The sequence below is a fragment of the Sinohyriopsis cumingii genome, chromosome 12 (genome assembly GCF_028554795.1).
Source record: "Sinohyriopsis cumingii isolate HCF-2022 chromosome 12, ASM2855479v2, whole genome shotgun sequence".
Lineage (NCBI taxonomy): Eukaryota > Metazoa > Mollusca > Bivalvia > Unionida > Unionidae > Sinohyriopsis > Sinohyriopsis cumingii.
The window spans coordinates 67,090,171-67,234,349 of NC_142972.1; the positions used below are offsets into that span (position 1 = coordinate 67,090,171).

Here is a 144,179-nt window from a genome sequence, read left to right on the forward strand (position 1 = left end):
TGTTCGTATGTGCGTGCGTGCAAAATGCATTATATTCAATACACAATTCAGCATACTTCTACTGAAATATATTTCTCCAATTCCGACATATAACAGCGTTCGACTTTTTACACATTAACAACTTCATTGCCACTTTCTCAATCAACCACCATGACGTGTTGAAAAAGAGAATGGTTGAAGAGAAGATTATATCTGCTGCAGAAACTCTACGACATAACTGTCAAAAGTTAATCCGTATGAATAATGAACCTTTATTCAATATTGGCCAGAACTTTTCGCTATTCCGTGATCAGAAATATTTTGATGTAGTTCAGCTTTATCCGAAGGTTACGTGTCCAGAATAGAAGAGGGCAAACTAATAAGCAGGAAGAAGATTATATAAACATTAATTCTGTGTTTGACTTTGATGGGAAACATTTCAGAAGAACCTTCATACAATTGTGGTAAAGTATTAGAATCCGTTATTTGAGATCATCTTCGCAGTTTAATTGCAGTTTGGAAAGAATGGACTTTATTTCATGTCTTCTTCTATCGCCATGACAGTATTAAAGATATATATGGTAGGGAAAAGGGACCTTATCTACTGGAAATATCTGAATCTCGAGCATTAATCCTGAAACTAACCTGGTTACATTTATTGAATATTAAATGTTGCCAATTTGTCAGAAATGTAATATCAATATTTAAGTTTATTTATGAATATATTTACATAAAGCTATCAAATTATGAGAAAAAGGAGTAAAGAAATAGTACAAGATATGGAAAAATATAAAGCAACCGACATTATATTTTTGTCAAGTTGCGAATGCAGACATTTATCATTTCAAAGTTACGTTGCTTGCTGTAATGACTTTTAAACGAAACCATTTGATAAAATTTTATTCAGGTGTATTTTTTCTAGCATGGCGACGTTATACACTTATTTAGGTTCCATCAGCCCCACAATGTGAGATGCATTCTCATCAACATCTAAAGTTGTCATACAACTATGTTACTTAAATGATACGTAAAAGAGAACATAATGTAGAAAGCAACAGCGGTTCCCAGTGATGTAAATTGTCTTTAGTAACACAGTCAGTGCACTAATAACTTCGCATACTATAGCTAGGCCGTAACATAAGCGTGGACATGTGAAAACTTTATGTTAAATTCGTCTAATAAATTTCTGCACTTGATTGGCAATAGTATCAAAAGTTTTTGGAGCCTCGACTGTGTACAATATAATTTGTACATCTCCTAAGAATATACGCTGTCTGTATACACATTTCGTTATATACTCATCCAAAAATCTGTAAAATGTATTACGCAAATTAAAGTCTCTGCATTACCTCACCTATATCATGTAAACAAAATGTTTTGTTTATCTCTCGAAATTTGCCCTTAGACATAAAAAGCAAACGTTTTGAATGTCAACGTAATGTGAGACCCAGTATGCCGAATACAGAGACGATAATCACCATTGGCTTCATTAGTATTTAAATATTACTATTTTGAATTTTCTTGCCCATCACTAATAATCAAACGTTACGGATTGCCGTTTCCAGAGATGGCAAAATCTTCCGGATTGCTGTTTCCAGAGATGGCGAAATCTTCCGGATTGCTGTTTCCAGAGATAGCGGTGCTGTGCTAGTGCAACTCTATTTCAGTCTACAGCCGATGTCTTTGGTTTGAAAATGATGATGAAAACAGTCGAGAAATGCATAAACACGTTAAATGTATCAAACTGTTAGATGCCACCGAATACTATCTTACTATTGGTCTACAAGCGGAAATGTTTTGGGCAACATTGCTTTGTCTTCATCAGCTAATTGGTGGGTGTTTGTTTTTAAATCTTTCACGTGAAAGTAAATTTAGTAATTTCAGGTAGAGGTGATACAAAGAGATGAGACATGTGTAATTTGATGTAGAATAGTTATTAAAGTAGTCATAACAAACATGTCCTATCATGACAGTGGGTCACCGATTAATGCAATATTGGAGGCTTCCAGTGGGGAAAACGAAATCGTGGTCGAAATACAATAAATGCTAGTTAGTTTGACAATCTCAAAGTATCGCAGAATGTGAAGTATGATAGGTTACATACATAATTGCAGAATCTATTTGTTGAAATAAAAAATGAGTCAAAGGATGTTAAAGTCACTTTTTTCTTCTAACATGGATAACTTTAACATGTTGAAAAACAAATTAGGTCGAAATAAACATGCAGTTTCCTTCAGAAACCAAAACTACCTAAAGAGAAACCGGAAGCCCGTGTAAGAAGCCCATGAAGAACAAATAATAAACAAGTAGAGGAAACGACATTCTCAGCCTCAGAAGAAATTGAAAAGAATTCATAAACAAATGTTGAGATGCGAAAAGCACAACAGAAAGATAAATCTTCTGTTGTATATACTGCCCGCCATGTGACCCAGATGAAAATATTTACAGAGTTGTTACACTGTTTTTAGTGGATATGATGCATTTAGAGTCGAATGTATTGAAAACGTATTCTTATAGACTATCAAGCTGCAAACAAGAACCTAAACCAATCATAGTGAAATGTGTGTGGTTTGGGAAGCAATGTGTTGAACATGGCCAACAATTTGGGGAAAGGTCTTAGAAGTGACTAAAGATTACCTCAGGTCATGAAAAATCTAGAGATGATTTGGCAAAGAATGCAAACAACCCATCCGGTGGGCGAAGGCTGAAAACAAGAATCAGGAAAAAGGGCATGCCCCGTATCATAGACATACGAAACGACATCACTTCATCCTGGCAGAAGAGACAACGCATCAATTTCAAATGATGAGCATTTAATTAATAGATTAATAATGACCTAATAACGAATAACTGTGAAAGAGAGTAAACAGTATTGAAATGAACAGTATTGGCAAGTAATTGATGTTAGATTCAGACTTTAATCAAACTGTTTATTGCATACCATTTGGATTTATCAGATTGCACGAAAAATGTTATGTGACTAGCAACATTAATTTTGTATGAATGTTAAATATTGTCAATTCTACAGGATATAAAGATACGACAATTGACACTTGTATATCTTTTTTCAAATCTATAATGCAAGCGGAAATTCAAAATAATGAAGAGATGTATCGAAAGCATAAAGGTAGGCTTCTTATAAAAAGGAGTAAATTAAAGTAAGATTATTTAGTATTGCTTTATATTTTGGTGCAATCGTTTAAAAAGCAAGCATGGTTTTTGCTATTGTGTGTCCAGGATTAGACATTACTTCTTTGCATTTTTGTGTTTTGTAGTGCTTTTTTATTTTTTGTTTGGTGTTGTCTTTTGTGTTTGTCTTGTTTTTCATTTATTTCTTCATATCGAACAAGTAAAATAAAATATCACCACACACACACACACACACACACACTATTTAGATACAGATTTAGTAGAAGTTCAGTCTGTTGTAAATGAAACATTTTAAGTGTATTTTATCTTTCCTCATAGATTCCTAACAGTTCCAAACAAACCAACTAACCCTTTATACCGGCTAAAGAAGCAGAGTTAATCAAAAGTATTGCTCAGTTGACTAATACAGATAGACATATGTTCATTTTTTAGAGCCTTTGTTATTTAATCGTATTTATGCTGCATATTTTGTTTATCTGTATTTTCGTTTCGCAAGGTTCCCTTTGATACAATGCTTTCCTAACTGCATGTAGCAGTTTACACTTTATTTATTTTGCTGGGCGCAACCCATTCGTTTTTTCATTGCATACGAAATTGATTCTTATTCCTTTCTCTTGCATCAAAATGGTCTGCTATGGCATAGGTCACCTAGTTTTGATAACATTTTAATTGAAAATCACATCGCTCTACACAACATAGTACCAATTGTAGCATGTACAGTAAGAAATATTTTAAAACTTGCAGCTACGTGATAGTAAAGACACGATCTTCTGATAAGAATAATAAATGCAAACACTCTATGACCGTTTACATCTTAAAGTAAGTCTACTAAAAAAGAACTTATATATTAAAGGATTCGCTTCCTGCCCTGTAATTTACAGATACAAATTAAATATTTTAGAAGCTATTTGACTAACAAGAGCGTATTTTTAAGCTGGTCTCACCTCCAAAGAAACTAATACGTATGGAATGACAGGTCATTTCTAATAGATACATATTTATCAGTTGGTTAAATGCATGTAGCACATATTAGAACAATGTCATCACTTAGACCCACTGTTACCATTATGTTCTTCGTCTGGCAAACGTGGATCGGAGTGGAAAAGGCATCTTAGGTTGGTAAGTTTTACTTTTGTACATATTTCTGTCCTATGATATTGTAATGACCTCAGTCTGAATGGTACAAATGATATATTAAAGTGGTGTATATATTTCATTTTAAGACCAACTATTGGTTTTAAAAATGACATTAGATGTTGATCCAATATAGCACTTTATTCTTCAAAATGTTTGCTACAGTTTATATCTACAAATTGATGAAAGGAAGAAGTCTTATTATTTTTGTCGACTTTTTGTACGTGTATATACGTATATTAACAAAGCTAAATTGATTGATAGTTATACGGAATAGAGTATGAGTCAACATGAAGACCACTCTCTCTCTCTCTCGGTCTGTCTAAATAATTCAAGAACAGGAAGATTTATCATCTCTCTCTCTCTCTCTCTCTTATCCATCTCTCTCTCTCTCTCTCTCTCTCTCTCTCGGTCTGTGGATATACTTGAAGCACAGGATGCTTTATCAAATCATTATTGTGATAAATGAAGGATATCCAAATATGTACAGGTGTAGAAGAATTGTTATCACTCAATGTAAGCCCTTAAGAAATGTGAGTGCAGTAATATATTAAATCTATTATAACTATATATGTGAGATTGTAAAACGTTGGCTCACACACACACACACATATATATATATATATATATATATATATATATATATATATATATATATATATATATATATATATATATATATATATATATACAAATCATATGGCGAATAACAGTCGTTTCTAGTGCACTGGATCCAGCAAGGAATCACGTGTATCAGGAATTGATTACGATACATGTAATAAACTGACAACAAACAGTGCAAAACTAGTATCTAACTAGCTGAAGCGCTTTCGACTCTTAATGAGTCTTTTTTCAAAGTCTAAATACAAAATATAGACAAGACAAACAAATAAAACAGAAAAACTGTAGTGCTTGTGAAACTTTCCATGGCTAAATCTATATGAATGAAACCTTTAATTTATTATGTTTCAACGAGTTTATTTCAATTTGTTGCGGATGCTGCAAAATAGTTCATTTTGACCTAGAAATCGATGAGCCATAACGACATCTGTTATTTTATGTAAATGTATGTAAGCGCAAATTATATCCTGGCTATTACATTGTTATGGTAGTAATTATAGGCTATTGGGTGACTAATAAACAAATTTAGAGAATTATTTGCAAGAAAGTGTGTCGGCTGCTAAAAGGCATTTTTATTTGCGCATGGTTGTTCTTTTCGAATCTTCTTGGTTTAAACCGCTTGGTTTCAATGTTCTTAGGCGGAGTATCCAGTAAGATTCCTTTTTCTGTTCTGGTTTCGGAAATCCAGTTGGGGTTTTGAGCATTTGCAATAAGTGTGATATCACTGAAAGTGTGGCCACGGGAAGAGAGGTGCTCTGCGACTGGACTTCTGAACAGCTTCTTTGTCACCCAATCTGATCTATGAAGGTTGTTCCTTTTGTATAGCTTTTCAGCAAACGAAAAACTACTTAGAAAACAAATTCCATATCGACATCTACTGAAAACCAACCGACAAACACCAGTATTACTTGCGAACCAGCTGCCATCCAAAACACTGCATTAGGAACATTCCATATAACCAGGCACCGAGGATACGCAGACTTTGATCCGACGATGAAGCATTCCAAAAAGGTTTGAAGAGATATCTAAGCATTTGATTTACCGAGGTAACGACAAAGACCTGATTGCGGAGGCAACCCAAAGGGCTAAACAAACAAACCGCAATGACCAACTGTAATATTGAGAGAAGGAAAATGCTGATAAGATACCATTTGTCCTGATCTACCATCCAGACAACCTCAAAGTAGGTAAACTCATCGGACACACTGATCGATTGTGTAATCGTGTGACGCATTAAAGTTAATCCTCTCGAACAAACCTGTAGTAGCCTACGAGAGACCAAACAAAGTCAAGGACATCATAGTCATGGCGATGCTAACGCCAATCACTAACCATGACCACCCTAGTAAATCTGGCCCGTATGGCGATAAAAGGTGCAAAACCTGTGCAACATATGATAGAGACCATGTCATTTTCTAGCACAGTGACTAGAAGAAGAAAAATACCCTGAACATACATGGTTCAAACAAACATACAAAACAGAGGATGTAATTTACCTCATCACGTGTAAGATCTGAAGCCTTCAGTATGTCGGAGAAACTGAAAAGCTACATAAAAGGATCAACCTTCATATATCTGATTGGAAGAATGCAAGGAAATATTTCACTGATGAAATGAAAACGTTTCGTATTGTTTCTCTTGGCTTCTCTGCTCGTAATCTTACAATGTTTCCATTTCACAAATGAAGATTTCATATATGTACCAAACCAGAATGTAGATAATGTGTTATATGTAGTCAGATTGAATCCGATGTATAGAATTTAAAATAAAGAATATAACCAAAGTATGTTTCTTTAGGTCGATTAAGTTGAACAAGGAATATGTTTTGGTTTGAAGTAATTACCTTTCTTGCTGCATCAAGGATTACATGTTCGGCCTTAGGTAAGTGTATACAAAACATTTCAATACTATATTAAAATATTCACACAAAATCACTTGAAAGAAACATGTGTAGCATATAAGTACATACATACGTACATACATACATACATACGCACGCACGCACGCACACATCATACATACATGCATGCATGCATACATCCATACCTACCTACCAATCTACATACATACATTCATACATACATACATACATACGTACATAGAAAGTTGCATCATATCCATTGGTCAATACATCTTTTTATGTGTCTGGAGTATCTTATCATTTTTGATGTCTTGTTTATCTCATACTTTTTTTGCAAAGATCAGTTAGGTGGACGTACTAATTCCTTGAACGTAGAGGACGATGTTCAGTCTAAATTCGTATAAGAAAGTAAATTCCAACATGACATATTTTCATATTTAATATTTATATTTAACAGATATTGACAGTGCCAAACGTTTTCTGTTCCTTCGTAAGTATAAATGCGGATTTTATATGTATTGTTGATTAACATTATTTGTATGTATTGTTGATTAACATTTCGATACTTAACACAAAAAAATAAGATTGAAAACCAAAACTTCTGTTTTAGTCGGTTCCATAGAGCTCATATAACGCAAAAAAATTTAGTTTCATAGTTTCACAAAAGAAAGAGTTTAAACAAATTTTGGAAGAAAACTCTGTAAAACATTGACCGAATCTGTATGTGCTACAACACGGAAGTTTATTTTGCTCAATAGCAATTGAGGTATGATGGTGTTTCTGGCAGACGAGTGAAAAGGTCTGAAAGAAGACACTGAACAGTTTATTTACACCATTTGTATGATTCTGCATGAAAATGTGTAGTAAATTGTAGTTTAAAATATGGAGAAGCCCCTCAAAGATGTTTAAAAAAGTCTCTCTATCTCCGAAAATTTCAAGCTCTACGACATTATGTCACTGTGAGAGTCCTGATGTTACAATGGCGTCAAATGTATAATATATAGTAGATTTTGCAGACATTTTAGACTTATCAAAAACTTGTTAACTGTCAATGTAGAAGAATTATGTATATAGGTAACATCATATGTTCTGCACCTTTCAAATAATCCCTGATGCATCTAAAGACCTTGTTCTGTCAGATTTTATTCTGGCGTTCTATTGAATAACCTAATGCTTATCACCAATGTTAATACTTCTTTTGTTCAAGGAATTAAATTAAGGAATGAAACCGACGACGGACCATTATTACAACAATTTTTGTAATATAAAATATGATTTAGATTCTGTTAATATAGCGTTTTACAATTTAGATTTTCCCTGGTATTAACATCTGAAGACTTATGGATGTATTCATTCCATAAGATGTAATTATGATACGATTATCCCTTCAAAGGAAATGATAACTGCTGTGCTGAAGTAGAGTTGCTCTTGTTTTGTTTGTTTTCTGTTTGTTTTGCAGAAAAATTTCATGTGAAAGGATTTTAGTAGCTTTCCTCTACATTCTAAGCTTTGTTTGAATTACCACGAAGAAACTAAAACTAAGCGTTTAAGAACAGTAGTATGTATTCAGTCTGAGTAAAGTGACTGTTCTGACATATGGAAACCTGATTAACACTAAACTTCATGTGGAATGCACAGTCACATTACATATTCCATGCACAGAAAGCCAATTGCGAAAAGGTCAAAAGACTGTCTAAATGAGGTACTTTATTCTGCAACAACAGTGTGTTGGGTCATTGTGGAAAATCTACAAAAATGTATGGGGCGATATCGGCGATTGTCACAGTGTTGATGACATGCTTAATAAAGTACATTGCTGATGAGCATACTTAATGAAGTACAGGTCACGCTTTTATACCGTGGGCAGGGATCACAATTGAGTGAATTTATCAGCAAATACGATTACAAAGTGTGCAACCGATACCGAGTCTATCTCGTCACCAAATGGAGAGTCCCACGTTGAAAACATCACGGACTCAGTGAAACGTTGTCTATCAAGTTCGACTGGGACAAAATACTCTTAAAAATAAAGCACCACATATTCGCGCATGTAATCGGGCATTCGTATACTCTCACGACCGGATATGGATACATAGATGGTACAGCAAAAGATAACGGGATTGTTTCATTTATCGATCCAGTAATATGAAATGGCGTGTAACCATCACGAAAAGTATTTACAAAGTATGTCTAGTCGTTGCGGACTGCACAATCAAAGGTATTCCGGATCAATTTTATAAAAACAAAATCAAGTTTGGAGTATCATCTTGTGGTAGGGCTTGCCAAGTTTATTGATTTCTCACTTTAGCAATATTACAGAACAGATACATGCGTGGATCAACTAGGGACTGGTTTCGTGAACCAATGACGAACTCAGTCCTTAGTTAAATTCATGGCTGTATATAATCATGATGTAATTTTCATAATGGAGATATGGCCACGCCTGTTTTTACAATCGCACGTTGTAAACTCACACAGCTAAACAAAAACAAATCATACAATCGCAGAATAGCACTCGTCAATGTAGCCATGCATGCGATTTACACGACTTTCACGAGCGCATCATACGCATCCCTGGAGTGGGTATCAAAGTTGTCATCTTGGCCGCGTCTGTGATGAAAATGGTGCTAGCAGCCACGGGTATATTTGTGATTACATCGATGGATCTGTTAATTGTGATGTGAAAACCCGAGTCCATATGGGGATCCGTTTGGGTTTGGGTTTGCATTCTCCTCTGTAATATTTAAGGAAAACAATTTTTGGAAATATTTCACAAACAGGCTGCTGTCGGTGTTGTGCAAGTATGACAATGACGGATTTTAAAATAGTTACAAACCAGTCGAATATAGGATGTCATTCTCAATACCGTGAGAAATCCGGATTCGTTGAATAAAGGGATTTTAAAAGTTACAATTATATATATATATATATATATATATATATATATATATATATATATATATATATATATATATATATATACAGGGCTGAGCAAATCCCATAGCCCGACGTCCCGGACTAGTCATTTTTGAAGCCGTGCTTTTTAAAAAAGTCGTGCTAGTCCTTATTTTCGTGCTTTAATCACTATATCTGCTTTTATTTGGCCAATCATGCCCCCTGGGCGTACTGAATACTTGATTCTACCCCTCTTCGCGTATACATGTACATCCTGTTACCGCTCGACTGCATATTGGGCTAAGCAACCAAATTATCGGCAAATCAAAACACGTCAAACAAAAGAAAGCCAGTATGATCAATTAGCAGTGTTGTAAGCGGTTTTGTTGCAGTGAGTTTACTCAATCTAGATCATAACGAGCAGCTCACTATGATTTTAATCCATCGAGGCAGTGCATTTAAATTAATGAAAGGTACTTTACTGACATCAGTGTTGGTTTCCTTTATGAACTGATTAAATGACAGTAATAATTCTTTAATTTGTAATTGATGATAAAGATGATTAACTTCCACGTGCGATATTGTGTTTTGAAGTGAAACAATTACGCTAATTAATGAGCTGTTTCAGTTCGTATTTAAAAGAGAAAATTGCTGTTATGATCACTTTAGAAGTAGTTGTCAAGCAAACTGATAGTTACGCTGTGGATAAAATAAGTTTGCTAAATTATTTTCGCAAGGAAGGTAATAACGGCGATTCGGCGAAGGTAAATTTGTTTGAAAATGGAGGGATTAAACGTAAGACGGATACTGAGTGTGCGGTAGCTATTTCTGAGTGTGAACGAGGATTTAGTTCAATGAACTTAATCAAGACTTCTTTAAGAAATTCCTTAAACCAAAAGAGTTTACAAATGCTAATGAACATTTCTGCAGATGGACCGGAGCTTGATGACTTTAACCCAGACATAGCTATCAACTGCTGGCTTAGTGCTGGTGCAGGTGGCAGAAATGTACATGGACATATTTTCAAATCCATCAGCTAAAACATATACATGAACCTGAAGAAGCCAAATGTATAACAACCAATATTTTTGAAAAATTAAATTCTTTTAAGAAATAATTATGTTGTATATTTTTTTCTTTCTATGGATTAAGTACTTACGTCTCATCAGATCTCGGCAAGTGATTACCATTTTGGGACCAGTGAAATGTTAGGTGGGACTAGTGAAGAGTAAGGTGGGACTAGTGAAGAGAAAGGTGGGACTAGTGAATTTTCTGAAACCACTTGTCCTGGACTAGTAGTTAGAAAAATTTGCTCAGCCCTGATATATATATATATATATATATATATATATATATATATATATATATATATATATATATATATATGCTTGAAGCTAAAACGCCAATACGATCAGCGTCATGCAGAGTCACTAAAGAAATCAGCAACAATGACTCCTACCAACGATGACGGTGCTCTCAGGTAATTTACATAAGACTAACGCCTGATGGAACCACATCAACGAAAACAATCATGTCTGCCATTGTCATGTCAAATTAATTGTTTCAATCTCGACGTGTCTGAATACAGCGAGTTTGGAAAATTTTGGATCTATATGGTTATTAGCCAGCCTATGTTCTGATGAGTTATTTATTGATTCCATGATTCACAGAGCAGTATAAGCATCCTAAAATCAGAAACTGACCGCAATCAGGAAATGTTTATCTGCGATGGGACTGCCAGATGTAATTACAGATGCCTGTTGGTGATCAAAGAAGTCATTGTTGGCGACGAATTCAGAGCGAGGTTGGCCACAGAAGACTCAATTAGTGCAGTGGAAAATGATACCGGTTACACGACGAAACTTAAACCACTAGCCCAAAGTGTTCTATCAGCCCTATGGGTCCTCGTTGGAGTCTATCAGTTTGTGATATCCATTACACCGCTGCTCTAATGTGGTACGGCTGCAATGACCACGGCACACACTGTTAGATAATCCACGTGGTTATCTCCATGCAATAATTCCACCGGCGATTGCGTTTATTCCCTATTGTTATTTGACAGAAGAAATCTCAAATCGACCATGGAACTGACGGAGTCAACATGCAGTGTGATCGGTCCGTACGGGGCTACATCTGAGTTTCATGCATTCCTCCCCGATTCTGATAAGAATTTCAATTTGTATAGCGAGTTTGGACAAAGCGACACATTATGATATAACCCGCCATTAACCTCATAATGACTCCATTGGTATGTGATTATGTATTAACACCTGAGAGCACAATAGAACACTGATCGGTAACCTACTGGTCATATCTCATTGTTCTCATCTAACCCTCTAATTAGTAACACAATGATTCCACCTGACTGTTAAACATCCGTGGTGAAGAAAACAAACATAAAATAGCTATTTATTTGTAGTTGTGCGCTCAATATCAGTCAGAAAAATCAATTATATATATATATATATATATATATATATATATATATATATATATATATATATATATATATATATATATATATATATAAGAAATATGTTACACTTACAAATATAGATGCTGAGTGGTCGACTTGGAGTGCTTGCACGACGTCTTGCGGTGTAGGTTATAGGTACAGGCACCAGACTTGCCATTATCTTCACGTTGGCTACCAATGTAAATCTGAAACAGAAGCTTGTGAAGCCCAGCTTTGTCCGTTAAAAGGTAGATATTCTTTCTCTTGTAATATCCTACATTGTGGCTTAAATTGGTGAAATACTTAATGTCGCGTATTTAAATAAAATATTGATTTCATTGTTTATTGTAATATCAACTATCAATTGTCGAATCACGTGACAGGCATCCAGTATGAATTATACTTTTCCAGGAACATAGTGTCGAAAGCTGTATGAAAATGAGTCAGTCTTTTTGTCAATTACAATATGTAGTGCACGTCAGCGAAGCTGACATTCATATTTCTCAGCATGTCAATTTCAACCCGCCAGCCCTCGCGCCTCTCTCTCTCTCTCTCTCTCTCTCTCTCTCTCTCGTTTGTATGCCGGCAACGCTAGATGTTCCATTTCTCTCTATTTCTTCTTCCTCTCATAAACACACACATACACACGCACAAACGTGAACAAAACACACGCTCATTTACCTAAAGGATATTGCTTTTTGCAAGCTCATTGCGAAAGCTTCTTATTGTCGCAATTTAGATATAACAGAGCAAATTGTGTCCTGTCCTTGCACTCAGTACACCATTTATATGATTTATTGTCTGATATTGCCAGCTTGAACTGTTCATTTTCCTGATATTGTTAGAATATAAACATCGAAATTAATTGTTTGGACCACAAATTACAATGACTTCTACTTATTAAATTTGTTCTTAGTTGTTCCCCCTACATTATTTTGGTATAATAAATCAGCTGTAGAGATATAAAAAAATTAAACGTGTGTTCAACAAGACTCAAGAAACACTTTAGCAAAGCTATACGAATAATGCCGTCTAGGTACATTATTACGTTTTGACCAATTATTAAGAACATGTATTTATATTTCTTCCACGAAGAGATTGTAAAGGAAACGCATTTTTTCGTGTGAAAATGAATAGGTTATCAAACTGTAATGACATGGGAGTGAAACAGGAATAAGTTATTTTTATCCAAACTCATTATGACAGATCAAAACAGGTGGTACCTAAAAATAGTCATGTATATGTGTCTAGATATATGTCTATAGTAAACAATCAAGCAACATGAAAGGGCAACGCTTAAGAATATAGGGATGTGCCCTAAATATATATATATATATATATATATATATATATATATATATATATATATATATATATATATATATATATATATATATATATATATATATTTGTGTGTATGTGTGTATGTTGAAACTAATGGTTTTCACATTGTGATGTTAAATTGAAATCGTTATGAGAAAAAATCTAATATCCACTTCCTTTTCGAATACACATCCGGTCTCCTCTTACATTGAGGACACTGATAGTAAGGGGACGAAACTTGTGCCAGTAAGTTGACTACCACACCGATCCCGGGACATAAACCGACTAAAACAAAAACGTATAGCATGCAATACAACCTATACTTTGTCTATAAAATGGACAGAGCAAGCCCCCACCTACAAAAAGAGCGTTAATGAGGTTCGTGGAAAGTTTCAAAATCAGTAAAGATCTCCACAGCTAAGGTACAAATAAGAAAATATGCACTGTGACCACAGCTAAATACCATAAAGTAGATTCTAATTACTATAAGTTAGGAACGATGGAAACAAGAAAGTATATAATGTGGCCCATAAATACACGTTGAAGAAGGCTGTAACTAGATTAGTTATAGATTACCTAATAAAAGACGGAAACAAGAAAATAAACAACGTGGATCCATAAGAAAATATTTAGACTGTAATTTATATGATTAATTAATTACTGAAGCAACAAATTCATTGTCAGGATGAAATTCAAAAGGTCACAGCGCCACTAAAAAGTAAAGATGGAAAAAAGAGGAAAGAAACGCATGAATGTAAACTGGAAAGTCAATAAATCCAATATCTGCCTGTCTTGACAGTATGCTTATTTTAGTAGCAAGAAATTGAACAAAATTTAAACACTTGGCTTCATATTCATCCGCGAGCCATTAAGTGTCTTGTACTGTAAAGATAGTTCACAAAACACATTCTACAGACATTTTAAAGACGTATACATATTTAAGAGATATAATTAAAATTAGGTTTGCTATAGCCATAATACGTCCTATAAATTTGGAATGCTAGTGAATCTCTTCATCCTTTATTTCTTTGTTTAAGTTCCTGACCACTGGTCTCAATGGTCCTCGTGTTCAGCCACTTGTGGAAATGGTGAATCGGTTCGACACTGGATCTGCACCACTCATACGACATTGATTGGGAAACGTTCTACATGCACTGAAAAATTAGAACGACTAACGTGCTCATCAGGATCATGTCCGATTGGTCGGTAATTATAGGACACGTCATTTACTTCACTATTAACAAGAATAAAGTATTCCCCATTTTTGTCTCACTCTCTCTTCATCCTAGTTTCCGGGTTCCCTCTACCACTGCCTCTTGGCTATGTACATAGCATTCATTTTTTAAGAAGGTTTTCAAAATGAAAAATCTTTGAATTACTCAAAGTTTAAAAAAAATTAAAACGCAATATTTCTGGTTAACGTTTCTTGAGTAGTTATTATAATTATATCAAGTTTTGTCTCGGACAGCTCGTAATGTTAATTGCAAGTAGTTAATAGGGGATAATATAGAGCCTCACATTGACCTCAGTGTTAAAATTGGGGCGTGGTACTATAGCCTCAAACGATATACCCTCGAGTAGACTTCTGTGCTAAATTATGGAGGGGACGGTTACTATAGCCTCAAACGGAAATGGAACAGGGTAGGACTGTCTAGCCTCAAGGGGAATGGAACAGGGTAGGTCTGACTAGGGTCATTGGGAATTGAAACATGGTGAGTCCGTCTAGGGTCAAGGGTTTTATTGGGTCAAATACTACATAGACATATACATAAAATAGACATATACAAACAAACACATACACATGCAAACAAAATATGGCAATATAGTATAAATCTTTTCGAAGCAATGGAGTGGCCCAGAAAAGGGCCATGGAGATTTTGTTAACACTGCGTTAACATAGGGAACATTGTACAGTGTTCTACTCTTCCTCAAACTTCGTCTTACATCTGGACCGTAGATTAAGAGGCGCTTCAGACAGCCTTGCATCTCACATAAATCCTTTGTTTTCATGATAGCCCATGTCGTCGATTTGACATAAATAGGAGAGTCCGGGTTGAGGGTAGATGATCTACGTTAGTTGACAACTTATTGTGAGAACAGGTGAATGGAATGAGTTGAGCCGAGGATATTTATAGTTTAAGAACGGATCGAAACTGATTGATATTTTTCACCATTCCATACACCCGTTACAACATTCAGTCACAGCGCTGAGTCTGTCTTCCCCTGGAATAGAGGGAACACGAGTACGACCCCCATTTGAAAACCGATCCCGAGTTTAAAAGTATCGTGCAAAAGGTACAGCCTAGTGGACCGTATGGACCCTCGGGACAGCTTGTATGAGGACGAACGAATCCACATAATTGGTGTAACACGTCGACGAGGATCAAGTACAAAGATTAAAGGAAGTATTTTCGTTGTATCCTTACGTGTGCAAACATTGTCACTTTCTCGCGGGTCACCCTCAATTACCATTGGAACAGACTGAAGTGGCAAACATTCAACAATACAAAGGATTGATTAAATGCAAAGTCTTGTCTCCCACCGACTTGTGCCATCCAGTTCTACCTCACCATTGACAAGGTGAACTGATGCTTCAGTTGTGTCGCACCAATGCTGAAACATGCATGCAAAGTCAACTTTGTCATTACACTCGGGAAGAACGCACATTGACAGGAACTCGGGTCAGCGTAGAATTGTTTAATGCCCTGGATCTGTGATACCAATTGTTAAATTTATACTAAATTTACCACCTTCCGAAGACTGAACAATACCAAAATGGGCAACGAGACTCACAAAGGCATTTTCGCCATTTTGGAACTGAAAAATGAAACCAGTGGCTATCATTCCTTTATCAAACTTCCGAAGACCAAGAGAAATTCAAAGTGAAATACTTTGAGCAAGAAGGCATCACTTTAGACCACGTGGGGGAAAAAAGGAAAGATCGTATGTCACAGTGAGGCTGAATTGTTTGTGTCGAGAATGGCACAACGACCGTGTTTACCCAAGACAGAGTATTTGATGGAACGATCCCCTTACTTATGGATGATTAATGACAAAAACCAAATATATGAAACACCTGGACGTCGTTTGCGAAGGAATGATCATGGTCAATTACGAAGAAGAACTTGCGGTTGTTCAGGCTGACGAATTTGGAAATGCCATCATTGTGACATACGTGACGCCCCATGCTCGCTTAAAATTTTTCCTAGCTTTAGAACTGTCAGAGATCGCGTCCTATATTTTAACACCGACAGTTGCAACTACATCGATCGCCTTGGTCACCGTCACCCTTAAATCGAAGTAGACCGCTTAGGAGTCTGGACGGACGAGCACCCCGACGACATGATTCTAAGTTTTGTTACCTGTGGTCCCAAACAAGAGCGGATACTAGAGTGTGTGTTTACCCACACAAAAAATGGTCAGTCGGACCTTGGAAAAATGTATCAGATCGTGTACCAAGAGCGAGTGCAGCTTCTCAACCACTTCACTTTACCGTACGGACAAGTCAGGTTCGATGATGATCAAGTCGAGTCTGATCCTGTGTCTTACGATTGTAGTGATGCCGTGTGATGCGACCCATGCGATTCAGCACATCATCATGGGAACATAGCTATGACTCCTACACCTACCACGGGAAGTGATGCTGTGCGTTTCAAACTCAATGGATGAGAAAGTAATGCCACTTGTTATCGTTGACATTTTAATGGTTTTCATTCTCAAGGTGATCCCGTGCATAGGATGCACGTATTTAAACCCCATTTGAAAAGTAATTTTCGAGGATTGCCAAACGAATTGCAAGAGAAGATCTACAATGGCGTTTGCCTAAGATTTGCCAGAATAAAATCTCAATTTGTGAATGTAAAACTTTTGTGTCGTGATATTTACAAATGGAAAACAAAAAGGTAAAGAAACTCATCAGATTGCTGTGGACAAGTCTGCGTTCTTTAGAGGATACCGATTTAGACGATTTGCATTAGAAGATGTAGTTAACGTTATTGGTCGTTTCCATGAATGGCATTAGTCAGAAAATACTCTCTTCAACTCTACCTCAACTCTGAGAGAAGATTCTGAATAAAACTATTGGACATTCTGAAGTTGCCTATAGTGGTTATAAATGTTTGCTAACATGCCACGACCTTTATCAGCAATAATACAACAGATTTCGTGCAAGGAACTCAATGACACTATTCAGACTGTGGAAGATTACCAAAACATTTTACAAGAACTGTTTCCTTTGAATTTTGGGACGATGTGTGGTGTGCGTCTTAGTGACTTCCTTTCTAGGATTTTGATTACCAGCAGATTCCTTTTGGACCCTTTATAAACAGTACCTACAACAAAGACGTGATGGTGTTTCCCTTAAATGTACTCGTGAGACTCATTCTGTTAACAGCGTTGCGATGTAACATCGATACTTCCCTACCTCTAAGGAGAGATTCGTAAACTGTTAGCCACTCGAGATGTTTACGAAGATGTGTGTATAACTTGTGACTTACACTTTTACTGGCAAGATGTGCATAACTGAAAGAGTTATGCTTGGACGAGAAGTGGCTCAGTATGCCCAAGAATTTTGTAAATGAATTCAAAAGTCCAGTGAACAATATGACCTTTAAACCCATGGCAACCTCATTGCCCGAAGAAGATCCCAACATAGTGGAAAACGCGCCATTTAACAGAGCAGTAGTACCGTCGTTGACGTCGACACCCTCAAAAGAACATTCCGGGATGACATATGTAAGCCTGTGCCTAGTGGTGTAGACACTCGAAGAACATTATAAATTGTTCCTAGGACATCACACCTTCGTCACAATTGTTGCACAGTAACTTGTTTTGTATAGCATTTTGATAGGTTTTCTTGTCACGTTAAACATGTTCTTGGTCGGTTGTCACTTATGCATTGTTGTATCTAGTGTTCAAATTTAACTTGGAATAAATGTGTCCTAAAAAGTATAAAAACTCATGTCTTGTCTCGGTTAGTTTCAAGATCGCGATCACCTGTGCTATGGCTACATCTTTCTCTTCTGCATCTTCCTCGACTTTCAAAATCATCGGAGAATAGTTAGATCATTTCAGTTGGGAGACCTAGTATCTTCGTCATTTCTTTAACATATTAAATGCTGAAACCAGTGGTTCAGGAAAAACCAAATTTGACAGACATTTTCTCGAAGACAAATGCAATTTAATCGATCGTCCACCGCAAGGCATCGTGTGGTGTTACAAAGAGTGGCAATCGACTTACAGCCTCCTTTAAAAACGTCAAGGTGTTTCTATCGTTTTTGGTGGAAGGCATTCCTTGCGAGGACGACGGGATTGTGTCTGACACCAGTCAAACATATCTGGTCATTTTCTACGACATGTTAGGTGAAGACGAGGAAGAAATTAAACAATGGTTTAAGAGCAAAGGGCATCATCCTAATGCCAGTGTCATTTGCGTCACATAACATTTGTTTGATTCCGTACCTATCTGTGTGCAACTGGTGCCATGACGGAGGACCTGTCGTGTACACGTCCCCGTCATTGTGAAAAAAACTATAACAACCCCTAACACTTCTGGTCTGTCTCATACATCGTTAACATCACGTCCCTTCAGTCTCATCTTCCAGATATATTGTTTAGTGCCCTGTATGACATCAGTCGCGAAAACAGTCCACAAATACGTGCTCGTGTGTTAGAAGCTAGTCTCAGATAAATCTTACGATGGTTTAAGGTGACAGCGCGTCATTTACTTCAAAGCGTTATTCACATCCCTCATCAAACAAAACGCTTTCTTGACAAAAAGAAAGCAGCCTTGTCGCAAATGGCAGCTCTCAGAATCGACACTCAAAGGAAAAAGTAAATCATTTTGAAACTTGGAGGTAGTGGTTCTATAGGAGGTGTAACTATTCGCTCCTTCTTAAAATGGAATCCGAACGCCCCAGCAGTCGGCCCCAAAGCAAAGGCTTCTCTCCAACAAGAACGTGCCAAGAAGAAAAAAACAGTGGTGTCAAGACTAGGTCACATCCCCAGAAAAAAGAAATCACAAGAAAAGTCACAAGAAAACAGGTTGCCCAGACGCAACCTTACCTTACTAAACCATGATCTGCGGTGACCGTGTCTTCAGCAGCAGCAGTATCAGCTTCTTTCACTTGTCCGATGCCAGTGACGTCATCCTCATTTGACACCCAGTTTTCAAAATTAGGTGAAAAAATGGAACTCTGTGTCTCAAGGAAATTTCCTCTGTCAGCGACAACCTTATCATCCTTACACGAGAGGCAGCCTCTAAAACGTACCATCGCCCGAAATCAAAGTCCAAGAGAGATCTGGAATTTTACAGAGTTTACTGGATTTATCCAAGCAAGAACTGTCATGATTTAGTCCGCGGCAAACACTTCAACGTTGAGTAATGCCTGTCTTTAAGGTTATACGACGTACCGTCAATCAGTGGAGACGCATTCCATTATATAAAAAACCCGTGCCAGACGATTGGCATTAGTGCTCTTGTGCTCTTGAACAAATAAAGATGTCACCCCCAAGAAGTAATCTCTCTTATGTCAGAAAAGGAAAAAGAACAGGACTGCCTCCTCGTTTAGCCAAATATAGGTACGCGTTGTCAGTCCTGTTCAAATCCCCTACACCAATGTGGAAACAACTCGTTCAAAAAGCCTCAAAACAATATCATCGATACCGTGTGTGAATCTTTTATGACTGTTTTGAAAGGAACAATACCATTGCTAAACACCAGAAAGAACACTTAGCCGAGATTCGACACGTTCTTCGCCAAATGGTCGAAAAGAAAATGCCCGTCCGTCTAAATATAAAGATGATGCTGCAACGGGATGAAGTTTTTCCCACGTTGATATGAAACCTTGATCAAAGGACTGACGAAAGCAATGCCGTGAGGACTCATGAGAGGTGTTATACTCATCGGTCCGCGATAAAATGGACAAAGAAAATAAAACCAACCTCTTTGTGAAAAGACCTGGTATGTGTACTTTGCAATCTCAAGGAAGGACGAATGGTGAATTTGATGCCATACAAACGAAAGATGGAATTCCATCATTGACAAGAACAGCGCATCCCGCAAAATTTCGCGTTGTCTGCTGATGAAATTTACGGATGGTCAAACATTGTCCATCACTTTTAATCCCAGTATGTTTGACATGTTGTGTAGAGACAAGGTTACATTATCTAATGATCAGGTTTCCCTTGACATTAGTTTCTCTAACAACAAGTGATTTTTAAGTTATTTTGTCAGCCTGTATAACTGAACGAAGGAATGAATTTAATCATTGTGTACTCGAAATTGTGCCATTACTACAAGCCATTCCTTTACAAGTAAATTCTGCCATGACTCATGACGTGGAAGGTGGAAACACCTATCATATTCACCGCCAATTTATACATCCTCACTATCTGCCCGTCAGTAAGTCTTGTTTTGACATTGTCAACCTTGGTATAAAATGAGATCTTGGACAAACTATTCCATTCTAAAAAGGGAAAATCACTGTGAAACTCCATTTTCGAAAACTATTCTCTAACGACTTGTAAGACATGTAGCGAAGAGTGGCTCGACAACAAGGACACGGTTTACAAGATATGCTGATATCTGCGTTTCGTTCGGTGACACCCTTCTTGAAACCGATGGTAACGCGAGAATTGCTTAAAACTGGAAGATACATTTTGACTCAACGAGAAACTCCTGTAAATGCACTGAACGTTACTGAACATGGCATTCCTACTTCATTCACGCCACAAAATGGACAAAACAAAAGGAGACGACAACACTCGGAAGGACTTGGTAAACACGTTACGTGGAAAACTAAGAAAAGAATGTTCCAAATCAGAACTGGATCTGTTTGCGATGACACCCACCATGAATACGATGCGAAAATACCAATGGGTGGAAATTTATTTCGTCTTCTCTTTGACTCCTTCTGCGCCAATCGAATTTGTAATCAAAAGCAGACCGAAGATTACATTGATCTGCACAGTCTTCTACCTGGAAGTCAAAGTTATCACAACGGACGACACCGCTCCATAAGCCGATTCCAGAGTAGCTCCCGTCAATAATTGCACGCATTCCTTGTGCAACGAAGTGGATTTGTATTTCAATAACAGTTAGGTCAGCAGTAGAATGGATACTTACAATTACCGAGCTAAGTCAAAAACCTCTTAACGTATGGAGAAGACTCCGGGAATACTCATCTGGGTGCTTATGCAGCATGAAAACCTGTTACGGCAGGTGAAGTCAAGTTCAACCACAGCAGTGACAGAAGCTGGAGATTCTCACAATGTGGGATTTTTAATGACCGTCGAACGAAAATCCTACAAGGACGTAGACTGGAACTGATGGATCGTTTGCATTACCGTTTTCCATGTGATGGCCAATGCAAGCGACAATAAAACCATCATCCAAGAAGCCAAAATCTACTTGAGACGCGTGGAAGTGTTGCCTAAAGTGGGAAACGTGTTATCTAAAGTGGAAAACGACATCAGTCATACATTGAGCAGAACGGCCGCTAAGTAGCCGATTAGATGCGTAGATGTGAAAACCTTCGCCACTACCGCTAAACTACGATCCAAGGACAATCTTTCAAACGTTTAATCATCAGCACCGTCAGCAATGCAGCCCTAAACGAAGCCATCACTGTCAATCCTTTAGAGTTTAAGCACTACTGAGTGTCCAAGATCGAAGATGGCAAGACCATGTGTACCCGACCCTTCGAACCTAACTTTGAGCAGGAGAATTACTTGAGATGTTACTAGTCCGTGTTCAAAGCCACTGGACAGGTAGGTTGCAACACCATTCACGGCAGTTCGTACGATGATTATGCAGGAGGTTACCCTCTGTTGGGTTTTGATTTTACTCCAGAACAAGGCAGCATCGAGGGACATTTCCACTCTATAAAATCTGTCCAACTTCGTATCGAACTTCAGTTTGCTAAAGCTCTATCCGAGACGGTGAACATCATCTTGTATGCAGAATTCGACATTACGATAGAAATCAATAGCTTGAGAGGCGTAACTCTAGATTTTTAGAAGTTTTGGAAGACTCTTATCCCTCTTTGAACGGTGGAGCCTCTTTGGAGATGGGGACGGAGGTTTTCTTGGAAGCAGAACTACCCAAACAAAAATTAAACAAACAAAGACGTAGAGGACATGGTGATGTCCAGATGACCAGAAAAAGAAGACCATTTAGTCTCCTTTTTGCGCAGCACCTGTGGGAAATAATTACAGCGTTGACACTGAAACATTCATACGGATGTCAACACGATCATCCCAGTCAAATTCAGAAAGATAAATGCTTCATGATGAGTCAAGAAGAATAATTGGACGAATCTTTGGGTCACATCTCGGAAGAAGCAGTATTTCGTCAGTCGTATAAAGACTTGCGTGACATTTCCGCCCCTCAATTGGCTACTTTGGAGATCCAGTGCATTGAATCACTGCGAAGAGCCGTTTTTGAAGCAAAATCTCAAGATTGTATTGGTGACTTATTATTTACTGAGAAAGACACAATCAAAACATGGATACCTGGGAACTTCATTACCTTTTGTAAAACCGTTTTTGTTGGTTAGTTGATTTTGAACAAAAATTTTGTATTTTGAAAATGGGTGTCTGTGGCTTATTTTGAAAAATGAATACTGTATGAATATATATGTTCTTTTACATATCTCTATCCCTCTGGATTATGATAGCGATATCATTCCTAGAAAGAAACGGATGTTTTCTTTCGCGTCCGTGCTTGTGACATTTAAGGCGGTGCGGTTGCCAGTCTGACCATCCATTGGTGATTCGTCAACCAATGAAGATGACTTCCATATTAACCATTATAACCGATGCCCGTGTACATTTTCGCCGTGTCACGTAAAACTTGATTCAAAAACCCGGAGCAGGAAGAAAATGCGAGAATGATTAAGGTGCACAAGACCTCATAGAAGAGGTGTTTAAAGGAGCAGGAAGAGTGGACAGAGAGGTACAGTCTCCAGAAACATCAGCAACAGGAGCATCAGCAACAACAACAGGAGCCAGATAAACAATTCGTGGACTGCTGTGTGGACAACAATTAGATATCCTTCTCCTTCCTCAGAAGCAGACCGCATGCCGTGGGAAATCCTGCACCGAGACGGGGACGTAATATCAGACGATAATAGATTGCTAAAAACCCAATCAAATAAAACAACCATTTTCAGGGCTCTCCCAAATCTCTAGAAAAGAGATAATATTCAAGTGCCATATTGGTGTATTTGTGTGTTTGTATGTTAGTGTGTTTGTAGGAAAAGGGATAGACGTGTGTCTATAAATAATATTGCTTGTATGATAATATGTGTTTGATGTATTTTTGTATGTATTGGTGGTGATAGAATGTGTCTGTAGGGAACACAATTGAAGTGGGTGTTTCCTTAAGGTCCGCGAGGTCCATGTTTTGGTTGTGGTGTGGTGTATATTGTTAGTTTGGTGTGTGGATCTTTTCTTTAACGTTCGTGCCTCAGGCATATAACGCGGTGCGTTCGTCAGTCTGTCTTCCCATCGTTGACTAGTCAACAAGAAAAAACTAGCAGACTGCAAAAACTGCTTGATCCATAAATGCACCTCGGACGAGCTAGCCTTTGGAGGCAATATAATAAAGTGTGAAAATTAAAGAAGAAGAGGAAGATTAAAAAGAAAAGAAAATAAAGAAAGAAACGATACTACCTCACCTCAACTTAAGGCAGTGCTGTGAGTTGAAGCCCATGGTGAGAGCACCACCACGACCACGCCAGGTACCACAACCGCGATCACCACCGAGAGTTGATGTCCCCCAGATTGAGAACTGAGATTTTAAGTTGGAGAGACAGCGACGAGAGTGGGAGCCTCAGCGTAGAGAAAGAGAGAAACTTCACTATCCCACAAACTGAGGATTAGGAAAATGAGACTACTCATCCCTCGTCTGCGCTCCCAACTAGAAAGGTAGATGAGGAGAAAAATTCGAGTCTGCGTTGTATGTGTGGTGCCCGACCTGGGAGGTGTGGGGCATTGAGCAGGTGCATCTGGGGTTCACAAAATCAGACCGTTTATTAGGGTTAATCAGATCTCTAGAAAAGAGTGACTGATCAATTTGCCAAAAGATATTTGTGTTTGTCGTGTGTGTGTGCGTGTGTGTGTTTTCCCTAAGAAAAGAAACCATCTTTCTTTTGTAATTAATGTTTGTTGTGTGATATTTGAGTAGTGCGACTTTAAAACCTAACTCACTTTGCTGGCATATTAGTATGTTTTGCAGGACTGGTAAATGTATATGATGGTTTTTGAAAAGAAAAAGTCTTTCCTTCTCCACATGTAATGATATGGAGTATAGTGTGCTTTTACTTGGCATTGATGTATAGTTTGTAACAATATATTCTTAACGGCAAGCAAACCGAGTCAACAAAATGGCATTTTTGGAGTCCGAATTCACTTTAAAACAACACCCACTGACCACTCTTGTGGAAACTGCTGAACAATTAATAACACTCTGTGGGTTTAAGGCATTCCCGGATCAGCATTATTAGGAAACCAAAAGTGAGGAGGAGTGTATGAAAGAAAACATCAACCGCCAAGCCTTCAATATTCCGTCCTAACAGCCCTTTTAAGGGCTAATTACTATCCAAATGCCTCGTTATTCAAAGATTTTCAATTTGGTCCAGAAAAGACTCGGCTTAACCAAATTAACACTAATCTGATCCTTTGGTGAGCGTTCAAAAATATCATACTTGTGAGATAAACATTGACGGAAGAAGTATTTAAAGTCGCTATGGTTAATAAATATCAGTGTAAGATTTGGACCTAAGATGTACGCTTAGTACTCAAAGTTTATAATTTTCATTAAAAGAAGGAAACTTTTAACCATATTAGGCGTGACACTAATTATGATTGTGGCTCACACAGATTTTACAATAGGGTTTATCCCTTATAATGCTGGACATGATTTGATATATGTTCGGCTGGCGTTTTAGTGCTAAGTGGACGGTGGTGCCATCTTGTTGGGTCCCTTTCCTCCCTTACATGCCCAGGATCATCTAAGATTAGTTTGTGGGCCGATTCCAATTCATCTAATAATCAGGTGCCCCGATGTACTGTGAAGTCACTAGAGCTCTGCCCAATCCCGCTCTATTTCTCATACTGCTAAAGTGAACATATAATTTGAATGATCGTCTATTACCACTCATTATAGCCGTAATACAGGTTGGATGGGTCTTTATTGTCCCACAAATTGTGGCTTAATTACGTAGCAGAATTTATCTGCATAAACGCATGGGAGATGTGTTTTCTTTCCTTCTCAGACAATCAATTAAATATCCAGCTAGTTCGGGAATCAGCTAGTAGTTAATGTTCTTTATACGAAAGCGACTATAATGAAAATTCGTGCGTACCATTCACCATTGATTAGTCGAAGATGGCTACAAACCAAGTGGAGAAAATGGAAAAATTGCAAACAGTAATGGATACACTGAACATGACTGAAGAATTTTTAGGAAAGGTCGCGATAAGACTTCTACAGCCCCAGAAGAGTGAAATGGAGCTTAATAAGTTAAGAGAAGTAAAAGGAATTTTAAAAGGTGTCTTGAAGAAGGAAAAAGAGGACAAGGAGGACAGGAGGAAAACGAGCAGATAAAAGCAATTATTGATACGGAGAGGAAGAAGGAAGACAATGAAAAGTTAAAACATGAGGATGAGAAGGAGCAGGATGAGAACAAGAAGATGAAGAAGAACAATGTCATAGAGAAGACTAGGAATTGGTGGAAAATGAGAGAAATTAGAACAAACCCAGTGCTTTAAGGATTTCTACCCTCTTGCTCTATTTTGTTTCCATGTATATAGGTGTTTATTTGTATATATATATATATATATATATATATATATATATATATATATATATATATATATATATATATGTGTGTGTGTGTGTGTGTGTGTGTGTGTCTATGTTTGTTTGTCTATGTTGTGTTGTGTACATCCCTTCACCCTAAACATACCTACCCTGTTCCATTTCCCACTGACCCTAGACAGTCCCACCCTGTTCCATTTTCGTGTGAGGCTAAAGCAACCACCAACCCACCCCCATTGTAACATAAAAGTATACGTGAGGCTGAGGTTATATTACAACCTCCCCAACACATTTTTAACATAGAGGTCTACGTGAGTCTTTGGTATTGCCATTAATTACTATTGCAATCTGAAATTAATAACCCCGATATTTGCATTTTCACAAGTGAAGCCATTCTTTTAGTAGTTCTGCTTTAGATCCTATTCGAACAGGAAAAAAACACAACAAACCACAAATGGTATTGTTCTTCTGTGGGTTTGCTTTGATTTATGAATATTTTATCATAAAATAGCATAAATATAATACACCAGTACTGTAAGCACTAAAGTGGGTTATTTTAAGTGCACGCCTTTGCATTATGATACGGCTGAAATCGGAAGTTTTAAAACTACGGGTTCAAGGATCAGTATTTCATTGAAAGAAAGCGTCCGATTAAAATTAAATTATATGATTATGACTGCAAATATCGACGGAAAATATGTATATGCGTACTTGTTATTATGTGCAATCGTTTTTTCATAAGCAATTAACGTATTACAATAACATATACGTCTTTTTTATATTCCAGAAAAGTTCACAAAGTTATGCCCGTTATTATTATATGCAGCCGTTTATGTCGAATATTTAAGTTCTTCATTAGCAATACACAAAATCAATAAAATTTGAAACATAGATCCTTATTAATCATCAAGAGGTACATTTCTAAAATGGATCCAAGGTGGCCGAGTGGTATGATTCGTTTACATCTCAACTCTCTTTGCCTGACCTTTGGCCAACGTGAACATGTGAGAAAGATTCTCGTGAATCTGCAGTACATCCAGGGGGTTTATTTCCGGGTTCGTCCTCCACCAAATATAATGTCTGTCATATATAGCCTAGCAAGTCCTGGATTATAATTTAAACCCTCAAATCAAATCCAAGTATTTGAATAAAGCCAAACAGTAAAATATGTGAATAAAAATGTTTTCGGAGTACCATTATATTATCTTGTCGAAAACCGACATTTTACATGTAATACTTGAAAATACATAAGTCAAATCCCACTGATATTAGTACGTCTTTTTATCGATTTACACAATTGCTGATGTAATGTTCTTTTGAAGACGGAAACTGGAATAGCTGGTCAGAGTTTTCGAAGTGCACCGTTTCCTGCGGTTTAGGAACTCAGATCCGATCCCGATCATGCTCCAATCCTGCTCCAAGCAATGGAGGTCTTGAGTGTCTTGGGTCGTCAATGGAAGCAATCGTTTGTTCCCTTCCTGCCTGCATCGAAAGTTAGTGCTTGGGCAGACTACCAGCTTACGTTTCGCTTTGATCAAGAATATTTTGTTCACCGGTTTAAACTATTATTTCATCATTAGAACGATATACAACATGCGCATTGTTTTATTTACTCTTGAACTCGCACACAACATTAGCTGAGGTTTCAATCCACTTTGTCATAATTTAGACATGTAAATCAGCTAAAATGGACAGGGGTTACAACATGCGATGGAGTTAACCTTACCGTTATAACAAATTCGTTTGAAGGCAATATCTTAAAATCACAGCTGAAATTCCTTCGAACACGTTGCTCAAGATTAAGACATTAATAAACGCCATAGACGTAGACAGCATCGTTTTCTAACAGAAAATACTCTGCTTCCAAAACGTTATGTGCGTTGTTGTTCGCTAATGTTGATTTTTTAAACATAAAAGCAAAATAGCGGCATAATTTACAAATTATATATAATGTATATAAATATATTACCTACTTTTTATTTATTAGTTTATTTTTTATTTATTTTCCAGACCATCACGTTTGTGATAAAGTGCGGCTGTTTTCTTCTATCTTCCATAATACTTCCGTTTCCCAGAACGGAGACACGTCATGCCCGGACCGAAGCTACCATTCCTCAAGAGCGCTTATACAAGAACTATGCCAAGCACCATATACTTCCCTTCATTTTGGCTCGCGAGTAAGCTTTCTTTCTTCTATAATGTTAATCAAAAATTACAAATTGATTGTAAAGAGGTTGCATTGCATAAAGTATTCGAGAAGACACACATCTGCAAGTCGATGTAGTTATCTGCATTCGTATAGGTATATTATATGAGAGAAGATTCGTATGTTTAGAACTTGATGTATTTATAGAATTCGTGGATGGTACAATAGCAGCTATATAAATCTGTTCCTCATGAACAATTAAGATGTCTTTTATTTTATTTTAACAATAATAGCTACTGAATTATCTCTACCAATTCATTTTAATTTATAAATGTAATGTTTGTAAATGATACATTATAACTACACACACACACACACACACACACGCACGCACACACACACACACACACACACACATATATATATATATATATATATATATATATATATATATATATATATATATATATATATATAATTGATTCCCTTTCAACTCGCCCCGCTCTTTTTCCTGATTTTTTCCATTATTTTGGTCTCTTTTACTTACTTTGAATTGGTTCTGATATTGTGTTATGCTATTTTTGATCCACAAATATAAATCCTCAAATTGTGGTGTTTGAACATCTTACTGTAGATGCGAAACAAAACTATTTACAGGTCATAGATGTTTGTACTCAAATTCCAACGTTTACACCTGTTGGAAAGACTGATGACATCACAGGTCACATTGACTACGGGATCCTTATCGAATGTAATGGAAACCGCCTCAAGGTAACTCGAACATATGTATGAACGGCAATATACAATTGTCACGATCGTAATGATTAATATTTATGGCACGATTAGATGAAATTCTGCATTGAAACTTAAACCTTCTGGTAATTTAAGATATAAAAAGATTCAGCAAAATTATGTTTCGGTGTTAGGAGACTCCCTACCCCTTTTTTTAATACTTCTTATATTCTAATCTTCCACCTATACTATCGCACAAGCGTCCCACTCCTTGCTCGGTCAGGAGAAGACAAATCAATACTTCGTTATGTTCGTGCATTTATCTCTCTCTCTCTCTCTCTCTCTCTCTCTCTCTCTCTCTCTCTCTCTCTATATATATATATATATATATATATATATATATATATATATATAGATGTGAGTGTATGCGTGTGTATATGTGTACCGACAAAGAGTGACAGATAGATTCCATTGTAGAACAGTATAGATCAATTCAGTCAAGAACCAGTGAAAAGTGCTTATTCACTTTGTCAGAAACTTCAGTTTTAGTTGATAAATGAATTGTTAAAATAGTTTTCTTTACTTACAAATTAACTCCTTGTTATACAACTTTGCCCAGTATCAAACCTCCGGACAAGTTATAATATATGTGTTTTGCCCTGCTTTGCTGATGATCAGCAAACTCGTAACACGTGGCATCATACAGATTTCTTTGATCTTCCTCAATCTTCAAATGTGATTCATATAGAAGACTTTATAGTCTACAAAAATACAAACGTATATTTTCAGGTAGGATTCCAAGACTGTAACAGTAATGTACACATCTTAGATTTGGGTGAAACGGAATCCGATATGTACCACGTGGTAAACTGGTAATACCGAAAGAAAACACAACACTCTAACCTGTGTTTTCTGAAGTCAAAATTTAGGAGGCAAGAGTATTTCCCCTGAAATCTATTTGTCTTATTTCGAATAAAATGTGACAGAGATTCAGTAAACGCTTGTGTCAGGTATTTTTTGGTCTAAATGAGAGATATAATGAACCGCTCCTTTGGCCTATTGGTTAGAGTGGCCGAGTCATACCAAACAAGGAAGGAAAACACAACTGTCTCACATTATTTTCTGAAACTAGATTGGGTTTTCAGCATTATGCCGTTCGATGCATCTGAATACACATTAAAGTCTTTATGAGATTTTTTAATAACTCGATGGCTTCAACAAAGTCTTGTTTTGATCAAGCATGGACCCAAATTAGAGTCTGCCAATGAAACCCTACGAATACAGCTTAATGACCAATAACCCCCTTTGAATGAAAAACGTATAAGATCTGTTTAATAAAAGGTGTTATTTATTTCTTTAGTCAGTAAATGACAGGCGCGACATAGGTATTGCCTTTCTGAAAGCGACGTTTGCACGGGCGAGAACGTTATATTTTAACCTTTCGCTCAGCTTCTGTAACATTATATATGCGTTCCTGAAAGTCCATTTATCTATTATCCTAGTCGGGTTCTTAATATACGCAAACCTTGGTAACAATGACCAAGATTCCATGATTCAGTGAATACGTTAAGTTCTTCTACTGCGCTAAGATTCTTTGGCAACATGAACAGTTCTCAATTGATGGCTATCGTCATCTTGGAAGATGGTACCAATTAAATGGCAAATCAGGTCACAGTTACCTGCTTTAATAATCCACGATTGTGTTAAGCTCTTGCATATAGCCCTGTTTCTCTGAAACTGTTGTATGTACAATTATGAACTGGTCCTGCCTTAAAGCTTTCGAGGCCCAGGATGCCACGCTGACAGCACTGCACGACCGGTGGTATTACTGCAGCATGCCTAATTTTTTGTCAGTTGGAGCGCATCGTTCTGAAGGATGGGGGCCAAAAGCGACCGTCTTGCCGTAATGCCGGTCTTGGTTATGAAGCTTAATGGTACGTTTCAAATTAGAGTTTAATAATAACAAACAAAAGTAGGACATAGTGAACTACTTTGCAACTTGTCGTATTGCACCATTTGACTATTCAAAGTATGAATATAAAACATTAACAATAATAACACCACGTTCAATTATTTTTTAGATTAAGTTTAAAACACTTTGAAACACCAAGCTAATTATGCCAGTACAAATAGATGATACAGGACTTCATATGGGCAAACAGTTAGTGCAGAGCCAATCTTTGAAGTTAGTGGGTAATCGGAGTTCTAACGTGAAAATGATATCTGGAACACAGATCATTTGTATATCTCTCGCATTCTACGTTAACAGTGAGTGCAAAATAAAAATGGGAAAGCTGTGAACCTATTAGTACCTTTTTAATCTCAAACCACCGGATTTCCTTTTTTATAGTATGATCTAAAATTTCTTGAGGGGCAAGGCCAGTAGAGTGTTTGCTAAACTTCATTATGTGAGCTAATATTGAACCCAACTGCAATTGTCTTGTGTTATGTCGAGCTATATTTTGCTTAACATTTTGTACGTGACTATATCGTTTTATGTATCTCTTACTTTTTCTCACGTAATCATTGGTAATTGTTCTAAGAAGTTCTGGACAATGTCATTTGTGATACGTCATAATCTGTTGGCAGTCCAGTAGATGCAAAAATATGGAACTGATTCGTACAATTCTATTATTTTGGACTGGTGTAAAATAAGTTATGATTTATTTGAATTTAATTCATAATACTGTAATTTCCTCGTAAATTTTCATTTTGTAACTTTGATAATTAAATTATTAGTTACGTTTTGCAAACCTTGTTTGTTTTGCATCTTTTTGTAACTTAGTTTATGACCATAGAGTCTAAATAATTGGGATGTTTTTATTCGACTGAGTCACACAAACGCATGCACACATTTACACACGCACATAGGTACACGACAAACAGACTCAGAATATGTATTTGTACTGGTAACTGCTTAAGGGATGTTATATTAAATCTTCACAAAATCGCATCATAAATATACCCTAGAAAGTTTTAAATCATGAATAACAACTTGAAATCTTGGCTCGTGATTTCATCACCAATTTTACTTTATCATGAGCAAATCAAACGCACAGTAGTCGAGTTCCTGTGAAAGAGCATACATTTCTTTAAGCCATGAAATTAAAGACTTTTGCAGCAATTTATCTTACTCGTGTTCCAAAACAGAGTACTATTTTTTCTTCACCATATAACATAGCCCCAAACTATGAGTCAATTTGCTATTTCGTTAGCAGGAAACGAAATACAGGATGTCAAAATACAAGTCAATATTTTGTTGTCAATTATAGTATATAAATTGAAGTCTGTCCAATGAAAATAATAATCCATTTTGTACACAATGCGTGCATCTCAGACTGTTTAGTAATCTAGTTTTATTCCCCCCCCCCCCAGCTGGCTGGTTCTCTGACTACAAAATAATGGTCGGATCCCTATACCAAACATCAATTTTGCACATTTTGGTTCATTGACAACCTTATATACAAACATCCCTTACACTAATTTGGGCGGTATTCTAAGCTAACACAAGGATAATAATATGCACTTAGGTAATGCCGACCGATGATAAAACGAAATTATTTTATTGCAAGAAATATTCGCCATGTTATAGATGTAGCTAGCTGGAAACAATGCATTGATTTTAATTGTTTGTCTCAGTTGTTTTTTTTATTAACTCCACGTGTATATATATATATATATATATATATATATATATATATATATATATATATATATATATATATATATATACATATATATACCAAATGTCACTTCCCAATGAGCTTCATGGTCAAGTTGTACGTCCCGAGATAACTTCGTATTGAAGGATCACCAAGCGATGTTGCGAAAAACATTTAGACAGGTGCCAGTATAAAGTAAAACAAAATACGGCACTGATAGTTCGATGGTTCTTTTTACGAAAAATCATCCGATGTTAAGGAGAATTAATTTACAAAGAGTCCAAAGGGTTCGTGTGACTTGAATGGTTAGGACTGGAGTTTTCTCGGCAGCAAATTTCTGCCACTTTCGTCATTTCAACGACGAACTGGAGAAGAAGATGGTCCGTACAAATGCTTATTAAAATATTCCACATTTGCATATATACTTGCTGCAAATTTAAGTTCCCAATAGTCGCTCCAGCATCGCAATTCGCCATGAACATATGATAGAAGAAACCAGTCTGTTTTTGGGGACACGTTCGTCTCCACTATTGCTGATTTATTTCTGACGCAAGTGTAGTGAGGAGATGGCTGAGGTACATGAGCAATATTGGCATATTTATGACTTCTTCTTGCAATACTCATGGATTAGAAGCTGCAATCCAAACATCGAAACTCCGTGAACAACATATCCTACGTACTTCAAATTTTTTCGTTCAACTTTTTTTCCATTTTACGTTATTTTTAGTTAATAATGTGTTCGATAGCGTAAACGTCGTCTTCATTCTTGGTCACTCATTGCAACTCGGAGAAATAAATTTTCATTAAAAACTTTCTCAATACACATCTTTCAAAATTATGGACAGGTGGTTCATGTCCACGAACGTGTCCTGTGACAAGAAACAATCGCTGGACTATTTTCATCTTTCCAACTGTGAAACTAGTCCGTACGAAATCTGAAATAATATGAGGTGGTACTTTTGAAATTAGTCAGATAATACGTGTGAGGCAAACAAATGTTATAATAATTTAACCCAGTGGTCCTAATTGCTTTTTAGCCATCACCGTGACTTGGGATTGTACCCATGAAATTTTATACTAGACCACATAGGAATCACTGAGACCGGTGGTATGATGGACTTTTTCTTTGATTAAAATAAATTTTAATAATGTAAATAATACTAGCATAGCAATGACATTTTCCTCGTGTAAACCAAAGTTTAATTTATTCTTCATTTTCACCAAACATATTATCCTAGATTACGAGAAGCGTTTGATTGGAGTCAGATACCATCCTATATCTTCCCGAAGAATGCGTTATATCAGTGTATTGTATTCTCCTTGACTTTATTTCATTAATGACTAAGCCAGCTGTCACCTTTGTTACGCAACACAGTGCGTTATGGAGGACGGTTAGAGAAAACTTCTCTCTGTTCGATCAAATATTTGATCAATTCGGTTTGCATAGAATCTATGGGTCCGGCAATGAATACGAGTATGAGCTGGACTCCCAAATTGATCAACTGACATTTAGTCAATCACCCTGAAAACGACAGATGCGGCCATGACCAGGAGATTTTAGAAGTCTGAAAAAATAACGTATGAGAGAAGATATGCAGAAGTATATTTTTCTAGAAGACAGATGAACCACCAGTCACATCTTTTTGAAATTTAATCTTTTTCTCTTCCTCTTTTGAATGACATCTCTCTGTCTCTCTCTCTCATCTTTTGTAGCACTTTCTCCAACGTTTTAATAACACTGTTTGACTAGGCACTTATACAGTCGTTATGTCATTTGCGTGGTTTGTCTTTAGTGTGATTAAATTTAAAGCGTCTTAACGTCCAAGTTTATGACTTGAACATTAGTTCAGTGTCAGACTTTTCACTCTGCATTTGTTATGATGTTGTTTCTTTTCGGTACCTGTATCCACAATTGTTGGGTTCACCATTGTCACGACTCCGACTAGTATTTGGGGATCTTAGTCGATCAACGCCACTAATCTTCATCTTCAAAGTGTAATATTTATTACCTCAACTTTACAACTACATGTACCTATACATTGTTATTTGGGCAGAAGGGAATCTAAAATGTATCATGCCCGACTTAAAACAAATTTCTGATCACGTAATGAACATTTATTCCAACTGTTTCAAATCCCTCACTTCGTATGGTAATTTGTCTATTAGTTACTTCTTGTGTGGTATTACAACACTTGCGTATAAAGTAAACATTCATATTTTCGATGCTTTGTTTATACATTTATTGAAACGTCCATAAGCATAAATGTTATGATCACGCATGCTTTTGCAACGGTCATGAATATTTGCAAGCATTAATTTCCCCAATGTCTCCAAATGATTTCTCGCTCTAAAAGGAAGCATTGTTCACTTTTAATCTCTCATTTTCGTTCCCATTCATTTACTTATTTATTCAACTATATTTTATTGTGACAAGCATATAAAACGAAATCAACTTAATAAGCTCAAGCAAAGAACTGTTACTGGAAATTACATGTTCAGAAATATATATAAAGTTCTAAAAGGAAAATAATGTTGTGGCACATTGAAACAACAACACGCTTCAATCAAGGGGAACACTTGTATTGGCAACCAAGTCGACAGGCTACTTCCCTTGCTTCCTTTTTCATTGCTTGTCGACTATACTCAGGGTATTTGAATTGCTTCTAATGCATTTCAGTCACTGTGATGTACGTGTACTATAATTTCATATTGGAAAACACATCAGATTGACACAAGTAGTAAATGGGGCCACATTAGGGACAATGGGACTTAGCATTAAAAACACCCCTGGGCCACTTTAGGGACAATGGAAATTTAACATGGAGAAAAACGCTGGGCCACTTTAGGGACAATGGGAATTTAACATAGAGTTTGGGTCTGTCTAGGGACAAGGGAAATTAACATGGGAATAGAGTTTGGGTTTGTCTAGGGACAAGGGGAATTGAATATGGGATTTTTTTTTTTTTTTAAAGTTTTTTTTTAAAATTTAAATTTAAAAAAGGGGTAGGCAATGGAAAGGCTATCTCTTTTCGAGAAATATGGCTGGCCCTGAAAAGGGCCTTTGGGTTTATGTTAATATTAATATTAACATAGATGGCATCTGTCACATCTTCTTCTTCTTCTTCTTAAACTCCTTCTAACTGCCGGTCCATACACAAGTACCCTCTTGAGACATCCTTGTCTTTCTATGTAAACTCTCCTCATCCATTGACTAGTATCTGTCCTATCAACAACAGTCCACTTGGACCTGACATACATGAGCATGTCCGTCCTAAACATCATGGAAGACACAAGGGTGGATGACTCAACTGTGGTCCACATCTTGAAGCGACGAGAATAGGTGAATCAATGCAGTGAACTGCGCTTATTTATAGGTACAGGAAGGATTCAAACGGATTGAATTCATTCACCAATCCGAACACGCGTTACAAAATTCAGTCAGCTCGCATCCAATCCGAAGAGAGCAGTCTGTGACGTCACGTGGTCTATATAGATTCGTTAGCGCTTGTGTGCAGTCAATCTATGCGACAGTGATTCAACATGACGGAAACTCAGAAAACGATCCATTGGGGTGCACCAGCAGGGGAGACTGCCCAAGGGAACCCGGACTTACTTTCAGAAGAGGTACATTGGGATTTTGTGGATTTTCTTACCTCGCAAGAATTTGTTCCGGAACCTTCGTTACCTTCTTCATTACCGCAAGTGGAGAATTTTAGACAGAGACAGAAAGAAGAATTGGAGAAATTTATGCAACGACAAAAGGAAGCGGAACAAGCTTTTCTCCTACAGCAACAGCAACAGCAACAAGAAGAGGTAAGAAAAGAACAACAGCAACAACAGCAAGAAGAAGTAGCAGCAAAGAAACAAGAGGGTGAAAATCAAACGGCTACGGTACTGTTGGACATTTTAGCGGAGTTAAGAAGCCTGAAACAAATGTAGCAGACTTCTTTATCACGACCGAAGAGAATACGACCTACCTGAGCTAAACACGCCAACTCTGTGACTAAGCCTGTCGTACCACCCTTAGTGATTTCAACCAAATCATCAGAAGTAGGCCTTGGCCGTGGCAAAGGCTTAAGGCAGTTAAAGTTGATTGGTTAAACTCACCCCTACACCAAAATAAAAAGGCCCTTTTCAGGGCCACCCACATTTCTCGAAAAGAAATACAATTTCAATTTGCCAATAACTCAAAAATAAACCCCACCCATTTTACCCTTATAGTACGTGTCTGTGTATGAGTGCGTGAGTGTAGCTTCTTATTTTAAAATCAAAACTCAAAGACACTTACCTTATATCATTCATGTATTCTTTTATCCATTTTTTACAATCCAATTCACAATTCACCACAGAACACTTTAATTAAAAGTTCATTGACTTCTTCTTTCTCCTTGTTTAGTCTCTCTGTTTTTTGAATTTCTTCACCGTTTTTTCCTCATTTTCTTCCCTTCTTCTTTTCTTCTCCTGTTTCTTTGCTTCTTTTAAATAGAATTGTCTTCTTTCTTCCTCTTCTTCCTCTGAAGAATCCCTCTCTTCTTTCGAAGAATCCCTCTCTTCTTCCTAAGAATCCCTCTCTTCTTCTGAAGAATCCTGCTTTTCTTCTGACTCCTCTTGTTTCTTTTTTGGGCAATCTGGAGACCAATGTCCTTTTTCTTGACAATAATAACAGGTATCTTGACTTTTGTCTTTTTTAGCCCCTGTTTTTTTTTTTTTTTGACGGTCTGGACACTCTGAAGACCAATGCCCTTTCTTCTGACAGATATAGCAAGTATCCTGACTTTTATCTCGAAAGGAAGGAGAGTAGTCCGTAGGCTGGTCTGAAGAGAATTTTCTAATGACCCCTCGCAAAGCTCTGACGAAACGTTCCATCTGGGTAGTCTCTTCCATCGTTGTGCTCGGTTTGAGAGTGAAATGAATAGTGAAAGGACAAGACACACACCCTTTTATATACGCTGGTTTGTCATGACTATAAATTAGTCTATGGTGTTTAAACTTGAGTCATTTGACGTTTTGCACTCAAGATGAAACGATCCTATTCATTTGAGAAGAAAGAAGAAGAAGAAGAAAGTAAGAAGCAGAAACGTGATCTATCGCCTCGTACCAGGGCTGAAATCTTGGCACAAATTCATGCCAGTGATTTTGAAGAGGACATGAGTGAACCAGAATCCGAACCCTCTAAACCAAGTTCACCACCCTTAGTCAACCCTGAAAAGTACTATTCCATTCGAGAAACGGAAAAGCGCTCCTCTAGAAAATTTAGAACCACGGCTTACACCTACAAGGTGAAGTTTAAAGATTTCAAGGCCGATAATGTGGGATTCTTTGCTCACCTCACTCAAGCGACAATGTCAACCCAAAGAAGACGATCGCTTGACACTATCCATAGATCACGACGGTTTGAAATCCCCTGTTTGGATCGAGTTTAGCAGACCCGCAGAACTAACCCCTTCCAAAGTCATGGACAAGATTCAACACGTACAACAATCTAATGACCAGTTTGACATCACCGATGGTAAAGCCACACTGAAAATGGCTCACGTCTCTCTTCCTCAAGGGACAGGACGCAAAAAGATGTTATTGGTGGACGACCTTCGCAACACCAAAAAGAGTCTCGTCCGAATTAACAACCCTCAAGACCAGATATGCTTAGCCCGTGCCATCGTGGTGGGACGAACCTATGCCAACAAGAACGACACGGTAGAATGGAAAAGAACCTGGGAGAACATTCGAAAATCGAACCGAACCAAACAACGAAACGAAGCAGAACTCCTGTTGCAACAAGCTGGCCTGTCCAAAGACACACCCTGTGGCATTCCTGAGATGCAAAAACTGCAAGATGCCCTAGCTCCACGCTACACCTTGAAAGTGCACCCTCAAGAAATGCGCGGACCTCTGTTGTTTCGAGGCCAAGACTTTAAGGACGGAAATACATTCATGTTTATTATAACGATGACCATTTCGATACCATTACCACTATCACCGGATTCCTGGGATACAGATATTACTGTGAGAAATGTGATTATGGTTATAACAATCGAGAGCAACACAAGCATTGTGGATGGAAATGCCCAGGATGTTTGGCCTCTCCACCCTGTCTGAGCGAAGAACCAGTGCCTTGTTCGACTTGTCTGCGCACGTTTGTCAGCCCTACCTGTTACCAACAACATTTGAAAACACAAGGTTCACAGAAGAAATGTGCTTGTCAACTCCTGAGATTGTGCCCTACGTGTAGACAAGGCATACGTACCAACAGTACCAAGGCACACGTATGTCGAGGAAAGAAAAAATGTCACATTTGTCACCACATCGTCGACTTGGAACACCAATGCTACGTGCAAAAATACCAACCCCCACCAGAGAAAGAGGACGGTCACAAGAAGAAAAGCAATTTCATCTTTTTCGATTTCGAATGCACGCAAGAGACCGGCATTCACATTCCTAATTTCTGCGTGGCTCATCGAGCGTGCGAGAAGTGCATTCAAGAACCTATCTTCAGTCATTGCCCTCACTGCAGCAAGATTCCTGGAGGGCGTGAAAAAATCTTTCGGGGACCGAACACGTTAGCCGATTTCGCTCGATGGGTCTTAGACCCCATCGACAAGACGTGGAGCCAAGAGGACATCGAACGTTACGGAGATTGTCATCGTCATGCCACGGTGATGGCTCACAATTTCTCCGGATACGATGGACAGTTTCTTTTGAGGTACTATACCGAACATGGCACCGAACGTCCTAAAGTCACTTTGAACGGAGCCAAAATCATTTTCATGCAAGTGGGACAAGTGCAGTTTAAAGATTCGATGAGTTACTTGGCCATGCCTTTGAGTCGAATGCCTAAAACGTTTGGAATGACAGAAATGGCTAAAGGGTACTTTCCACACTTTTTCAATACGGAAGCCAATCAACATGCCGTTCTACCCCATTTACCTGAGGCTCACTATTACGACCCCGACAACATGCGTACCGAACAACGAGAAGATTTCTACGCTTGGTACCAGGCTCACGCCTCGGACCCTTTCGACTTTCAGGAAGAAATGTTAAAGTATTGTCGTTCCGACGTGGACATTTTACGACGTTGCTGTGGAAAATTTCGAGAACTGTTCATGGAACACGGAGGGGTCGATCCTTTGAAAGAAGCTTGCACCATTGCCAAAGCGTGTTCCTTAGTGTATCGACAACGATTCATGCCTGAAAACACCGTAGCTGTCATTAGCCCTCAAACGACCCACTTTGTCAAACGTCAATACTCGGTCAAAGCCCTACGTTGGTTACGTTACTTGTGCGACAAGGAAGACAAGTGGATTCAGCATGCCCGCAACGGAGGGGGTGAAAAGACCATCGGAACGTATTCGGTCGATGGCTGGGACTTAGAAAACCCCAAGATCGTGTACGAGTTTAACGGTTGCTTATTTCACGGATGTCCCGTCTGCTACCCTGACCGAGACACTAAAAATCAGTTTTTACAACGGACCATGGAAGACCTGTACCAGGACACTTGTCAGCGGCGCCTAAAGTTAGAACAGCAAGGATACCAAGTGGTGGAAATGTGGGAACACGAATACGATCACCGTTTGAAAACCGATCCCGAGTTTAAACGCCTCGTGGAAAGTTACCAGTTCATGGACCCGCTGAACCCGAGGGATAGTTTGTACGGAGGAAGGACCAATGCCACCTGTTTGCTGTACCAAGCCGACGAAGAGAAAGGAGAAGAAATCAAATACTTGGACGTGTGTTCGCTGTATCCCTACGTGTGCAAATATTGTCGCTTTCCTGTAGGGCACCCGCAATTGTTAACGGAACACATCGACCTGAAAAACATTCGACAATACGAAGGCTTGATCAAGTGCAAAGTTTTGCCTCCCACGAACCTATACCATCCCGTCTTACCTCACCATTGTCAAGGCAAACTGATGTTTCCCTTGTGCCGTACTTGTGCCGAAACGTGCAACCAAGATCAGCCTTGTCATCACACCCAGGAAGAACGGGCCTTGAAAGGAACCTGGGTCAGCGTAGAATTGTTCAAAGCTCTGGACATGGGATACCAACTGTTAGAAGTGTACGAAATTTGCCACTTTCCCAAGACACAACAGTACCACAAGGGTGACCCTACTCAAAAAGGCATTTTCGCCGACTACGTGGATGCCTTTTTGAAACTGAAGCAAGAAGCCAGCGGCTATCCTTCCTGGTGTCACACTCCCGAAGACCAAATAAAATTCAAAGAGAAATACTATGAACAAGAAGGCATCACTTTAGACCACATCGAGAAAAACGAAGGCAGGCGATCGTTTGCCAAAGTGATGTTAAATTGCTTGTGGGGTAAAATGGCACAACGACCGTGTTTACCCAAGACGGAATATTTGACAGAACCTTCCCGCTACTTCCAGATGATTCACGACAAAACCAAATACATGAAACACGTGGACGTCGTTCGAGAGGATTTGATCTTGGTCAATTACGAAGAAGATCTGGACTTTGTACAAGACGACCCTTTTGGAAATGTCATCATTGCGGCTTACGTGACAGCCCATGCTCGCTTAAAATTGTACGAAGCTTTAGAACTGTTAGGGGAACGCGTCCTGTACTTTGACACGGACAGTTGCATTTACATCCATCACCCGATTCAACATCACCCTGACATCGAAGGAGACCGTATAGGAGCCTGGACAGACGAGCATCCCGGCGACAAGATTCTAAGTTTCGTCAGTGGCGGCCCCAAAAATTACGGCTACGAATACCGTGACAAACAAGGAGAAGTGCACACGACGTGCAAAGTGAAAGGACTGACTCTGAATCATCGGACCAGTCGAGTGGTCAACTTTCGGGTATTGAAAGAAGCCTTGCAATCGGGAGAGGATGGAAACTTTAAAGTGACCACCTATCAACCGAACAAGATTGTACGTTTACCCACTCACCACATCGTCAGTCGACCCTTGGAAAAAGTCTATCGAATTGTATACCAGAAGCGAGTGCGACTTCCCAATCACTTTACGTTGCCGTACGGTCACGTCGGTATTGGTCTGTATATAAAAAGGAACCCTAGGCAAGATCGATAGTTCATTGTTCATTGAAGTAACTTACCATCTCGTTGACGAAGAAGAAACCAGATTGGTTTGACTTGGACCCAAGAGGTGGCCCAGTATGCACGAGAGTTATTCAAGGAAAAAAGTTACTTTTCAACCCGTGTTAGTGACGGTGCCAGAAGAACCCGTCACCCAGGACGGGACTGTCGTGGACAGGCCTGAAAGACCCTTTCAAGAGGACACTTGTGTGACCTTACCCCCTACTATAGAACTGGTTAGAACTTTACCCAAAACATGTTGTACAGACACTTGTGTTTATTCCACGTTCATGGTTATCATGTGCCTTTTATTCTTGTACTTAAGCCTTTGGCTTTTATGTATTTTTGTCTTTCGTATTCATGTTTGAAAAAAAAACATTCAATAAACGTGTTCTGAAAAAAAGTATATAAACTCTTGTCTTGTTTGTTTTCGTGTCACAAGTGACATTTCTCACACTATGGCTACCTCTGCTGTCTCTGCTCCCTCTTCCTCTACTGTCAAAGTCATCGACGAACACTTAGATCGTGCCAGTTGGGAGGCTTTGTATCTTCGCCATCCCTTTAACATGCTCATTGCTGGACCTAGCGGTTCAGGCAAAACCGAATTCGTCAAACGTTTGATCGAACATAAACATCATTTGATCTATCGACCCCCTCAACGAATCGTGTGGTGTTACAAAGAGTGGCAATCGGCGTACAGCCTCTTGCGAGAAAGTCAAGGCGATTCCATCGTGTTTGTGGAAGGCATTCCTAAAGAAGACGACGGCATCGTCTCTGACTCCCGTCTAACCCATTTGGTGATTTTTGACGACATGTTAGGAGAAGACGAAGAAGAAATTAAACTGTGGTTCACGCGCAAAGGGCATCACCGTAATGCCAGTGTCGTTTACATCACCCAAAATTTGTTTCAACAAAGTAAAGCCCATCGCACCATCAGTCTCAATGCGCATTACGTGGTCTTGTTTAAAAGCCCTCGAGATAAATCGCAAGTGCAAGTCTTAGCCAAACAGTTAGGAACGCCTTGGCTGACTCAGGCGTACGACGATGCCACTCAAACTCCACACGCCTATTTACTCGTCGATTTGAAACCTACGACTCCCGAGGATTTGCGATTTCGTACCCACTTGTTTCACCACTGGTGCCAAGACGGAGGGCCTGTCCTGTACACGTCTCCGTCCTCGACTTCATTTCACTCCAGATAAAAAAAATCTATAAAAACCTCAGACCCTTTTTCGTCTGTCTCACTCTCAGTGCGAACATGACGTCCCTTCAGTCGCATCTTCCCGTCAAATTGATTCGTGCCTTGTATGGCATCAGTCGAGAAAAAGATCCACAAACACGAGCTCGTGTCTTAGAAGCTAGTCTGAAAGAAGTCTTACGATGGTTCACGGTGACGGCACGTCAATTACTCCAAGGAATCATTCAGATTCCTCATCAAACCAAACGCTTTTTTGATCGAAACAAAGTCGCTTTGGTCCAACTGGCCGATCCCCGCATCGACACTCAAACCAAAAAACAAATCATTTTGAAACCTGGAGGGAGCGGTACTCTAGGAGGGGTCATCATTCGCTCACTCTTAAGATGGGATCCTAATGCCCCCAAAGTTATACCCAAGACAAAAGTCCAACGAAGCCTCAAGAAGAAAAAGACCAGGTCCCCAAGGAGAACTTCTCCAGTGGCAGGACCCTCCTCTGACCAGACACCACCACCCCGGAAAAAGAAAAGAAGCCCCCAGAAAAAGAAACAGAGAAAAAGTCCCCAGAAAAAGAAAAGTCCACAGAAAACTAGTCGTAAGAGAGGCACTTCGGCCAGGACGCAACCTTACACTCGCAAACCACGACCTGCCACGGCGGTGACTGCGTCTCCGGCAGCCTCACGTTTGTCCACTTCTCCGTTAATGACACCCAGAACTGAAGAGTACTTGGAGACGTTGATCACACCAAGAACTTCTCCGTTGATGACCCCCAAAAGAACTTCCCCAGTGGCAGGACCTTCCAATTTAGTGGCAGTGGCTGCTGCTCACAAAGTACCTTCTCTCAAAATCAAAGTTCAAGAAAGATCGGGCATGTTACAAAGTTTACTGGATTTGTCCAAGCAAGAACTGGCTCGATTTAGTCCGTTACGTACCCCTGCACGACGTGTCATGCCTGTCCTCAAACTAATACGACGTCAAGACAATCAGTGGCGATGCGTTCCAGTATAAAAAAGGCCTGTGACCAAGTCGGGGTATCAGTGTTTTTTGGTGCTCCTGAAGACTCAAAGATGTCACCCTCCAGAAAACCCCAAGGAAAGAAAAGGAAAGGACTGCCACCACGTTTAGCCAAACATGGGGACATGTTATCTGTCCTGTCCAAAGCTTCTCCACCGCTACGAAAAAAACTCATTCAAACGGCCTCCAAAGAGGTCATCGATACCGTGTGCGAATGTTGTTTGAACGTTTTGAAAGGCACGATCCCTTTGTCCAAACACCAGAAACAATGCTTAGGCAAACATCGTCACGTTCTTCGCCAAATGGTTCAAAAGAAAATTCCCATTCGTCAAAAAAAGAAGATGTTAGTGCAACGTGGAGGTATTTTGCCTCTCTTGTTAGGCCCCATACTGAAAGGAGTCTTGGGAACCATGTTGGGAGGACTGGTGGGAGCAAGATAAAAAGGCCTCGGAAGTTCCAAGATCTCAGAATCGACCCCTGACAACCCCATGGAAAGACGAAAACTAGCTTTAGTGCCTTACAAACGATGGATGGAATACCATCGGTGGCAAGAACAACACACCCCGCATTTACCTCCCAATCCCAATTTGAGCGAGATGTCCCAGTTACAACACGAATTGCAGTCCTTGATGGATCGCCAAGATTTGTCCGAAACAGAAAAATCGCAAAAGTACGGTCAACTCTTGCAACGACTGCAACTCTTTCACCAGAAAGCTTTAGACGAAACAGCTCTACCCACTCTGAAAGATTTTAAGACCTTGATGAAAAGTCCAGCACCATCACCAGTACCAGTACCAGTACCAGTGACCAAGACAGAAAAAGGAAAAGAAGAAGAAGAAGGGTTTCAAACTCCACCAGAAAAAGTACGCAAGTTAACAACACCACCTACCTCCAGAATTGGATGGATTAAAAAGATGATGGCCACCCCTTCTTCATCACAAGAGAAAAAGAAAGTGAAGACAGAAGTGAAGACAGAAGTGAAACAAGAACCGATATCCCCCGCTCAGACATCCTCCTCCTCTTCAACACCTATTGCCGGTCGCACACGCAAAGCATTTCAATCCAAGAAAATACCCCAAGAGAAAAAGAGTAGCATCCTCCAAGAGTGGGTGCCTTATTAACACACCAACCAACACAAAATAAAATGGAAAAAGTCTTAGCCAGCATTTACTACGATCCCTCTCATCCTGCAGGTTACGCAGGAGTTCAAAAATTGTATCGTGCTGCCAAAACGCGACTGAAAAGTCTCCGTTTACCTCAAGTGCAACGATGGTTACAAGAACAAGCTACCTACACTTTACACAAACCCATTCGACGCAAGTTTGCCAGAAGTCGCACCCGAGTGGAAGGCATCGATCATCAATGGCAAGCCGATTTAGCCGATGTCTCTCATTTGTACAGCTACAATCGTGGCTACAAATATTTGTTTTGTGTCATCGACGTCTTTTCCAAATTTGCCTGGGTCGTGCCCTTGACTTCCAAATCGAGCAGCGAGTTAGTGCGAGCCCTGCAACGAGTGTTGAAACAAAGCGGTCGTCACCCTCTTCGATGGCAAACGGACAAAGGCACCGAATTTCTGAACCAAGCTTTCCAAAAAGAATTAAAGAAACGTGACATTCATTTTTTTACCACCGAGAATCCCGAAACCAAAGCCAGCATCGTGGAACATTTTCAACGCACTTTGAAAGAACGCATGTGGAAATATTTTACGCATCACCACACTCTGAAGTACATCGACATCTTACCGCACCTGGTGCAAGCGTACAACCAATCTTACCATCGAAGCATCGGACGTGCCCCGCAAGACGTGACTCCCGACAACGAAGTGTTGGTGTTTGAGCGCCTGTTTGGTACGTCCCCGACGAGGGCTGTCCCCAAGAAAAGTGGAATGTTGGCCGTAGGAGATTGGGTGCGCATTGGCAAAACCAAACGCACTTTCGACAAAGGTTACTTACCTAACTGGACGACCGAATTGTTTCGCGTCACTGGACGAGTGCATGGCCGTCATCCTGCCGTCTATAAATTGGAAGACATGAACGGAGAAGTGCTCAAAGGAACGTTTTATTTGCCCGAGTTACAACGTGTCACCAAAAAAGAAGACGACGTGTACGACATCGAAAGCATTCTCGAACGCAGAACCCGTAAAGTGGGCAAACGACGTGTCAAAGAAGTCAAAGTACGTTGGAAAGGATATCCACCCAGTTTTGATTCTTGGATCGACGCTTCGCAAGTCATCGACTATAAAAAGAAGTGACCATCATGCCTTTTCACACAGACGCAGCTACGTCGACCACTCCTCCTTCACCTAGTTCTTCTGTGCAAGATTTACAAAAACAACCCTTGTGGGTGTGGTGTGGAGAACGTGTGCCTAAAACGCAAATCGTCTTTTTCTGCCAAATCTTCGTGGTGTATTGTGTCATCGGGGCAGCCATCGCCAATTTGAGTTTGCAACAAGGAGACAAACAATTGTGGACCATTTTATTGAGCAGTTGCATCGGTTACCTGCTTCCTAATCCCTCCCTGAAATTCACCTCGAACGGGAACCCCGGGAACCTTGTGTCCAGTGCCAGTGCCAGTCACCACTTCAACCACAACCAGAACCCCATTTTAGACGGAGACACGCCTCTGACGTCCACTAACCCCTCGGACAGCCACAGAACTCTGGAATTATGAGTCACCAAAGCCAATTTTACTTAACTTTACCCAGGAGGTGTTTCCCAAGAACACGTTGTGCTGTTACACGGCCAAATTACCTCAGGCCATCCAGTTAGATCACGAAGCCCATTGGGAAGTGGCTTTAGTAGAAATCATTCACCCGACCCAAGTCCTCAATGTCCTTCCCAATCAAAATTTTTTGATGTGGAAGTTCATGACGAGCAAATGCAACAGTGGATGGATAGCAATGTCAAATATGACAAGAAAACCCGTACACAAAAGTACACCACCTATCACTTGTTCATTCCCCCAGGCTATTATTTTAGTGGTCAACATTTGGTCAGCACCATAGCCTCCAGGTTTAATGTCGTGTTTCTGAAAGCTTTGGAGCATGTCAACAAAAGTGTCACCATGGAGTACCACAAAACAGCTCGTCGCTTCTTGATGAAATTTGAACGAAGTAAAATCATGTCCATTTTATTTTGTCCTGAATTGTTTGACATGTTGGGCGGAGACATGGACATGAGAAAGGCCATGCTCAAGAAAAACGAATTACCCATCGTTTACGACAACGAGTCTTTTAGCAAGTTATTTCGTGCCCCGGTAGAACTGAACCAAGGACTGAATTTGATGTTCGTGTATTCCGATGTGGTGGAGTACAACGTGGTGGGACACACCTCCGTACCGTTACTGCGTGTCATTTCTTTCAAAGTGGATTCTGCCACGAACACTGACGAGGAAGGTGGAAACACTTACCACGTCCACCGCGAATTTGTCCATCCTCACTATTTGCCTGTCAGTAAGTCGTATTTGGACACGGTCAACATTGCTATAAAAGGAGATCTGGGACAAAATATTCCATTCACCAAAGGAAAAGTCACGGTGAAACTCCATTTTCGAAAACGGTTCTCTCACGACTCGTAAGTAGGTCATGTATCCAGTGTACCGAGGGGTTGCTCGACAGCGAGGACACGGCTTAGGAGACATGTTAAAATCGGCCTTTCGTTCGGTGGCCCCGGTGTTGAAACCGATGGTGACACGCGGATTGCACGCCTTGAAAGATGCGGCACTGACGCAAGGCAAAGAATTTCTCCAAAATGTCATCATCGACAAACAAAACCCTAAAGAAGCTTTCATGAGGGCAGGCAAAAATGTCTTGCTGCAAACGGGCAAAGACATTTTAGGCCGACGAGACACACCTATAAATGCCCTGCACGCTACCGAGTCAGGCATTCAGCAAGGACAAGGCAGAAAGAGACGACGAAGAAAACACCCTTTCACCAGACTTCAAGCGAGAAAGGCCAAGAAAAGAAGAACCGTTCGAGACTTAGACGTTTTCGATTATTGAGAAAAGAGACAAAAAAATGATGCACCGAGAATCTTGCGCTTGTTCCAAAACGAAACTGGACCTGTTTGCCATGCCCCCCACGATGATGACGATGCAAGAATCCCAGTGGGTGGAATTTCACCCCGTCTCCTCACTGACCGATTCCTCTCCCATCGAGTTTGAAATCAAAGGACAGCCCGAAGATTACATCGATCTGAATAGCAGTTACTTGTACCTGAAAGTTAAAATTCTAGATAAGACTGGAGGTGCTATAGACGATGAAGCAGTAGCTCCCGTCAACAATTTCATGCATTCCTTGTTCAGTGGAGTGGACTTGTACTTGAATAACAAACTGGTCAGTAGCAGCATGGATACTTACCCTTATCGTGCCTACCTGGAAAGTCTCTTGACGTACGGAATAGATGCCAAGAACACTCATCTCAATGATTGTGTGGTATGGGAAGCTGACGAACCTACCAAGTTTGAAATATTGGAAACTGATGAAAAGAAAGACAACAATGATGGATTTCTAGAACGAAGAAAGAGAATCACGGGAGCCGACACAAGTTTAGAACTGATGGATCGTTTGCATTTGGACATGTGGTTGCAAGAAAAATATTTGCTGAACGGGGTGGATGTCCGCCTGAGACTGAATCGTAGCAGTACCGCTTTCCATTTATTGGCTGATAGTGACGGTTACAAAACCAAAATCCTAGAAGCCAGACTCTACGTACGCCGTGTGGAAGTGTTACCTAAAGTGGGAAACGACATCAGTCAGACGTTGAGCAGAACGACCGCCAAGTATCCCATACGACGCGTGGAAGTGAAAACCTTCACCATTCCCAAGGGACAGCGATCCATGATCGAAGATCATCTGTTCCAAGGACAGTTACCCAAACGTTTGATCGTTGGTATCGTCGAGAATACAGCCTTCAACGGAGCTGCCGAAAAAAATCCTTTCTACTTTCAACACTTTGGCGTGTCCAAAATCGAAGTCAGTCGCGATGGCAAGACCTTGTGTACCCGACCTTTCGAACCTGACTTTACCAAGAAGAATTACTTGAGATCGTACTTGTCCCTGTACGAAGCCACCGGACAGTTAGGAACCAATACCAGTCACGGTATTACGTACGAGGATTATGCAGGAGGCTACGCTTTGTGGGCTTTCGATTTCACTCCAGACCAAGGCAGCGACGAGGGACATTTCCACCCTATAAAATCCGGCCAGATTCGTGTGGAAATTCAGTTTAAAGACCGAGACCCTGATGAAACGGTGAACGTCATCCTGTATGCAGAATTCGATAATACCATAGAAATCAACAGTTTGAGAGAAGTCATCCTAGATTACTAGAAACCATGGAAGACTGTTATCCCTCTTTACCTAGTGGAGAAACTTTTAGTGTTGGATTATTATTAAAAAATGTTAGAGTTGTTGTTGTTTAGTGTTAAGTGATTTTTGAATAAAAAATGTTGTGTTTTGGAAAAATTGTTTGATGTTATAGTGTTGGATTATTGTTAAAAATGTTAGAGTTGTTGTTTAGTGTTAAGTGATTTTTGAATAAAAAATGTTGTGTTTTGAAAAAAATGCCTTTGTCTTTTGTTTAGCTATAAGAATGTTGGATTGATGCTCTTTCATTTCTTACTATCCCTCTCATGACACTCACTAAACGTTGTGACTCAAAAACCGTGTGGGGGATGTTTTCCTTCACGTCCGCGCTTTGACTTTAAGAACCGGGGTTGTTTCCAGTCTAACCATCCATTGTCGACTCATCCTCCTACGAAGATGTGCTCCAAACTAGCTAAGCTAAACGAAGCCTACGTGAATTTGCATAGGGTCAGACACAGTCTGATACCGAAGCCAGAAGAAATAGAGAATGTGAGAATGTTAAAAATCACTGAAGACCTGATAGAAGAGCTCTTCAGAGAAGAAATGAACAGGGAAAAAGAAGAATGGACAGAGAAGTACAGACTTCAGAGACAGCAGCAACAGCAGCAACAACAACAACAGCAGCAGCAACCTGAAGCTGACAGAGGTTTTGTCGATTGTCGTATCGACACCAAAGAGTTCTTCTTCTCTTTTCGAAGAAGCAGACCTATCGCCAGAAAGTCTATCTTCAGAGGACATCGCATTCTTAGAAACTAAAAAAGAATGCCATAGCAAACAAAAAAAAAAACAGCCCTTTTTAGGGTTACCCCAATACTCTAGATAAGAAATAACGATCGATTTGCCAATGTGTGTAGGTAGAGTAGTGTGAAAATAAACACTAACTCTTTTTTTAAAAAATGTGAGGGTATGTGTTTGTGTGTTTGTGTTTGTAAGTGCTTAAGTAAGTTGGTATGGATAGTAGATTAAAATGATGTCTTTTTTTTTTGGTGTTTGAGGTGTATATTTGGAGTTAGATTGGATTGCTTTGCGTATGTGGATAGTCTATTGAAGTGATTTATAAAAAAATTTAAAATAGTGATGGGTAGCATAAAAAAGTGAGTGAGTGTTTCTTTTAGGTCCGCGCGTTGTTTCTTTTGGTCATGATCTAGGTAAGATAAATTTTATGTTTTTTAGGGGGGATGTTTTCCTTCACGTTCGCGCTTTCACTATAAATTGAAACTCGCTGGGCAGTCTAGCTTCCCTTGTTGATTGATCAACACTAAATATGAACACGAGACTGTCTAAACTGTTGGAACTTCATGTGCATCTGGAATATGCCAGGCGCCTGTTGAATGAACTGGCCGCGGAAGCCATTGTGGAAGACGGAAGGATGAGAGAGGAGGAGGAAAGAAGAAATAAACAAGAGGAGGAGAGAAGATATAAAGAAGAAGAGGAAAGAAGATACAAAGAGGAGGAGAGAAGATGCAAAGAATAGGAGGAGGAAAAGGAGAGAAGAAGAAAAAAATTCAGAATTCCAGAAACCGAAAATTGGGATTCTGGAGCCACATATCCTGCCTCTGCTCTCTCCCCCAAAAAGGTAAAAAGTAACTGGAGGACAAGATGTGTATGTGGCGCCAGGCCTGGAAGGTGTCACCATTAACCAGGTGTCCATGAAGTTAAAAAAAAACAGCCCTTTTCAGGGCTACCCAATACTCTAGAAAAGAAATAACGATCGATTTGCCAATGTGTAGGTAGAGTAGTGTGAATATAAACACTAACTCTTTTTGAAAAAAATGTGAGGGTATGTGTTTGTGTGATGGTGTTTGTAAGAGCTAAGGTATGGTTGTGTGAATAGTAGATTATGTGTTTCTTTATTGTTTATTTTGTGTGTTTGTGTTTGTAACTGCTCACGTAAGTTTGTGTAAATAGTAGATTATGGGTTTGTTTATTGTTTCTTAGCGTATGTGGAGAGTATAGTTTTGGTTTTATTATATGAAATGAGAAAGTAGGGGGATGTTTTCCTTCACGTCCGCGCGTTGTTTGGTCATGATCTAGGTAAGATCAATTTTATGTTTTTTAGGGGATGTTTTCCATCACGTCCGCCCTTTCACTATGAGAACCCACAAAGTTTGATGTTGGAACCATTCTAAGGAATAACTGAGACAAAAATGACTCAAGTATCAGTTCTATTTAATTTATTGAGAGACATCTATTTCTGGATAATGGATGTAGAATATGTTTTAGGAAGAATAGAAGAGGAATGGAGGCATGGAGATATGAAAGACTTTGTAACGAGTCAAGTTCAAGGCCTAAAGACAGCAAGAGATATCATAGCAGGGATGATTGAAGAAGAAGTCAGTAAGTCAAGAGGCTTCATTAACCCACCTTACTTCAGAGTGGGAAGTTTGAAGGAAGCACTGGATCATGTCATCCAAGTCCGGTGCCTCCTAGAAAAAATATTGTACTGGACAGAGTGGAGAAATGTAAAATGAGGATTGGAAAAGGTGAAGAAAGGGGAAGATCTGATGAGAAAAGTAATGGAGGAAGAAGTAGAGAAGATTAAAGTGAAATGGAGGGAAGAAAGAAAAGATGTGGAAAGCAAAAAGAAACAGACAGAGTTTGAGAGGATGAATGAGAATTGGATCAAAGTCCAGGAAAAGTTTAGAGCCTTGGGCCATCCAGACTGGATGCCAGAGGAGAAAAAGAAGAAGAAAGGAATAATGGAAAAAGTGAGGACTTGGTGGAAGAAGTTAAGGAGTTAGAAGAAGAAGAAGGAGATGTGACAGATGCCATCTATGTTAATATTAATATTAACATAAACCCAAAGGCCCTTTTCAGGGCCAGCCATATTTCTCGAAAAGAGATAGCCTTTCCATTGCCTACCCCTTTTTTAAATTTAAATTTAAATTTAAATTTAAAAAAAAAAAAAATCCCATATTCCCCTTGTCCCTAGACAAACCCAAACTCTATTCCCATGTTAATTTCCCCTGTCCCTAGACAGACCCAAACTCTATGTTAAATTCCCATTGTTCCGAAAGTGGCCCAGCGTTTTTCTCCATGTTAAATTTCCATTGTCCCTAAAGTGGCCCAGGGGTGTTTTTAATGATAAGCCCCCATTGTCCCTAATGTGGCCCCATTTACTACTGACACATCTGTTCACTGACTAACTTATTGTCCTTTATCGGTTTCAGCTGGCTTGAAATGGAAACAGTCGCAGACGGTCAAGGATTAAATTGTTACATGTTCATTTTTTATTCACAAATAGAACTTCAGTACAAGCGTGTATATTTGAAAAACCACGTGATATAAATGTAGGTGGCGATCAGATATAGAAAAACGTGTTTTATAACATGATTTATAGTGGGATTATATTCAACTATCTGCATGAGCAGAATTTTGACAATAACACTATAACTCTAATCGCAATTCATTAGGCATGTAACGGTCACCTTACCCGAATATGCATGCATATTCCACAAACATATAAACTGGGTGGGGGTGAGTTGGCTTTGTACTAGCCTTTCCAACATCAGCATTCAACGAAGTCTGACAAATGTACAAAGTAGGTCACATTCTCTTTCTCTTGACATCATTAAATAGTCTTACTAAAGGAAACGCCCACAGCTACTCAACGATTACAGGAATTTCCATGCCTATAATAGATTCTCTGACCTACTTCAGCCCTCTGCTGGCAGTTTTTAAATGTTTTATGTTTCCCCCATTTCTGACCAGACAATTAACTAAATATAACTAAACCTTCAAGCACTCTGAAAAATAATTGTTGTTCTTTCCTTACTTGATACATTTAGCACTAATAGAACAAAACTGGTGATATTTTGTTACAATTCTCCATTGTAAGTAATTGCTTTATTTTTTCCAATGTCTAAATTACGTCGTACATGCATGCAGCAGATATGTATTCGGCAATTAGATCAGAAAAATGTATTTTAAACTAAACATCAAGACACAAACAACATAAACATATCAATATGATAAATGGATGAAAGAATCATAGTACGCAATATTCATACACAATTCAAATATTTATCATTTATGTTAGTGCCCAGACCCCGTTTAATTGAAATATGTTTGTCAATTTTTGAATACGCACCAACCAATGTTTTACTTCATGTTCGTTTGCGTGATCACCAGACCTACTCCAAAATGTTTTGGCCTCCCAGATCTGATCCATCCGGTTTCCTCTTTACCACTACGAACCAAATTGGGTTACAACCGAGATATACATATAATATTTACCTTTTGAATTAGTAACCCATAAGCAGAACGGTGCACGTCGTGTTTGTGAGATTATTGTTAAAATTTTACACTCCTTAATTATGTTTTTCGTTCTCATGTATGTGAAGCTTTTATTTTCTTGGTCAATTGAAAGCTCAAAAATATATGAATTCGTATTGGTTTCTGTCAAATTTTGAAGCTATAACCCTCAATGCGATTACATACAAAAGTGTCTTAAGAATATTGTTGCTTGTTCGATGACTACGATACCTCTGACTGATTTGGTTTCTGTGAGTGCGTAAAGGGCTAATCTGGCCAATTTGTGCTCTGTACTGTCTGTGGCACACATGACAGAAAATACGGCTTGTATTTGTCTGATCAATGGAGGATGCACAGTTACATTAAGGATCTTAGCAGTTAAATGAACAACACGAGACCTCAGTAAAACGTCGATGCCCCAATAGTTAACGAATTTAATATAAACTGCTCATGTGATAGCACTGGCGTACATCAAGATTTATTATTATTTTCCTACTTAAAAGTACACTTTAGTAGCTGATAAATCAGACAACACTACAGTCTTAGTTATTTATCGTTAATGTTGTCCCCGAAAGTTGTGCTGAAGATTCAGTGGCATAATATTATTATACGAAAAGTACATCTGGAGCGAATGAGTTTTATAAGATTACCTCTAATAACATTAAATCAGATATCTGGCATATTTTCAAATATCCTGGAAAATATGCAAAATGTCATGTTGACGAAGATTACCAGGATGATAAATGTTCTGCTTTCGTTGAAAGAAAAAAGAAACGTTGGGTCAGATTTTTTCATCTCCATGTAGATTGGGTAAAATTCTTACAGGTACGGTCCGATTCAGCATTAGCAGGTGCCATCTGTAAAACGTATACAAATTATCCATCAACAAGAACCTCTCTCTCTCTCTCTCTCTCTTCTTATTTCTTTCTCAAACACACACACACACACACACACACACACATTGATAACCGTGCAATTACAAAACAGCTTCCCAATATTAACTAAGCTCTTAGGCTGGAGGTTGCATCTATAGAAGAACACAATGACCAGTAGTTTCTCCAAAAAATTTCTAGTACGAGTTCAGATGCGGAAATGATATGGTTTCAATGCTGAGCTACAAACATAAAGTTAGCTATCAGATGGTTTTTGTATTAAATTCCACTGTCATGATTATGGGAATGATATATGATCATGTACTAGAGGATAAAGCACATGTATAGGTATTATAATGGGGGAACTGTGGATAATTGTACACCAGGACGAAGACCATTTTTCAGTCATGTTCTTGATACACTTGATCGGGCTGTTGCAGTGGAAACAAATTCAAGAATATAGATTTACAGCAAGCAAGTAGACGTTATATCCCTTTTGATGACATTATGGATTGTTTGCCAATTAAATCAGTGAATTTGATTGACAGTTGATGTTAACGGCAATGAATCACAACGTGTAGTATAGCCGAAAGTCCGGTTTTATACAGGACAGTTCGGTTTTCAGCTGGTCTGTCTCCTGTGTAACTTGATCAGTTTTGCCTTTGAGTGTCATATGTCAGTGTCCACCATACATTCAGGTTACGAGCGCGTTGGCGCGTGTGTGTGTGTGTGTGTTCTTAGAGTTATATACATACATTTTTTAGAACTTATGCTTTACAAAGGTGGTATTCAGCTATAATTCTTTGTTGCAGTTTATTAAAACGATTTCTTTCTTATGGTTGTGACTGCCTTGCTCTCATTTAGCTGACTGCGTATTACTGACTTGTGTATTACAAAGTTTGTGCCCATAGCTAGACAGTCAGTTCTACGGGAAACCAACACGCTTGTGTTACGTAATATTACTGACTGCGGTCTATCCATCAACACAGTCAACATAACGTAGATTTATAAAGACTGTACACAGTAGAAAAGACTGACAGAAATGTATTATATTATTCGTTTTGAAGTAAGTGTTAATGTTCTATAAAGGTTTACATAGAAACATGAAACCAACCGAACGGAAACTCTTTCAATTACGTCACATATGTAAACAAAGTGTATCTTGAATTTATAAATACATGTGATAGATTCTCGTTAAAATGAAATTGACTATGTGTAACATTATAAATTAATGAAAGGCTCTTGTAACATCCAAATGAAAGGTGTTTATGACCATAAGCGTGAATGAGGATATATATATAGATAGATCTGTGTACATGTGTGCACTAAGGTAATAGTCACAAAATTGGAACATCTTTATCTCTTTCCGATAGGACTTAGATAACTTCGACTCTCAAAATGTAGTTTTTTAGCATCCGATTGAAAACTCCGAAAACGTTCCGATAGGGTAGTGGCTCATCCTAAATCTTCAAACTCAAAACTTTTCGACTCGCGTTATTTGTCTGTTTGATTTGTAATTCAATGTATGTATTGAATTTAGTGGATAAAGTTTGCTTAATTCACAATAAAAGTGCTTCTTCAAGTATGACAATATTTATGTTTGATGTTTTCTCCTCGTTCTGTCATTGAAAATCTGGTAAAAACAAGTACAGGTGTGTCTGCAAAGTCCTCGCAAAAAAGACTATAAACAACGCTTTTACAAGTCGCGTGTATGGTGACCTATAACAAATAGAAGATATACGGGCTTCTGCGCCAATGAAGCGGAGAAACTCTTCCTGGAACAGAGAACAGCAACGAGGAGGATTTGCAATGTTGCTCCCTAGCGATAAAGACATCGAATCTCGTAAACGGAGGAGGATAACGAATATTTACAAAGGATGCCATCTTGGAATGTTCTTCATATAAGACATAGCTAATAAGCGTTCAGGAAGAAGAAATTATTCGGCCAATTGAGTGCCGGATCCTAGGTTTACTCTACTTCGTGAACATTTACGCCGCCCACTTCACCCACAGCGCATGTTGTATATGTTCTAATACCAAGTTTTTACACCCAAGTGTGTACATTACTTCCTCCTATTATTTGGCGCTAGTGACCATGATAATCACCAGAGGTGATGAAAGGGTTTAGATGCCGATTCATTTTAATGCTAAAGTTACAAACAAAATTGGCCAGTGTATTATTCAAGGTTCGTTCAGTGGCCTGCCGACTTATTGACTTATTAACTAACTTTAAACAGATGACGTCTGAGTGGTTTAAAGTCAAATATATTTGACAACTCGCAATCACCCATAGCTAAAACCTTGAACTTAAAAACAGAGAATATGAACATAATCCAGATTCTTTAAATGTAGCATGGCCGATACTTTACACCATGGAATGTTCTGTTCATTCCAAACTCTTGAAGAAACCTGACCTTAAGAAAGGCCATAAGAACTTGTGGTCGTTAATTAAGTCTAATGGACGTATATAAGAAGCTGCATCGACTGGACGTAGATGCTCTTCTTTCAATTATGCAGAGAGAGAGAGAGAGAGAGAGAGAGAGAGAGAGAGGCAGACAGACAGAGCGAGTGAATAGCTTTATATTCCGAATTTACGACTTCCTTATCGAATACCAACTGAAACAAATCACTGTCCATTTATTTTTTTTTTTTTTAAATGTATTTTTAAAGTAAATTATTTAAAAAGTAACTTAAATTTAAAAAATACTTTTTGAAAGATATTTTCTCCCAGTGATGCGAATGCGACTCATTTGACGCTACAAACGATAGCGAAACATATACATAATTTTTAATTCCATATGCACGCATGAAATCCAGAAGGATAAACGTTAGACAAATATTGCAAGTATTCGAGATTACATGGCATAAAATTAATTTATGATACAATTTGAAAATAATATCGACATCAATAAGGAAAATACAGTGTGTGTGTGTGTGTGTGTGTGTGTGTGTGTGTGTGTGTGTGTACAAGGTCTGGTATGTTCCATACAAAAGTCAGCTTACTTTCGATTTCGCCAATTACAGTACACAAACTGGTCCTCGTTTGCACATAATAACGATATTCCTCAGATTATTTGTCTTGTTGTCTATCGGTCACATCACTGGCATTGAAACTGATGAGTGGGAGAGGGAAAAAGATTATTTCCGATCTCGAATATCTCCAATAACAACTCACAAAAGTTACTCCTGATGAATACTGAATACATGTTAAAGAAAGCGGTCAATGATTATTCCGAACTGGCCAGAAGGTTTCGCTTTCCGTTGCTTAGAAATATTTTGATGTAGTTGTCTACCTTAATACTTAGGCCGTCTGGGCCGTTGGCCCCAAACAAAAGAAAGTCAAAAAACCTTAATACCTAGGCCGTCTGGGCCGTTGGCCCATAAGAAAAGTAAAAAATGTTATAGGTTGGAAATAAAAGTTCTACAAATATTATTTGTGTTAGTCTTAGACAAGAATTATTGTAAAGTATAAGAATCTGTGATTATCGATCAATTAATTTGTAGTGATAAAATTCTGTATTTTTCTTTCTTAATGCAGGTATATAAAGTTGTTCATCTTAACTTAATTAAACAAAATACTTTTTAAGTCTAAAATAAAAAGAAATAGTTGTGATGGAAAGTGGTCTCTGAGGTTACAAGGAAATAATTTTAACGATGAGACATTATCACCCTTTGCAGCATCATCGACACTGATTACACCTTGCACACCAAAGTTGTACGAGCAGGTACTAACATTCATGTCTCTTGTGTAAACTACCATAACAAAATTATAAAGTAATCTGCCCGTTATTTTACCTTTTATACTGCATCAGAGTATTATTTGTTGGTAGAGTGATTGGTTCGAACTGATATTTCTACAGGCTATGTCTTCTTATGTGATCTTTTTATTCGAGTAGAGTATGATCGCTGCTATCGGCCTTGCTGTTCAAGGGAATATTTACCACATACTGCGAGCTGTTCAAAGTAGTGTATACTATTTACCGTTTAATACCATTTAGACATTGATGTTCAAGTGAATATTTACCACCTACTGCGAGCATTTTACAACAGTGTACCATGTGCCGTTTTTTACTATGTACACCTTGCTGTTCAAGTGAGTGTTTACCACATACTGCGTGCATTTCGCAATAGCGTACTATGTGCCGTTTTGTACTATTTACACCTTGCTGTTCAAGGGAATATTTACCACATGCTGTGAGCATATCGCAAGAGTGTACTATGCCGTTTTATATTATTTACACCTTGGTGCTCAAGGGAATATTTACCACGTACTGCGAGCATTTCACAATAGCGTAGTATGTGCCATTTTATACAATTTACATCTTGCTGTTCAAACGAATATTTACCACAAACTGCGAGCATTTCACAATAGTGTACTATGTGCCGTTTTATATTGTTTCCACCTTGCTGTTCAAAGGAATATTTACCACATACTGCGAGCATTTCACAATAGTTTACTATGTGCCGTTGTATACTATTTTAGCCTTCTTGTTGTATATTTATGGAATATAATACACATACATACATACATACATACAATGTCGTTAATATTAAACATTCATTTCCTCCATAGAAAAAGTAAAAACAGTAGCAAAATAATATGCATATAAGCATGTCATACATACTATTGACATATAAATAGTAGAATTTCAGTCTTTTGCAAACAAAAAACATTTAAGCATAATTTCTTTATTCTTACAAAATTCCAACAGTTCTCTCCACCACATCACACACTTTCTTTACAGGCAAAAGTAGCTGAGGTAATCAAAATGACTGATCAATTAACTATAACAGTTGATGGTTAGTTCGTTCCTGTTTGAAAGCCTCTTTTACTTAGTTCCTATTTTGATGCATAGTTTCTTTTCTTTCGTTTCGTGTCGCTGTGTTATCTTTGATATGATGTTTGCCTGAATGCAGGTAACAGACTAATCTTGTATTTATTTTGCTGTGCGCACCCTTTGCTTCTGTCTTCTTTTCTTAGAGCACGAAATTTATTCCTATTTCCTTATCTCGCGTTATAATGGTATGATTTGGCGCAGCATTCGCCACCTTGATTTGGTTATATTTTGGATTGTGAATCTCATCACTCCATATAAGATAATATAACTGTAAGATATCCCATTATAAGTAGTTTCAATCGTGTAGCCAGGTAATTGCAAAGACACGATCTTCTGATAAGGATAATACACTCCCACGCAATGACCGTTTAAAGTTTAAAGTAATTATACTAAAAATGAACCAAGCGATTAAAGGATTATTTTTTTCCTAGTCATTTATAGATACAAATTAAATAACCTAGAAGCTTTAGGACTAACACGATATTAGTTTTATGTTGGTATATTCTATCATGACCCGAAGATGTAGTGAGTAACAATTCATTACCAAAGATTAGACAATGAAGACCTCAGACTCGAAGAGTTTGGGAACCACTGTACTGAAACGCCGTAATATATGCTATATATAGCGTGCCGGAAGATAATGTATGCTATTTAAAACAAAGAGTACAACCTAATTATGTTTGGTGAGACTAGTTATATTGAACAAGCCAAATGGTTTGGTTGGAAGTATTGATCATTCTTGCTGCATCAAGGGCTGCTTGCTTGGCTTCAGGTAAGTGTACACAAACATACAAATGTTGATTCGAAAGATAAAAAAAAATCCTCAGATGAATGAAACATGTACACTATTTAACATACATACATAAAATACATACATACATACATATAGAAAAAGCGTCAATCTATATATTAGTCATTATATTTTTCTATATATCTGGAGCATTGTATCTTCACAATTTGATCTCTTCTTGATCTCATACTTTATTACAAAACTCTGTTAGACCTATCCAACGATTCCTTGAAAGCAGAGGACTACGTTACGTCTGAATTCATAGAAAAAAATAAATTCCAACATATCATTTCATATCACAATCGAATGACGTTCATAAAATCCGTGTGTCGCTTGAACAAAACAGAGAAAGTGTTCTTTGATCGATGAAGCTTTGGGGTGGGGTAGTAAACAAACAAAATGCAATCCTGCAATTTTATATCTATTCTCTCTCTCTCTCTTTCTCTCTGTACATATATATATATATATATATATATATATATATCTGTGTGTGTATGTCTATTTCATATAATATTTATTTATAGTTATATATATATATATATATATATATATATATATATATATATATATATATATATATATATATATATAACTATAAATAAATATTATATATATATATATATATATATATATATAAATATTATATGAAATAGACATACACACAGATATATATATATATATATATATATATATATATATATATATATATATATATATATATATATATATATATATATATATATATTACAGATGCTGACACTGCCAAGCGTTTATTTCGTAAGTATAAATATGGATATTTTGCATACTGATAATTATTATTTCGAAACTAAATACAAATATGGGATCCAGAACTGAACTCGGTTTTGTTAGGTCAAACAGAACCCAAATAATGCAAATGACAGTTGTATAATTTATCGAAAACAAGCAAAGGGATTAAAACAAATTTTGTCGCATAAATCTTTCAAATCTTGTGCAAATCTAGATCTACAAGAATCTAGCTGACTTTGGTCAAATACCAATTACAGCAAGTACGTCTACTTGGCAAGCAAATGGAAAAGTGTAAGATAAGACAATGTACAGTTTATTTAATCGTTATTATGAAATCTGCATGAAAACGGTACTTTTAATTGTATTACAATTATTAAATTAAATTAAATTAAATTAAATTAAATTAAAAACGGGAATGTTATGCGAATTACAGAAGTTTGGACCATAAATTCCAATTAGAGATATTTAGAGTTTAATTTATATTATTTGTTCCACCTAGATCTATATTTTTCACAAGAATCAGTTCATGAACCAAGGTGTCAAAATAATATGAACAACTTATCCTAGTCATATTATTACATTTTGACCAAAGAAAAATACGTTTTAATCGCTACTAATTATTAAAACCTTCATTTATGTGTCTTCGTTGAAGATGTTTTAAACATTACATGTGCATTTTGTAGTGTGGTAATAAAGACGGTATCAAAATTGCTAGGATATAGGAGTTCAAATAGAAAGTATACTTTTATTCGAACTCCTTCAGAAAGGTGTAAACATGTTCAGATAAAGAAATATTCGTTAATATTAGTCTAGGTAAAAGCACATAGTTAACATTAAGGCAAGGTGACAAGGACATAGGGGTTGTAACTGCCAGCATAACTATTTAGGAAACATTTCGATATATATATATATATATATATATATATATATATATATATATATATATATATATATATATAGTTGAAAAATGAACATGAAAAGATGACAGGAGAAACATGTGATTTAAAACTGGATAATCAGTAAGTCCAATAGCATTGTGGTCTTGACCGTATTTTAATTTTTAGTGTCTAGACATTGTATATCATGTAAGCAACTGACTTCAGATTCAGCCTCAAGCCCATTAGTTCATTGCAAAGTTACTTTAAAAAACACACTCCATATACATTTAAAAGAAACAGACAAACTGAAAACATATGATCGGAAATGTGCCCCGGTCATAATACGTCCAATAAATTTGGAATGCTAGTTAATCTCTTGATCCTTTATATTTTTTTAAGTTCCTATCTTTGCCCACTGGTCTGAATGGTCTAAGTGTTCAGCCACTTGTGGAAATGGTGAATCTGTTCGACATTGGATCTGCTCTACTCCGCTTCAATTGATCGGGAAACGTTCTACATGCCCTTCACATTCGGAAAGACAAATATGCTCATCAGGATCATGTCCAATTGGTCGGTAAATATAGGACTGAGAATGTCATTTGCTTCACTATCAAACCGAACAAAGTGTACCTTCTCACTCTCTCTCTCTCTCTCTTCATCCTTGTTCCCGGCTTTATCTACCACTGCCTCAACGGCTATTTTTATACGGTTCATTTTCTATAACCAGTTCTAGAATCAAACATTCCTTTGAATTATAAAAATGTTCAGTACAATGTTTCAATGTCTGAAATAGTTATTCTTTCTACTATTATCAAACATTCTTCTATAGAATCTGTGGATAGCACTTTTTCGCTCTATCTGGTGTATATTTATAATTCTCTATAATTAATCCTATATACCTTGATTTCTTTCATAGGAATCCGGAATGACTGTGTAGATAGATGATAATTAATTACTGGGTTGTCATGCGCGTCTGTCAAGCTACACACGAGTGCATACAACACCGATTAAGTAGCATCATTTTATGTGACGTGTGCTTAGTCGTGATGGAATATGGTCTCGTGTGTGCGGGCAAGGCGAAGGGTGTTTTTTAACAGCAGACTTGGGTTCTAATCTTCGTAGAGAACGAATTAAAAATCTTTAACCTGTATGATAGTATTATTTGTAATATATATATATATATATATATATATATATATATATATATATATATATATATATATATATATATATATATATATAATGACACCTAAGATAATCATATAGTCAAGCAGCTTAGAAAGTCAGGAAAATTGGGCGATAGTTTATGTTACTCCTGATAACGAATTAAAACTTTTTCCTCAACTAGAACAAATCCGGGCATGGGAATGAGGATTAATACCAACAAAATCAATTTTTCAGAGCTCACAGATATTATATTTTGAATGCATCTGTTCCAAAATATGATTTTTTTTGGTGCTTATATTGGTATGATTCTATATAAATTTCTTACATATAATCAAATATTCGAATACACATTGTGGGACCCAAAAATAAGCTCTTTCCTGTCTGTTTGATATTTGTGTTAAATAACGCTTATCAACAAAAAGGACTCTGGTGAATCTCAAGTTCTTGCATTCGACATTTTCATTTAATGGGATTAGTACATGAACCATTCGGTAATGGAGTTATTGTTTGAAAGCTGGACAATCTAATTATGTATTCCCGACATAAAACGCTTATACATTTCTTTCATATAATCATGTGTCCAAGCATGCAGTACTGTAACCGGCGTGGTACATATAAGCAAAATGTTACATTTGTAAATACAGCTGATCCGTGGTCCAGTTGGAGTACTTGCACGCAGACTTGCGGAGGAGGACATAGAAGCCGGCAACGGATGTGTCATCATCCTAACGGTCCCTCGCATGTATGTGACACTCAAAAAGAAACCTGTGAAACGAAACAATGCCCAATAGCAGGTATATATCCTTTTTTCTCACAATGTCCAGCATGGTGGCATAAATTGTTGGGACGCTTGGTGTCGCGTATTTGGTTAAGATGTTGCCTTTTATTGTTTATTGTGATATATATAGTGAGTAGTGCGCATCATATGCCAAAGATCATATATAGCAGTCTATTGCGCCAGGAAATTTGTGGAGAAAACTGTCTATATGGAAATGACTGATCAGTTCTCGTTATTGGCAGACCCATACTGACGTGCAATGCAGAGAAGCCGTCTTTCACCTTTCTCAATCTGGCAACTTTAAACGCTAACCTTCCTTCATCCTCTCTTGCTCTCTTGCTCTCGCGTGTCAGCCTAGCTGTTTTAAATGTTCCCATCTCTCCCTTTCTTCCTGCCTCTTAAACACACACACGCAAACATGAACACAGCACAAGCAGCTTCACTTGACAGTTATTTCTGTACATGGTAATTTTTAAAAAGACTTTAGAGTGTCTGACCTGATTGCATTATCTTGCAAAATCATTGTCTGAGTCAGATGTGACAGAGAAAACTGTGTCCTGCCCTTGCACTCAGTATTCTGTTGATAAGACTTACTGGCTGAAATGGAGCTTGCAGACTTCAAGTGTTCATTTCAGTCATTATATCTGTATAGAACACGACGAAATTATTTGTTTGGACCACAAATTACGATGACCGATATTTTTTTTAATTTATGTTAGTTGTTCCCCTTGATCTATTTTTAACACACGACTCAGTTCATGCAACAATGTTTCAGAACAATATGAAAACTTTATCATAGTCATATTATTACATTTTGACCAAATGCTAATTAGTAAAGCATTCATTTTTATTTTTCAGAGAAGAGTTCTTAAACATAACATGTTCATTTTGTAGTGTGGAAACGAAGCGGGTATAGAAATTGCAAGGGTGTAGGACAGCAAATATAAGGTATAGTTTTATACGAACTCCTTCGGAATGGTGCAAAGAAATACTAAAAAAGAAATATTCGTGTTAACTGGTCTAGGTAAATGCACACAGTTAACATTCATGCACTATGATAAGGCTTTACTTTGGCAGACAAATAATATATAGCTAATAGTCTATTTTTCTATGAGTGTCGGTTAAATACTTATTAATAGAGGTAAACATAGTTATTTAGGTCTGGGTCTATGACATTAGTATTTCCCATGGAATAAACTGTTTTGCAGTTGTTTACCGCATTCTTTATTATAAGTTTAGTAACAGGTTTTATCTTGTAAACAACTCAGAGTGTACTAGAATGGGAACGTGCACTAAATAGACACAGCATTTTCAGAAAATACTAATAGTGACCTAGGTCAGGTATAGGGGTTATTAATCTTATTATCTTGAGAAATTACTCATTATTTCCTTTACTTATTATAACAGAATTAATCATATTGTTTCGTTCAGATTTTGATTCACATGGAACTGTTTATGCAGGGTATTATTCACTGGAAATACAAAGTGCTCTTAAATACTGTTCTTGGACAAAAACATTAATTTTCAATTATATTGAATTTAGACAAGGAAATCATAAATTATATTATTATGACTAATTGAAAGACTGTTAGGAAATCATCACACTTCAGGCTACAGGTACATTAGTACATTGAAGACTACAGCCACATAAATGCCTTCATCGCTGGATTTTATTTCGAACACAACTGGAGTCTGATTAGAAATTTACTGTGTTGGTACTGATCATAAATATGTTTGGATTTCTTGGTACCTAATTGGCAATACTGTGAGTTCTATCACAGTTTTTCCTTTCTATTATAGGGAAAAAATTATTTGTTGAATTTACAAAACGTGTTGGATTATATATAGGGGTGAGTGGATGGGGGTATGTGTCTGCACTTATAATGTGAACTGTAGATTCTAACTTTCTGAATCCGATAAGGATTTCTCATATTTTGTGATGTTAAATGGAAATTATTATGATAAAATGTCCCGTTTGAACATTTTATTCTGCACTTCCCTTATAAATAAACTTCACGTCACATCTAACAGTGAGGTATCTGATAGTGAGGAGATGACATATATGCCCCTATGTTGACTACTACACCTATTCCGGCATAAAATATACCTTACACTACAAAAATCGACCGATCAGCCACTCACACACTACATACAAAATGAATTGTCAGGGAGATTCATGGAAAGTTTTAAAATGCGAAAAGGTCTCTAGTGCTAGCTATTACGTATATCTGATTTAATATATATTTATTTTAATTTAATTTGTTTATTTGTCAGTTTTATGTTTCTTTATTGTTCTTCCAGGCTATTGTAATGTAAATTTATTCACTGGAGAGGATATTTTTCCAGAAAATTGGTTGACCTGAATCATTCTTTTCATAAACACCAGGTGTTGGCTTGGATGATGACCTGGATTCAAAATTAGTAAACAAAGTTCTGTTTTTATTTTTAAATGATTAGTTGTTGTCAAGGTCATAGGCTTTGGGTATGAATTGTAAACAACTTGTTTTTTTCTTGTTTTGTCTTACAGAAAATGATTGATTTTCGTCAGGCTCATTTTATGGTGTACGTGACATAAAAACGATCACGTTATCCCCCATTGATTTCGCAATTCAGGTTTTTCCATTACTACGCATTTGTTAGTTTTAATCGATATGTGTAGAGAGAGATTTCTCAGTTTTTGAGCTTTAACACTTGGTATCAAGTTGTTTCCTTTGTTGTTGCCAGATTTGTTAAGTTAATTATCTTCCGATCATTTGGATTACAAAAGGATTAATTCTTTATTCTTTAGAAATATTTGAAGAGTGATCATATAGCATTTTTGGAAGACTTTGCTTACAAAGTTTATTCTAATTTCCAACACAGGCGTGTTATTTACAAGGAACTGTAAACGACAACATTGTATTGGTTACGGCTTATGTCATCGCGTTCGATCTTGGATTCTTCGTCGGGACTCGAACTTGAATTCAGTAAAACATTTTATTATTATGACTTTTGCAATTTAATTCGTGGATTATTCTTGGTTGGACTTGATTCTTGAAACCGTAAATTCTTATCTTTTACATTTTTACAGAATGTTTCCAGGGAAATCAATTATTTGTTAAATTTTACAAAGCTTGTTGTTTTGACTTTTTCTGTGTTACTGTTTATTCGAGCCTAAACACGTAACACTATCAAGAAGGAAACAGGACATAATGCATTGCAGCCCAATAAATACGCCTCAAAGTATACCCTAATTACTCAAATTAAAGAATAATGAAAACAACAAAATATACGTTGTGGTTCCTTTTATATACGTTTAAGTAGACTGTAATTACTATGCCTAGGGAACGATGGACACAAGAGATAATTGTCAGGATGAAATACAAAAGGACACTACTCCATTGAAAAATGAACATTTCAAAAGGGAGAAACGCATGATTTAAAACTTGATAGTCAGTAAGTCCAATAGTTTCGTGGTCTTGACGGTAGTTTAATTTTAGTATCGAGAAACTTTATGCAATGTAAGCAGCTGACTTTAGATTCACCCTCAAGCCCATTCGTTCATTCTACAGATTCCTTACCAACCACAGTCGTAATACATTTAAAAGACATGGGCACACCGAAATCATATGTTGAAAACTTTGAACCATCTATAACACATCTAATAAATTTGGAATACTAGTGAATCTCGTCATCCTTTATTTCTTTCTTTAAGTTCCTGCCCACTGGTCTCAATGGTCTTCGTGTTCAGCCACATGCGGTACTGGTGAATCGGTTCGACACTGGATCTGCACTACTCTGACTGCATTGATTGGGAAACGTTCTACGTGCACTGAACATTCAGAAAGACAAACGTGTTCATCAAGAACATGTCCAATTGGTCGTTAAATATAGGACTGAGCATGTCATTTTCTTCACTATCTGTCCGAACTGTGACTACTTTTTGTCTCACTGTCTCTTTCTCTTGTTTCCCGACTCTAACACTACATCTTTGGCTATTTTTATAGGGTTCATTTTCTTAAAAAAATTCTCAAATTAAACAGATTTGTGTTTATTTCCGATTCAAGTTTTGAAACGAATATATTTTGGGTACATTTTCTACAATAATTATAATAATGCTATCAAACATTTTATTGAACAGTTCACAAGGGATATTGATTTTTTAATGAATAAATGTGGAACTGGCCTTGTCACAAATAATTATCACTTCCTGTGTCCATTACTTAACTGGTCCTGCTTTAGATTATTTTCCATCAAGAACAGAACCGGTCAAACCGCAACCGGCATTGTTCTACTGTGGGATGTACTATCATTTATGAATATTGTATCCCTAAAAAAAATAACGATAATACTAGTGCTGTAAATATTAGAGATATGTAGCTTGTTTGTAGTTTCTCCTGGTGACCATATCAATAATAAATTCACTATGTTTACTAGGATCTGCTAGGACAAAGTGGGCAGGTGAGAAAGATTGTCAGTAACTTCGAGTCAGTCGGTTATTCTTCCCAAGTTCTTTTCGGGTTCTTCCGCCACCAAATATACTGTCCGCCATATATGGCCTATCATGTGCTGCAAAATGGCGTTAAACCCAAAACACCAATCCAAACACTTGTATAAACTAAAACATTAAAATATTCGAATCAGAATCTCACCTCCTCCTTAATGGAATCTTCTTCTGTATAAAACTAAAGCATAGAGTGACCTTTACACTTTAGGCAAGACAAGCCACTGCAGTAGACACACTAAAATATATGCAACACAAAATATAATCAAATGCAATGTCATGAATCTTTACATGCCTGCCGCTAGCACTGTACGGCAGTCAAATCTTCAGCTAAAATGTCACTTTTCTAAATGTTACAAATACCATATCGTTGGAATGATGCTTATAATAATTAGTATATTCATCATAATTGCAGTATTGGAGAAATATTAATCACGTTTTCATGTGTTATTAGGAAAGTATAAACCAAGAAGGAATATACGTACTATGTGTTTTCAATTAACAGCAATTACCGATTTTTGTACATAATCAATTTCTTGGTTTAGACGGACATTGGGGTAGCTGGTCAGAATGGTCGAAGTGCCCTGTAACGTGCGTTGGGCAGTCACAAAACAGACATCGAGCATGTAATAATCCTGCTCCAAGCAGTGGAGGTCAGCAGTGTAAGGGGTCACACATGGAAAGTCGGAATTGCCCATTATCTGCTTGTCACGTTGGTAAGATCATTGTTACGTGTCGAAGGTTTTGTTTGATGCCTTTAGGACTTTTCTGCTCGGCCAACGTGGGTATATGAGAAAGCTTGCCAATAGCTTCCAGTCAGCCATTCGCTCTTTCCGGGTTCTTCCGCCACCAAAAATGCTCTCCACCATGTACGGCTTATTATGTGCAGCAAAACTGCTTTAAACCCACAACATGAATCTAAACATTTGTATAAAGTAATACAGCAAACTATTCGAATCAGAATCTAATCTCCTCCTTAATGGTACCTTCCTTTATTTAGGGCTAACGCACATAGTAATATATACACTTTAGGCAAGACTGGTCACTGCACTAGTCACACTAGGAAATATGCACAACACAATATAAACCAATGCATTCTCATAAATCTAAGCATGCCGCATGCACTGTACGGCAATTAAATCGCCAACTAAAGCTGCGGCTTTTATGTCGGTTCCGAATCCATATATCATTGACAAAATTATTATAAAAATTGTTATATGGATCATAATTGCAGTATTGGAGAAATAATAATCAGGTTTTCATTTGTTATTAGGAAAGTGTAAATCGAGAAGGAATTTACATACTACTTGTTCCAATTTAACATCAGTTACGGATTCTTGTACATTATCGATTTCTTAGTTTAGACGGACATTGGGGTAGATGGTCAGAATGGTCGAAGTGCCCTGTAATGTGCGTTGGGCAGTCACAAAACAGACATCGATCATGTAACAACCCTGCTCCAAGTAATGGAGGTCGACAGTGCGAGGGGTCAAACACGGAAAGTCAGAATTGCCCAATATCTGCTTGTCACGTTGGTAAGATCATATTGTTACATGTCTAAGGTTTTGTTTGATGCCTTTAGGACTTTTCTGCTCGACCAACGTGGTTATATGAGAAAGCCTTCGAATGGCTTCTAATCAGTCGGTTGCTCTTCCCGGATTCTTCCGACACGAAATATACTCTCCACCATGTATTTCCTTTTATGCGAAGCAAACCTGATTTAAACACACAAAACGAGTCTAAACATTTATGTAAAGTAATACAGTAAGATATTCGAATCCGATTCTAATCTCCTCCTTAATGGCATCTTCCTTTATTTAGGGCTAACGCACATAGTAATATATACACTTTAGGCAAAACAGATCACTGCACTAGTCACACTAGGAAATATGTACAACAAAATATAACCAATGCATTCTCATAAATCTAAGCATGCCACTTGCATTGTACGTCAGTTAAATCTCCAACTAAAACTGGGGCTTTTATGTCGGATCCGAATCCCCATATCATTGGAATAATGAATATAAAACTTGTTATATTGATCATAATTGCAGTATCGTAGAAAATAATAATCAGGTTTTGATTTATTATTAGGAAAGAGTAAATCAAGAAGGAATTTCCATACCACTTGTTACGATTTAACATCAGTTACGGATTATTGTGCATAATCAATTTCTTGGTTTAGACGGACATTGGGGTAGCTGGTCAGAATGGTCGAAGTGCCCTGTAACGTGCGTTGGGCAGTCACAAAACAGACATCGAGCATGTAACAACCCTGCTCCAAGTAATGGAGGTCGACAGTGCGAGGGGTCAAACATGGAAAGTCAGAAATGCCCAATATCTGCTTGTCACGTTGGTAAGATCATTGTTACGTGTCGAAGGTTTTGTTTGATGCCTTTAGCACTTTTCTTCTCGACCTACGTGGTTATATGAGAAAGCCTGCGAATGGCTTCTAATCAGTCGGTTGCTCTTCCCGGGTTCTTTCGCCACCAAATATACTCTCCACCATGTATGGCCTTTTATGTGCTGCAAAACTGCCTTAAACCCACAGCATGAATCTAAACATTTCTATAAAGTAATACAGTAAAATATCCGAATCATAATCTAATCTCCTCCTTAATGGTATCTTCCTTTATTTAGGGCTAACACACATAGTAATATATACACTTTAGGCAAGACAGGTCACTGCACTAGTCACACTAGGAAATATGCACAACAAAATATAAACCAATGCATTCTCATAAATCTAAGCATGCTGCATGCACTGCATGGCAGTTAAATCGCCAACTAAAGCTACGGCTTTTATATCTGTTCCGAATCCATATATCATTGAAATAATGATTATAAAAATTGTTATATGGATCATAATTGCAGTATTGGAGAAATAATAATCAGGTTTTCATTTGTTATTAGGAAAGTGTAAATCGAGTCGGAATTTACATACTACTTGTTACCATTTAACATCAGTTACGGATTCTTGTACATTATCAATTTCTTGGTTTAGACGGACATTGGGGTAGCTGGTCAGAATGGTCGAAGTGCCCTGTAACGTGCGTTGGGCAGTCACAAAACAGACATCGATCATGTAACAACCCTGCTCCAAGTAATGGAGGTCGACAGTGCGAGGGGTCAAACATGGAAAGTCAGAATTGCCCAATATCTGTATGTCGTGTTGGTAAGGTCAGAATGCAACGTGTCGAATAGTTTTTTTTCTTCATCCCATTAGGACGTTTATGAAACAATACTAATCGGATAATGATATAGTTGAAAGTACTTTATTTTCAAAGTCAAGCAAATACTTTTTATTCACTTGATGTTTCTTTGTTCTCGAAGAAAACTTTTTTTGCCATGAGCTTCTATATAACGGAGAACAGTGTTGTTGTCGTGAAAACAAACATTTTATTGGTCATACTATCAAATACATAAAACTAACCCTACTGAAATGAGTACGTCATTCTTATCGGTTTACATAAATAGTAATGTAATGTGCCATTTAAGACGGACACTGGAGTGGCTGGTCAGAGTTTTCAAAGTGCACCGTTTCCTGCGGTTTGGGAACTCAAATCCGATCGAGAAATTGTTCCAATCCTGCTCCAAGCAATGGAGGTCTTGACTGTCTTGGGTCGTCAATAGAAGCAATCATTTGTTCCTTTCCTGCCTGCGTGCCAGGTTAGTGTTTGGGCTGACTACAAGCTTACGTTTTCCCTTGCTCAAAAATAATTTTTCACCGATTATTATGATTTTCCTCTGCAATTTATATACGCTGCTTACATTTGTTTTCTATTAACCTTGTAAATTCACCAAAATATAGTTTACAAAATTATGAACATAATTAACCGTGTCAAGAACGATCTACAACACACGCTTTTTGTCAAGAACTAGATATCTATAACAAATGGTTTGCTGCATTTACTCTTTAACTAGTGCATGCCATTAGCTGAGTTTTCATTTCACTGTTTCAGAATTAATACATGTGAATAAGCTAAAATGGACACTGGTTGAAGGTGGCGTTAGAGTAAAGGTTACCTTAATTATTTCGTAGGCAATGTCTTAAAATCAATGATACGGAAGAAACATTAAGATAAAATGTTTTGTAACACATTGCCCGAGATTAAGTCATTAAAAAACGATATAGGCATAAAGAATCAAGCGCATTCTTCTTCCAAACCGTAATGTGCAGATTGGTTCTTTAATGTTGATATTTGAAACAGAAAACCGCAGCAGCAGTATCGTTTTCAAATTATACATGGTATAGATACAATGTATTTATTTATTTATTTATTTATTTATTTATTTTCCAGAGCCCCGCGTTTGTGATAAAGTGCGGCTGTTGTCTTCCATCTCTCATAATAATTCCGTTTCCCAGAACGGAGACACGTCATGCACGGACCCAAGCTACCATTCCTCAAGAGCGCTTATACAAGAACTATGCAAAGCACCGTCTACTTCACTTCATTTTGACTCGCAGGTGACCTAACATTTCTGTATAAAGTTGATTAAAAAGTGCATATTGAATGTAAACAAAGGACAATGCATAAATTGTTTGAGAAGAGACACGTTTTCAATGTGATATATTTATTACATTATGTTCATTGACAGTATATGCATTGCCCGAGAGGAAAGTCATATATTTACAGGTTGATGTATTTATACAATTCGTGAATGGGTTAGAATCTCAGCGATGGCAACGTGCTTCCAATGAATAATTTAATGGGATTGTTTATACATATTTAATTTACTTTAACATTACGAAAGTCTGTAATATCTTTAGTAATTCATTATAATACTGAAGATGTTTTAATGTTGAAATTATACAAGTCAAAGACGTCAAATCAGCAATTTCTTTAATCAATGTTCAGTTTACATAGTGTAAATGAGAACATGCAGCAATATAAGGTTGAAATCTGATTAAGAGTTTACTAAAATGCTTCTTTAACAAATATCGCGAGGTTGAGGTTGCCCGGAGAGGGGGGTGTGCAAATGGTGACAATGTTCCAGTCAAATAGTTCAGACGTACAATACTACAAAGTGTGTCAGTGTAAATGAATCATTCGTCTAAAATAATACTGCAGTTCACAAACATCTACAAGTAATGAAAACCATTTTTCAATAAAAGCCTGAATTTCACCGTAAGTCTGAATTAGCTTTCTGTTGAGCGAAACCGGTTAAAAAGAAAGAATTAACTTTACAAATTTTAAATGGACTTTTTGCAATAAAAGGCAACGCTATCAATCACCGACCATGCTAGAATCAATCAATTACAGTAACTGAAGATATAATGATACCCATTCTTCTCGTGATCTAATCACATAGTGCGAATTGGATTAACATGTGTTACGTTATTTGTTATCTACATAAACAAATCCTCAAATTGTATAACTCATTACTGTTGAAAGATCTTACTTCAGCTGCGAAGCAAAAATACTTACAGGTCATAGATGTGTGTAATCAACTTCTGCCCTTTTCACCTGTTGTAAGAAAAGATGATGTCACAGGAAACACAGACTACGGAATTCTTATCGAATGTCATGGAAACCAGCTAAAGGTAGGCAGCACATACTTACAATGAACGGCATTATATAAATGTCAATAACGTAATAATTACTAAGTATGACAAGGAAAAATAAATGTCTCATTTGATATGAGACCCTTTTTGGTAAATCGAGGGCTTTAAAAAACTCAGTACAATTTTGTTCCGATTTTATGAAGCTTTGCTTCCCCCAACCACCACCACATATACACACTTTTTCTTAGTTATTTATCTCATCATACTCTATTGCATAAGCCCCACACTCCTCGTTCTGTTAAGAGAGGGCAAATCGATATTCTGATATCTTATTTCAGATAAATCTCATATATATATATATATATATATATATATATATATATATATATATATATATATATATTGAGAGAGAGACAGAGAAATGGTAGATAGATCCCATGTTAGGCCAATATCGTTCAATCAATCAATAATCAATGACAGATGTTATTCAGTTTTTCAGAAACTTATGTTTAAGTTGTGGAAACAATTGTTAGAAATAAGAGTCTCGATTTCTTACTAAAGGCTTCGCGGATTTCTTTGCTCTTCCTTAATCCTCTCATGTGATTCTTATATGAGTCTTTATCGGTTACAAATATTTGTTTTCAGGTAGCAAGCCAGGATTGTAATCATAATGTCCATTTCCTAGATTTAGATGGAACGGAGTCCGATAAGTACTACGTAGTAAACTGGTAGTGAGGAAGAAAAACACCACAGTTAAACCTGTGATTTTGGAAATGAAAATAGTAGCAATCAATCCTCCTGTAAATCTATATGTTTATTACAATAAAATATTGTCATCTTTATTTGTTAAGCTTGAGATATATGGTAGGTTGTATCGAGCTGAAGGTTGGCATAACTGTCTCGTGACTAAATTTTAGTATCATTATTGAAAATTTACAATACTTAAATGATCATAGAACATACGTGATTTCAAATTCGGAACGGAAAGATAATTTATTTTCATTATCAAATAATGATTAAGGCTGTCTCTGATATAGGTTCACGTTTGTAAAGAAAAGCGCCGCTAGCTATGTACAAAATTATGTTTTCAAAACTAACAAACACAAACGAAAAGGGCATTACATGTTCATAATAGGACACTTTTTCTTACAGACAGATCATAATTCGATAAACGCCAGATTTGTTTAGAAGACATATATCACCATTACTACAGCCACGTTTTCTTAGGAACATATTGCTGAGACAGCAAACATGTCGACAGATTCTAAGTGAAGTTTTCTTTACCTAGACTGGATTGTTTTCATGCATAATGACGTTCGATATTCCTGAATATATATCTAAATTCTGCATGAAACTCCATCTTCAATAAATCGATGACCTTAATAAAGATTTGTCTTAATCAAACATTGGTACCATGGAAACTTATACTTATGCAACCATACGATTCAACTTAATGATTAATAATCTACTTCAGATAAAAAAAACATCTCATATGTTTTTGATAAACAACGTTGTTGTTTATTTCTCTAGTCTTTGAATATTAGGCCCGACAAAGGTATTCATTTATTGACAGCGATATTTGTACGGGCAAGAAAGTCATGTATTTAAGATTTTGATCAGTTTCTGTAATATTTGTGTACGGTGATGAAAGGCCTTGTTTCTTTTATTCTAGTCAAGTCCTTTATTATTTTGAACTTAATTAATTAATGGTAAGTTCCTCTTAAATTTTATTTTATAATCTTGACAATCAATTTATATGTCAAGTTTTACAAAACCTGGTGGTTTTGTTTCTATCTGTAACTTGATGCACGACCATATAGTCATAACACATGGGTTCTTTGTATTTGGCTGAGTACACACATACACGCGTACACATTTACGCACGCACACATGTATACGAGAAACTCAGAATCCGATTTAGTACTGTTAACTGCTCTAAATAGTTTATATTAAATCTTCATAAAATTGCTGTGTTGCCCGGAAAGTTTTCAATCGTGAATTATAACTTGCAATTTTGGCTCGGGATTATCGACAATAATAATATGACATGTGCAAATAAAAACTTAGTACGTGTTTTCCTATGACAGAGCTCATATTGTTGTTTGCCTTGACACACAGGTGTTTCGTAGCATTATTTTAAACGCCTTGGGCTGCACCTTAAAGCAAAGCATAACACTAAAATTCCATATGACATTTTGTCGGCAATAATAAATGCAGAATTTGAGAATAATAAACAATAATATAACAATTATAGCACATATATTGAAGTATATGAAAGGTTTGATTCAATAATAACTAATCCATTTACTAGCCAATATGTGATTCCGAAACAATTTAGTACTCTGTTTTATTCCACCATCAGTTGACTGGTTCTCTGCCTTTAAAATCGCGATTAGTGACTACATCCCTATACCGAAATCAGTTTTGTAGATTTGTTTATTGTCAGCTGTACAATATGGATGCATTGCATTAGTTTGGGCGGTATTCTAAGCACACACACAAAGATACTAATCGATACTTACGTTGTCCCGACCAATGATAAGACTGAATGTTGCATTGCCATAAATGTTTACCTTGTTCATTCATTATAGTTGTAGATACCTGAATACATGCAGTAAGTTTGATAGATTATCTCAGTAGTTTCCTTAAGAGCCAATGTCTTCCATACTCATATGCATGCATGAAATAATACGCATGTGGACATTATTTAATAAGAGGTATCAAAATAACCGGTTTTTATCAAGTTCTGGCGCAAAGCTGATATTTTGGATGCCTACATTCATTTTATTAGAGCCTTTGATTACTTGAATCTTATATTAAGAACTGTTTATTATAACTCAGAGGTTCAGTTTGCTATGATTCACTTGCTACATGCACAATGTATCAATAGAGGGTTTTTGCAACCTCAGGCATAAAGGAGATCAGACCAGACATTCAATTTATACAAACCTCTCTTCATGCAACGAAATAATAATTCCAACATTTATGAATTAACCGCGCTTTATACAGCTGATTGGATGTAGACGGTCATGTGAGACGGATCTGGAACTTTTTACACATCGGTATATTCTGCAAAACTACGTTTGGTTCCCTGTTTTATGGTCATTATATGTGACGTTTTATCTATATCAACGCATTACAGCATAACAATAACATAAACAACGGACTTTATTTACTTTGCGAGGGGTTAGGTACAATTAATCAGTGATCAATACCAAGACATGGTTATTTAATCTTATAATATTAGCAATGCAAGCTGTATTCTAACAGTAAATAGTATTACAGTCACTTCAATCATGAAATAGTCATACATTAAAGTGAAAAGAAAGAATAAAAACAAATTGATCTTTTTTTAAAGAGATATTTTTGTTCCAAGATTGGAAATATTTCTAATAGAAAAGCTTTATTAAGTGATAAATATTTAGAAAGGGATTTTCAAACACACACGATAAATGACGTCTAGATGAAAGTACATCCTAGCTGACAAAAGGAAGCATGTTCAGGCTGTTACTAACACAAATGTAATACATCTTCCTAAGGCTGACTAACACCATCAGTTCTTAAGTTCATCTGCATGACGGAGAGTCCAAAACATAATGCTCATTACTCAGCATTACGAACGATCACTGGCATTCAATATGCACAAACTTGATTCATGAATCAATGTTATGTAACCCCAAAATAACAACAAAGAACCCAAACGTTGAATAATATTAAACAAATTCATTCCACAGACAGGTGACAATATATTGCATACAAATAGAAAATAATTTATTCTGAGAGACAGGACTTTTCACACAGTTCCCATTTGTGACGAAACAAATACAATCAAATGCATGTAACATTTTAAACTTCCGACTGATGGTCCAGGGGAGGTAACCGTTCTACTCCAACTAATAGTTTGGTATCGAGAATTGTGAATAAGATTACGAAAGATTCTGAAGCCGAGGGATACATAAAATATGATAAATGATGTATTCTGTCTAACAAGAAAAATGATACATTCATAAATTTCATGTCAGCTCCAGTGATAAGAGCACATTTAGGGATGAAAAAAAAAATGTCAGTTTGCTGTATTGCTGTAATATTTCGTTATGCCTTTATTCAGTAGTTATACTCATTGTTTACTTGTAGCTGCCCTGCATTAGTCTAGAAACAATATAATAAATTGTAAATGTTCATGAGGCTACTAATGGTACTGAAGGGCAATGCAGAAATGCACAGACTCGACATGGATTCACACATTACGGCTACATCGATAGGAATCGCACCACTAATTCATTTCCCATAGAAAATAACGTTAATATGATAAAAACAGACCTAATTTCTTTCTAGATTGGCATACAGATCAAAAATGTTTCCATTCATTGTGTTAGAAAATTTCTTTTTAGCCTGAAAACGTATTTTGTGACATTTTTCAGCCTCACGTACCGGAGCAGGATGATTGCCTGGTCTCCACTTATAAACATAGTCTGGCACTATTTTATCGATAGAAAATGAAATATAGGATATCAAAATAAAAGTCAATATTTGGTTGCAAATTATAGTAAATATATTGAAATCTTTGACATCTCTAACAGGAGAATGTTAAATACAATTACCATCCAGAGCATGCATCTAAAATTATTTTGTACTATTAAATCTGCATCAGCAGACTGGTTCACTGGTTTTAAGATAATTAGTGGTTGGATACCTGAAGTGATTACAAAACGACTGCCTTTAAGGCGAATACTCTCAATTACATTTGTATCAAAATCTTCAAAGCAAAGGTGTGTTTATCAGATCGTTTTAACCATAATTCCACTACCCATTTAAGTAAAAGGATCATAAAAACAGAAAGGTGTGTCACAGCCTAAGATCGAAGATGTGTTTGTGGCCAGACGTGTCATTTACACACCTTTGAACATTCAAAACCGGTCCCGTATGTTTGTTATTTTTTACTATGCACTTCATTCCTTATATTTTCAGCAATTATGTACAAAACATAGTGGCACGATAGCATTTATCTTTGCAGACAAATGTAAGCTTAGGACTAGGAATCATTATTAAAATATTAAGATTATCACAACAGTAAGAGTCCCAACATGCGAACCTAGCCACGTAAATTTATTTTAGAGAAAAATGTAATCTCTATTTAAATATAAAATGCAATCGAGTATGCACGAATTAATATTATGTTAATAAGAGAAAAGAAAAGAAAACAGAAAAAATGAAAAGGAAGAAATAATGAATGAATTATTGCATAGTTAAATGAACAGTTAATTTAGACTTATACCAAACCACTTGACCCTTATATCCCTCAAGTTTTATTTCATGAATATTTTCCATTCACTATGACTGAAAAACCTCAATATTAATCAAACGCAATGAAACATAACACAATGTTTTTATACATTTTGATAAGTTTGTAAATAATGCATAGTAATTGTCAATAACAATCTGGCTCACACTGAGGATAGAACACATTGTGACACTGGGTGTGAAGGAAAACATCTTTGTCAAGGCAAGCCGATGTAGCATTAAAACCATTTTACTTAGTGATTAAAGAATGAACGAAGTACAAAATTATTTAGCTTGAATGAATTCAAAGTATAATCATGTGAAAGGTACAAACAATAAATCTGACCATTATTTCTTAAATTAACTATTTTTAAAAACAAGAAAAGCTCCGGTTAGCTCTTCATCGGCAACGAATAAAACATAATTCTGGCATATCCTCCTCTTCGTGCAGAATTATTTGATTTCCAAATCGGTAAAAAAAAATGGAAGAATTTAAACACAAACTGATTTGCTAGGTTGACAACGGTGGTTTACTATGATCAAGTATTGATTAGTCTTGACAGTGATGGGCACAATGTTTGGAGCCATAAACAAGATATATCCATAATGAAACCCAACCCACATTTCTTTTTCTGTATCGTGTCTATAGAAACTGGAATCGTAACGAGTCAGTAATTGTTCTAAAGGAATACAAGACTTCGTTGATGAAGAAAGTAAAGGGCAATATTTTCCACACCCGTTCGTATCTGATTCTTGCAACCATATATTTATGCTTGTCAATGTAGGTTTTTAATGCTGGAGCAAGTTCCTTTACACATTTCTTCAAGATTGTATGTTCTTGGATGGGACACCATACTTATTTCAAATAGTCTTCCAGCCTTTAGTCCTGATTTATGATTAGATATTTGGCGTATTGTACTTGAATGAGATGGTTCTCTTAGCCATGAATGTTGCAAACACGGAACTAAGTGTAGCTCTAGTTCTGACAATGGTACTAATATTCTTTGCTATGTTTTCCCTTATCCGCTGTATTGTCTATTTCTATCTTCGCTGCTTACGTCCTATCCTTTATTGTATGTGGTCATTGGTTTTTGTTCATGGATCACTTTTATGTTACTGCTAATTTCAAGGGTACTGTAACATCTCGCAAAGAAGATCATATTTGCTATATTATCGAGATCGATCATAAACATAGTTCAGCACGATGTTGGCTTGATTTTATAATGGCGGAAAATATCCCTCATCCCTGCCTTTGTATGGGCTTGAAATCATATTAGATTCCTTCCTTCCAACGTTTCCTATAGTATTTCTACTACGAAATTGGTTTAATCCAGTGATATACCACGCTTGATGCAAATGAATTGTTTCTACCAGAGCTACTTCCCGATGAGCATCATGGTCGACCTGTATGGTTTGAGGTAATTTTGCAGTAAAACAACGATAGACGTTGCGAAAAACATACTGAGAACTTCGCAGTGTAACGTCAAAATAATTTTTTTAATTCATAATTTGATTGTCTTCGTTAACGAGGAGCCATCCGATGCTAAACTATAATGACTTTCCAAAGGCGCGATGGTTGGTTGGTGTAGGTTTTAACGCCATTTTTTTAGCACACGATAGACTATGCATGGCGGCCAGTATTAATGGTGGAGGAAGAACCTGGGAAAACCCAGGCAAGAACCACAGACCCACGAGAAGCTACTGGCAAGCTTTCTCACATACCAACATTGGCTGAATCCTAGACTCGAACCCATGCAGACATCGGTGAGATGGCAGTGATCCGTAACGGATAGCGCTTTAGACCACTCGGCTACTCGGGGCCCCCCACGCGATGGATTCTTTGGCTTGAGTGGATATGACTGGAATTGCCGTGGCTACCGTTCTTGCTACTGTCGATATTTCAAACGATGGATTGAAGCAAGAAGATAGCCTAAACAACTACTGCTTAAAATGTTCCACAGTTGCTTATTCTCTTATTGCAAATGTAAGTTTCCGAATGTAGCTCCAGCCGCACAATTCGCCAAGAATGACAGTAGTGAACAATTGGATTTTTGGGAGACGTTCACGACCAAACCCAGCATTACTGTTTTTCTTTTAGTCGCTCTTGTAGTGAGGAGATGGTGAGGGTGAAACGATGTTTACCAGCATATTCTTTAATTCTTCTGCTTGCAAATAGTCGATGATTTTCTAAGGTGCAATCCAAAAATTGAAATTCCGTGAATAACATTTCCGACATACTTTCGCTTCTTTCAATCAAAGTTTTCTCACGTTACGTGTCCTTTGCTTAATAATGTTTTCGATATCGTACACGCCATCTTCATTCTTGGTCATTAGTTGCAGCTCGGGGAAGCAAACGGTGCGAATTAGAATGAACTTAGGTGACGACGAATAATACCATGAATAAAATTAGTTTGTATAGTTTTAATACAATTTGTTTCTTGGACAGGCAAAAACGAGGAAGGTGATGTATCAATCACCAGACATGTCTAATTGTTCCAATTTTCACAAATATAATTCAGCCACTTTTAGCCGACACCTCGACTTGACACTTTCCCTTTGGACTTTTATACAAGACCACATAGTAATCGTTGAGACTGATGGGCTTTCCTTTGTGTCAATTACTTTATTGATAATGTAAATAAAACTAGCGCTACGATGACATTTATTCATGTAAATTAAAGATTTTCTTCTTCATTTTCCGCTAACATACCATCGATCATTACGAAATGCGTTTGATCAGAACCAGAGAGCGGTGTTATGATCTTACCGAAAATCATCTCTATAAACGAAATATATTATGCTTGACTTTCTTTTGGTAATTTAATAAGACGGTTCCAGTCTTTTTAACAGAATACAGTGTCAAAGAAACCTCATTTACGCTCCTTTAAACGTTTGACGAATTAGGTTTAAATTGAACTCCTGCGTCCAGCAAGAGGCAAGGGCTGGCCCGCCAACTTGATTAACTTATCTTTAGTCAATCACTTTGAAAACGAAAGATGCAGCTATAAATCAGTAGATTTTCAAGTCTGAACATAAACAGATGAGACAAGAAATTGTATAAATAGTATTTGTTCTCAAACAAACATACACATAAAAAACCACGTCACAACCATTTAAAAGATATATTTATTTTCGCTTCTGCTTTTGTGTGTGTCACGCATGAACCGTTATTCTAGCTGCTCTCACTTTTCTTTTTGTTGCTGTTATAATGGATATCCCAACCAACATTCAAACAGTACATTTGCATGATGAGTTACATCTCATCTTTAAGTTTCGAATTCAAGATTTTTCATTCATTATTTATGTGCAACGTTTAATGATATACATAACTAGCTTCTATAAACTATTCATTTTGACAATCCAAGGTGTTGTCGTCTGGGCCAACCAAAGTAATTTGTGACATTGAAGAGACCATTTGTCATGCTGATGGTACGCTGTATCATTATGTCCATTGATGAAGATTTACGCTGCGACAAAACAATGCACTTTGTCCCTTTATCCTTCTAGCATGTATACAAATTCTGCTCTAGGTAAAGCTTCAATAAAAACTGTAATTTGAATGTATTCCATCGACTGGAAAAATCCTCTCTTCCACGATTCTCTATATTAATGTGTGTGCAGGAGTGGATGGGCGTGGGTATAGAAAGATTGGTTTCGATTCAGATTGTGGTCTAAATGGTTGGTTGAAACATTGATAACATCCATGCTTGGCTCGGTAATTGCAGCGATGTTTGTAGTGGAACGAATCCATGCAATGATCTTGTCGCAGAGCACAGCATAATATTTAAATCAACGTTCGGTAGGGTAGGGTATTCATGTTTCATTTTCCTCGTCGAAAACATATTTCTGGGTATCGATCTCTGCTCAGATTGATATTTTATTACTAGCTGGGTTTTGTTTATACAGTAGAATATAATGGAAATATATGTTCGCTTCGCGGTGACAATCTAATACACTTTCTCCAAAGTTCTCCTAATAATGTAGTAACCAGGTAAAAGAACCATTCAGGGCTTTTGTCGCAGGAGATATTATTTTTACCTTAATTTAAAGCGTCTTACAACAAGTCATATTTTAAGAAATGACTTGAACGTCAGTTCAGTGTCAGCTCTATCACTCTTCATTTGTTAGGAATTTATCATCTCTTATTAAGGTTCAGGTATCCATACTTTTTAGATCTGCCATTGGCAAAACTCGGAATAGTAGTTTGAAAAACTTCCTCGTTCAAAGCCTCTAAACTTCGCCCTCGATGTGAGATATGTGTGACCCCAACTTTACTACTATATGCCTAGGGAATTAATTCAAAAGTGCACTTTAATATTAAAGACTTTCTCAATTGATACTGAAGTACGACAATTATACAAACTTAAATAGTTTCAACTAGTAGTAATACTAATAATATTGAGGACTTTGTATAGCGCCTAATGTTTAGACGCTCTAAGCGCTTTAAAACATTAGACAATACCTATAAGATAAAACAACATATAATGGTATGACTACAAAAACAAACAACATGAAAATAGAAAATAATTATAAAAAACATGCTGAGAATATTTAACGTAGGAAACATTATTAGGTCTTTAAGTTTGTTCTTGCAGTCGAAATAAGTGAGTTTTGAGAGCCCTCTTGAATGTGATCACTGTGTCGTTGTGTCTAAGTTCAGTGGGCAATTCATTCCACGTTCCTGGGCCCTGGTATGCAAAAGAACGCTGTCCATATGACTTTGTTTTCATAGTGGGAATAATGAGTATACTATTGTCAGAAGAGGAGCGTAAGTATGTTGCTGGTGTGTACACATGGATGAGGTCGGATAGGTATGTTGGACTATAGTCCGACTGTGATACGTAGCACAGAGAATAAATTTTGTTTCTGATTCTGGATCGAATGGAGTATTAGTTGATTAATAATTTATACCTAACTGTAATTACAAAAATGTAATCTAAGTTAATTACAATTAATCAAGATGTGTAGCATCTACTGTGCTCATCTGAAATGATATGCAGAAATTCACAGTGTAATGGCCATGACGATCACATAATCTGCAGTTTGATATATATATATATATATATATATATATATATATATATATATATATATATATATATATATATATATATATATATGTTTGTAGTGGAACGAATCCATGCACTCATCTTGTCGCAGAGCACAGCATAATATTTCAATCAACGTTCGGTAGGGTATTCATGTTTCATTTTCCTCGTCGAAAACATATTTCTGGGTATCGATCTCTGATCAGATTGATATTTTATTGCTAGCTGGGTTTTTTTATACAGTAGGGTATACTGACAATCTAATACACTTTCTCCAAAGTTCTGCTAAGAATGTAGTAACCAGGTAAAATAACCATTATATATATATATATATATATATATATATATATATATATATATATATATATATATATATATATATATATATATATATATAATTTGTATTGTGTGATTGACATTTCTCCATAATTGAGGGCAGGTGCTCGTACCATTCTAATAATAATACTGTCATTTATTTTGTTAGCAACATGTTGCACAGCTAATGTTTGTCTTTTGTTCCAGCTTATATATTAAAATTTATATTACTTGTAGAAAAACACATTGACTTGGATTTCAGTTCAAGTCACAGGCTTTGTCCTCGTTAATTCCTCGTGCAAATGATATCTGCCATATTTGTATGGCATGACTCTATGGTCTTAAACTAAGTAACAGAAAATATCGAAAACAAGCAAGTTTTATAAAATTCCAAAATAATCGTTTTCCAAATTTTAAAAAGTGAAATTGAAAAAGAACTTAGTTACTTAGCTTAGGACCATATAATCAAAACAAGATATCTGAAGTAACTGATTGTATCTGAGGCAGGGTGTTTGAGTGACCAGATCAGAGACGTATTCCATGCAGATAATGTAGAAATACCGGTTAAATGTGCTTTGCAGCAAATCTCTCTCTCTCGTTTCATGTATGCTATAATGAGGTAACAGCTTTACAGGGTATATATATATATATATATATATATATATATATATATATATATATATATATATATATATATCTGTGTGTGTGTGTGTGTGTGTGTGTGTGTGTTTAGAAGTGCGTGTGTTCTTCAACTAAATACATGTCGGGTCAGGCTAGATACAGCGAAGAGTTGAAAGAATGTTTGATACTAAAGACAGCATCAACATTTAACAGATTTTTAAGTTTAGAGGAGGATGTTATGAAGATAAAAAGGGCCTGATAACAACATGTCCTAGTATACAGGTGTCACATGTTTACAAGGGGATTTAGGTGATGCTGGTGGATGGGAATAACAAGGTAGAGATAGTTCTTCTTTTGGACTTCTGATCGTTCCAACACATCACAAGCTTTACATTTGATTATAATCAACATGCCATGTTTATAATATACTTACCATGTGATAAAACGCTTAAAGTCCTTTATATGGCAATCGTAACAATTAAATCCACCATGGAAGTTTCAAATCAGATATCAGATTATCTGGTCAATGTTAATATAAAGGTAACGTTTTACAAGGTCAATGTAAACAGAAAGGAAAGGAGTATATAGTCAATGCAAATATAAGTATAGAGTTGTATATGGTGAATCTAGTTATAAAGGTTTTTTTGTACATGGTCAATGTAAATATAAGTATAGAGTTGTATATGGTGAATCTAGTTATAAAGGTTTTTTGTACATGGTCAATGTAATTATACATATAGAGTTGTATATGGTCAACGTAAGTATAACGTTAAGTTGTACACAGTAAATGTAAATATAAAGGTAACATTGTATATGGTTAATGTAAATATATAGGTAAAAGTACTATATGGTCAATCTATATATAAAAATATATTTGTATATGGTCAATGTGAATATACAGGTAAAGTTGCATATGGTCAATGTAATATAAAGATAAATTTGTATATGGTCAATCTAAATACATAAGTAAAAGTTGCGTATGGTCAATGTAAATATAAAGGTAAAGTTGTATATGGTCAGTGTAAACATAACGGTACGCTTATATATGGTCAACGGAAATATATGGAATGCAGGAACAATGACATTGGCCAGTCATCTACTCTTGTCGCTCTAAATTCATGCATTATACTAGTCTATATCACTGTAGACTGTTAGGTAAATATATTATGTTGATATATTGTGTGTAATAGCTTATAAGTTGGTTCCAACTACAAACAACATAACCCCAGATATTTTGTCACATAACACACCGGCAGATCAGGGTCGATGTTGTATATTCAACCGTCACTCGTAACAGACAACATAGACCCAGATATACCTATTTACCACGCAACATCAGATTGATGGATATGCAGTTTGCAGTTGGACCCGACTTATAAGCGAGTATAGAAGGTCGATGACATGAGAGTTCTGGCAAACCCAGACTTCCTTTAAGTCTTTTTGAGACAGAAATTATAATGTGCATGTTGTGGCAATTGCGTGTAAAAACATTCACAAGATGATACAACACGGTTCTCCCATCACAACCTTAGCACATGCATTTCTAAGTGTTCAATGGGCATTTGTTTGAACAACAGTTTCGATACCTTTTTTTTATTAAGAGTTATTTTAATCAAGGGAAAGAAAAATGTACATATTACGACTTAAGTCATAATTAAGCTAATGGTGATAATCGTCGCCTATATGTGGTAGACAGAGTGTTATAATGTTAACATTCTGATCATTTAGTTAATATGGTGGAGGACAGATTACACAAGAGCCAGTCAAAATAAACTATTTTTGATGTTATAGGTTGGAAAATAAGCAACTTATAAAGTGCGTAAATAAAATGAAAATATTGATTGTAGTTGTGCACATTAAGAATATACATATTACACGTTGCTTGAAGCACAATGTGTAGTCTTCAAACACATATGATACTATCATATACTACTTTCCAGCCTAGTTTTCTAATGTGAAGTAATTACTTACAAACATTTTGCATACTGTATTAACGTATACACGAATACTTTCAAGTCTGGTTATATAATTTGAAGTGGTCACTTAGACAAATTTAACATACTGTATTCACATATATACGACTACTTTCCAAACTAGCTATGCAATTTGAAGTGATTTTAGCACTCGGATTATGTTGATAAAGATTTTTCAAATCCTTGAGAATCACTTTCTTTGTTATTATAACAACAATTTATATATCAATCTGAGTAGAACATTTGATAACCATCCTTAAAATTTGATGAACTCATGTGCTTTTGAAAAAGCATGACAAATTGTTTTGATATTGAAATATACTTGAATGTATGGCGGATCCATATCTGAAAGAATTTTACTGACTGAAATTTTATGAAATGCTTTTTTTTAAGTTTTCATTAAAATTTCATTATAGAAATTTACATAACTTTGAAATTATGAATGTTTGTATTTGCAACTGGACAACATGTATACAGTGGATTACTTTATATTTCATTCATAATTTTCCTTTCTTTTCCTTTAGTCATATTTTACTGATGCACAGATTTTATGATGTTGGGCCTACGTGTCTGACTAAATAACAATTTACAATATTTCAATAAATGTTCTGAATTCTGTTTTAAATATAATATGTTCGGAAATAATGTATGTATATATGTTTGTATGCATGAGATGCAAATTTCCTGAATCTTGCCTCCCTTTCTCTACCTATATGAAGTTTATTAGTCAATTCCCTTGACCAGGTCTTTCGATTTCTGAGACTGAATACAAACATTCATATAAGAAACCTAAATATTTTGACTTGAAAATTGTGCTGTGTTGAGCATGAAACATGATATAATGAACAATGGTATTATTATGTATACTTAATTTATGAACTGTGCTTAAATTTTGTCCACGATCGTAAATTGTAAACAGAATGTTAATACAGCTAACTTTGGTCCATGATTACAAGCTGTTAACAAAAGGTGATTACGTTGGAAATCTTCACATCCTATTATGTTAGAATTCACGTGAATATATGCATCACAAGGATTTTATAAACATAATTCATTCATGTTTTAGAGCAACCTGTCAGATATAGCTCGAGATGAGTCATTTATTGAAACTATTACTGGAATTGTTAAAGTGATCATTGACTTTTGGACTGACAGTCTACTTTGAATCTTTGTAAACTGATTCAAAGACATTCTCGATTGGACCATTATGTTACATCGGGCCATTCAAGTCTATTGGAATTCAATCCGAACATTCTACATTTTTTTGACATTTGATAGGACATTTATGATTATTTGAGATTCAGTTCACAAAACTGTAAGCGCCTCTTGAATTTTCACGTTGTGTTTAGAGAAGTAAATGGCTTGTTGGTTTAAATTAAGCTTGTTGGTTTCACATGTTTCTGTTGCATATTTAAGACCCATAGCCGTAATATTTACGATTATGAGATAGTGTCTCCACAGAACTTCATTGTAATGGATAAAAGTTGCATTATCACAATTTACATTGTCTTTAAATATATAATGGCGATATAGTTAGATGAATAACGATGCACAAAGAGAGTTTGACATTACATGCAACGACGTGCAATATACTCCTATGAAATGAGCACCAGTGTGTAAATAATATTACCCCAGTCTGAGTCTATTACTCGTGTACCCTTGTACAGCATGGTTGAAAGAAGCAATCATACTGTTTTCGAATAAATCACACTATACTAGAAGTTTAAAAGCTCATATGAGTAAAATTTGAAAGTCTGCAAACAACTGTATCCCAACCGGACTGTCTATACATTTATAAAATAAGATGTAAGGGAAACGCTAAAATTATTGCAGAATACTTTCCGCCTTTTCCTTGTGCTGGAAGTGATCAAAAGAGGGTGATGGGGCCTGAAGACTACTTTAAACACGATTATATCTGACAAGATTAAAAGTGCTTCATTTTTGCTTTGAAAACATCTTGTTTAGTTAGATAAATATAAACAAAATGATTTACTTGGCTTAAGAAGTAAATTCAATGATGAGCACCGATCAAGGACACTTTATCAATTCAGGAAGTCTTAATGCGAATATTTCCCGTATGAGTAAAATCACAGATTTGATTTGATTTTATAAGACTTATTCTTCCCATGATTTCTTTTTCACTGCCTTAGTTCTATGCCGACTGAACGGGATACAAGTAGATATCTTCATGAAATATTTTCTGCTTAATTTAAAGCAAAACTGTTTGGTCACTACTATATATATATATATATATATATATATATATATATATATATATATATATATATATATATATGCAACATTACGTGAAGAATAGTACAAGTATTTGATGCTTAACCCTAATGTGAAGAGTAATATAAATATTTGATACCTAACTGTAATGTGAAGAGTAATATGAATATTTGATACCTAACTGTAATGTGAAGAGTAATATGAATATTTGATACCTAACTGTAATGTGAAGAGTAATATAAATATTTGATACCTAACTGTAATGTGAAGACATATATACGCATACATACCAATAATGCAGACCTTTATACTATACATGCATATGATATAGCTCTAGATAGATGTTTACGAGTTTTAACATGTATGCTGATCTACTAATGAGTTACTGATTTCTCGAGTATGAAATTAACAGCTAAAATTACATAAGAACCGCTTTCATCTGACTCTATGCAAGTGGATACAATCGTGTCATGCACAAGTTAATAGCACACCAAAAAACCAAATGGGTGTAATAACAACCATTCAAAATCAAAATTAACAAATTGTAACAAAGAATTCTAGGTGATTATTGATTGGGTAGAATAGATGTTCCGAATATACATATATATAATCGGATATGACGTTTATTATCCTGCTTTGAGTCCCGTTACGGAGAGTTGATTACACCACAACAGCTTGGTTGAGGGTGTCAAGAATATCGGCGGGAAGCTGGTCTTCGTCACGGTGCACAATGATCCAGGGCTCACCTGAAACATGGTGTGTTCACACACACATAAATTATATACATGCACATTTTCCTCAAGTACATAGCCATATATTTTTTCATAATCATGGCAGGCCAAATAATGTCAACACAATAATCAGCTGACATCTTGATATCTATTTACAATCTAATATTGAAGACATATTATTTAGACAGCTTATGGTAATTCTATTCTTATCTTCTTAATAAACACACTTTTCAAAGTTTGTTTGACTTTGATGGTGTTACATAACGATTTTTCACTCGAATATTATCAATACATATATCTTCGTGTTTAAAACTATTCATTGTGACTACCAATAGGGGATGCTGCCTAACTTCTTTGTACGTGAAAATTTTGAACAAACAAAAGATTTGAATAAATTTATATGACCTTATAACCCAACATAAACAGGAATGCCCTTACGTTTTCTTGTGAAATCAATTCAAGATAACAAACACTATTTTCTGATTATTAAAAAGCTATAATTAATTGACACGTGGATGCAGGACAGTGAACGCCACAAAATAACATATGTACGAATATACGAAACAATTTTTATTTTACGGTTACTGTCTCATTGCTCCTCGTCCAGCCGCGGAGTGCATCAATTTCTTGGAAGACATTTCCGCCACTATAATGTGTGTGTGTGATTTTGGATTTTTAACGTAGCTTTAAAAACATTTCAGTCATATCACTACGAGGACTGCAGTGTGGCAGTTTATAGCGATGTCTAGCACTGAGGCATCATGATGCAGACATATAGTATCATGTCCCAACAAGACACATTATCCTGCCACCAAGAGGACCTGTCCTAACACTAACCTCTTAAAACTGAGCACCTAGCAAGGCAGATGTTAGTAGCATTTTTGTAAGTCTTTGGTATGACTCGGTCGGGGATCGAACCCACGACCTCCCGCATCCGAGGCGGACGCTCTAACTACTAGGCCACCGGAGCGGTTCCTCTCTGACTTAAATGGTCTGAACTTTATTTTTGGAAAGCACATCAGACTCACAGACGTGACAAACTGATACAAAAGCGTACTGAATTAGTGTCTTATATTTGGATTTTTGTAATATTTCTTTCAGCCTGCTTCAAAAGACGTTATTCGCAGACCAAACAAGGATTAAATTGTTACCGGTGTAGTTTTATTTACGAAAAGAGTTTTAATACACCCATTTATAATTACAAGACTAGGTTAAGTTAATCTAGGGGTGATCAGAAATTTCAAAATGTCTTATTTAGCATGATTCATTGTGGGATTAAATTCACAGATCTCCATCGACATTCATCTTTAAATGACTCTAACTGCGAATCACTTGGCATGTTGTGGTTATCTCAGTTGGATATACATGCATATGTCACAAACGTGAAAAGGAGGGAACTTTTGCACCGTTAAATGGTGGGCATTCGACAAATTGTTCCAAATGTTTAATTGTGCATTTTCTATTGAGCATGACATCATTAAGAGGTCTTCTAAAAGAAAAATCTCACAACCACAACTTCTTAAAAAACTACAAGAATATTAATGCCTAAAATAGATTATCTGGCCTACTCCTCCTGCCAACATCTTTTTTTCTTTTTTCTTTTAACATTTTAACCTCTTTTGTGACCAAACAACTAAATAAACATAGCCGAACCCTCAAACATTTGGGGCTTTGGAAAGATAATGTTTGTCCTTTCGTTAATTTAGACCACTTGAACTGGCATAACAGCTATATTTGCTAGTCTTGTTCTGCTGATACCTAAAAATTGCATTATATTTTATGATGTCAAAATGTGTCAATATCGTGCGAATATGTATTTGCTCCATTTATTTGTGGTAATAACATTTGAATAAAGAATTATAAACTTAAAACATAACAATAGCAGCATGCGAATAGAACAAATAAGTGAGAAACTCGTGGTACGAAGAGCGCTAGTTAGAGTTTCCCCTGACTTTTCACATCCTATTTTAGATATTTTAGATATTTTGACATTAATGCTGGGGAATCAGAGTCCATGGCCTATAGGTAAGTTAGAATTCCAGATTCGATAAGCATATGGCACGTGTCAACAATCTTTTTGTTGATTTCATGTCACTACCGCTTTGCAATGTTCTCTCAGCTTTAAAGTATGGTTTTATCAAGGTTGCAGAGACAGCGAAGTGTTTCTGGTCATTATTCGCAGAATACACATCATGTCCTTTCGCTTGTTTTACAAACTTTAAGCAACTTTCACTTAATATCTTGTTGTTTTTTTATATTACGTGAGTATTGGACCTCCGATTAGGTGTGCATGTATGCAACGAAATATGTCAAGTGACTTGCAAACCACATGATGACGAAAAAATAAATTTCATTAGCGCTGCTGTTTAGTTTCTCCTATCAACTGATTAAGAAAATAACGATTATTATACGTGCAATTTCAGAAACATTAAATCCTTCCTATCGATTTTGTGCAGGTATCGCAGGATGTAAGATCATTTAGGCTGCTTGCCTCGGTAGTAAGATGCGAATTCCAACTTTTCGATATTTAATTGGCTCAATCCCAACACCTTAACAACAACGTAAAACTATTTGAATTTGAATGGGGTGGGGAGGGTTAGATGTAACCGGGACTAGAAAAGCACATGTTATGGGGATTACATCAGCAGCTTAAATGTCTTCTCAACATCGGTATCAATTACTTAGATCGTTATGAATATTACATAGATCGAAGCCAAAGATGTGAAATACCGGCATGAATAGTTCATAGATCCAAGCCAAAGATGTAATATAAATGTACGACATAACTAGATGTAAGCCAAAGATGTGACATACCAGTATGAATATTTCCTATCTCTAAACCAAAGTTATGGCACACCAAACTGAATATTTGGTATGATGTGAAATACTAGTATGATAACTTATTTCATAGATTCATGCCAAAGATGTGATAAAAAAGAATAACTATTCCGTACATCTAATTTATTGATTTGATATACCATTAGAATTTTGATGCCCATATACCCAACAAGAAAACAAAAAATGTCTTATTTTGCATTTTGCCTCTACACAAACAATTGGGTTCCTCTTCATTTTACGTGTTCGCTCCTTATTTGGTAATGACAGCTGAAGCCCGTCATAAATATCGCATATAAAGCTTTATAACTAGACATGTCTTAACAACATGTATCTTATTTGAACAACATTTTAGCCAAACAAAACAATAAAAAGCATTTAAATGATGACAAAACTATTTGTTTGTTCTTGTTGTTCTGTTTTGTTATATTTTCTACTATTTTGCCACTGGGTCAGATTCTTAAATCATTGAAAATCTTGGGTGTCGCTTAGTTACGATGTACACGATTCACATAATTAATTTCGACTAATGTCAACGCTATGCTAACTAGTGACAAACCATTAATGCATATCCACATTAAAATCAAAATAAATTATATATATATATATATATATATATATATATATATATATATATATATATATATATATATATATATATATATATATATATAATTTTATGTATATTTGATGTAATTTAATTGTTTGTAAGTTTTAAAATCTTTTTATTTTTAATTTTGTTACATGTCAAAGTAATGTAATTTTGTTTACTTGATTTGGTATTTTTTTCAGAAAATTAAGTTTGAACTGACTCTTTTCATAAACACCTAATAATAGAATCACTGTTTCTACTTTTGTCTTCGTTCCCGTCCTTGAATCAGAAATCACTGAAACAAGAAAACAACTTTCTATATTTGTTTTATTCTCGGAGTAAAATGATTGGTTTTTATCAAGGTCATGCTGGGAGTATGTGATTTTAGATGTAAACAACATCTATTTCGCAATTCGGGGTTTTTCGAAATTGAGCAGTAGTTATATTTAATATTGAATTTTAGATAGATATTTCTTAGTTTTGGGCTTTTACCTTGGACACAGGATAGTGTTTCGTTGTGACCAGTTTGGAGTTATAGTTTAATTTTTATTCAAATTATTTGGATTCTGAAAGATCAATTATTTTTCCTGGAAACATTTGAGAGCTCATACAGAATTCTTGGATAAAGACATTTCTTTAACTTTTATTCGGAATACAAACACCGGAATATTATTTTCTGTGATTCACAAAGAACTGTAAAAACATCAGCGCTATACTGAATACAGTATATGTCAGAACCTCCGATTTTGGAATTTTCGTCGGAAATCGAACTTGATTTCATTAGAACATTTCATTACTGGGACTTCTAACATTTAATTCGTGGATTATTCTTGGATTATTTTTGGATGTGATTTTTTAAACCGTAAGTCGTTTTTTTCATTTTACATTGTTTTTTTTCCAGGGAAATAAATTATTTGTTAAATCTTTCAAAACTTGTTGTTTTTACTCTTTCTTTTGTTACTGTTTAGTAGAGCCTAAAAATGTAACATAAGAATATATATATATATATATATATATATATATATATATATATATATATATATATATATATATATATATATATATATATATCTGTGTGTGTGTGTATGTATGTATGTGTGTGTGTCTGTCTGTATCTGTGTCTGTGTGACATGTTAGCAGCATTCACATATAAATATAAGTGCAGCACAAGGTGAACAAAACTGCAACTGACACTGGACATACAAACAGAATACAAACATAGTTATATAAATTGCATACAAAGCAAAAAATTTATTATTTAATGAACGCACGGAATCAATAAAATTGAAATTTAAGTAAGTATTGCAGGTTTTAATACCCACTATGTTACGCATATTTAATTTTCATTTTTGTTAGTTATTATTTTAATAATCTGTTTTATTTCTTAAAATAATTTTGCAATGTAACCTTGTATTGGACTTAATCTTGTCCAAAATCAAGTATATTTTCCACTTGACCTGAATTATTGATTTTCTTTTATTCTGTTTGCAAGTAATGCATTCCTAAAATATTATCTATGCCTATGACTTTAATAATATTATCATTCTTAATAGAAATATACATGTTTATTTGAGTCTAGATCGAGGTTATTGGGATTCCTCTGGTGTACCGGACATAGTCTATGTTCTATATTATAATTATAGTAACGGACTTTCTAACTTTAACTAATTTTTTATTTTATAAACGTTAAGAAGTCTTTACTATTTTCGATTAGGTAATAGTTTGGGGATCTTTTAATGTTACTTGTGACCTGAGGCCAAATAGAAGACTATATAATATTGTCTGTGGAAAATTATTCATTCGTGCTTTAAGATCTAGCAGAATCAATTCTGTGTTATTGTTATGTCCAGTAGTTGATTTGGGCTGGAATGTATTTCTTCAAATTATTTAATTCAGTGATTTTTTTCCTCTGGAAATAAAGAGTGCTCATAAAATAAAATATTATTGGACAGAGACATTCACTGGGATTTATATCAAATTCAACCAGGAATTATGTTTTTGTCTTTCAACAAAAGACTGTTGGTACAACAACACGATAGAGACTGCCGTTGGCGCATCAACACCTTCAGAGTTCAAATTGTATTTAGAACTTTTATTATTAGGACATGTATCTGCAATTATCTGAGTATTGTGGAAATTATTTCGCAATACAGTAAGTTCCTTTTTCATTTTCACATTGAATTCTAGGTAAATAAATTATCTTTTTAATCGTTCAAAGCTTCTTGCTTCACAATCTATTCTGTTACTTATTTTAAGAGCAAAGACTCGTAACAACAATGTTATACTGTACCTTCCTTTGCATGATCTCCAACATGTCGTGAAAGTTCCAGTCCTACGTCAAAATTGTATGGCCTCTCCTGTTCTTGTTCGTCCGACACTCAGTTTACAATGTGTGTTTGTGTGTGTGTGCGTGCGTGTATGTATGTGTGTGTGTGTGGCAAACTGAGCCCATTTGAACCAGTCACTCGATATACAGACAGAAAGAAGCATACTTATATAAAATGCATATAACCCCAAAGATGTATTATAAAATGTGTGCCCGGGATAAATTTAAGTCAGATTGAAATGTAAGTATTTTTTACGGGTTTTAAATACGCACCAGCCCATGATATACAATACCTTCCTTTATTTCATGATCAATATGTATTTTAAGTTCCAGACCTATTCCATAGGTTATGTCCTCTCCTGGTCTGGTCCGTCAGGCACCCAGTTTACGACTGACCTCGGCGGACTTTAATCCATCGATGTCCTTGATATATCCAACGAAACCATTACAGTAAATCAGCAAGCACATGTAATGGTTCATATTCTGACGATATGGGCAATTAGTAACCTATCAAACCATAATGTTGCATTTCGTGATAGAGAGAATCATCGTTAAAAAGTGTATTCTCCAAATGATGTTTTTACTTTCATGAATGTGAAGTCATACTTTAAATGGTTAATCAAACACTCAACAAAACATCAGTTCGGATTGGTGTCTCTATGATCTCAGTAATTTGTAGATCTCCATTCGAACATAATTGCCTGCGTAAAATTAGGGTAATAACATTACGAGTGAAATCAATAATAATAGACATGAATAAAATGTTGGTCACAAGGAACAAATGCGAAAAAGCAGAAAAATGACATTTTCGTTACCAAATTTAAAATCTGAAAACTCTATGTTATTCTTTTTTCTGTTCCTGGTGTTAGCAGCTCAAGCTATCGTTTCAGTCAATGACAATTACTATTTTGTAATTCTCTAAACTTTTCTCCTATCGAAACATGTTTGCTTTAATAGTAAATGGATGTTGAATAGCAATCTTATAAAAACAATTCTGCGATAACTGGGTTTTAATTGTTACCATTGGCTTGGCAGGGGACTTTCGTCTTCACCTTGAATTTGGGCAGGAGCCTGGCACGTCCGTCCCATCCCTGCAGAGATCGTCAGCAAGATACGGTTCGACTCCCTGTACTTTTACCATTGCGCAAAACTTGGCCATCGCAGTTAAGTCTTGTATCACTTTCTTGATTTTCGTGCGCCCTTCCTGCTTCTCCTCAACTTGGCCACAGAGAAACAAAGCATGGCCTCATTCAAGGTGAAAATGAAAACAAAATGGTAATGCATTCCTATATCTAAAGGCTTGACTAGGGATACAATGATATTAATCGACATTTTCACTGTAGGAGGAATGATTCATTAGATAATAACCATAAAACATATGCGACAGAAAATGCTTACATTATGATGTGGGATTTATCAATCTTATCACCTGCAAGTAGGTTTTAACAGGTGATAAAAGAGAAAACACTTCAGTCTTGATTATTTTTCATAGCTTAATAATATAATTTTGCAAATGTAATCGAAAGCACCCTAAAAAGACAAAGAAGTAGACTACGTAAACAATAGAACTAAACATTAAAATACCTGAGGAAAACCTGTATTTTAGCGCCCTGCAATTCATAATGCTAGCTACGGCACCATTGATTACAGTTACAGACAAATTGCAAAAAGACTATATTTTAGATTGTATTACATAATTAGATGTTGAAATGTATCAGTAGGAGAATAATTATATCGCCAGCGATAAAACCGCTTCATCGTCACAGACATAACTTTTGAAACTACATTTTTTATATTCAGAGAATATATCTGTCTTTTTGTATGTTGTTCAAACTTGTATTTCCATATTTAGGCATATTTCATTTTTCTTTATCTTCTATATATCTACCTCTCAAGTCTCTGTCTCTTAGGATGAAACGACCTTAAAATATTTAAGACCGATATATAAATTTATGTAATCATTTAGGATATGCAAACAATTGTTTGTCTTAAAAAGAACTTAAAACAAAAACAAAATAAAACTCATACTTTTTTACAAGCTAGTTTTACACATAAATGGTGCAAACTGACAGTGATTGATCTTACATTCCCTATTTCTACGACAAACGGTAAAAGCTTTAATCGAAAATCACCTCATTAGATATAGTAATATCATTGTTTAAATAACGATTTCAGCTCTCTTATCAATATTGACCATGTCTGAAAACTATGGAGTTCTGATTGCAACTGAATCTCACTAAGAAGCTAAAACTGGATCGAAGGTTAGTTACAGATACAGTCCGCGAGGTTACCAAAACCACACAAGTCACGTCTGAATGCATAAAGCAAAAATAAGAAAATAATCAAAATCATACTAGGTGAACTAATTATCATTTAAATCTTCCATTAAGACCGTACACTCTGAAATGTGCCGCATGATTGTTTTTTTTTTCTGTGTGCACGCATGTGAGACAGTGCGTTTGTGTCTGTGTGTGATTTACCAAGGCGCTTAACAAGCTCGTTCAAGTATCCTGGTCCTTGCCCATGCATACCTTCAATTGCCTCTACTACTTCTAGAGAATTTCCTATCATAATTCCAACGGGAGCGTCCATGTTCGTGAGCAATGCTGCCGTTTTGATTCCAAATCCATTACCAACCTTGACCTATTTCAAAGGAATACATCACCAATCGAATTGTTTAGACATTTTTGATTTTTACCTATATATCTATGCATATATATATATATATATATATATATATATATATATATATATATATATATATATATATATATAAAAGATAGATAGATAAAAACAAATAAGATAGCATGATTCATTTATTCATAGAAAAGGTCATACACAATTAAAAGAAAAGTGAATATTTGCATGAGGAGATAAAATAAAATGATCAGATTAATTGTGTCGGTTAAGTGTAAGAATATATAATGATTGTTCGAGGTGAGCAAATTATAAATGAGAAACAATCTGATATTTAGAAATGGCAAAGGTACCCGCTGTTATGTACAAAAAATGAAAAAGACTATATAATTCTTTCTAGTTCTTTTGGGGGTGATTATTATGCTATATCGATCAATTTAGCATCTAGTGTCCTTTTTCGAATACAAATAATTGCTTTTTTGTGATACGATATCAGAATGTTTTGTGACGGCGGAGAGAAATATTTGTTATTGTATCAGCTGAATGAGATGATGAAAAGTACCAAATACAGGGTACGAAAATTAGATTCGGATTTAGCCATAGATCCTAAATGCGAGGGGCAATCATCTCTTCAATAGCCTCTCTCTATCTCTCTCAGACAGGTTTCTCATGAATGTTTTCCCTCATTGCACGCAATGAGTATAATGGATCGACCATTTCATTTTTGCGAGTAGGGTGGGGGACTGGATTTTTTTTTTCGACCGAGATATTTCTTTTTCTTTTCTATAAAAGATTTTTGGTTCCAAATAATGTCATGAATATAAAAGAGGTCTAATTACGACTACAACGTGGATAAATTAGATTTTCATTCAGATTTGGACTGACGGTTGACTGGACGCCACTGACTCAGACTACATATGGTGTTTTCTATTCGGCTAATAAAGAAGTTTAAATGGTTCAAGTTTAATTTAAGGAATTATTTATGTGTATGTGTTGTCATTTCTTGTGATAACTGCATATACAGTAAGGCGTAAGATCACTTGATAGACATCTTGACATCAACAGAATCGTAGAATATGAATTTTTAAACAAGTTTCGTTATACATGAAACGACATCCTCTTTGCATATCTTAATAGCCAACAACCATTGTATATCGTGCTAGACTCGAATTTCCGTACTTTGATTCACGATACCAGCAAAACAGAAAACGAAACTAAAACCGTCAAGTTATGCTGTTGGCTAACTTATCTAAGCCAAAATAAAAACTATTATCTCAATAGCCAGCATCCATTTTACATATTGACTTACACTCGAGTTTTCGTACTTTTTTCACGATTCAGATTCAAACTGGAAACGAAATTGAAATCCTGAAGTTATGCTGCTGTCAATTTCAAATCAACGATAGAAAAATGTAAATAATCTCTCAAATACTATATGCTGCATGAAATATATGATATGAATGCATCTAGGTACTTTGTATTTCGAAGGTATGTTTTTATTTATCGATGTATTTATTTTATTTGCTTTAATTGACTGTATGTTTCGAACAGAAAAAGAGAAAAGAAGAAAAATCATTACGTCTCAATCAGTTGCTCGACCAAATAGACGTTTCGACCCAAAATCTGTTTCTTCCACTTTACACTTGCGCAACTATTGGCGTGTCGGTTATAATTATATATATATATATATATATATATATATATATATATATATATATATATATATATATATATATAAAAACAACGCCAACACGTAGAATTTGTAACAGCTTTTGCTTCATCAGAATGAATTCAAAACTGAATTCAATATCACTGTTTACGTCATGAAATTTTTTATCTTTGTAAGTGGTCAATAATATAAACATTATGACACAAACAAGATGACGTCGTAGCTTAAATTTGTAACCTAATTATCTTATACTTTAACGAATAATTTACATGGAGATATGCATATCCAGCATAGATTAATGATAGATTACTACATAAAAATACATAAAACTGGACCTTAAAGAACTCTTGTTAAAATGTGCGGCAACATGAGATGAAAATGATTGATCGATATAATTTTGTTATGTCTGATCTATGTTGATTCATACGTTTATATATTTTTTATTGGTTTGTCCAATATATTGGATGCCACATTTTTTGCGTGTGTTCAAATAAATAGCATTTGATGTTGCACAACTATTATCACATCGCATATTAAAAGTTTCTTTCGTATTTTTACTATTGAAAGAAGTATTTTCATTAATAAAAGAACAGTGCGAGCATCTAGGTCTATTACATTTAGTTGATGATCCCTTTCAATTTCTAGTTTAGAATTAATTAGGAAATATTTAAGACTTTTAGTCCTTTTATAAGCAAGTGTGGGTTTGCTTTCGTGTATCGATTTAACACTTGCTTTACATGATGATTTTAATTTCTCTCAATATGTATTGATCATCTTACCTATATTAAGCAAACTTGGATTATATTCTATGACATAAGGAATGCTATTTTTATTTCTATTTTTGATTTTACATTGTAAAGATGCAATTTGTGTAAGAGAAGATACTTTTTGGAAAGCAGTATCAATGATGTCAATAGATTAATTTCTTTTTAAAAATAGTGCTGACACTGTTTTTAAATCATCTTTGACAGAGTTAGATCAGCATTTTTTAAATAGAAATTACCATATTGACATCATTAATACTGCATTGACTGAAATAATGGGTCTCACAGGTTAATTCTAAACAGAATATTTGAATGTCGTTTAAACCTAATATCATGATTATTTCAAAGAACGGTTGGTGTCAGCGTTTTAGCAAATACATTCATTCCTTTCAAACATTAGTTAGACTGGAGGAATAATGAAATTTATGATGAACGGCGGCCTCGTGGCTTTAAGATACAGTTGCAACAAAACATAAATAACAAGACAATCATTTATGTTTCTTGTTGACCTAACCTGAGGTTCCAAAAATGCTCCCTAATCGTCACAAACCAGACAGCCTTTTGCAATAATCATATATAAGAGTTCGTCTTCACACCTACAGACTACGTCAACAAAGCTTCAAACTGCCATACGCACAGTAGTGTAACCCTAAGCACCAAACCGCTTCCTCTACACGTACATAACGCATGACAAGGGCGTACATATTTGCATGAAAGTGTTTTGGGGTGCTCTTTATTGTCCCGTGATGAAGAGTCACTAGATTCACCGGAATAAAGTTATTTACCCGAAAAAACAGTAATTACCGGAATAATTGTGTGAATCCAAAATAACACGAAGATGTAAGGATTGAATTTTTGCATTTGTAAGCAAAAACCGGGGCTGCGTTTGAAACTCTAACCTTTGCAGCAAATGGTGGCATCAATATTTAAGGGAAATTAAATATTGATTACAATAGGTCCAATTTAAACACTGGCTTTAAAAAGATTTGACCTTTAGTGCCTTTGACGCGAAAGATTTGTTCGGCCGAAAAATTACACGATACAATGTAAAATTCAATTAATACTAAATCAGAATTGTCCACATAACCATGAACAAGTTATATGTATGTGTCTTCTGATTTTAATTTAATTTCCATCCAGTTTTGTTTAAACCTTTGTGTTTGATCCATAAGATGGCCAAATTAAGCGATGACTTAAAATAAGTACCCTTTTGGTCAGTAAAGATTCTGAGATTTTTTTAATATTCTTTTTCACTGCCAAAATTCACCTCATATAGAAGTAAGTAGAAAACATTAATGCTATTTTACCTCCAATATTCTACTGAGGCAATCTATAAACGCCTGATTATTTTATTATTTTTATTATGAGTTAAATCAAGTACACAATAAAACGAATTTAAATACGTGTATAATAAAGAAAAGAAATCAAGGCTAGTATTACTGATTCTTTCGGACGATACTGAACAAATATAAATACACACGATATATTAAAGATATAAATATTGTTATAAGAAAGTGATGTTACACACTGCACCATACTAAGTCACCTTGTAAAATGAAACAACGTACATCTCACTTTAAATATAAAATAATCTAACACAACATAATTCACATCGAATTAATTATCGAGGTTGAAGGGAATCTAGTATTGGAATGAAGAACGCATGTTATCATTCAGAAACAATAGTAAGTTTCAAAATCACGACCGTCATGTATAACAATAGACCTGTGAAAAGTGGCACGTATCCCTGCCTGTCTTTGTTTTGATCACTATTACTTACTGACTTTAGCATGTAACAGTTACATGCATTCCACACAGGTAGAACATCAAGTTAATTTCAAGTCCAGTCGTGGTTCATCATTGTGCAAAATTACAAAAGATGGTTTACCAGAACTTGTTAAAACAGATAAAACAAATGAACGCGTTTGAGCAACTAAGCTTACCTAATGAGAAGTTTGGTAAATATGAGTAATCATCTGTTTTATTTTTATTTCTGTATTTCCTGTTATATCGTTATTGCTTACACAAGGGATCCGAAAGCTCATTGTTTGTTAATTCAATTATGTTAAATACTTTTTTTGACTTCTTTGCTTTTATTAATTCCGTCATTTTGTTCGTAGTTTCAGTCTGCCGCCTAATGTATTACTCTGGATTATGTTGAGCATTCCCATTACATAAATCCCAGGAAACTCCTTAATAAAGAAGAACAACAGATCAGTCTCATGACAACCCAGTCATACATTTCTTGTACCTTGGATCACCTTTAAGTGTGCCATAGCAACGCTGAATGATGACAAGGTTGTCCTCGGATGGTTGAACAGGCAAAGGAACGTGAACATTTGTAATCTAAGTTCCGTACAACCAATATGTTTCTAAAACGATGTGCTTTAACTTTCCATTAGGCAAATTAGAAAGTGCATTTAAGGCAAGGTACCCTTGCAGCACTCCCACACACTGTAATCAACAAAGAAATCTCGCATACATTTATCTGACCTTACCATTGCATTGTGATCATTTTGTATGATGTATAAAAATTTTTGCTTACGACCATTATGAACTTTGCCAATTGTACTTTTTGGCAAGACTGAAGAATATAAAAACAACGCTAGTTTTCACAAAATCACCGTTTGAGTCCAGATCTGTGTCCACAAGATTGGTATTCTTTCCGATCACATTTTTTACATTCAAACTTACCACTTTCGTGCTGAAAGCGTCAGATTACATTTCTGCATAAATTGTGGTGAATAGTAAAAGCTATGTGGCTGGTTTAAACAAGCACTAAGCGGATGCAATTAAATTAATTTTTGAATGAGTACACAAATTGCCATCTACTAATTCATTATATTTAATCACTGTTTAACCCTGACGGCCGGAATCAGATTAGTATTTCCTTTCATGTCTAAATCGTAATATCGTCGATTTAATATTATTTTTTATGGCTGCATGCAGCGTCAGTAAAATATGATTGTTCTAGTGACAGCGACAGAAACTATTTTTGTTCAGCTTGTAATCAATTACTTTAATGAATAATTATGAAACATGCAAAATATCTTTAAACTTTATGTGAAAAAGGTGATTCTAAAATATTGTCTCGCTTTGACACTCCTACAAATGATTCTAAACCAACCTCTTTAGAAGACTGTCAAGCATGTGAGATTATAATGAATATCAATAACTAAAAGAAAAATGTAAACATGTATACACCATAACCAGGGCTAACCTGTCAAGTGGGCAACATATTGTACTTTAGGTAAACTAAAAACTGAAAACATCTCCGAACATCCAACTTTTTGACAAAACTTACTAAAATCGTAGCTACAATAATTCCTTTAAAGTTTAAGGTGAGAATTTTAGAAATATTAGCAAACTTCCAATCGCAGCAAGCATCGGTTAAACGGTCCGAAATTACAATACAAAACATAGTAAGCTATCCAGAACATTAGCTGGAAAATAAATACTTTCTGAGTATTTTAATGAATTTGTTCTAGAACATGTGCTTATGATAAAGATAATATTTCTACACTTCATGAATATCAACCACTTATTGTATTTTTATAGAATTGTTTATTGTATTTTTATAGAATTGTTAGGTAAGGGATAAGGGTATATTCAATTTACCATAATAATCTTATCAAAGAATTATTATCAGAGGCATATCCATAAACATCAAAACAGTTCGATATAAGCAAATTGGTTTATGGTGTCGTCTTTCAAGTGCGATATTAGCCGTCCAGACTGTGGAAAACATATAGGTGCAGATAATTATGGATTCCACACAGAAGTGTGTTAAAAGCGATTTAGTCTGGATATCCATCTGGGTCTCACATCAAATTAACTACTTCGTCAAATGTTTTATACCTTGCAAAGCGTTCCAGTGATAATATAATGGATTGTAATACCAAAGCGAAATTTTCTGCACCGTGTGCTACTTTGGCGTATACGAAATACTAATAATATAATGCATTTGTCTTTATTTATGATATTTTGATTTTATTTACCCGATATAAAACAAAGTCCCATAGTTGCTGGATGGCACATTTCCTTATTGAATGATGGGCAGTCATAAATAATGATTTAAGATACGTGAAGTACAACCATAGTAAGCATAAAGGTTTAGATTTAAAGGTAGTCGGTATTTCTTCCAGCAAATCATACCATTTGTGTGGCAAGTTCTCTAGTTGGTTTCTCATCCTTTCGAAACGCTGACTTTCCAGTCTTTACATCAAAAGCCAGGGCATCCAAGCTTACAGCTGCCTTCTTGGATATAATAGATCCTGTAATTAAATTTAAATATATATATATATATATATATATATATATATATATATATATATATATATATATATATATATATATATATAATAATAATAAAATAAAAACATTGAACCATATAGAATTATCTTTAATTAACATGCAGACATTACAATTGAGCAAGGAAATATGAATATATATAATTTACGAACTCGAGCCGAAAACTTACACACAATGTTAATTACATTGAGTAACCTAATGATTGGCTTGTCCTCAGTGATATCAAAACTTCCGCAGACCAGAATTCACATGTAGGCCCAAATAAAGTTCCAAGATGTTGTGTTAGTGTTAAAGTAAAATAGCAATATAAACATATAATGGATGTTTCTTGTTTCTGTTATATTAATAAGTTTCATGATATTAATCTTCACCAATAAAAAGGAAATATGTGTAAGTTAATTGCGTATAATGAAGCAATTTACACTTTTGCGTTCTGTTTGCCCGTAATAAGACCAAGGCTGTTGGCAGTACCCGTAACATCACGATTCTCATGCATTATCTTCTCTGCGGGAACAATATCATTCGTCTGTCCAGATATAAAGCAACCAACAGTATCTAGGATATCCGTCATCTCTTGGTGGGTTAGATAGACACGGAAGCCTGGGATGGATTCCAGCTTGTCTAGTGTTCCTCCTGTATGTTCAAGACCACGACCGGAAATCATAGGAACCTACGTCGGGGGGAAATCATAGTAATCAAGAGAACATCATTTCTAAATACGCCAGTATGACACAATGGAAGAGACGACCAAGATAATTCAATCTATTAGGCTGGGATTAAATTAATCATGGGCTCGAGTCTCGTTCACCCCGACTCTCGCGTATCTCATTGACAACTCTGTCAAAAGGGGGTCTTGGAAAATGTTTCATTCATCGCTATTACATGTAGAAGACATTTTTAAAAAAATATGTAGAAACAAAGCAACAACGATATTGTCGCTGTCTCAAAATTGATCTAAACATGTTATCTGCATTCATTCATGCCAAAAGTATATGTTAAGCTATCAAAGATAGCATTAAACATTACTTTGTACACGTGATGCCATGTCATCATCTCTGCATCATCACATGTAATCACCCAATCAAATCATATTTCCAACATTGGGAAAGCGTCCTACTAGCATACAAAACAGTTTGTCTGAGGTTTTTTCTTCATTTGTCTATTTTGTCAGACCTGTTAAGCAAACATCTCACAGAGCTCCTCTTAAATAGGACTTATTGGGCTTTATGACCTCGTAAGTTTGGCCACAGCATGTAGGAGTCCTGACGTTTTCTCTGTTTTGTTTTTAATGTTCATTTGAGCATGAAAGCTGTTTATTTCTTTATTCCCTGATGAAGAGGTTGTTTAGACGCGACTCGTTGGGAAACTTTCGAATTTGTACCTTTATCAATTTTCGTGTACATTTTGTAAAAATAATTTACTGATGCCATCTGATTTGATTGACTATTAATAATAGTTCGATGCCTATATATAATCATCTGTAACATACACATTATTATCACCAGCTGGCATCTCATGAGCCCTAGTTGGTGGCGATGGTGACCTATCACTGATAATGCCGCATGGTGGCATAAGATCTTGTTTACTCGATAGACATGCCAAGAAACTAAAACAATATGCATTTTCATGATTTTGCAAAACGTTGTAGTACCCATGTAAGCAAATGGTATGTATGAACGTAAATTAAATTATCTGAATATGTACAGGACTGAACAGAAACTCAGTGTCTGGTAAGCACCTAATGCGTGGGCAAAATGAGTCTTGAATGACAATATAAATAGCATTTATATCATATATAGTATGCTTATACGTGCATATAATATACAATTATTTATATGTCATTATAGATATCGATCGTGGACATCGCTGTTGCAAATTTATAACAAAAATGACTACGCTTGGTGCTCATGAGGAAAATATAATGTCATCTACTTCAGTGCAAAGTATTACTAGCTTCCAACAGACGATCAGAGTATCACCCTCCTAAAGACCGTGCTGATAGGACTATTACAATATTTATAAGTGTCATCACGTGAAAGACGGTGTCTGATACTTACATGGTCAATCACACTACATATAAAAACTAAATATGATTGTCTAATATCTACAAGTATATCCATGAGGTAGTGTGGCCATGGGACATGTGTTACGAACACAGGATCGAATGGTTCAAACCCTAGTCATTATTGCATTTTTAAACAAAGCCCTTGACCTCGATTGCTCCAGCACTAGTCGACTCACTATAACAATATATACCATCATCCTTTAATTAGGTCGATGTGATTTCATCTGCGAAGAGCTTGTTCCCATTTAGAATGAGAATTATTCTCTCTATCCTAATGCCATTTTAATTTGTGACATCAGCAGTTCTTAAGAGGCTGTAGAAGACATTATTGTTAAATAATAAAAGTAGTAATTGAAACCAATCCCATAAGCAAATAGATACGCAAACACATTGCCTTTCGCATAAGCACATTACCAGCGCTAAAAATATGGAAAGCAGACTGTCGAATATATGAAATGTGATATTACCTTCATCCCGCAGGCTGCTAGAGCTGGTGTTAGCAGAAGACTAACTTTATCTCCAACAACCCCGGTAATTGTTTGTCCACAATCTGGCTCTTCCATTTCTCCAGCCATGCCAGAACTTTACCAGAGTTGGCCATCTCGCGTGTAAGACACGTGATCTCTGCATCATTCAGATGTCTCAGATATATTGCCATCAGCATCCCACCTATAAATAATAGAAAGCATGTAAGTGGAACTACGAAGTACCAAATATCCATGCAATGTTCATTTAGCCAACAACAGAGTCTTATGATGTTCGTACACGTAATCGTCAACTACAATGTGAACCTTTAATGATATGTTTGAAGTCTTCATATACTTTTGACAACTAATGTAGATTTCTTTAGTAAACGACCCTTTCCAGAGCCTTTAAGTAGGTCCTGACTCCAATTTAAACCCTAACCGTAAGTCTACACATTCGGCATTGCTGACTCAAATATCAATCGGACTTATAATTCGGCCATTCAAACCGCTAATGGTTTAGTTCAAGTTAAGGTTTCGTCGGTCAAATCCGAACTAGGAGATGAAGAGGCTTGCATTTCTTTGACAAAACTTGTTATACTGCAAATATGCTAACTCTAAACTTCCGTGGTAAATATTTATAAACTTCACGTTCTAACTTTCCTTGACATTGTCCAGTTTACTTTCAAAAGATCTTAATTGTGTACCGATACCGAAAACGTTAGATTTTGGGACATGATGTAACAAAAATCGAAAAGAGCTTGTCGCTAAGATTTTATTTCATCCATTTGGCGACTTCATAATAAAATACACACCTTCGTAAATGTAAAATTCAGCGACAAATCCAGTTGTATCTAAGGATGTACAGGATTGCGTTTGTAACATCAGAAACAAAAGCATACCTCATGTATATCTTTCATAGACTTCAAGCCTCAGTTAACAAGATTTAGGGCGTTACAAATAAATTTTATTCTAAAATGACTCTTTGGTAAAAAGAAAGGCAGATAAGGAAAGTGCCACTATTTTCGTAGATTGATATTTAGTATAGTGTGGAAGCAGTGCGACAATTAAATGATTTGTAATATTATCATCCTCTTTAAAAACCAATTTGTAATTACACACTTTTGGATGTCAAACTTGGAAAAATACGTAAAGACGGTGTGGTTGTTTCGGACAAAACGGAAATCGATAGCTCTTTCCAAATGATTCAAGAAAAGTATATTTTATATTGTCATTTGTTTCGAATCTTCATACACCTGTACAGAAGTTTTAAGATACCAAGGGAACTTCCGCCAAGTAGGCCCATTTCACTTTGTTCAAGTGTTTATAAGCGCATTGTCATATGTGTCGATATTACTTTAAACCCATTGTTTTTAAAATATAAATGATTTTCTGGAAAACAAACTGTGTTAAAATGAAGATAGAAATGATTTTCTGGCAAGACTGTGTTAAAACGAAGCCGCCTAGAAAATGCAGTTATAACAGATGGTGATAACCTTGATATTAACATCGTACATTACTATCTTTTGTTTGCTCTCGGAAAGGTGCTGCGTGATACTCAGGAGCCAAATCTACCGACTAATGAAATTTTGAATTGAAAATTTGTTATGATAAGAACTATTTTGTTTTTAATAAACACATGCATCTCCATAAAAAGATATAGCATTGGGAAACAGGTTAGCTCCAGTTTATGCAAATATTTGTGTAGCTGAATGGGAGAAAAAGATGTTTAATAAATCCTAAAAGCTACGATATTTCTACGCTAGATTTATTCGTCATATTTAATTCACTCGGATGCATCAGGAAGATGAAGTTAAATGGTTATTTAAATTGATGAGTAACACGTATTCATTAAATAGAATTTAAACCAAAAAGAATGTGACAATGCTTAAGATGAACAATGGTGCAAAAGGAATAACCTGGCTTCTAGGACATATTTCAAAGAAAATGACACTCAACAGTTCATACTAGGATATATTTCAAAGAAACCGACACCCATTAGTTTTTACTAGGGTATGTCTCAAAGAAACTGTCACCCATCAGTTCTAATTAGGGTATATTTCAAAGAAACTGACTCCCGTCAGTTCTTACTAGGATATGTTTCAAAGAAACCGACACCTATCAGTTCTAACTAGGGTATATTTCAAAGAAACCGACACCTATCTGTTCTTACTATAGTCTGACTATATATCACCATTTCTTTTTACCCACCACCCCCACCGATTTCAATAAAGAAAACGTTTAAAGTGATAAAAAATGCACAGAACTAAGTCAAGTGAATCGTTGATTTATGATTTATAACATGACTGTGACCAGAATTGCACGAAAACTGGAATCCCCAGCACCTTGCATGCTTAACGGACTTTCCATACTAACACGGCGCCATATTATGTACACTATGGGTTAGTTTTTTTCCATCAGACAACATAATGACGTAGTTCATTCTATTCGGTAACTGCCGGATAATTCTGTAAATTACCATAACTTTGAGAGTTTGGAATTATATCCCTTTGCACACATGAACATAGAAATTAAACCGCTTTCTAAATTCACGTGAACGGCAAATTTGTTGTTGTCATTCTTTTCCATTGCTTGCTTAGACATTGTTAATATCGGAAGCAGACGACATACGCACGTATATCTGTAGTCGTGCACACACCCCTTTGCTGAAAATGGACTTGTCCTGGAACAGGAAATAGATCTTGAGCTTGTCCGTCTATTATATTGAAAACTTCCGTTAAGCATGAAACGCGCAGATGGTGACGACGTTAGGGCCACTCTAGTCATAGTAAGGTTAAAAATTATAAATCAATGAATGAATCGACTAAGTTCGGTGCGCTTTTTTATCACATTAAAGATTACCGTTTCTTTTATATCGGTTGGGGGTTACAAACAATCGGATGTATATTAAGACTATAGGTATATTTCGAAGAAACCGACACCCATCAGTTTCAGCTAGGTTATATTTCAATGAAACTGACTCCCATCAGTTCGTACTAGGGCATATTTCTGAGAAACAGAAACACATTAGTTCGCACGTAAATATAGTTTTCGTCTACGCAGTACTGTTAAATCCCAAGTAATGAAGTCCCACCGGATTTGCAACAACAATTAGGACTTTCATTATCAGTGGTCATTGTTTTTGGAGGATTACGAGAAAGGGGCTACAATAACAGGGACTTAAGAAAATGAAAATCGATGTATTAGTAAAATATATATTTGCAACGAAACGCAATAATTTACAGATTTGTTTGTTAGTTTTTGAGCAGACGTTCCACCTCTCCATTAAAGTATACAAGAGATATTCTTGCAGATATGAAACAAATATTTCCTCGTGCATTTGTTTGCTGATGACATAATATTCCTTTATAAAGTTTTATTTTATTTTATATGGGAACCATCATGTTTATATCGGAGGATAGCCAACTATATTTATAACTTTTGAAGCAAAGCTACTGATCACATTTGCATTGCTTAAAAACGTTGCATATTTAGACGTTGCTGTACCTGATATTATAATATGTGCAACAAAGTGATTTTAATTTCAACTTCAGCAGCAAATTTACATCATAAAAAAATCAATTTACATTAAACAAGAATAGAAAGAACATATAATGAGTACAGAGATGTTAACGAGCATGAGCTTCAAATACATTACAAACTTGTGACATTTTGAATTTTGTCAAGACGGTAAGTCAACGTCATTCAGTTTAGACGAATGACAAAAGACATTCACAGTTTCTACCAAGAAAATATTTGGCGGCAATAATAAGGAAGGTGACAATGTTGAAATTAGAGCTAGTATCTATATACAAAATACAAATCATATGGCAAATAACCGTTCTTTCAAGTGCACTATATCCAACAAGGAATCACGTGTATCAGGGATTGATTACGATAAATGCAATAAACTGACAACAGTACAAAACTAGTATCTAAATACCTTAGGCGCTTTCGACTCTTAATGAGTCTTTATCAAGCCAAATTAAAAAAAAAAAAACATAGGCATGAAAAACTAATAAAAAGAAAAACCGTTGCGTTTGCGAAACTTTCCATGGCTATTTCTATATGAATGAAACCTTTGAATTTATTACGTTTCAACTAGTTTATTTCAATTTGTTGCGGATGCTGCAAAATAGTTTATTTTGACCTAGAAATTGATGAGCCATAACGACATCTGTTATTTTATGTAAATGTATTTAAACGCAAATTATATCCCGGATATTTCACTGATGTAGTAGTAATTATAGGCGACTGGGTAACTAATAAACAAATAAAGAGAATTATTTGAAAGAAAGTGTGTCGGCTGCTGATATATATTTTTATTTGCGCATGGCTGTCCGTTTCTAATCTTCTTGGTTTAAGCCGCTTGGTTTCAATGTTCTAAGGCGGAGTATCCAGTAAGATTCCTTTTTCTTTTCTGGTTTCGGAACTCCAGTTGGGGTTGGGAGCATTTGCAATAAGTGTGATATCGCTGAAACTGCGGCCAGGGAAAGAGAGGTGCTCTGCGACTGGACTTCTGAACAGCTTCTTTGTCACCCAATCAGATCTAGGTAGATTGTTCTTTTTGTAAAGCTTTCCAGCAAACGAAAAACTACTTAGAAAACAAACTCCATATTGACAGCTACCCAAAACCAACCGACAAACACCAGTATTACCTCCCAACCAGTTGCCATCCAAAACACCGCATTAGGAAAATCCCATACAGCCAGGCACCGAGGATACGCAGAATTTGCTCCGACGATGAAGCATTCCAAAATGGTCTGAAGAGGTATATAAATTTGCCGAGGCTACTACAAAGACCCGATTGCGGAGGCAACCCAAAGGACAAAACAAACAAACCACAATGACCTACTGTAATATAGATAGAATGAAAAGGCTCATAGGATACGATTTATCCTGATCTATCATCCAGACAATCTCAAAGTAGGTAAAATCATCGGGATACACTGACCCCTCGTGTAATCGTGATACGCATTAAAGTTAATCCTCTCGATCAAACCTGTAGAACCAAAACTTCGGTTTTAGTCGGTTTTATTTAAATAGCTCATATAACGCCAAAAAGTTTAGTTTCAATGTTTCATAAAAAAAATGAGCTTAAACATGTTTTGGAAGTAAAATCTGTAAAACATTGACCGAATATGTATGTGCTACAAAACTGAAGTTTATTTTGGTCAATACTAATTGAAGCATGGTGGTGGTTCTGGCAGACGAGTGAAAAGGTATGAAAGAAGACACTGAACAGTTTATTTACACCATTTGTATGAATCTACTGAAAATGTATAGAAAATTGAAGTTTAAAAATATAGAGATGCCCCTCAAAGATGTTTGAAAAAGTCTCTCCATCTCCGAAAATTTCAAGGTCTACGACTTTATGTCACTGCGAGAGTCCTGACGTCACAATGGCGTCAAATGTATAATATATAGTAGACTTTGCAGGCATTTTAGACTTATCAATAACGTGTTAACTTTCAATGTTGAAGAATAATATATATAGGTAACATCATATGTTCTGCACCTTTTAAATAATCTCTGATGCATCTTAAAACCTTGTACAGTCAGATTTTATTCTGACGTTCTATTGAATTACCTAATACTTAACACGTTGTAAATACTTCTTTTGCTTAAGGAATTAAAATAAGGGAATGAAACCGACGACGGACCATTATTACAACTGTTGTTTTAATATAAAATCTAATTTAGATTCTGTTCATATAGCGTTTTGAAATTTAGATTTTCCCTGGAATTAACATATCAAGACTTATTGATGTATTCATTCCAAAAGATATAACTAGGACACAATTATCCCTTCAAAGGACATGATAAATGCTATACTGAAGTAGAACTGCTTTTTTCTGTTTGTTTTGCAGACAAATTTAATGTGAAATGATTTTAGTAGCTTTACTCTACATTCTAAGCTTTGTTTGAATTACCACGAAGAAACTAAAACTAAGCGTTTAAGAACAGTAGTATGTATTCAGTCTGAGTAAAGTGACTGTTCTCACCTATGGAAACCTGATTAACACTAAACTTTATGTGGAATGCACAGTCACAATTACATATTCCATGCACAGAAAACCAATTGCGAAAAGGTCAAAAGACTGTCTAAATGAGGCCGAAAAGATGCAAGTGAATACAATGAGCCTATAAGATTCATAATTACAACTTTGAGTTCATTTGTGCTTATCAAAGCAAGGTAATATATGACAAGTGTCTACTCATACATCAATCAGAAAGAAATAGTACACCATCATGCCAATACTGTGAAAAAGTAGTAACTTTTTCACATGTGCAAATGTAATATAATGTCCGTGCCTCTTCACAAAAACATGTCTTAAATTTACTGCGCAAAATATCTTTACACTGAAAGTACAGAATATAAACAACAGGATATAAAGTTAAACTGGACATATATGCAGAACAAAAGTTGAATCCCAACATAACATTTACAATTACAACCTCAACCTTCTCCACGTAGGCAGCTCAAATACATAATTTCATCCATATCCACATCATTTTCCTTCGGCTACGTCAAAACTCAAAAGTAGATGTGTCGTCACCGCAGTTCCAGACTTTTTAAACAGAATGTGTACATGTTTTCTTCACTTTGACGCAATCTAAGACCCTGCACTATTATTCAATCTACTTTGATATAAAACCAGTTTTGGTGTAGGGAAACGTTTAAATCAGAAACGCAAAGCCCATCAAGCCATGAATTACTACATAAGCAAACTTTCAATTATTATATTCAACTTATATATAAAAACACTGCGAATGTATAGAAAAGTGTCATGTTTTCATATAAGTTGGGGTAATTCGAGTGAAAATATGGTGAGATGATTACAGACAGTCCATCGCACCATCAGTCTTTATGCTCATTACGTGGTGTTGTTTAAAAAACCCAGAGATAGATCACAAGTGCAAGTGTTAGCCAAACTGTTAGGAACGCCTTGGCTGACTCACGTATAGAACGCATAAATACTGTAATAAAACACCTTATTTACTCGTCAATTTAAACCCAGCCAACCACTATTATTTGCGATTTCGAACCTATCTTTGTTACAAATGGTGCCAAGACGGAGGACCTGTCGTGTACATGTCCCCGTCATTGTGAAGAAAAACCTATAACAACCTCGGACACTTCTGGTCCGTCTCATACATTGTCAACATCATGTCCCTTCATTCTCAACTTCCAGTCAAATTGATTCGTGCCCTGTATGACATCAGTCGCGAAAACAATTCACAAATACTTGCTCGTGTGTTAGAAGCTAGTCTCAAATAAATCTTACGATGGTTTAAGGTGAGAGCGAGTCATTTACTTCAAGGCATCATTCACATCCGTCATCAAACAAAACGCTTTTTGAAAAACACAAATCAACCTTGTCGAAACTGGCAGATCCCAGAATTGACACTCAAACCAGAAAGCAAATCATTTTGAAATTTGGAGGTAGTGGTTCTATAGGAGGTGTAACCATTCGCTCCCTCTTAAAATGGAATCCGAACGCCACAGCAGTCCGCCCCAAAGAAAAGGCTTTTCCAAACAAAAACGTGCCAATAAGAAAAAGCAGTGATGTCAAGACCAAGTTACATCCCCAGAAACAAATCCCAAGGAAAGTAAAAAAAAAAACAGTTTGCCCAGATGCATCCTTACCTTCCAAAACCATGATCTGCAGTGACAGTGTCTATATCAGCAGCTGTAGCAGATTATGCCACTTGTCCGATGCCAGTAATGCCAGCCTCATTTGACACCCACCTTGCCAAATTAGATGAAAAAATGGAACTCCGTATCTCAATGAATTTTCCTCCATCCTCGACGACCTCATGATCCTTAGCCGCAGAGGCAGCCTATAAAACGTACTCTCTCCCAAAATAAAAGTCCAAAAGAGCTCGGGAATGTTACAGAGTTTACTGGATTTATCCAAGCAAGAACTGTCACGATTTAGTCTGCGGCAAACACTTCAACTTTGATTAATGCCCGTCATGAAGGTTATACGACGTACCGTCAATCAGTGGAGACGCATTCCATTATAAAAAGACCCATGCCAGACGATTGACATTAGTGCTCTTGAGCTCTTAAACAAATAAAGATGTCACCCCCAAGAAGTAATTTCTCTTATTTCATAAGAGGAAAAAGAAAAGGACTGCATCCTCGTTTAGCCAATTATAGGGACTCGTTGTCACTCCTGTTCAAATACCCTACACCCATGTGGAAACAACTCGTTCAAAAAGCCTCAAAAATACATCATCGATACCGTGTGTGAATCTTTTATGACTGGTTTGAAAGGAACGATACAATTGCTAAACACCAGAAAGAACACCTAGCCGAAATTTGACACGTTCTTCGCCAAATGGTCGAAAAGAAAATGCCCGTCCGTCTAAATATAAAGATGTTGCTGAAACTCGATGAAGTTTTGCCCACTTTGATACGACCCTTGATCAAAGGACTGACGGAAGCAATGCTGCGAGGACTCATTAGAGATGTTTTACTCATCGGTCCGAAATGGAAAGGACAAAGAAGATAAAACTAACCTCTTTGTGAAAAGACTTCATACGTGTACTTTGGAATCTCAAGGAAGGATGAATGCTGACTTTTATGCCATACAAACGAAAGATAGAATTCCATCATTGACAAGAACAACGCATCCCGCAAAAATGCTCGTCGTCTGCTGATAAAATTTAGGGATACCCAAACGTTGTCCATCACTTTTAATCCCAGTTTGTTTGACATGTTGTGTAGAGACAAGGTCAAATTATATAATGATCAGGTTATCCTGACATTAGTGTCTCTAGCATAAGCGATTTTTAAGTTATTTTGTCACCCTGTATAACTGAACGAAGGAATGAATTTAATCTTTGTATACTCTAAAGTGTACCTTTACTACAAGCCATTCCTTTAAACGTGAATTCTGGCCTGACTCATGACGTGGAGTTTGAAGACACTTATCATATTCACCACGAATTTGTACATACTCACTATTTGCCCGTCAGTAAGTCTTGTTTTGACACTGTCAACATTGGTATAAAAGGAGATCTGGGACAAAATATTCCATTCTCAAAAGGGAAAATCACGGTGAAACTCCATTTTCGAATATATTCTCTAACGACTTGTAAGTCATGTGCGAAGAGTGGCTCGACAATGAGGACACGGTTTACAAGATATGCTGAAACCTGTCTTTCGTTCGGTGGGACCCTTCTTGAAACCAATGGTGAAGCGAGAATTGCACCCGGTAAAAGATGCCGCTTTGCCGCAATGAAAACAATTCTTCAAAATGTTTTCTTCGACAAACAAATTCCCACAGAGGCCTTTTCAAGAGCCAGCAAAAATGTGTTGCTTCAAACTGGAAAATACATTTTGACTCAACAAGAAACTCCTGTAAATGCACTGAACGTTAGTGAACATGGCATTCCTACTTCATTCACCCACAGCAAGGACAAAACAGAAAGAGACCACAACCCCCAGAAGGACTTCGTAAACACGTTACGGGGAAAACGAGAAAATTAGACATCCTAATTTAATAAAAGGGAGTGAAACAGACTCCTGCGAATGTTCCTAGTCAGAACTGAAAATGTTTTTGATGCCACCCACCATGGTGACAATGCGCGAATCCGAATGGGTGGAATTCTATTCCGTCTCCTCTTTGACCGATTCTGCCACCATCGAATTTGAAATGAAAAGGCAGGCCGAAGATTACATTGATCTGAATAACAGTTATTTCTTTCTGAAAGTCAAAGTTATCAAAACGGACGACACTGTTCCCTAAGCCGATTCCAGAGTAGTTCCAGTCAATAATTTCATTCATTCCTTGTTCAGCGAAGTGGATTTGTATTTGAATAACAAACAGGTCAGCAGTAGAATGGATGCTTACTATTACCGAGCTAATTCAAAATCCTCTTAACGTAAGGAAAGGACGCCAGGAACACTCATCTAGGTGCTTATGCAGCCTGAAAACCTGTCACGGCAGGTGAGGACAAGTTCAACCACAGCCGTGACAGAAACTGACGATCCTCACAACGTGGAATGTAACGATCGGCGAACGCAAATCCTACAAGGTCGTAGTCTAGAACTGATGGCACGTTTGCATTACCGTTTTCCATTTGATGGTCAATGCAAGCGAGAATAAAACCATCATCCAAGAAGCCACAAAATACTTGCGAAGCGTGAAAGTGTTACCTAAAGTGGGAAACATGTTCCATAAAGTGGAAAACCCCAACAGTCATCCATTGAGCGGAAATGTCGCTAAGTAACCGATTAAAGCATAGATGTGAAAACATTCACCATTGCCGCTGGACTCCGATCTCTTGTAAGGACAATTTTCCAAACGTTTAATCATCAGCAGCCTGAAAGGAGCCATCACTGTCAATTCTTTCGAGTTTAAACACTACTGAGTGTCCATGATCGTAGATGGCAAGACATTGTGTGCCTGACCCTTCGAACCTAATTTTGAGTAGGAGAATTACTTGAGATGTTACTAGTCCATGTTGAAAGCTACTTGACAGGTATGTTTCAACAGCAACCACGGAATTTCGTACGAAGATTGTGCAGGAGGTTGCACAATGTTGGCTTTTGATTTTACTCCAGACCAAGGCAGCATCGAAGGACATTTCCACCCTATAAAAGCTGACCAACTTCGTGTTGATCTTCAATTTGCTAAAACTCTAACCGAGACGGTGAACATCATCTTGTTTGCAGAATTCGACATTACGATAGAAATAAATAGCTTGAGATGCGTAATTCTATATTTTTAGAAGCTAAGAAGACTCTTATCCCTCTTTGAACGGTGGAGCCTCTTTGGAGATGGGTACGGAGGTTTTCTTGGAAGCAAACCTACCCACACACAAAAAAAACAAAGAACAAGACGACATGATGATGTCCATATGGCCAGAAAAAGAAGACCATTTAGTCTCCTGTTTTCAGCAGCACCTGGCGACAATAATTACAGCGTTGACACAAAACCATTCTTACGGATGTCAAAACGATCATCCCAATCAAATATAGAACGATAAATGCTTCATGATGCTTCAAGAAGAACAATTGGACGAGTATCTGGACGACGCTTTGGGTCTCATCTCGGAGGAAGGAGTGTTTCGTCAGTGCTATAAAGACTTGCGTGACAATTCCGCCCCTCTATTGGCTACTATGGAGATCCAGTGCATTGAATCACTGAGAAGAGTCGTTTTTGAAGCAAAATATCAGGATTGTATTGGTGACTTATTATCCGATGAGAAAGACACAAACAAAACATGGATAACTGGGAATTTCATTACCTTTTGTAAAACAGTTTTTTGTTGGTTAGTTGATTTTCAATAAAAATGTTGTATTTGGAACATGGGTGTCTGTTGTATATTTTGAAAAATGAATGCATATTTTGAAAAATGAATACTGTATGAATATATATGTTCTTTTCCTTATCTCTATCCAGCTGGGTTATGATAGCTATATCATTCCTAGAAAGAAACGGATGTTTTCTTTCGCGTCCGCGCCTGTGACATTTAAGGCGGTGCGGTTGCCAGTCTGACCATCTATTGGTGATTCGTCAACCAATGAAGATGACTTCCAAATTAGTCATAATAATCGATGCCCGTGTGAATTTATATAGAGTCAAGCTAAAACCTGATGCAAAAAGCGGAACAGGAAGAAAATGTGAGAATGATTAAGGCGCACAAGATCTCATAGAAGAGGTGTTTAGAGAACAAAATCATAAAGGAGCAAGAAGAGTGGACAGAAATGTACAGACTTCAGAAACATCAGCAACAGCAGCATCAGCAACAACAGCAGGAGTAATACAAACAATTCGTGGACTGCTGTGTGTACAACAATCAAGTCTCCTTCTCCTTCCTCAGAAGCAGACTGTCTGCCGTGGGAAATCCTGCAGCGAGACGGGGACGTAATCTCAGGCGATAATCGATTGCTAAACACCTAATCAAATAAACCAACCGTTTTCAGGGCTATCCTAAATCTCTAGAAAAGAGATACTACTCTAGTGCCATACTGGTGTATTTGTGTGCTTATATGTTAGTGTGTTTGTAGGATAAGTGTTAGACGTGTGTCTATAAACAATTTGTACTATTGCATGTATGATAATGTGTTTGATGTATTTTTGTATGTATTGGTGGTGATAGAATGTGTCTGTAGGGAACAAAGTTGAAGTGGGTGTTTCCTTAAGGTCCGCTTGGTGCATGTTTTGGTTGTGGTGAGGTGTATATTGTTAGTTTGGTGTGAGGATCTTTTCCTTAACTTTCGTGCTTGAGGCATATAACGCGGTGCGTTCCTCAGTCTGTCTATCCATGTTGACTAGTCAACCAGAAAAAAAATAGCAGACTACAAAAACTGATCGAACTATAAATGCACCTGGACAATGCTCGTCGCATCACGGACAAGCTAGCCTTTGGAGGCATTATAATAATGAACCAAGATTGAAGAAGAAGAGGATGATTGAAAAGAAAAGGAGAACAAGAAAGAAACGATACTACCTCACCTCATCTTGAGGCAGAGTTGGGAGTTGAAGCCTATGGTGAGGACACCACCATGACCACGCCAAGTACCACAACCGCTACCACCACCGAGAGCAGATGTACCACAGATTGAGAACTGATATTTGGAGTTGAAGAGACAGCGACAAGAGTGGAAGCCTCATCGCCATCAACAATTAGGGAGACCACACCATCCACAAGCAGAATACAGAAAGAGATAAACTTCACTATCCCACAAACTGAGGATTAGGAAAATGAGACTACTCATCCCGCATCTGCGCTCGCAACTAGAAAGGTAGATTAGGAAAACAATTGGAGTCTGTGTTGTATGTGTGATGCCCAACCTGGGATGTGCGGCCATTGAGCAGGTGCATCTGGAGTTCACAAAATCAGACCGTTTATTAGGGCTACTCAGATCTCTAGAAAAGAGTGACTGATCAATTTGCCAAAACAATATTTGTGTTTGTCGGTATAGTGTGTATGTGTGTGTGTCTTTTTTCCCTAAGAAAAGCCTCCAATATGCCATCCTAACAGCCCTTCTAAGGGCTAATTACTATCCAAATGCCTCGTTATTCAATGGTTTTCAACTTGGGTCGGAAACAGACTCGGCTTAACCAAATAAGCACTAATCTGATCCTTTGGTGACCATTCAAAAATATCATCCTTATGAGATAAGCATTGCCGGAAGAAGTATTGAAGGTCGCTATGGCTAATATATATCAGTGTAATATTAGGACCTAAAATGTACGCTTAGTACTCAAGATTTCAAATTTTATTAAAAGAAGAAAACTTTTAACCATATTAGGCGTGACACTATCATTGTGGCTCACACAGAATTGGCAATAGGGTGTATACCTTATAATGCTGGACATGCTTTGATATATGTTAGGCTGGCGTTTTAGGGCTAAATGGACGGTGGTGCTCTCTTGTTGGGTCTCTTTCCTCCCTTACATGCCCAGGATCATCTAAGACTAGTTTGTGGGCTGATTCCAATTCATCTAATAACCAGGTGCCCCGATGAGCGTGTACTGTGAAGTCACGAGAGCTTTGCCCAATCACGCTTTACCTCTCTTACTGCTAAAGTGAACATATAATTTGAATGAGTGTGTGTTGGGTCTATTACCACTAATTATAGCCGTAATACGCAGGTTGAATGGCACTTTATTGCCCACAAATTGTGGCGTAATTCTGTAGCAGGTTTTATCTGCATAAACGCGTGGGAGATGTGGCTTCTTTCCTTCTCAGACAATGAATTAAATATCCCGCTAGTTCGGGAATCAGCTAGTCGCAAATATACGAAAGCGACTATAATCAAAATTCGTGCGTTCCTTCGAGTTGTACCATTCATCATTGAGTAGTCGAAGATGACTACAAACGAAGTGGACAAGATGGGAAAATTAAAAGCAGTAATGGATACATTGAATTGACTGAAGAATTTTTAGGCTTCTACATCCCCAGACGAGTGAAACTGAGCTGAATAGATTAAGAAAAGTAAAAGGAATTTTAAAAGGTGTCTTGATGAAGGACAAGGAGGACAGGAGGAAAACGAGCAGATAAAATCAATTGTGGATACGGAAAGGAAGGAGGAAGACAATGAAAGTTAAAAAATGAAGATGAGAAGGAACAGGATGAGGACAAGAAGAAGAAGAACAATTTCATAGAGAAGATGAGGAATTGGTGGAAAAGAAGAGAAATTAGAACAAAAGTAGTGCTTTAAGGATTTATACCATCTTGCTCTGTTTTGTTTGGATGTATATAGGTGTTTATTTGTATGTCTATGCATGTCTATGTCTATGTTTGTTGGTAAATGTTGTGTTGTGTACAACCCTTCACCCTAAACAGACCTACCCAGTTCCAATTCCCACTGATCCTAGACAGTCCCGCCCTGTTCCATTTCCGTTTGAGGCTAGAGTAACCACCCCACCCCATTGTAAAATAAAAGTCTACGTGAGGCTATACCGTTTGAGGCTGTATTACAACCTCCCCCAAAATATTTTAACATAGAGGTCTACATGAGGCTTTCATATTGTCCTTAATTACTATTGAAATTTGAAAATAATAATCCCGATATTTGCATTTTCACAAGTACACTGTAGCCATTATTTTAGTAGTTCTGCTTAAGATCCTACTCGAACAGGAAGAGAATAGAACGAATCGCCGATGATAGTGTTCTTCTATGAGGTTTGATTTGATTTATGAATATTTTATCACAAAGTAGCATAAATATAATACACCACTACTGTAAGCACTAGATTCGGTTGTTTTAAGTGCACGCCTTCCCTTTCAACTCGCCCCGCTCTTTCTCCTGATTTGTCCCATTCTTATCCTCTTTTTCACATACTTTAAATTGGTTATGATAATGTGTTATGCTAGTTTTGATCCACAAATACAAATCCTCAGTTTGTGGTGTTTGAACATCTTACTGTAGATGCGAAACAAAAACTATTTACAAGTCACAGATGTTTGTACTCAAATTCCAACGTTTACACCTGTTGGAAAGACTGATGACATCACAGGTCACACTGACTACGGGATCCTTATCGAATGTAATAGAAACGGCCTCAAGGTAGCTCGCACATGCGTACGAACGGCAATATACAATTATCACAATCGTAATGACAACTACTTATGACACGATTAGATGAATTTCTACTTTGAAACGTGAACCTTGCTGATAATTTAAGATTTAAAAGGATTCAGTAGAAGTATGTTTCTGTGTTAGGAAACTCCCTTCCCCATTTTCTTATTTTCTTTTAATATTCTAATCTTCCACCTATCCTATCGCACAAGATTCCCACTCCTTGCTCGGTCGGGAGAAGACAAATCAATACTCCGTTATGTTCGTCCATTTCTCTCTCATATATATACATATATATATATATATATATATATATATATATATATATATATATATATATATATATATATATATATATATATATAGAGAGAGAGAGAGAGAGAGAGAGAGAGAGAGAGAGAGAGATAGTTAGATAGATATATATGTGTGTGTGTGTGTGTGTGTGCGTGTGTGTATGTGTACCGACAAAAGAGTAACAGTTAGACTCCATTATAGAACAATATAGATCAATTTAATCAGGAAACCAATGAAACGTGTTTATTTAGTTTTTCAGAAACTTTAGTTTAAATTGATAAAATAATTGTTAAAATAGTCTTCTTTTCTTACAAATTAACTCCTTATTATACAACTTTGCCCCGTATCAAACCTCCGTACAAGTTATCATATATTTGTTTTGCTATGCTTTGCTGATGATCAGCAAACTATTAACACGTGGCATCATACGGATTTGTTTGCTCTTCCTTAATCTTCAAATGTGATTCAGGTAGGAGACTTTATAGTCTACAAGAATGCAAATGTATATTTTCAGGTAGCAAGCCAGGACTGTGACAATAATATACACATCCTAGATTTAGATGGAACGTAGTCCGGTATGTACCATGTGCTAAACTGGTAATAAGGAAGAAAAAACAACACTCTAGCATGTGTTTTCTGAAGGCAAAACTTAGGAGGCAAGAGAATTTCCGCTGAAATCTATCTGTCTTATTTCGAATAAAATATGACAGAGATTCCGTCAACGCTTTTGTCATGTATTGAGAGATATAATGAACCAATCCACTGGCCTAGTGATTAGAGCGGCCGAGTCATACCAAACAAGGAAGGACAATACAACAGTCTAACATTATTTTCTGAAACTAGATTGGGTTTTCAGCATTATGCCGTTCGATACTCAAAGTCTTTATGAGACTTTTTAATAACTCGATGACTTTAGCAAAGTCTTGTTTTGATCAAGCATGGAGCCAAATTAAATTCTACCTTTGAAACCCTACGAATACAGCTTAATGACCAACCCTCTTTGAATGGAAAACATATAAGATGTGTTTAAAAACCGGTGTTATTTATTTCCCTATTCAGTAAATGACAGGAGCGACATAGGCATTGCCTTTCTGACAGCGACGTTTGTACGGGCGAGAACGTTATATTTTAACATTTTGCTCAGCTTCTGTAACATTATAAAAGCGTTTATGAAAGACCATTTATATGTTATTCTAGTCGGGTTCTTAATATACCTACCACACGCAAACCTTGGTAACAATGACCAATATTTCATGCTTCAGTGAATACGTTAAGTTTTTCTACTGCACTCAGTTTCTTTGGCAATATGAACAGTTCTGATACTTGATGGCTATCTTCATCTTGGAAGATCGTACCAGTTAAATATCAAATCAGGTCACAGTTACCTGTTTTAATACTCCAACGTTTGTGTTACGCTCTTGCATTTAACCCTGTTTCTCGGAAACTATTGTATGTACAATTATGAATAGGTCCTGCCTTATAGCTTACAAGGCCCAAGGTGCCACTCTGACAGCACTGCCCGGCCGGTGGTATTACTGTAGTATGCCTAATTTTCAGTTGGAGCCCATCGTCCTGAAGACGCGGGGTTTAGGGCGACCGTCCTGCCAAAAGGCCGGTCTTGGTCTTGGAACTTTATGGTACGCTTCAAATTAGAGTTTATTAACAACAAACAAAAGTAGGACATAGTGATCTACTTTGCAACTCAGAATATGTATTAGTACTGTTAACTGCTTAAAGAATGTTATATTAAATCTTCACAAAAGCGCATTATAAATATACCCTAGACTGTTTTCAATTATGAATAACAACTTGAAATCGTGGCTCGTGATTTCATCACCTGTTTTACTTTGGCATGAGCAAATTAAACACACAGTACTCGTGTTCCTGTGAAAATGCGTACATTTTATCAAGCCCTGAAAATGAAAGACTTCTGCAGCATTTTATCGTACTCGTTTTCAAAACAGATAACTATTTTTTTCTTCACCATATAACACAGACCCATACTATGAGTCCATATGATATGGTGTCAGCAGGAAACGAAATACATGATGTCAAAATAGAAGTCAGTATTTTGTTGTCAATTATAGTACATACATTGAGGTCTATTCAGTGGAAAACATAATCCATTTCTACACAAGGCGTGCATCTCAGACTATTTAGTAATCTAGTGTTATTCCCCACCAGCTGACTGGTTCTCTGACCGTAAAATAATTTGTGGTCGGATCCTTATATTGAAATCAATTTTGTACATTTTGGTTCATTGACGATCTTATACATAAACATCCATTGCACTAACTTTTGCGGTATTCTAAGCTAACACAAGGATAATAATCTGCACTTAAGTAATGCCGACCGATGATAAAATAACAATATTGTATTGCAAAAAATATTTGCCACGTTCATCCAATATAGATGTAAATAGCTGGAAACAAGCATTAATTTTAAATGTTTTTCTCAGTTTTTTTTTAATTTCCTGTGTTTATATATATTTCTACGAAATGTCAATTCCCGATGAGTTTCATTGTCAAGTTTTATGCTCCGAGGTAACTTCTTAGTGAAGGAACAAAAAAGTGATGCTGCGAAAAACATCCAGAGACCTGCAGAGTGTATAGTCAAACCAAATACGGCATTCATTGTTCGATGGTTCTCTTTACGAAAAATCATCCGATGATAAGGAGAATTACTTTACACAGTTTCCAGACGGTTCGTGGGACTTGAATGGTTAGGACAGGAGTTTTTTGGCAGCCATTTCTGCTACTTTCGGCATTTCAGCGACTGTTTGGAGAAGAAGATGGCCAGTACAAATACTTATTAAAATATTCCACAGTTGCCTAAATACTTGCTGCAAATTTAAGTTCCCAATAGTCGCTCTAGCACATATATGATCGAAGAAACAAGTCTTATTTTGGGGACACATTCCATTCCACCACACCCACTATTGCTGGTTTATTTCTGGTGCAACTGTAGTGAGGAGAAGGCTGAGGATTACATGAGCAATATTGGCATATTTATGACTTCTTCTTGCAATAGTCATGGATTGAGAAGCTGCAATCCAAACATCGAAACTACGTGAACAACATGTCCAACGTACTTTAAATATTTTCAACTTTTTTTCCCACTTTACGTGTTTTTTAGTTAATAATGTTTTCGATAGGGTAAACGTCGTCTACAATCTTGATCACCCATTGCAAGTCGGAGAAATAAAATTTTCAATTAAAATTTTCTCAATACACATCTTTCAAAATTATGGACATGTGGTTCATGTCCACAAACGTGTCCTGTGACAAGAACCAATCACTGGACAACTCTCATCTTTCCAACTATGAAACCAGTCAGAACAAAATCTGAAATAATATGAGGTGGTCATTTTGAAATTAGTCAGATAATACGTGTGAGGCAAACGAATGTAATCGTCAAAGTTATAATAATTCAACGCAGTGATCCTAAATGCTTAGCCATCACACTGACTTGATATTTTACAAATGGAGTTTTAAACAATACCACATAGTAATCATTGAAACTGGTGGTATCATGGGCTTTTTCTTTGATTAAATGAAATTTTGGATAATGTAAATAATACTAGAATTATTATGATCTTTTCTAGTGTAAACCAAAGTTTAATTTATTCTTCATTTTCACCAAACATATTATCCTAGATTACGAGAAGCGTTTGATTGGAGTCAGAGACCATCCTATATCTTCCCGGAAGAATGCGTTATATCAGTGTATTGTATTCTCCTTGACTTTATTTCATTAATGACTAAGCCAGCTGTCACCTTTGTTACGCATTATGGAGTACTCTTAGATAAAACCTCTCTCTGCTCGCTGAAATATTTAATCAATTCAGTTTGCATAGACCCTCTGGGTCCAGCAATGAATCCGAGTATGTGCTGGACTCCTAAATTGATCAAATGACACTTAGTCAATCACCCTAAAAACGAATGGTGCGGCCATGACCCGAAGATGTTATAAATCTGAAGAAAAATAAGTGTGAGAGAAGATATGCAGAAGCATATTTTTTCTAGGACTGGAAGAAAGACGAAACACCAGTCACATCGATTTGAAAGCTAATATTGTTCTCATCCCTTTTTGAATGACATGTCTGTCTGTCTATGTGTATGTTTGTCTGTCTCTGTCTCTGTCTCCTTTTATAATGGAGAGTTTGAAATTTGCACTCACTTCTCATAAAGGATCTGAAGCACCTTCTCCAACGTTTTAATAACAACTGTTTGACCAGGCAAACATATAATTGTATGTCATTCTCGTGATTTGTCTTTACTGTGATTAAATTTAAAGGGTCTTAACGTCTAAGTGTATGACTTGACACGAACATTAGTACATCGTCAGTCTTTTCACTCTGCATTTGTTATGATGTTGTTTCTTTTTAGTACTTGTATCCATAATTATTGGGTTCACCATTGGCACGATTGCGACTAGTATTTTGGGTAACTTAGTTCAGGGATCAACGCCACTAATCTTCATCTTCAAAGTGTAATATTTATTACCTCAGTTTTACAACTACATGTTTCCACACATTGTTATTAAGGCAGAAGGGAATATCAAATGCATCATGCCCGACTTAAATCAAATTTATGTTCACGTAATGAATATGTATCTCGAAAGAGGATAATACAATTGCCGTTTTATAGATGTGTATTAGTTAAAAGTGCACGATACTACTTCTTGTACTGCAATTAATACCGAGAAAAGCGTCCAACTGTTTCAAATCCCTCACTTCGTATGGTAATTTGTTAATTAGTTACTTCTTGTGTGGTATTGCAACACTTGCGTATAAAGTAAACTTTCATATTTTAGATGTTTTGTTTATACATTTATTGAAATGTCCATAGGCATAAATGTTATTATCACGCATGTACTTGCAGCGGTCATCAAAATTTGCAAACAGCAATTGCCCTATTGTCTCCAAATTATTCGCCTACGCATCCTCGACGGCATGCTCTATGGGAAGGGATGTTTACATTAAATCCCTCATTTTCGTTCCCATTCATTTACTTATTTATTCAACTATATTTTATTGTGGCAAGCTTATAAAACCAAAATCAACTTAATAAGCTCAAGCAAAGAACTTTATTACTGGGGAATTACAAGTTCAGAAATATATGTAAAGTTCGAAAAGGAAAATATGTTGTGGCTCATTGACACAACACACTTCAGTCAAGGGGAACACTTGTATTGGCAACCAAGTCGACAAGCTGCTGCCCCTGTTACCTTTTTCATTGCTTCTCAACTAGATTCAGGGTATTTGAATTGCTTCGAATGCATTTCAGTCACTGTTATGTACGTGTACTATAACTTCATATTGGAAAACACATCAGTTTGACGTACCAGATCACTGACTAACTTACAGTCCTTTATCGGTTTCAGCTGGCTTGAAACGGAGTCAGTGGCATTTTTTATTCGCAAATATAATTTCAATATAAGAATGTATATTTGCAAAACCACGTGATATAAATATAGGTGGTTTTACTAATCTTACTAAAGGAAACTTCCACAGCTACTCAACGATTACAGGAATTGTCATGCCTATAATAGATTAGCTGACCTCCTGCCAGCAGTTTTTAAATGTTATATGTTTCCCCCATTTCTGACCAGACAACTAATTTTAAAAAATCTAACACTTCAAGCACTTTGAAGAATAATTGTTGTTCTTTCCTTACTTTGTACATCTAGCACTGATAGAACAAAACTGGTGATATTTGGTTACAAGTCTCCATTGTAAGTAATTGCATTATTTTTTCCAATGTCTAAATTACATCGTACATGTATGGGGCATTTTATTTTAAACTAAACAACAAGAAACAAACAACATAAACATATCAATATGATAAATATATGAAGGAATCATAGTACGCAAGATTCGTACAAATATGTGTCATTTATGTTAGCGCCCAGAGTTAGTTTCATTGAAATGTGTTTCTCACAGATTTTAAATACGCACCAGCCATTGTTTTACGTAAAGTCCGTTTGCGTGATCACCAGACCAATTCAAAAATGTATAGCCTCCCTGGTCTGATCCATCCGGTTTCCTCTTTACCACTACGAACCAAATCCGGTTACAATCGAGACTTACATATATAATTTACCTTTAGAATTAGTAACCAGTAAGCAGAACGCTGCGCTTCGTGTTAGTGAGATTATCACTTGAGAGCGACTGAGTGTACACAATGAAGAGAACAGGTCCAAGAACAGACCCCTCTGGAACACGACAACATAGATCGACTGGGCTGGAGTGTATTCTATTTGCAGATACAATTTGTGTCCTGTTGACCAAGTAGGACTTGAACCACAGTAAGGCTGTGTCATGAATGCCAAATGCATGATGGAGACGGTGAAGTAATATATCATGGTCTATTGTGTCAAATGCTGCAGACAAATCAAGGAGGGTGAGGACTGTAATCTGTCCGCTATCCAACGCAGAGAGAATGTCATTAACTACTTTTAGAAGAGTAATTTCAGTACTGTGGCAAGGGCGATATGCAGATTGTACATTGCTAAAAAGACTATTTGAATTTAGATGAGATACAAGCTGGGATAGAACAACCTTTTCTAAGATTTTTGAAATGAATAGGAGATTAGAAACTGGGCGATCAAGATAAGTCACTAAATGTTCTAAGGAATATCCAAGACTGCTTTGAGGCAGAAAATACACACAATATTGTCCACACACCATGGGCTCTGTGCGTTGTAATTTCACATTATTGAATCGTGTCTTATGGGTATTTCTTCTCATAAAGTCAATGTTGTCTTCTTCCAAATAGGGCAATCCATACGAATCAAAATACTCCACACATCCTTCTTTAAGAAAGTACACGGCTACCCAGTGGGTTCCTGGGAGCTGACTGTCGTCCGTGTTGATAACATAAGCTTGATGGTATTGAGGCTTGCGATGAGGCAGTTCATCCTTAGCACACACGACAGGATTGCAAGACCAGTGCATGAACTGTGGTTCAAAAGGTAATAAAGTTCCCAAGTATCATTTTTTGTGTTGTTTTTTATTCACAGGTAATGATAAGTGATCAATTCGATCCGGACCTTTTGCCGTAAACGTCGAATGCTCCGTCTTCGTACTCTAGGCCAAGAAAGTCTCGATGTGACGGATCTCCAGAGTAGTTAATGGAGGACAGGAATGTTCACGCAGGCCTTTATACCACTCATGAAACACGGCTTCTTCCGAGATGAGACCCCAAGCTTTGTCCAGATACTCGTCCAAAATTTCTTCTTGACTCAGCATCATACATTTAGCGTGTTGAATTTGACTCGGATGATCGTTTTGATATCCGTAGCAATCTTTCTTGATCGATTCCGTATTTTTTCTGCCAAGTGTTTGGCAAAACAGGAGACTAAATGTTGTTCTTGTTCTGGCCATCTGGACATTATCACTATGTCCTTTTCGTATTCGTCTTGGGGTTATACTTCACGGTTTCCTTCCATTCCATGTCCAATGATTTTCCACTATGTAAAGAGGAATAACAGTCTTCCATAGCTTCAAATAGACTATAATGACTTATCTCAAACTTTTGATTTCTATGGTATTATCGAATTTGGCATACAGGATGACGTTCAACGTTCCATCAGGAATTCGGTCTTTAAACTGAATTTCCACTCAAATCTGTCCGGTTTTTATGGGGTGGAAATGTAACTCGTCGCTCTCTTGGTCTGGAGTGAAGTCAAAAGCCCACATAGCATAGCCTCTTCGGACGTAATGCCGTGACTGGTCTTGGTTCCTAACTGCCCTGTGCCTTCGTACAGGGACAAGTACGATCTCAGGCAATTCTTCTCTTTAAAGTCAGGTTCCAAGGGTCTGGTACACATGGTCTTGCCATCGCGACTGACTTCAATTTTGGATACGCCAAAGTGATGAAAGTTCAAAGGATTTTTATCGAAGGTTCTTTGAAGGTTGAATTCTCCACGATAGCAAGGATTAAACGTATATGTAACTGTCCTTGGAATAGATGATCTTCCGTCATGGATCGCTAACCCTGGGACTGGTGAACGTTTTCACATCCACGCGTCGTATCGGATACTTGGCGGTCGTTCTGCTCAAAGTGTGACTGATGTCGTTTCCCACTTTAGGTAACACTTCCACGCGGCAAACCTACTGTCTGGCTTCTTGGATGATGGTTTTAGGATTGACAGCAGTATCAGCCATTAAATTGAATGTGACACTGCTACGATTTAGTCTCAGGCGGACATCAACACCGTTCAGCAAATACTTCCCTTGCAACCACATGTCCAAATGTAAACGATCCATCAGCTCTAAACTCTTCCCCTCTTTGATTTTGTGTCGTCGTTCTAGAAATCGCTCATTCTATTTCGCTAATTCGTCAAACTTGTTCGATTTGTTTGGTTCCCATAGCACGCAGGCATTGAGATGAGTGTTCTTGGCGTCTGTTCCGTACGTCAAGAGATTTTCCAGGTAGGCACGGTAAGGATAAGTATCCATGCTGCTGGTGACTAGTTTGTTATTCAAGTATAAGTTAAGTCCGCTCCACCAAACAAGGAATGCAAGAAATTGTTGACGGGATCTACTTTCTCATCGCCGTCTATATTATTTCCATCCTTATCTAGAACTTTGACTTTCAGGTACAAGTAACTGCTGTTCAAATCAATGTAATCTTCGGGTTGTCCTTTGAATTCAAACACGATGGTAGCTGAAACTGTTATAGAGGAGACAGGGTGAAATTCGACCCATTGGGATTCTTGCATCGTCATCATGGTGGGTGGCATGGCAAACAGATTCAGTTCCGACTTGTAACAGGCAAAATACTCTCGGTACATCATTTTTATCTCTATGATTTAATAATCAAAAACGTCTAAGTCTCGGACGGTTCTTCCTTTCTTAATCTTTCTAGCTTTAGAAGTATGAAGACATCTGAAGGGGTGTTTTATTTTCTTCGTCTCTTTCTGCCTTGTCCTTGGTGTGGCATTTGGGAATTATGAATGCCTGACTCATTTATAGGAGTTTCTCGTCGGCCCAAAATGTATTTGCCTGTTTGCAACAAAACATTTTAGCCTGCTCTCAAGAAGCTTCTTTCGGGCTTTGTTTGTCGATGGTAACATTTTGGAAACATTATTTGCCTTGCGTCAATGCAGCATCTTTTAAATCATGCAATCCTATTGTCACCATCTGTTTCAACACCGGAGCCACCGAAGGAAAGGCCGATTTCAACGTATCTCCTAAACGATGTCCTCGCTGTCGAGCGACACCTTGGTACACAGAAGATATAACATATGAACCGATAGAGAATCGTTTCTCGAAAATGGAGTTTCACCGTGACTTTCTCTTTGGAGAATAGAATATTTTGTCCCAGGTCTCCTTTTATAACAATGTTGTCAGTGTCGAGAAACGTCTTACTGACGGGCAAATAATGATAATGTACAAATTTGCGGTGAACGTGATCGGTGTTTCCACCTTCCTGGTCATTGGTCGTGACACAATCCACTTTGAAAGGAATTACATGCAGTAACGGTACGAATGAGTGTCCCACCACGTTGTACTCCACCACATCGGAATACACGATGATCAAATTCTGTCCTCGGTTCAGTTATTCAAGGGATTTAAAATACTTATAAAATCGATCGTTGTTGTTAATGTATATGGAATTGGGAGCCCATATGATGTCTCCTCCAAAAATGTCAAACAATTCATCACAATATGTAATGGACAACGTTTTGGCATCCTCAAATCAGCAGGCAACGAGCTACGTTATGGTACTCAAGGGTGACACTTTTTTATTTTTTTCAAAGCGGTGCCAAACGGAGCGTTGAAACTAATGACAATCATGTCCACCAAATAGTGACCACTCAAATAATAGCCTACTGGATTATCTTCATCAATCAACAACTTGTTGCAATTGTTCGTTCAGAATTTCCACGTGAAAAGTGTTTTGATTTTTAGTGATGTTTTAGATTTGTGTCGGGTGAATAATTTCCAGCAAAGCCACTTCCCAATGGGCTTCGTGATCTAATTGGATGGCCTGAGCTAATTTAGCTGTGCAACAACATAAAGTGTTATTCTGAAACACCTCCATAGAACTGTCACTGGGAAAGATTAGGTAAAATTGGTTATTGTGGTTCATAATTCTAGAGTTCTGTGGCTGTCCGAGTAGTCACTGGAAGTCAGAGAAGTGTCTCCGCTCAAAATGGGGTTGTTGTTGTTGTTCGAGTGGTGAGTGCTGCTTGACACAAGATTAACGTCGTTGCCGTTCGACTAGTATTTCAGGGACGGATTGGGAAGAAGGTAACCGATGCAACTGCTCAATAAAATGGTCTACAATTGTTTGTCTCCTTGTTGTAAATTCAAATTGGCAATGGCCGCACCGATGACGCAATATACCACAAAGATTTGGCAGAAAAAGACATTTTATTTTCTCCGCACCACATCCACAAGGGTTGCTTTTGTAGATCTTGCAGAGAAGAACTGATTGAAGGAGTTGTCACTGTTGTCGTTGACATGGGAGGCGTCGATCCAAGAATCAAAACTAAGAGGATATCCTTTCTAACGCACTTTGACTTCTTTCACACGTCGTTTTCCCACTTTACGGGTTTTTCGTTCGAGAATGCTTTCGATGTCGGACACGTCGTCTTCTGTTTTGGTGACACGTTGTAACTCAAGCAAATAAAACGTTCTTTTTAATACTTCCCCGTTCATATCTTAGACGGCAGGATGACGGCCATGCACTCGTCCAGTGACACGAAACATTTCGGTGGTACAGTTGGGTAAGTAACTCTTGTCGAAAGTGCGTTTGGTTTTGCCAATGCGCACCCAATATCCTACGGCCAGCATTCCACTTTTCTTGGGGACAGCCACCGTCGGGGACGTACCAAACAGGCGCTCAGAAACGAACCCGGGAGTCACTTCTTTGGGTGCACGTCCACTGCTTCGATGCTAAGATTGGTTGTATGCTTGAACCAGGTGCGGTAAGATGTTGATGTTCTTGAGAGTGTGGTGATGTGTAAAATATTTCCACATGCGTTCTTTCAAGGTACTTTGAAATCGTTCCACTATTCTGGATTTGGTTTCGGGATTCTCGGTGTTAAAAAAATGAATGTCACGTTTCTTTAATTCTTTTTGGAAAGCTTGGTTCTGTCATTCGGTGCCATTGTTGGTTTGCCATCGAAGAGGGTGACGACCACTTTGTTTTAACACCAGTTGCAGGGCTTGCACTAACTCACTCCTGGATTTGGAAGTCAATTGCACGACCCAGGCATATTTGGAGCAGACGTCGATGACACAAAACAAATATTTGTAACCACTATTGAAGGTGGCAAAATGATAGACATCGACTAAATCGGCTTGCCATTGATGATCGATACCCTAAACTTGGGTGCGACCTCTTGAAAACTTTCGTCGGATGCGTTTGTATAAAGTGTCGGTGTCTTGATCTTGTAACCATCGCTGCACTTGAGGTAAACGGACTTTTCAGCCGGGTTTTGGCAGCACGATATAATTTGTGAACTCCTCCGTAACTTGCTGGATGGGATGGATCGTAGTAAATAGTGGCTAGCACCTTCTCCTTTTTTTATTAAACCACCCACTCTTTACTGATGCTACTTTGGACGGGGCGAAAGGGTGGTTTGGAAACGGATTTACGTATCCGATGAGCTACGGGAGTAGATGTCGAAGGTAACGGTGGAGGTGGTAATGGAATGGCTTCGGTCTTCGTTTCTTATTTCACTTCTGTTTTCCCTTCTTTCTTTTTCACTTCTGTCGAAGGAGGAGTAGATATCATCTTTGTAACCCAAGCTTTCATTTCGTCTCGTTGGGGTGTGGGGGAATGGGTCAAAAAGTGCACTGCAATCTTACTAGGACTGGCGAACCTGCTGACGGTGTTTGAAAGACTTCTTTTACCTCTTCTTCCTCAGGCTTTCGTGGGGTGGCGTCTGTCTTTAACGTTGGGAGGGTGTGGGTGATGGAAATTTCATCAAGGTCTTAAAATCTTTCAGATTGGGTACAGCTGTTTCGTCTAAAGATTTCTGGTGTAAGAATTACAGTCGTTGCAAGAGTTGACCGTACTTTTGCGATTTTTCTGTTTTGGACGAATCGTGGCTATCCATCAGTGACTCCAATTCGTGGCGTAACTGGGACATCTCGGTCAAATTTGGATTTGAAAGCAAATGTGGGTTCCGTTGTTCTTGCCAACGATGGTATTCCATCCATCGTTTGTAAGGCACTAAAGCCAGTTTTCGTCCTTCCTTTGGACTTCAGAGGTCCCTTTTATCTTGCTCCCACGAGTCCTCTGAACATGGTTCCCAATACTCCTTTCAGCAAGGGTCATAACAATAGAAGCAAAATTCCTCCACGTTGTACCAACATCTTCTTTCGACGAATTGGTATTTTCCTTTGAACCATTTGGCGAAGAACGTGACGATGCTTGCCTAAGCATTGTTTATGGTGTTTAGACAAAGGTATCGTACCTTTAAAGACGTTCAAACAACATTCGCACACGGTATCGATGCCATCTTTGGAGGCAGTTTCAATGAGTTTTTTTTCGCATGGGTGGAGAAGCTTTGGACAGGACAGGCAACATGTCCCCATGTTTGACTGAACGAGGAGGAAGTCCTTTCTTTTTCTTTCCTTTGGGTTTAGAATAGGGATTACTTTTGTGGGATGACATCTTTTTGTGCCTTCAGCAGCACACAAGTACTGATGCCCATGCTATGCCTCGGGCCTTTTTATACTGGAACACGTAGCCACTAATTGTCTTTACGTCGTATCAACTTGGTGACAGGTATCACGCGTCTTGGAGGGGTATGCAACGGACTAAATCGGGACAGTTCCTGCTTGGACAAATCAAGTAAACCTTGTAAAATGCCCGATCTCATTTGGACTTGGATTTTTGGAGCAGGTACTTTGTGAGCAGCTGCCACGGCTGCAGGAGACGTTTTTGGAGACGTGGGTTTCCATGGTTTCATCAAATATAGAAGAACGCGTGTCAAATTGGGTTGAACTGGCATCCCCAATAACGGAGAAGTGGAAGACCTTGAGGCTACTGGAGACGCGGTCACCGTCTCTGCAGGTGGTGGTTTGTGAATGTAAGGTTGCGTCCTAGTCGAAGTAGCTTTCTTGCGTGTAGAAGCTGTTTTCTGAGGACTTTAATTTTGCTTTTTCTGTGGGCTTTACTTTTTCTGGGATTGTGACCTGATATTGCCACCACTACTCTTTTTCTTTTCTGGGCTCTGTTTGGTTTTCTTGGGAGCGGCTTCTTTTGGGGGAGAGCACTTTGGGGTCATTAAAATCCCATTTTAAGAGGGAACGAATGATGACATCTCCTAGAGGGCCATTTCCTCCAGGTTTCAAAATGATTTGCCTTTTGGTTTGAATGTCGATGCGAGGATCGGCCAGTTGTGTCAAGGCTACTCTGTTTCTATAAAAAAGCGCTTCGTTTGATGAGGAATTGACGTGCTGTCACCGTAAACCATTGTAAGGCTTCTTTGAGACTGGCTTCTAAGACACGAGCACGTATTTGCGGATATTTTTCGCGTCTGATGCCGTACAATTCACAAATCAACTTGACGGGAAGATGAGACTGAAGTGACGTCCTTTTGACGATGTGTGAGACATACCCCAAGTGATCGAGTTTTTATTGATTATTTCGGGTTAAGTCGACGGCGGGGACGTGTACAGGACAGGTTTTCCGTCTTGGCACCAGTAATGAAACAAATGGGTACGAACTCGCAAATAATCGGGGGTAGTGGGTTTTAAATCCACGAGTAAATAGGCGTGTGGGGTTTGAGTGGCATCGTCGTACGCATGAGTTCCTAACTGTTTGACAAAGACTGGCACTTGCGATTTATCTTTAGGGCTTTAAAACAAGATCACGTAATGTGCATTGAGGCTGGTGGTGCGATGGGCTTTACTTTATTGAAACAAATGTTGGGTAATGTAAATGACAGTGACATTACAATGATGCCCTTTGAGCGTAAACCATAGTTTAATTTCTTCTTCGTCTTCTCCTAAATGTCATCGAAAATGACCAGGTGGGTTTGACTGGGGTCAGACACGATTCCATCGTCTTCGCTAGGAATGACTTCCACAAACACGATGGAATCGCCCTGACTTTCTCGCAAGTGGTTGTAAGCCGATTGCCACTCTTTGTAACACCTTACGATTCGTTGAGGTGGACGATCTATTAAATGATGTTTAAGTTCGATCACACGTTTGACAACTTCGGTTTTGCTCAAACCACTATGCCCAGCAATTAACATGTTAATGGGATGGCGAAGATACAAAGCCTCCCAACTGGTACGATCTAAGTGTTCGTCGTTGACTTTGGAAGCAGAGGAAGAGGGATCTGAGACAATTGAGGTAGCCGTAGTCCAGTGAATATCTCTTGTGACACGAAGACAGACAAGACAAGAATGTTTATACCTTTTTCAGGACACCTGTGTTGATTTTTGTTAACAATAAACATGAAAGACAAAAACAGATAAAAGCCAAATGGCTAATTACAGCAATATAAAAAAATCATCAAATCGATCAAGGTGGAATATAAACAAGTCTCTGTACAACATGTTTTTGTTAACCAAGATGTCCTAGGGACAGTGTGTAATTACTGTCTCTACATGGAGTAGTGCCACACAAGTGTCCTCCCGGAATGTTCTTTGGAGAATGTCCATGACAGTCCTGTCACAAGATGAAGCCGGGTTGGGACTGGATTAAGGAAGACACCAAAATCAACTGCGTTTACAAGATGTTTATTTATAAACGCAATTTAAATATTAACAAATCTGACACCATTATAAACAAAAAGATAAGGAAAATCATAATGTTCCTAACATCAACAACAATTAACTCAAAAGGGAAAAAACTCAAACAAGAATTTAACAAATAGAATTTCAAAATAAACGTGACTTTCGATCACCGATCAACAAAATAAAAGTTATCTACACCACAATATAAAGAAAGTTTTGAATGTATCATTCAAATAACGATTTAGAAAAGAATATAATTATGAATGTATCGTTCAAATAATGATTTAGAATAGAATGTAATTATGAATGTATCGTTCAAATAACGAGTGTGAAAAGTAGGTAAATTTAAACGTATCGTTCATAAAACGATATTGAAAAGCAGTGTAAATTACGAACCTATCGATCATTCACATAACGATATAGCAATAGGAATGAATGAAATTATGAACCTATCTATCGTTCATATAACGATAGGAATGAACGAAATTATGAACCTATCGATCGTTCACACAACGGTATTGCAATAGGAATGAATGAAATTATGAGCCTATCGATCGTTCATATAACGATAAGAATGAATGAAATTATGAACCTATCGATCATTCACACAACGGTATTGCAATAGAAATGAATGAAATTATAAACCTATCGATGGTTTACATGACGATATAGCAATAGAAGTGAATGAAATTATGAGCATATCGATCGTTCACATAACGATAAGAATGAATGAAATTATGAACCTATCGATCGTTCACATAGCGATATAGCAGTAGGAATGAATGAAATTAAGAAATGCAATAGTGGAAATAACATGGAACACTATAACTATCGTGGCGCCCATTTGACGACCAAGATGTTAATTCTAATTCCACGCGCTCTAGTCAATGGCCAGAGAAGCACCCACGCATGGTCCGCTCCTCTCAGTCTGTTGAGGGATCCCTCGAGAGCCCTCGCATCACAGACCCGATGGTCGCGAAGCCCTGGTCCCTCGCATCGAGAAAACCAGTCACTCTTCCGATCCAACGTCACCATAACAAAGCGTATACGCCACACGAAAACCCACAGAGTTCTCTGACTCCACATCAAACGATGTATAACGCATGGCAGGCATTTATAAAGCAGCTCTACAGCTGGTGACTCCACATCAAACCATATACAAAGCATGGCATAAGGCAGCTAAAATTATAACAACTAAACCGTGTAGTACATATGACACGGATAAGTACTTCTGCATTGATATATGTTGCGCATGCGCGCACATGAATTCGTTACACATTACATTAATCGTTTAGTGCAAACAGCATATAATTAAATATCAATTTGTCTGTTCAGTTACAACAAATAGCTAACTCGAACCAGATTAAAGTATTTCTAATATGGCGTTGTATAACCTAGGTATTGACTCTCTGTAGAATTTATAATAAATATATGTTTCCTGCTCGTTAGCTACTGCATTCAATGAATACGTTTGCAGATATAAGTCTCTTTGAAACATTAATTAAGGTTCTAAAACATATAAAGTATGGAAACACTTCTGTCATATAAACGAATGGGAATAAAGAAAATTTCATTACTTCTACAACTGGAGATTTGCTTCCGTAAAGGGGTATGCTTCCTGACAAGACTCGGCGTAATGTGATTTGGTTATAGAGAATTTGCTCTATATGTACACTAGCTGCGACAGGATATGCGAAGCTAGGTACTTAGGTTTACCCGCTGCAGGCATTTTGCTCGTGCAGCATTTCTGAGTTTCGCTCAGGATTTCGAAATAACTAGAGCCAAAAAAATATACCACCCTCGGGTGACAATGTACGCGGCAACGAAACCCGAGTACATTTTTGACAGCATATACATATTGATATAACTCCTACACAATTTCGTGACAATACCTCCCCCTTTAAAAAAAGTGTAGACACTTCTAGAAAAACACGGAATTGTGTCAAAAATATACACTGAAACGTTACTTACATTTGGAAAAAAAAATGCAAATCAGACCTTGCTTAAGTAATCGGCCCCTACGTTTTCCGACCCTCTGATTGCCTCAATCCGGAAACGATATGGCTGCAGATTCAATGCCCAACGCATCAATCTTGCGCTGGCAATTTTTGCCTTGTTCAAATATATGAGAGACTGATGGTCCGTTTCAAAGACAAATTCCCTTCTGAAAAGGTACGTGTGGAATTTCCCTATACCCCACACCAGTGCCAAACACTCTTTGCTCCCTATGCAGCAATTTCATACTAGCATAAGCTATGGGTAATGTTAGCCCCTCTTGCTCTTGTAGCAAAATTGTTCCTAATCCCGTGTCGGAACCATCAGTTCTGAATATGAACGATTTCTTTTATTTAATTCCTAAATTTTTGGATCGGTGCACTGATCAATCTTCCCTTAAGAGCGTTAAAAGCTCTTTCTTGACATGAACCCCAAGCAACTTTATTGGGCCGCCCCTTCCTAGTTAAATCCGTCAATGGACTAACTATAGCAGCGAATTTGGAACGAACTTCCTATAAAATCCTATCAACCCAAGAAACGATCGTATCTGTTTCTTGGTTTCTGGCCTAGGAGAGTCTTTGATGGCCCAAGCATTCCAAGTTAGAATATGCTATACCATACTTGGACGGTCTCGCTATGAGATTTACCTTTCAGAGTCTGTTTAACAGATCGACTAATAAACTAGCATGCTCTTCCCCAGGTATGCGTATATACAAAGATATCGTCGACGAAGCTATCTACGTTATTCACGCCTTTCAACACTTTTCGCACACAGGTAACATACTTTCGCTCAAACATCGATAATGACGTTAACAATAACACAAAAAAACAAACATTCGCTCAAATAGCGATAATGACATTTAGCAATAAGAAAGAGAAAACGTTCGCTCAAATAGCGAAAGTGACGTTAGCTCAGATAGCTATAATGATGGTATTTCTGGTTTCTTAGCAATGATGGTGGGGACTTGTATGCTCGAGTAGTGATCATGATATGTAGCCCAAACGGTGGGAGATAACCTGGTGTCCAAAATGTCACTCACAGGGTACCTTCAGTCTCATTACTGTCAAATGGTGAAGGAGCCACCACGCATGGCCCGCCACTCCCAGCCTATCCATGGATTCCTTGGACCCTGCAAGCCCGTTGGTTCCGGAGCCCCGGTTCTTCTACCCCAATATCCCTATGAACCTATGGTCACCACCGACAGCAGCCCACTAGGTACATATCAAGTCACAAGGAACCACCACTCGACACCCAAACCAGCACCATGGCTAAAACCTCCCCTCTAACACAGTTTCACAGCTGACAACACAAAAGCCAACAGCTCTACAGCGGCCTAACAAACACGGACAGTCACTGGCTTTCTCATCAGCTCCATCACCTCACATCGCAGTAAAGTTCAGACACAAAGACAGACAGCATCGACTGCTCCTCATGAACGAATAATCTAAGGATATCGCCCTCATACCCAAACTGTTTGCCCAACTCCACTAGATCTTTGAGTGACGACATAATAAATACTGTTGATGAGAACACCAATCCTAAGTGCACTATCATATAACACATACAATTTTAGAATTACACGAACCGACCGAAATATTCCTTCAAATATATGCAGCATGCATCTATGTATATATAATAAACAAATGACAAAATAAAAACGGAATACGAGTGCGGTATTCACTCACCCGCCTGAATTATCTCTTGTCAGGAAGGTCAAAATCTGAAACATAACTGAAAAATCTTACCTGAGTCAAGACCTATGCAAACTAGCGTCCCTACTCCTCCTAATCCAGTGATGCCACTTCAGACACCATTTGTCACAGGATGAAGCCGGGTTGTGACTGGATTAGGGAAGACACCAAAAGCAACTGTGTTTACAAGATGTTTATTTATAAAAGCAATTTAAATATTAACAAATCTGAAAATCATAAAGTTCCTAAAGAGCCAAAAAAATATACCAACCTCGGGTGACGCTGTACGCAGCAACGAAACCCGAGTAAATTTGTGACAACATATACATATTGATATAACTCCTACACATTTTCGTGGCACATGACAGTCCTGTCCTGAAGAAAGTGTTTGTCCTTGGTGACGGGTTATTCTGTTACTGTCACTAACACAGGTTTTAAAGTGACCTTTTTCCTAGGACGGTTGAATGGAGGATCACAAATCTCGATCATAATCGGCCACTTCTTGGGTCCAAGCCTCAAAACCCCAATTTTTCCTGTCACGTACATCTGTCCAATGAGGGTGTAAGTCACAAACTACACACACATCGTCATACACATCTGCGGTACCTAAACGTTGTCGAATCTCTTTTTCACTAGAGGTCGAGAAGTATCCAGATGAAAACGTAAGGCTTTGAGCAGAATGAGTCTCTCGTGGACATTTAAAGAAACCACTTTCATGTTTTATTGGGTGACAAGTATGGTTCTCGCAACAAGTGTTGGTAAACGTCCACTGTTTGAATAGTCTCATTGATTTCCTTCCACGGAATCTGTTGTATCACCTCTGATAAATGTTATGGCATGATATAATGTTTTTATACCCTCTTTTTGTCGGAGGTAATAAGTATACTTTCTGAACAGAGATGATCGTATGCTCAGAGATGATTCAGTGACGAATATAAACTGTTTAGACTCTAGTTCACAAGCTACACATGGCAGAGAATTTTCCTCTAGAGACAAAATTCGATCACGTAAAAGATTTTGGTAATCCATCAACTCTTATTCTGGTGCTCTTTGTAGAATGGTCAACATGTAAGTAGTAGGATGAGTAGACATCAAAGTCTTCTGGTCCTTGTCATTATCCTTGCCCAGTTAAACAGTGTGTGACCACTCAACAGTTTCAAATGAATCAGTCCTCGTATATCATTCATGTACCAGTGGTTTAAAGATCGATGATGTAACGGATGTAATTGTTCTTTACGTTTCACTTGAATTTCGACCAGTTCTTGGTACATGCGTTCTCTCAACTCCACAAAGCTGGTTAAAATACAAGTGGAACGCAAACTCAAAATCATAACTCCAAAATGTTCTCTTGCAAGAAACCATGATCATGTCATACTAAACCCTCTTTTGCAGTAATAAGTGTACTTTTGAACAGCATCGGTTTTATTTTAGTTCCGTACCAATATGATTTAGTCACTAACTCACACGTCAAACGTCGTACGAAAGTTTCCTCTTCAACCAAGTTTGGAATTCGGTGTATTAGGATCGTCTTGCAAGGAGAATCAGTGTCATCCAAAACTTTATGAATCTCACGAGAATCATCAATGTCCGACCAATAGAACACTTTGAAATGAATCAGTGCTTTTATACCATTTAGGTACCAGTGGTTTAAAGATCGGTGACTTAACCGATGCAATTGTTCTTTACGTTTTTCTTGGTAAATGCGTTCTCTCAACTCCCAAAATGTTCTCTTATAAAGTATACATAATCATATACTCCTTTGGAATCACTGGGTCCTGGCCAATAACCTCGTTTATCGTTGTCACTGAAGTAGTATCCACTCATAATCAGTCTTCTTACACTTTGGAAACGAGTGTAATTTAAAAATCGAGAAATGATTTTGAGTTTGCGTTTCACTTGTATTTTAACCAACTCTCCGTAAATGCGTTCTCTCAATTCCACAGGCAAAGCACGAATGTTCTCTTGTAAACTATCCATCCAGTGATTACTGATATCGTCCTATTAAAGGTAGGTAGTGACAATTCGGAGACCATCGAGAATGTTCCATGTTTGCCGAATCATGCTGTTCCCATTGGTGAAGTGACACACCACAACTTAAGCACTTGACTTTATCCCATTCGCCCAAGTAGAAAAATTCGGTTCTGGCTAATTCTTTATTGGTAAGTCCTCCCAGATATTTAGGCTATGTTCCTTAGAACGATTAAAAACGATTTTCAAAGTTGCAGTATTCAAGGAAACGCACAGGGAACGAATATTCGTCTTTCAGAGGTTCGTTCCGATGAGGACAGTGTGCCATAGACAAGAGTTTGCTAAGTGCTGGATGACATCCGTAGGGTGTTAGACGCATGGTCTCACGTGAAGATGGACACCCACAATGAAAACCAGTAAAGATACCATGATCACGAGTGGCATCGCTTTGGAAAAGATCAGGTTTGCTAAACTCGATCCACACGGGGGATTTCAGACTGAAGTGATGAATGGAAAGTCTTAAGCAATCGTCTTCTTTGGCTTGACATTGGCGTTTCAGAGTGGTTAACAAAGAATCCTACACCTCGATGATGAAGCCTTCTGCTTTCTCCAGTGGTACGTTGGACTTGAAACCTTTAAACTTCAACGTGTAGGTGTAAACCGTGGTTCTAAATTGTCTAGAGTAGCGCTTTTCCGTCTCTCGAATTTGATAGCAATTTTCAGGGTTTACTAATGGTGACAAACTTTGGCTGAGAATCGCTGGGTCTGGATACTGGTTCACTCATGTCATCTTCAAAATCACTGGCATGAGTTTGAGCCAATACTTCAGCTACTGTACGAGCGATAAATCACGTT

At 36.9% G+C, this 144,179-nt stretch overlaps 1 protein-coding gene and 1 pseudogene across 1 annotated transcript; one reads left to right on the forward strand and one right to left on the reverse strand.

The window, feature by feature from the left end:
- The first annotated feature begins 4,183 nt into the window (after positions 1–4,183).
- LOC149786633 (coadhesin-like) lies at positions 4,184–74,536 on the forward strand. The gene is made up of 21 exons (XM_089975956.1): positions 4,184–4,248; positions 6,682–6,765; positions 7,203–7,235; positions 12,197–12,343; positions 14,456–14,620; positions 27,564–27,734; positions 28,252–28,418; positions 29,045–29,158; positions 29,909–29,930; positions 60,919–60,945; positions 62,214–62,384; positions 63,626–63,775; positions 67,454–67,618; positions 68,788–68,958; positions 69,607–69,777; positions 70,428–70,598; positions 71,247–71,417; positions 71,741–71,911; positions 72,544–72,710; positions 73,674–73,787; positions 74,394–74,536. Exons 2-21 carry the CDS (start codon positions 6,705–6,707, stop codon positions 74,478–74,480), a joined length of 2,616 nt encoding a protein of 871 aa, XP_089832082.1. The 5' UTR covers positions 4,184–4,248; positions 6,682–6,704; the 3' UTR covers positions 74,481–74,536.
- A 22,341-nt stretch (positions 74,537–96,877) lies between these two features.
- LOC149786634 (thymidine phosphorylase-like) lies at positions 96,878–107,811 on the reverse strand (annotated as a pseudogene).
- Between the last annotated feature and the right edge of the window lie 36,368 nt (positions 107,812–144,179).

What these genes read in the sequence shown, in the direction of transcription:
- LOC149786633 (XM_089975956.1), top strand. Translation starts at nt 6,705, where the DNA reads ATGTTTTGGTTTGAAGTAATTACCTTTCTTGCTGCATCAAGGATTACA. An exon ending in GATTACATGTTCGGCCTTAG is followed by an intron (nt 6,766 to 7,202) that starts GTAAGTGTATAC and finishes TATATTTAACAG; the next exon opens with ATATTGACAGTGCCAAACGT. An exon ending in AATATCTGTATGTCGTGTTG is followed by an intron (nt 71,418 to 71,740) that starts GTAAGGTCAGAA and finishes GTGCCATTTAAG; the next exon opens with ACGGACACTGGAGTGGCTGG.